This window comes from Oryzias latipes, chromosome 8 (assembly GCF_002234675.1).
Source record: "Oryzias latipes chromosome 8, ASM223467v1".
NCBI classification, from domain to species: domain Eukaryota; kingdom Metazoa; phylum Chordata; class Actinopteri; order Beloniformes; family Adrianichthyidae; genus Oryzias; species Oryzias latipes.
Genome location: NC_019866.2, coordinates 21,009,246 through 21,115,508, shown reverse-complemented (window position 1 = coordinate 21,115,508; position 106,263 = coordinate 21,009,246). Strand labels below are relative to the sequence as shown.

Genomic DNA, 106,263 nt, shown 5'->3' with positions numbered 1-106,263 from the left:
TCCTGCCGGCTTTATCCAGCTTTTTCTCCCGCGGTGCCCTCACCGCCAAGGCTTTCCTCCAGTCCCAGCCGACCATCAACTCTTTCTCCACGGCTCAGTGCGTGGCGTACACCCCTCCCTTGACCTCCAGCTCTGCCTACGTGTCTCCCGCACTCTTACACCCCGCAGTGTCCCCGCATTTCCTTGGTTTACAGCAGGAATACCAGAAACTACAGACTCATCGAGGCAACGCAGACCTGCCCAAACTCCTCAGCTCTCACAACGAGCAAGCGCATTAAAGCAAACTTTATGCTCCACTTTTCTCAGGTAACAGAGACTTTTAAATAAAAGCAGCATTTTTACAGCTTTCCCAGACAAATGGTAGTTTCACACATACGTAGAGGTTAAAAATTCCGTCCGGAATTTTGAACTTTTTAACCTATTTAAAAAACGACTTTCCTGTTGTTTTTCTGGAAAAGAAAATAAAGATAAATATTTAAAGCCTGCGTAAAATCTGTGTGAAAATATTCAACTTTTTACAGTTTTTCTGAACGAGACCACAATTTTAGGATTTCTATTATATGAAAAAATACTTTTGTAATGTTTTCCACAGTTTTGAAACAAAGAGGGTGAAAAAAGAATCCGTGCTCCTGGCATGCGCAAAGGAAACTTTAGAGGTTAAACACATTTTAAAGGGGAGAAATCAACAAATAAAAACTCTGAAACGACGTTAAAATGCCTGAAATGTTTGCAATTTGCAGTAATTGTGTCTAAAAAATGACAAGCCCCTGCGTGGAAATAAACCTTTAAAGGCCCAAACTTAGCACGGAAGCCCCGCGCGCGTCTGTTAAAGAACGGGGAACTGATAAAAAAAACAACCAAAAAAGCCTCCAAATAACAAAGTTTATATAATAGTATAAAAAAATAAGAACTGTTTTATCAATAAAAAATTATCACAAATAAACCTAAGTTTTGCTTTGTTTTTCTTTTTCCTCTTTTTTTTAAAAAACAATTTTTAGTTCAAATTTAAAATGCAATTTTTTTAGTGAATAAAAAAGGCTTTTTTGAGAAGGAAAAAAAGGCAATTATTATTTTACAATTAATCCTAAATGTCAAAGAAAAAAAATCTTATTTTATTTTAACGAGTTGCATGTTTCTAATCCAGATGTTTTCCAAACTAAACTATGGCTATCTTGATTCATACGTTTTGGCTTCATTTGAAGTATAAAACACTGATCTAGTGCAGGAAATAAAAGAAATACTCACATAATCATTTTTAAAACTGTTCCAATTTTAAACCTATAACTATCTTTTCTCTCAACAGCCTTTGTAATATAGGCTTCAGAGCATGACAGCGTTTAGTTCTTGTGTTGGGATGGATCAGTGTTATGAAGTTTCTGATAGACTTTGAACTGCAGCAAATGAAGAGGTTGCTTTCTGGTTTCAGGCTGGTAAACAAAAAAAGGTTTTCTGAAAAAAGAAAACTTCACAAACTCGCATTGTTGTTTTTCTTTCTTAATTTATTTAAATATTTTGTGACTGCTGTGGAGTTTTCTCTCTTCTCTCACAACCAAATGTCTAATGTTTGTCTTACTCTTCTCTGCAGTTTGGTAAAACTGGTCAACTAGCAGATCCACGTGTGTCATCACAGCTTTTCTTGTTTTTTCAAACCCATCAGAAGCTCTTAGTTTGACTTCTGCTTTCGTATAAAATAAAATAAAATCTAAATCCAAGCTGAAAAAAAACTCATTTAAAATGAAGTCTATGTAAACCAAAAGTCTTTTGTTATTTTTGCAGCCAAATTGTGGAACTCCAAAGAAAGAAAAGTGATTTAAATGTTTATGAGCTTTTCCTTCAGCAGAGGAGCAGAGAGGAGAAATGATGAAGCAGACAAACACTGTTGCAGAAGGTGATTGGCAGCTGGGGAGGGAAGTGTGCTTTTCTTGGGGGGAGAGGGAGCCTGTGCACCTGATAAAATAAGCAAGTTAGGGACCCCTGGCCTATTATTATTGTGTATGTGTGTGGCTGCACATCAGTTTCCATCCTAAGCATTTGCCAGTAAGCTGGCTGCTCCATCCTTATACTTTCCATCTTCCTCTGCGCCTCAAGAAATGTAACACGGCTTGGTCTTTCCAAAAATTCCCAACAAAAAGTTTTCCTGCAGATCGTTAGCTCTTCTGCTCAGCTTGTCAAATTAATCTGAATCTTTAAGACGTTGCAACAAAAAACTTCAGTTCCACATCCGAAATGTTTCTTTTTTTTGGCATATAAAGGCGATTCACAGATGAAACGAACATGAATTAATGTGCTTCCTCACTGTGCTGTGTTGCCCTACAGCTGGATTCTGCAGTCAGTGCTTTTATTTAAGGTCTTCTATGCCTCCACTCTCCAATTTTTTTTTTATTTGCTTGTTTTGTTGTATTTTGAGGACCCCCTTGAAAACGAGATGACACATCTCAAGGGGCTTATCCTCTAAACAAATAAATTGAAATTGAAATTGAAATTTGCAAACACCAAGCCAAACAGGCCTAACTGCTTTGACTCCTTTTTCCTCCAGAGTGCAGGGAGAGAGGTGCATGCTGGGAAGCAAATTCGGAAGTGCAGCAAAGCATGCTACGAGACTGTTTTGCTTAATGTAATATGAATTTTCCTTCCGTTTTTCTACAGTTTTCAGGAGGATTGTAGAGTATGGACTGCATGTAGAGGAGCTCATTGATGAAAACAATTCATCTCAATATTATTGTCCCTGAAAAGTGATGCCTGCAAAATTGTAACTCTTAGATTATCTGTTATTAGCCTAAAAAAAGAAAAGAAAATCACAACCTGAAAGCTGCTTTTGTTCCTATAGTAAATCCGAAAAGAATCTGCTGCTTTGCAGGAATGCAGTCAGGAGGAAATGCGTTGTTTTACTTATTAGTAAATCTCACACCTCTCATTGAGCATGATGGCAGCTGAGGTCTGCTATCCTCTCACTTTAATGGCCGACTTCCACTCGTTTTGGTCCTTCGCATTCGTCTTTCCTGGCAAATCAGCCCATACCCCGCTTCAAGGAGTTATTCAATTATAAATCTTCCACCCTTGTTTCTCTGAATCCGCCCGCCGTGCGCTCCTCCACTCGCCAGTCTGTGTGTCGCCCTGCCAAGTCCAGTAAAACACACCGCTGTGCTGGTAGACCCTTCTCCAGTCTCGTGCCCAATAATTTATTGTGCTCAGGGTGGTGAAGTAGAGTGTTTTTGGAAAAGGGACCCCTTCTCAAGCCTCAGTGCCAACAGATGACAGTGACATATAGCAGGAAAGCCACCCAGAGAGAAAATGATCTCACACCTCAGCCATGCACGTGCTGGCTGGGAGCAAAAGAGAGGAGATTTACATCTGCGGGTAAGAGGGGACAATAAAATCAAGATTAGGTGCAACGATTGGGAAAAGTAAAAGCTGAACAAACCGCTGCTGCATCAGTCCAGAAGAAACTGCTCAGGAATGGGCCCAAAAATGCAGGAAACAGGTTCATGGGCGAAATTTCAAATATGACAAAACTGGAGAAGCAATAAGGGTGACAGATGACCTCACCATGATTTGATTTGCTTTGAAATGGTTTATTTCAAGCAATTAAATAAGAATAATACACAAAAACATTACAATCATCAGTTATACATTCATACAATGATGTATCAAACTTAGGATACATAAAATTAAATATTCCTTGAAAGGGAATGGAAGGAAGCGAACTTAAATAATCCCACCCCTGTTGTACCGTAACCATGACAAACTGAAAACCATGAATTGCATGAGCTGAAGGTAATCAGCAGATATAGCTGAGTAATTACAACTTAAACCAGATGTGCAAGGGCTGGGGGGGGCTAAAACAACCAAACCTACACCCAACCAAAAATTACCAATTTGTGCAGAACTCCTCAGGAGCAGCGAGGGAGTCTGAAGGAGGGCCACAGATAAAAGTACAATACTGCCAGAGGATGAAAATGAGCAGCCCCAGTAATCTTTGGAGGCAAGAAAAATGAGGCGGAGCAGTTAGTTATCTTTTTGGGAACAGGTGACAAGAGTGTCAGCCCCAGCAACCCCTCACTGCCTCTCAAGGACAGGTGGTGTAACGATAAGGGGCCCTGAGTCTCAGAAAATGGAAACGTGAAGAGGGTTGGCCAAATCTCTCTGAGGAACAGGTAAGCAGGGGAATGGCTTGGCATGGTCCAGCGTGGTTTGACTTGGTAGGTGGAAAAACCTTTCTCTGGCATGATGTGGCACTTCACCTGGAAAACATCTCTTGCTGGGTCTAACGTGGTTGGGTCATTCTGTCAGGAATGATGGCACTGGAGCAAAAATGCAGAGGTTTGAGTTTGTGTCAGGAACCTAAAACATTGATGAATAATCTGGGAAAAGATGTTGCTAAACGTAAACATGGCAAAACTATGACCAACAAGGGAAACAAAAAGGGTGAAAACAGTTGACTCAACGATGACAAACCGACAACCACAAATTTAAATAAATTGAGGGGAATAAACACGAACAGAAACAGCTGAATAAGCAAAACAAAAGTGAAAACTTAGCAAAAGAACACCAATCCTCACAGAAGCAAACCAAACATAAATGTATACGTTTTTGTTTGGCTGCCTTGGGAAACATGACGATATTTCCAAATGCGTTTACTTCTGAAATGTTTCTTCTTTCCCTGACACCATCATTCACGTGCCAGGCAAAACTAATAGTCAAATCAAGATTTTTCCAATTCAGTTAAACTCCCTTTAAATGTAAAAATGGCATCTCTCAGTATTTTTGGAGTTTTCAGGTCATGTAAGTCATGTTTGATGTTCAAGTTATGTTTAGGATATTAGTTTTCTGTTTCCGCTCCTCCAGTGCTGTGAACACATCAGCTTTGAGTTGGTGATCGACCATTTTTTTTTCTGTTAGTGTTTTTGAAAGCTTGGTTTTCTGTTTCTCTGCTGGGGTTGAGCCTCTTCTCTTCCCCTTTCAGCAAATCAGGTGTTCAGTTTGTCACATTTCAGTTCCCGTTTTGCTATCCTATAAATACAATTCTAAGAAAGTGTTTACAATCTTTGATTTAAATAATTTTCTTGCTTCTGACTGAAGGCCAATTTTTCACTTTTGTTAAATTGCTGTTTAAAGTTGTAAATGATAATTAATGGTATATGTTATTTTTTTAAATTACTCAAAACTCCTTGAGTCCTTCAAATTTGTAGTTTGAAATTTTATTTAAAGGCAGATCAAATCAGTGGAAATGTGTTGCTTTTACTGAATCTCTAGAAGTGTTATGTGGAAACATTCTGTCAGGAGTGGAGTGGAAAACTGAAGACATTAAATTCTGGAGTTGGTGGATCCAGTCCATGCCACAGGTTTCACAGAGAATTAGAATAAAAGGAATCATCACAGAAGTTAGTTAAAAGAACCTTAATGAAGCAAACACATCCTTCCTGGAATCACACAAAACTAGAGAAAGTTGAAAAGAAAATGCTTGACAAACAGAGAAGCACGGTGGAGGTTCTATTATGGTATGGAGAAGATTTGCTCCATCTGATATTGGAAACATTTAGGTTAGTGATTGTTGCGACAAAGATGGGAGTCCTGACCTAAATCCTGATACACTACTCATCATAGTAAAACCGCAAATAAAAGTACTTTTTGTGTTTGTTTGTGGTTTGGTAAAAGTTAGAAAGTTTGTAGCTCCCAAGCTGTTCAGAGATATTTGTGTTAATGTGGTGAAAGTGTTCTCATTTGGGAGTGTGCAGCTGCCCCCCTCATGCCCTCGCCGTTCCTGTGAAGCCTGGCATTGCAACAACAACCGCCCCCTCTCGAGGATTTTTTAAGCACCTGGTGGCTGAGTGGCGGCGTGTGTGGTACGCGCTGCAGGTACAATCTCTGCCATCAAAAGCAGTGCTCTGCTTTTACGAGGGCTGCCATCAAAGGCGGCGAGTATGTGATGTCATCCGCGGCAGCCCCTAAACCATTTACTGCTCCAAATGAGAGCCATTAAGCATGCAAACAAAGACTTAAAGCTCCACGCCGCTTCATCCCAACGAGAGCAGGAAACACAATTAGCTTCAGGGCCAAAATATGTCAGAGAGAGGTCAAACTGAAACCACGCAGACTCTGGTTACAGTCGAGAAGACATGGCCGGCATGGCGGCGGTGCATAATGAGAGTCAGTAACCCCACCGCGCTGGCTTGCCCGCTCCGTCTCATCTCTGAGGAAGACAAACTAATCTGCCTCACCCAGAAAAGAAGAACACACATAAAATCCAACCAGGTCGTTTGTGAAAACTCCCAGCATGCACGTTCTCTCCTCACCATTGGCCTTTCTCCCCTCCATGATGTCTGCCGTGGCGTATTACAATTTGGAAATGAGTTTTAAGGGGGAGCAGAGAAGCGTGCCAGGATGGAAAAAACATGGAGAGGCTAAAGGGAAGCAGATTAAGTGGGCATGCCAAACCTCACGCTTTGTAAGAAACAAGACCCATTTATACATCAGTGCTCTGATTTACAGACCAACCGCATAGCAAGGGGGAGGGGGAGGGGGGGGTCTCAAATCCCACTCTCTTCCAAGCGGAGAATGTAAGTTCCAGGCGGTGAATTGTCACCTCATTGGAAGCTTTTTCCACCCCGTGTCACCAGACTGCGAGGCAGTGCAGGACTGTCAGTCCCACGGCTGCAGGTCTGTGTGCACCAGGAGCTGCAAAGCCAATCCACAGTCCTGCAAACATCCTGTAACAGCAACACAAAGCCACTAATTCCAGCCTTTGTGTCTGCTAATGGATGTTATGCCCCTCTATGTAGATGAGATATGATGGGATTGATTGCTCTGAAGATCACTCGGGCTGCTTTCTAGCACCGCCCTGCCACCCAAACTGTAGGCCGGCGAGCCGCTCAGCCCATGTTGCCTCTGTTGGTGGTCCCGGGTGTAAGCTATATTTTCCCTTCGCTTCCATCCCTCTCTCCCTCTCGCAGGCTCTTTTTTATGGCTAGCACAAAATTGTTCCTAATTCGCTGCTGCTAGAGGGGGGTAATTTGCGGCTTTTGGCTGAGTGTTGCAAGCCCCAAATTTGAAAAAGCTGCTGAGTTGAAGGCGTTCAGTGAAACGCAGAGACAGTAAGAGGGCCTAAACCCAATCAGATGAGAAGGAAAAACACAAAATCACAGCAAGCCTGCAACTCAGTAATAACTGTTATGTAAGATGAGGTTTTTTTTTAGATGAAATGATAGAGATCAAGTCTGCTTATCTGTCCCCTGAGTGTCTTTTCAGCATGTAAAGACACTCATAAACTAATCCAAGTATCCTGGATGAAACAGAGAAGCTCGAATGTCACCGCTTTTTTTTAGGATGTAAATATGATGCAAAGTGTGTCATATGTGAGGAGAAAACGTCTGTATCTTCTTACGTGTGATTTAATAAGAGGCAGGACTCTGGTTTAGCCATCATGTTGCTGAAAGGATGAAAGAAGTCAGTGAGAGCTATGCTGCAGCTTCCAGTGTGCCTTTCTGAAATAAACGTCACTTTTGTGTCTACTTCACATTAAAATGAGTTTTCTGCACCTCCAACCACACAAAGGGAGGCTCCTCCTTGCTTTCTGCTAAGAACACATCAAGAGTGGTAAGAAATCCCACTTATGTGGACATATTGCTGTGATTTTTGACACATTTATACTATAGAAAGAATGTTATCATTCCACCAAGATGCCAAAAATTAAAAAGCAATTGCCCTCCACATTATAAAATGTGCCCCGTTTTTTAACATTTGAGAGTCTATGATGAAAAAAATAATCTTTTGCATCATTTTGAGGTTTTATTTTATTTTTTCTCTGTAGAATCATTTTTAATTTAACCTCATGGACCAGCTTTCCGGCATAAAGAACAGTCGGATACCCATCATCTCAATCAGATTTAAGAGCATAAAACATTTGAGACAATCAGAGGCTAACTAACTTGTTGTTGAGTCCCACCCATTTTTGTTTTAGTTTTAACCCAAGGTCACACACACTCCAAATGAAATTCCAGGTTTTTCTTTTTGATCTGCAGAGTGTTTGTACTCTCTTTCTCTTTTCTGTCCAGTTTCTGATTGTTGAATCCCAAGCTCTAACCACAGCTAAGTATTCATGTGTTTTTATAGGGGTTGTAATTTTCCTAAAGAGGTCCTGGTTGTTGTTTGGAGTCATTTTGGTGCTTCTTCACATTTTCGAGTTTTCTTCTTTGTGGATGTTTCACTCCATGAATATCTGGAGCCTCTAATCTTTAGGAATGTCCATCGTTGATCTTTCCGGCTGAAACTTGTCACCGACTTTGTTTCTCGTCTGTTCTGGACTTTCTCTAGACAGCAAACAAAGTGTTTCTGAGATCTTTGAGCTTTGTCTTCAGCAGGTCTGGCAGTAATCAGGTCGAAGCAAATAAACTCTTTCCCTCCTTCTTTAACAGTGTGTCCAACCAAAGCTGATCCATAGCTTAGTAAACACAGACTGACGGTGAGAGAGGAAAAGAAAACTGTAAGCAAACGCTTTCACAGACTCAAAAGAAGACTCAATGCAGCAGCTTAGTAAATATTTAGACATAAACATTCACATCTTTAGCTGAAAAATCTTCTATATATAGTTGGAAATTATTTGACACACATATTGACCTCCTGAGTGTTATTGACTAATATGAAATGTGTGAACTACCTTCAGAATTTTAACACTTTTTTCTTTATAGATTCATCAGTCAAAGGCTCTTTGGAAGATTCAAATAAATTAGCCTTTTTGACCCTAGAATCTTTTCTAGAAGTTCAGCGGTTACAGATGTCGATTGAGGGAATCCATCATTTTGTTTTATTTTATTCTACGTTTTTGTGTCAATGAGCTTATATTCACAAGAAACGTCACTTTCCTGAAAAAGAAAGGAGGTCCATGTCTGGATTAAAATGTTGTTAAACAGCCAGTCCTATGAAAATGTTGTTTTTGTTGTTTTTAACATGTTCTTGTGGCATTTTTCTGATGATGGAGGACATAAATAAAGAAGATTAAGGTTAAAGTTGTAATTCTGAGTATTTCTTCATTCAAATTAATGTTTTTTAGGAGCAGACAAAAAAATTCTGTTTGAAAAAAAGAGTATTTATGACACCAATATTCCAATATTGCTCGCCATTTTAGTTGTACTGCTAATGTTAGGGCGTGTGAGGGTCTGTGAGCTAGCGGGAGAGAGTGTAAACAGAGAGCTCTCAGTTGTGGGTGATGGAAGGGGGGGGGGGCAACTCTCAGTCCTCCACAACTCTGGGTCAAATTTCTAATCCACTCTGCAGAAGCTATGTCCTAGAAAACAACACATTTCTTTGATTTTGGCTCAAAACGGCGTAATCATAATTAGGAGACCACTGAGAACGCCTTTACAACAAATTAAACGATGATCAGAGCGGGACTTTCAAAAAAATGAACAAACACAAGAAAAGCAGATAGAATTGGGTTTATGATAGTAATTATACCTCACAAAAAATATGGGGGGTGAAATAGGAGAAAAATGAACTAATCAAATAAGGAATAAAGAGAGAGAAGACAATGTTGAACTCAACACATGCAGCTCATTAACAAAAACAGGGATGCACATTTTAAACCTGAAAAATTTACTTTTCCATTTAAAAAATGACACATTATTACTTATAAAATGACTTTTTTATGGGGAATCTAGCCTGGAAAAAAGGTGCAGAATCCTGCGGAGTTTTTAAAGATCACATTTACAAAAGGAAGTGTTCAGAGAACTGCTCATTCATTTTGATTAACAAGGCTGTCTTCATCACATCCCCGCTGTTTCACTTTCTCCTCTGGGGGGAGAGGAAAAAAACTTTTTTTTCCTTTTTTCATCCCACATGGTTTTTCACTTCCATAACAGCACGTCATTACGCCAGTGTTTAAACTCTTAAGAACAGTTAAACAGGAGGGTGAGGAGGCGCGGAGGAGGAGCGAAACAACACTCACGGGCAATGAACAGCTTCACATTAACTCTGCATCACTCCGGGGAGCTGTAAAGCCTGCCCTGCATGTGAAATGAAGTCAATAAATAAACGCGGCTCATGTCAGACGTCTGGAATAGCTTGAGAGGGTTTCGGCTGAGGGGCCGGCCCCGCCAGGTTGAAATGAAGCGCTGGATTACACACCACAACGACTGCAACTCAAAAAGGACTTTTAGAAGCTGCAAAAACAGGGAAAAAGAATCCCAGTTTGTTTGCTCCAAGTCCCACATGATCTGTCTCTGATAGAAAGGCTGCTTCCCCCCAAAGAGGTCTGCCCCCCAGCACTCATTCAGAGCATAAGTGACAGCAAATACCTGAAACAGACAGCAGCTGTCAGCAGACTGAGCGCGCCTGCTTTACTTCATTTCTGCTCTTAAATCCTCGCAAGGAGAAAGTCTGCCGACACACAACTGCAGCTCTTTTTCTGCAAGTCGCTCTGGAGGAAAACAAGGAGAAAGCATCTGGATTGATCAGTGAGGGCCCAAAGATGGATTGGGAGGGGGTTTGGGGGTTCAGAGGAAGCTGCAGGTGTGGGGAAGAGAAAACACAATCACATCTTCTGTCAAACAAACGCATCTCTGCTGATGGAGATGGATGGAGGGTCAGCATTCCAATCCACGCTGGAGATCCCCACCGCCGAGCCCCCGGGTCCTGCTGCTGCCGGGCCAAACATCTGGATGGAGGAAGAAGCAACAAGGAGGAGCAGCAGAGGAGAGCGTTTACAACAAGAAGACATGACTGGGTGAGCTGAGGTCAGTGGAAGTGTGCTTCTTTTGGAACATTTGGCCAGCATCTCATGGAAAAATGGGCTTCAAACGCAGATTATAAAATTCAGTGCAATTCTACAACAACTACAAAAGTCTAGTCATCAAGAATTAGCCCCAAACTCTCTGTGTAAAAGCCTGCTTTCGTATGTTTTCTCATTCTTTTCCCCAGTTGCTCTATAAAACGGGCTCAGCCATGTTTTCTTTGCAAGTGAAGGATGAGCTGGAGCTCATAAAAAAACAGCAGAGGACGCTCTGAGGTCCCAGGCTCTGTAAAACGCTGCAGCACGCTCCACACTTTGTGAGTGTTTGATCCCTGTAAACACTGCACGATTTAGTGAGGCCACGCTCTGCAAGGCTCTCTCTCTCCTGAGTGCCGTGTTCTCTGAAACAGCAGCCTGAGCTTGTGAAGAAATAAAAAAGAAAACATGGCAGGTGCCAAAGTCAGAAACGTAAAAAATTCAAACTATAAAAACATTTACGACGGCTCACTAGTACGCTTTTTTTTACATTTTACAATTATTTAAGTTATAGCAAAACAAACTCTGAAATTTAGGCATTCATACTTGTTATTAACCGGGGGGAAAAACTAGTGGTGTTGGAGGAGTGAGTTTTTGTCACGTTCATTCTAAAATAATATTCAGGCTGTAGTGTATGCAGTTTATGTTTTTTTTGGATTGGTCACACAAACATAGCTTTTGCTCGTTTTAACTATTTCATAGCAACATCTTTGTATCATAAATTACTCTGAAGCAGAATTTTCCTCAAAAACACTTTTTAAAGCAGCAGAAGTGTTTTAAGTGATCAAAATTGTAATGACATAAACATGACATGAACATGTTTTATGTTTGGAGTGAAGAAATACTTCAGAATAAGTTGAAGAAATGTTGGAAAATACGTGTACTTATTTTTATCCCTTGTGCTATCCTAGGCACTTTAAAGTTGGGAGTTGGGTCATCTAGACCCACTAGACAGTGCTCTGAACCTTTTTTCTTCAATGATTTGTGATCTTCACTGGTGTCCATGGATTACATGAAATCTTTCCACCTTTATCCACCTTTGTCATGGTAGGGAGAACACGTCAATGTAAGGGTGGGGTCATCTAAGAAAGCACAAGGGTTAAAATAAATGGATGATGCCGAACACCAACCTACAACCACCAGGAGCAAGGGGTTCAGTGTCTTGCCCAAAAACATGGGCAAGCTGAGCCTGTGATCTTCCGATTAGACATCAACGGCTCTACACTGCAACCATGGCCGCCGCCACATTTTAGTGCAACCTCTAAAGCAGGGGTGTCAAACTCATTTTCACCAAGGGCCACATTAGCATATTGGCTGTCCTCAAAGGGCCTGATATAACGTATACATGTTACTAAACGTAATGAAAAATGAATTTAACTACTCCTTAATGTTAAATTACTCATTATTTATTTATTCTAACTTTTTAAAGTTACAATTACAATTGGATAGAAAACATGTTTGCTTGTTACTCTAACTTGAATCCTTTTACATATTTTTCTCTCATTAAAACCCAAATAACTCTATTAATGAAGGATCAAACTGTCCAAGTGAATAAAGAAAAATAACATAAAACTGAGCTAGAAAGAACACGTATAACATTTTGTCTGCATAAAGACATAAGGCCTGCGAACATTGAATAATTACAGCAACTACACATAGATAAAGTGTAATCAACTAAAGAAAATTTTTATTTTAAGAAATTAAAAACTTTTATGCTCTCACGGGCCACATAAAATGACATTTTATCCCCGGGCCTTGAGTTTGACACATGTGGTCTAAAGAGTTACAATATAGTCCAAGGCTGGATGTAGGCTTGGGCAAGAGGGAGCATTGTCTCCTTAACCCTTGTGCTAACTGAGGCACTTTAACGTTCGGAATTGGGTCATCTAGACCCACTAGACAGTGCTCTGAACATTTTTTCTTCAATGATTTGTGATCTTCACTGGTGTCCATGGATTACCTGAAATCTTTCCACCTTTATCCACCTTTGTCATGGTAGGGAGAACACGTCAATGTTAGGGTGGGGTCATCTAAGATAGCACAAGGGTTAAGATGCTGTGACTGTGCGTGCAGAAAACCCAACAAAAAATATAAACAATAAAAATGATATGAAAGATAAAAAAACCTTAAGAATGGACAGACAGGGGGGGGGGGGACTAAACAGGGCACAAACCAGTGGGCAGCCAGTGCCAGTGCCAAACCCGGTAAATGCTGAGGTTACTTAGAAAGATATGACACCCCAAACACTCTACACACTCGAACTTGCCCCACAGTACCAGATAGTCTACCTGCACCCCAGGGGCTGGCTAAGTCCTGGCCTGCAGAATGTATTGAATGAAATATGTTCAAATTAATGTTTGATAGCAGCTGAAGATAAATTATATAGCATCTAAAAGTACAAAAGAAATTAGCCAAAGTTCTTCCTGTATGTTAACAAATCTGCCTCCCCCCATGTGTGTTTTTATGATTTTTCTTTACTCTAAACAGTGATCCAATGAGAAGAAAGCAAACATTCTTATGCTGATATATCAGCCAATTAGAAAGGTGTGTGAGTCTGCAGGGGTGGAGTCTAATCCTCAAACACAGGTTCTGGCTGAGTTTTCTCACTACTAACTGGTTGATTGATGCATTGATGCATCAATCAATACAGTGCGTTTAAACAAGTTGTCATTTGAAAAAACTGTATTTAAATTTATGTTTTATAAATCATCCAAGTTTTAATCATGTGGATTCATCAATATTCTTTTGTAAAATGGTGATATTAATTAGCTTTGTATTTTATAAAAATGGGTGACATCATATTTGATGTCTCAGTGGTGTAAAAATTAGTAGTGAACATGCTTCAGAATTGCATTAAAATCCAGGGCACTGGATAGTCCCACACTGTTGTCTGTTAGGGAGTCAGGAGGGTATTCAAATGTAAATTGTTGCAGTGGAGTGGGAGGAGCAAAAAGCAAGAAAAAAAACTTTTTATGCTGCAAACTAATGCAGGACAAAATACTAGTACATTAGTTCATAGATATTATTAACATAAAACAGATTTACAGCTGCCGGAAATGACTTTTTTATTCTAAATTATAAAATTTGGAATCATTGTACTTTCACTGTGATCTTTTTACAATCAGTTTACTTCTTGAAATGGTCTTAAATAATTATTTTTTGTAACTGCCATGTTCATCTTGGCCACTGTATACCATGTTGATTTAAATGTGAGCATTGAGAAGTGAATGAATGTAAAACCCTATGGACTACTGGATGTTTAATTCATGATAAAAATAAGAAAAGAGCACAGAAGTTCAATATCTGCAAAGCATTTCCCTCTTAACAAGTCTATTGAGGATCTTTTAAAGTATTAGCTCAGTAAACATTAATTTCATCCCAACATGAAGGTAAAATGACAAAGTATGCGTTGCAGACAAAATTTGACATACAATCCCACATTTTTGGAGATGATTTAATTTTACCTCTGCAATGTTTCCTTTAGTGTGTTTTTCTTACTGCTGATGGCACAGCACATGATTTATTTGAACAGATGTGAACTCTTAGTGCCGGCGTGACCTCAGCTCCTGCTTGCAGCTGATCTCGCCGCCCTCAAAGACTAACACCGCTTTTAACAGACTGACCTGTGTCGGAAAAAACTTGCAAACTCTGCTTCATAAGTCATAAAATAAAGCTTCGTTTCCCCGGGTGAGTGTGTGTGTGTGTGTGTGTGTGGGGGGGGGGCTCTATCTCACTGTAACCTTATCAGAGCACGCCGTGCTGCAGCACACAGTGAATTATCGTAGTTAAAGTACCCCCACTGTACAGTAAAACCTGAATTATATTCCCTTCAAGGTTCGATATATGGGGCTGAATTTATGCTCTCCTTTACTGAAGATGTTTTTTTAAGTGAGTTTTTTGGGGGAGCAGAGGTTGCAGACACCCGACATAAAGGAGGGGAATTTATGTGGCAGGGAGATACGGGCGGGAGGTCAGAGGCAGAGGGAAGTGTGGAAGGTCGACGAGGATGAAGAGACAGCAATGTTTGGAGAGAGGACCAGGCAGACTGATGCTAATTTATGCCTCGCTAATTGGAAACAGCAGAGGCCTGCACCTGAACCGCACTCTGGTCTCCAGCAAGGTGGGAGGGGCCAGGGAGGACGGGGGTCAGCGTCAATGGCAGCCTTGTTGGCTCCCCATGTTGTTGTGACTGTCTTACAAAACACAGAACCGGAGACTGAGCTGGGGACCACCCTGCTTCTGCCTCCGTCCAAACAGGGTGGGGAACCGACCTCATGTGTCACGGTTTGGATCCAACACAATCCAACATGCAACATGGCTGCGCTGCAGCTGTCGCAGCTTCCTGGGTAAATAAATATGGCGGCCTCCTCACATAATTACTGTCCCGCGACCGCGCTGAGTCACAGCATCCGTTAATTATTAGATGGGCTTTGTGATGGGCTCATTTTTCAAACCCTTCTGTGTTTCTGCAGATTTTTACTGAGTGATGGTGTATTCAGATGTTGGCTGTGACTGGGGTTTGGCTTTCCGCTAAAAAGTGAAGTAATGGTGGAATTAAGATTAGAAAAGCACTGATGCTGATGCTGTTGACAGAAGGTTGCTTTGCATTTGAGAATACATGGAGAGTTTGCGTGTGTAGCAAAAGGAAAAGGTTAGCAACATGTAAGTCTTCTGATTTCAAGAAAAACACAGCTCCCTATTAAAACCTGTGAATCTCATAAAATATTTAAATTAAGAGAACAAAAATGTTTACTTTGCTAAAAAATGTTTTTAATGATGTTTTGGACATTTTAATGACACAAAGTCTTTACTGATGGTTGCATTTCCTTTTTAAAATTTGCTATGGAGCCTTTTAAACCACAATATAAAACTATTTTATACTATGCACACACACAAAAGAGAGCTCCTGTGCGTATGTGCGTGCGTGTATGTGTGTTTGTGCTGGTGAAATATCTAACCTGTATCATAATTTGTATTTTCCTTTTTTATTTTCTCTTTGTTTTGTTTGTTCTTAATTCTACTTTTTTAATTTTTTTTGGTATAACTCTAAAAGTGGCATCTTAAGAGGCTAATCCTCCCATTGTTTAATGAAATGTTTAAATCATATCATTAGATGGAATCAAATACATTTTTTTAATTATGTGGTTTAGTTATTATCTTTTGCCGTCAAGATCTGTTTTATTACGTTATTTTTTCAAAAAAAATGTTAATATACATGCATGTTTTCACATTTCTATGTCATTTTAATATCTATTTTTTAAATAATTATAACAGATTTACATTAAATTTAAATATTCTGAATAAAAAGGACCCAAGAGGGCCCTTCATTGATTTCATTAATGCTGTAATTTCTGAATTTTATCAAATAACATTTAACTGTCTGTCTCACACATTTTTTATCAAATAAGATTTTACCTTTTCTTGAATAAATTTATAGATTTTGTGATTTTATTTGCGGGTAAGGCTACAGGTTGTGCCTTAATACTTTTCAGAATGTTAAATAAAAAAATGAAATAATACTGTAATAAGTAAATAAGTAAATTATAATAAGTAGCTGTATAAAAGAAAGGGTTTGTAGGATTTCTGTATCAACCCACATTTATTTTTTTTAATTTCTCCTGCAGGATTTTTCAAACTCATTCTTAAACTTCAGTTAAATAAGTCAAACATAGAACCATCAATGAATTTTACAGAATACACAATGCATTTTGGACTTCATTGTGTTTGAAAACAAACAGCAAAACGTTTCTCTCTTTCAACTGAATCAAATTATGGGTATAAACCACACAAATACATCTTTTTAAGGAGCATGCTTAGACTGGATTATGGGTTGTCCAAGACTTTTGCTCATCCTATTCCCAAAAGTGCAGAATCGTGCCCTGAGATTAACATGCACTGTACAAAGAGCCAGCACTTCTGTATGTGGAGGTTGTATCATGATCTGGGGTTTGTTTCAGTTGGTTTATCAATCCTACTAAGTGGCTGGCAGAACTGATGCTCATTTGAATCATTTAAGGTAAAGAGCAAAACTTTGTGCATTTAGCGGAGCCTCCAGGTTTTTACAGGTATTTTAGGCCTGATGCCAGTATCATGTAGGGCTGGAATGATCAAGTTTTAAAAAACATTTTCCTTTACTTTTCCTGGCAGGCTTATTTAGACCCAAGCTACTAAAGTCCCACTCCGATTATCTTTTGATCTATTTTCAAAGCATTCCCAGTGGTCTTTTAATCATGATTATGGCTTTTTAGCCAAAAAGTTTTTCAAAAAGTGTTTTTTTCTAGGACATAGTTTCTGCAGAGCTGCAGGGGTTCATTAGATATTCACCTCTGAGTAAAAGGTAATCTGCCCCCCTTCCCATCACCAATGATTGAGACCTCTCTGTTTACGTGTTTTTCCACTGGCCCACAGCCCCTCCCATCCCTAAACTAACCTAATCCCAGTCTGTTGCAGGACAAACTTAATCAAAGTGTCAATAAAGGAAAGTTCTTTTTTGTTGTTGTTGTTGTTTCTTAACAAAATTCACTGAAATATAAAACTGTTCGGAAAAAAAAAGTTTTTACTTGTAAAACAAATATTGCATTTCTATTAAAAATTTGTTTTCCATTTCCATACATGGTGAATAATTTTAAAAATGTCCATGGTTTTATTGATTTAGCTAAAACAATTACAGTTTACATTTAACTGTGTTAAAATCATCATTTTGACATCAGCAAAGCTCACTATAACCCTGACATAAAGTCAATGAGAATTTTTCAGAACAATAAAACGTGTTGACATTGAAAGTGTGTAATTATGTTCCTTAATCATGTGAATTAAGAGGAGCCGGTTTAGCTCGTGCTGGTTTGCAGCACCCTCTGTCCGTGAAACCAGGGTTCAAATCTGGGCTGCTCCCTATTTCCCTTCTCTACCTCTGTGCCAGTCCCAAGCCCAGTTGCATCAGGATGGCATCCAGCGTGAAAGATTGCCAAGGTAACCATGCAACTCATCCACAAGTTAAAGGATGATTCACTGTGGCAACCCCTGATGGGAGAAGCCAAACAAGAAAGAAGAATTATGTGAATTAAGACTAAATTTAAATGTAAATAATGTTCTTCAAAAGTCTAGATTTCTGCATGTTTTCCTTGATGGTTTAAGATGGTCACAAAAAAATGAGTTCCTCTGACAGAATGGTCTGGATTTGGACTAATGGGGAGCATGTTGGTGGCAGAGTTGGGATCACACAGGTCTTTTCTCAGAGTAGAAGAAAAATACAACAACTTTTGCATGTGGTGGGGGCATTTGGTTTCTGGTTAAAGGCGTGTCGGTCGTCTGCTCGACTCGAGGATTTAAAAAAAAGTTATTTTTCTGTTTGACTCTCTCTCCACTGTGATCGCCTGCACACATGAATGAATGCGTGCAGGCTATTTGCTGATAATGACATCCAACAAACAGCCACATTCCCGCACACTCTGTCACTGTCGCGGTTTGCAGACAAAAAATTCTTGCACTTTTCTTCATCCATGCATGTGAAAATCAAAGCCTGCCTCCTGCTTCCCTTGGTGTGTGCGTTCACTCGCACACACTCCAAGCTCTAAGATTTTCTGTTGCTTGTTATGTGGTTTTTGGGGTTTTTTTTTTTTTATAGCTTTTCCAAATAAAAACATGGACCCAAAATGACCAAAGAGCTCTCTTTGGTAACACTGTCACCTCCACGTTGACTCTACAACCACCACAGATGCACATCTTTACCTCCATCCGTGAACCCCGCCTCTCATTTCAGATGGAGATTGAAGGGCAAGTTATCTCAGCGACACCAAGGGGCCCCAACCACGCTTCCCAGGCCTCAAAAAAGGGTTGAAACTCACTTCAGGCTCTAGGTTTGCTTGTTACTGCTTGAAGGGGTTTAAGGTACGGAGCAGTGGGCCCTGCAGCTTGAGTTTTTTGTGTTTCTAGAATAGAATGTCACGCTTACATCTGTTATTTTGACGTGTTCTTGGTTTGTAAAATGCTCCTGTTTGGAGGTTGTTCCCGATGCCCCTGAAGTGGTGTCAACAGTCAATCGTCAAGATCAGCTCCACGTTGATGGCACCTAAAAATCGCTGAATCTGCCAAAGATGTGGCTCCTGTAGTCTTGCATGTCTGTCTCCATGTCTGGGCTTCCATTCTTAGCTTTCACATGCCACGCCATACCCATCATGAGCTGCTTGACAGCATATGGACCTGAGTGACACTTGATGTATGTGGCAGGAGTGAGTGCAGCTCCTCTTTGTGTCTCCTCGTTCATGTGGTGAGGGTGGGATTAAGGTTTGATCCAGCAGAGCTGAAATGGAGGAGCATAATTTGGGTCAGATCTGCCTTGAATTAAGTCAGGAATAATACAGCACCCCCCCCCCCCCCCCCCCCCCCCCCCCCGAAAAAAACAACAAAAAAAACTGTAATACTTGCAAAGGCAGGAGTGGGTGCATGTGTGCTGAAGCTGAGACCAAACCACAACCTGGTGTCCTTTCCAGAGAAGCAGGGTCTCTGCTAATGGTTCAAACACGGCTCAAGGCCCCAGCTTCAAAGGGCCCCCGATCATCACACCCACTTACAGCCAGCGGCGCACGTCACTTGAAGTAAACCTCACCATTTATCAATTCCAGCATGCTCTGGTGCTGTCCGGCCACAGATGCTCCAAGAGTGAGTCGTCTCCTGCTCTGACTGATGCGGCCTCCTGGAGACCTCAAAGCCCATGTGCTGCAGGAGGCTTCTGCTAACTCCTCGGAGCTGTCACCCTGACACCGCTGAAAGGTCCTCCTTTAAGTATGGCCTCCTGCAGAGCTCTTTTGCTGCATGATAGCTCCCTTCACCTCCTCTTTAATGTAGATGTCATTTTTGAGTGTCCATTTTTTTCCAATTTTTCCCTGTTTGCACTTTGAAGCATCCCACAGAAGGGAAGCGCGTGCCTCTGACACACACAAGCGGCCGACCTCCTCCTCGCTTTCATCTGTCAGCCGTGTGCTAAACTGGAACTCGTTTAACACCGTCTGATTCTGACATCTTTCTGTGCCGCATTGGTTAAGGCTTTTTGCCATCCAAGAGGGAAGGTTGGCGGAAGAGCTGTGTTTTTTCTTTGCAGTCTCATGCAGACTCCGATCAGGTTTGGTTCTTTGTGAAATCAAACCTTTTAGCCTCCTGATCCACAGAGTGCCAATGCTACTGCAGCTTCTGCAGTTCTGTGTCAATTTGCATGTTGAGTTTTTTCATTTTCTGAGTTTGTTTTTCTTGTGTTCAGGGTTGGATCTCACTGAGCTGTGGTTGCTGCTGACAAATTGAGAGCAGGGCTCACAAATTGCCAAAAATTCTTAAAACATTGACAGTTTTCACTTTCCTCTGGAGTTGCAAGGTCCCCCTAAATGTAATCAGAATTCTGACTATATTAATGGGCAGAATGCACCAGAACAGAGGCATAGTTTTCCAAAGGGTCTCAAACATTTCTCCTAATAATGTCTGTTTAGTTCTAGTCAGGCCGTATCATTTAATGGACACATGTGAGTTTACCCCAATAGCCAAGTGTTTTATTTTGAAAATTCAGAGAATTCTTTATTTCATTGATTCCCTTTCATTGGACAAGTACTTCTTGTCGCAGAGACATGTCCCTAAAGGGAAGACATTGAAGGTCATATTTTCTACAGTGAGTCAAGCAAATGCATCTTCATTTGTACAAAAGCTTTCACACGCAGAAGCAGTTCATGAAGCTTTACAGAGAAGCTTTGGCAGGGATAAAACCTAGAAAAACATAATAAAAGACATGTACTGTGGCCCAGTGGTTAACACTGTTGCCTGTCAGGAAGAAGGCCATGGTTCGAATCCCTGCAGCTATATTAACACTGAGTGTGCTCATGTTAGAGGTTGATTTGTGACTTTATTGGGGACTGAAGGGGTTCAGATAGGGTTTGGAAGGTGAAAATTAAGTTTGAAGTGGGAGGGGCATGTTGACTAGAGTTTGTTCCGCCCAATATGCCAAAAATGGCTCTGTGGGCAGGGCTAAGTAAACTGAGTGTTGTTCACTGCACACATAGGTTTACGTAACTGACAAAAGTAAAAAAACAATGGATTTCAAGATGAAAAGATTGGCTTACATAACTAAATTAAATTGACAACCCCCCCCCCACCACCACCACCAAAAGATGTCATAAACAGCAATACATTTGAAAATAGTTCAGAGAAGATTTGACATGTGATTTAGTGATATGATGGTAAAAACAAATCTTTCTCTTTCGGCTTTTCCCATCAGGGGTCGCCACAGCGAATCATCCTTTTCCACCTCACTCTATCATGAACATCTTCTACCCTAACATTAGCCAACTTCATGTCCTCTGTTAAGACATCCATGTATCTCCTCTTTGGCCGTCCTCTTGCCCTCCTGCCAGGCAGCTCCATCTCCAACATCCTTCTACCAATATATCCACTATCCCTCCTCTGAACATGTCCAAACCATCTCAGTCTGGCTTCTCTGACTTTGTCGCTAACACAGGCAACATGAGCCGTCCCTCTGATGTACTCGTTCCTTATCCTGTCTAACCTGGTCACTCCCAAGGAGAACCTCAACATCTTCATCTCCGCTACCTCCATCTCAGCCTCTTGTCTCTGTCTCACTGCTACCGTCTCTAACCCATAGAGCAGAGCTGGTCTCACCACTGTCTTGTACACCTTTCCTTTGAGTCTTGCTGGCACTCTTCTGTCACACAACACTCCTGACACTTTCCTCCACCCGCTCCAACCTGCCTGTACTCGCCTCTTCACCTCTTTTCCACACTCCCCATCACACTGAACTGTTGACCCCAAGTACTTAAACTCCTGCACCTTCTTCACCTCAGCCCCCTGTAACCTAACGCTTCCACCTTGATCCCTCTCGTTCAGACACATGTAATCTGTCTTACTACGACTGACCTTCATGCCTCTTCTTTCCAGAGCAAACCTCCACCTCTCTAGCTGTTCCTCCACCTGCTCTCTACTCTCACTGCAAATTACAATGTCATCCGCAAACATCATTGTCCAGGGAGATTCCTGTCTTACCTCGTCTGTCAGCCTGTCCATCAGCATAGCAAACAAAAAAGGACTCAAAGCTGATCCTTGGTGTAGTCCCACCTCCACCTTGAACTCCTCTGTCTGACCTACAGCACATCTCACCACCGTCATACTTCTCTCATACATGTCCTGAACTACTCTGACATACTTCTCTGCCACTCCAGACGACCTCATACAGTACCACAGCTCCTCCCTAGGCACCCTGTCATACGCCTTCTCTAAATCTACGAACACACAATGCAGCTCCTTCTGACCATCTCTGTACTTTTCCATCAACATTCTCAAAGCAAAAATGGCATCAGTGGTGCTCTTACGGGGCATGAAACCATACTGCTGCTCACAAATCTCCACCTTCTTCCTAAGCCTGGCTTCCACTACTCTTTCCCACAGCTTCATTGTGTGGCTCATCAACTTTATTCCTCTATAGTTGCTGCAGTTCTGCGTGTCACCCTTGTTCTTAAAGATCGGGACCAGAATGCTTCTCCTCCATTCCTCAGGCATCTTCTCACTCTCTAAAATCCTATTGAACAACCTCGTTAGAAATTCCACTGCTGTCTCTCCTAAGCACTTCCATACCTCCACAGGTACATCATCAGGACCAACGGCCTTTCCACTCTTCATCCTTTTCAGAGCCTTCCTAACCTCATCCTTTCCAATCTCTGCTACTTCCTGCTCCACAACAACCACATCTTCCTCCCTTATTTCCCTGTCATTTTCCTCATTCATCAGCTCCTCAAAATACTCCTTCCATCTTTTCTGTACACTCTCCTGAGTTGTTAGCGCCTTTCCATCTCTGTCCTTAATCACCCTTATCTGTTGCACGTCCTTCCCATCTCTGTCTCTCTGTCTGGCTAGCCTGTACAAGTCCTTTTCTCCTTCCTTTGTGTCTAACCTGTCATATAGCTCATCGTAAGCTTTCTGTTTGGCCTTTGCCACCTCTCTCTTCACTCTACGCTGCGCTTCCTTGTACTCCTGTCTACCTTCCTCAGTCCTTTCTACATCCCACTTCCTTTTAGCCAACCTCTTCCTCTGGACGCAGTCCTGTACTTCCTCATTCCACCACCAAGTCTCTTTACCGTCTTTCCTCTTTCCAGATGACACACCTAGCATCTTCCTACCTGTTTCCCTTATAATTTCTGCTGTAGTTTCCCAGTCATCTGGAAGCTCATCCTGACCACCCAGGACCTGTCTCAACTTCTGCCTAAATTCCTCACAAGTTTCTTCATTCTGTAGCTTCCACCACTTGGTCTTCTTTTCTGTTTTCCCTCTCTTCTTCTTCCTGACCTCCAGAGTCATCTTACACACCACCATGCGGTGCTGTCTGGCTACACTCTCTCCTACCACCACTTTGCAGTCATTAACCTCTCTCAAATGACCTCGTCTACATAGGATGTAGTCCACCTGAGTACTCCTACCTCCACTTCTGTATGTCACTCTATGTTCCTCTCTCTTCTGGAAGTAAGTGTTGACTACAGCCATTTCCATCCTCTTTGCAAAGTCCACCACCATCTGTCCCTCCAGATTCCTTTCCTTCACACCAAACCTTCCCATCACCTCCTCATCACCTCTGTTGCCCTCACCAACATGCCCATTAAAGTCTGCTCCAATAACAACTCTCTCTCCTCTGGGGATACCCTCTATGACCTCATCCAATTCACTCCAGAATCTCTCCTTCACTTCTAACTCACAGCCAACCTGTGGCGCATACCCACTGACTACATTCACCATCACCCCTTCAATTTCTAACTTTAGGCTCATCATCCTGTCTGAGACTCTTTTCACCTCTAGAACACTGTTTACAAAGTCCCCCTTCAGAATCACACCTACCCCGTTTCTCTTCCTATCGACACCATGATAGAACAGTTTGTATCCTCCTCCAATACTACCTGCCTTGCTGCCCTTCCACCTTGTCTCCTGCACACACAGTACATCTACCTTCATTCTCTCCATCATGTCTGCCAGCTCTCTGCCTTTCCCTGTCATTGTGCCAACGTTAAGAGTCCCTATTCTCAAACCTATGTTCCTGCCTTTTCCCTTCTCTCTCTGGCCACGGACCCTTCTGCCTCCCCTCTTTCTTCGACCAACAGTAGTCAAATTTCCACCGACACCCTGTAGGTTAACAGCATCGGTGGCGGTCGTTGTTAACCCGGGCCTCGACCGATCCGGTTTGTCTAAAGTGTTGTGGATGATTCGCATGGTTATTTTGGCAATTTTTACGCCGGATGCCCTTCCTGACGCAACCCTCTCTATTTATCCGGGCTTGGGACCGGCACAGAGGCAACTGGCTTGCAACCCCTGTGGCTAGATTGATGTAGATTGATGTAGATGATGGTAAAAACAAATAAAGGTATGTATTGTAAAAACTGTATCCCTTCATTGTTATTATTCAAATCAACATCTCTGCGGTGGTCGTGATGTCACAGTTCCGTCAGGCTTTGGGTACTTCTTTGTGATGTCACAGATTATTTTTATAGCAACACACTTGGAGATCAACAGAATGCTAAGTGACTCCGATAAGTCAACACGCAGGCAGCTTCGTTCATTTTACGATCCTCTCCGAAAAATATTTTTTGTCGAAATCGCGAAACAACTGCAAAATGTTGGAAAACTCAACTGAGCTCCATTCTACTTGTGAAGGTAAGGTTAAAAAGCGGAAACAATATTTTTAGCATATGGTGAGTAAACTAAAGGCACCCGCCCAAAATACACTTTATGACACACGTTCAAGCCAGTTAGGGCAATCTGCCGAGAAACATTGATCTGTGCTGCAGAAACTCACAGCCTACGCTGTAATTAAACAGGAAGTGCGCAAAATGCAGAAAAATTATTTAAACGATCAGAATCAAGCATATAAATCGCTCTTTTACCACAGCATTTTGGATGGGTATCCAGTAAGTGTGACGTAGAGCAGCTCTTGATGGAGCAGATCAGGAGGGAAATGCTCACCAAAGCTCTGTTTGTGTCCTACAGGTAACAATCAAACTCGTTACAGCTGAGAACGTGTTTAGAGAGCTGGTAGGTTCAGCTGCAGTCACTGCTGCTCACCTGAAGTCTTCTGACCCTCATCTTACACTTTTCTGGCCTTTTGCAGGCTGATGGTGGAAAGCAGTGGAAAGCAGTGGGAACCTCAGGCTCCGTATCCCTGCTAGATTTCTACGACCTGTAAAACCATTTAATCCTGTGTTAGAGAGACCAAACCCTGTTTAGTGTCTCTGTGACTACATGCTCAACAAAGGCAGCTTAGAGGAAGAAGAAACCAAGGTAAGCTGGTTCTGACATGACGGCCTGTTCACAGCGTGTCTTTGTTTTCTCTTTCTCCCTCTCTCTCCTTCTTCTCAGAGTATTCTGTGTTTCGTGTTTTCCTCCGATCATTATGAAACAGCTAGTCCAAGCTTTAACCCTTGTGCTATCCTAGGCACTTTAACATTGGGAGTTGGGTCATCTAGACCCACTAGACAGTGCTCTGAACCTTTTTTCTTCAATGATTTGTGATCTTCACTGGTGTCCATGGATTACATGAAATCTTTCCACCTTTATCCACCTTTGTCATGGTAGGGAGAACACGTCAATGTAAGGGGGGGGGGTCATCTAAGATAACACAAGGGTTAAAAGAGCTGTAAGAAAAGAACATCCTCCATCGGGACATCAAGTTGGAGAACATCTTAATGGAGACCGGCTCTGACGTCCCACCTGCACGCCTATTTGAGAGGGGCACAGTTCACAAGATGATCCGGGGGTGGGCTCAGCTCTCTGCTTCTGTTTTTCACTATTTTGGGGGGAAGACAGTCCATAGTTACAGGAACTTTCCTGGTGGAGGGTGGGCCACGCCTCCTCCTCATTTCTGGTTGCCGGTTCCTCTTCAGAAAAAAATAAACATCTGAGGATATCATCAAGAAGGGTCAACAGTAGGGAAAGGGACTGAACAGAGTGAACAGCTTCCTCTCTCTCTTCAGCAGACACATGTTCCAAGTACATGTATGTCAAAAGCTGGTAAATACTTATGCATCTGTTTTGTGTAGTTTGTTTGCTCAGTTCAATCCATTTTGATCCTTGCATTTTGCACAGACATCCACACCGTTCAGGCCGGTGATTGGAACAAGCGGAAGCCAGAAAAGTTGGACCAGACATTACCAAAATGATACTCCCAGGGTAAAGAAATGAACAGCATTGTAGATAAAGTCTCAGATTGTTTTTTTATGCTACTCTCATGTTGTTGATGTGGAATATTACTTCATTATTTTAATGAATTAAGCTGTTTCCACAAGGATCAAACATAATGATCAGGAGAAAAACATTGAAGGACTTTATCTGAGCATCAGGAAAATTAGTACCAGCTGTGTCATCAACATATGGGAAAAAACAAAAAAACTTTCTTTTACCTTCTAATGTTGTTACATACATGTTCAAGCATAATGTGATGAATTGCAGATTATGGTGTCATGGTAAATAGGCTTTATGATGTCATGCTGCTGACCAGACTGTGGTTCGTGAAGTCCAGCAGCGCTGGGGGTCCTTGAAGTGTGGTTGGAGAGCTCTCCTCCCTGCTTTTGGAAGGTATTGCCCAGCAAAGCCAGGAAGTTTTCTTTTTGTCATTTGCATGGATGTCCAGAGCTTGTGGCACTTATGTGTTTTCCTCCTAATTTAATTCTTAGGCAGCAAAGAGGCACAGAGTGAAGACGTGAGGGACTAACTGTCTGCTGAGGAGATTTTCTGCAGTTCAAGATCAAGTGGCAGTTCAAGCCCCAGCCCCACCCCTCAAAAAAGGGCTAATATGAAGGAAACCCTCCTTTCAACTTTGTACCAATAAATTACTTGTAATTGAAATGAGAGATTTTTTTTTTCTGCACCACGCTAATGAAGGATTTTTCAACCTAAATTTCAACTAGCCATTGAAGTTTCTAAAAAACCTCTCCCTAAACATTTCAGTGCTCACACCTGTGCTAAAGACACTTTTTTTTTTACTAAAGTTGTTGGCTTTTTATGTCCAACATCCATCCATCCATCTTCCTCCGATTATCCCAGGGGTCGGCAACCCCTGTTGATGTTGAAAGAGCCAAATTGGACAACAAAAACAAAAAACAAATATGTCTGGAGCCGCAAAATATTAAAAGCCCTGTTTAAGCTTTATAATGAAGGCAACACATGCAATATCGATCTATTAACTTTATTAGCCTACTATCAAAATGACTAAGTTGCTACAAATACATAATGAGCATTAACGATTAAATGTATATTTGTCCTGCAGTGCATTCTGCGGAGAATGACGCGTCACGTGACTGCTCTGTCGTGCAAGTTTAACTTCATTACAATATCGATGAATTATGTTTCATTGCTTTGATAAAATTAAAGAAATGTAATAAAGAAATCCAATTTTTGATGTCATTTTTATTTTGAGGATTCGAACAAAAAACAACAAAATGGAACATGCATGATGAGCCCCTCTGGGAACCAAACAGAGTGCAATAAAACGCAGTCTGCGTTTATAAGAAAGAAAACAGCAGCCTTTTTAAAAGGTAAAGTATATAAAATCAAATTAATACAGTTAAGTTTGATTTCTGTGCAAATGCCAAGCAATTCAGTGCAAGGGTAAAACGCAGCAGCATCCTCTTCTTTCGCTGTACATCTCGGGCAAAGACAGTCAGCTTGCGCTCAAATGACAGAACAGCTTGAAGTATTTGCAACATCTGGAGATTGTCATTCAGCTCGTTTAGGTGGCCTGTCAGTCATATCCACCAAAAAGTGCAGCTTTTTGAGGCACTCAGTATCTTCCAGTTGCGGGTAGTTCAGGTTTTTTGCTTTTCAGAAATGTTTTCACGTGTTCTAAACAGATGAGAAAGTGACGCAAAACGTCACCCCTGGACAGCCATCGGACTTTGTTGTGTAACGGGAGATCAGAATATTCGCTTTCAACTTCATCAAGCAATGTACGGAACTGACGGTGGTTCGATTTACATTAGCCACCTGCCTAGCGGTCCGCTGCCCTGGTGGTAGAAACGTGTGTCGCAGGCTATGACGCAAATCTTCGTTGACAGAAATGTTGAAATTTAATATTGTAGTGGCGGTCATGTGCATTTTAGGTCTTGATTGTGGGACGCGGTCTCCTGATCTAATTAGGGCTCAGCATTAGCATTTCTGTTTGCCCACGTTTCTTTTCATATGGCAGTTTTGTTGTTCCACCTTAGTTTATTCTTCCTGTTATGTTGTTTCTTTATGTTGCACCATGAGTGTGGGAGGGGGAGAGGTTGATGACGGCTGTGCAATGTTCAATGCGATGTTTGTTCAAAGTAAATGGGCTTGTTATGCTGGAAAAGAGACTGTGCTCTCAGCTTCTCTTTCTGCCTCCTCCTCTCTGAGATTGTTGGAAGTCGTGCGGTGTCCCGTATTTCTGACTACAAGTGACGTACCTGCTGGGCGTTACAATATTTATTCTACACATTTTACTGCATTGGAAAACGTTAAGAATGTTTGTCTTGTTTTTCCTCCTACAGCAACCATATTGAAACAAAAAATATTTTTCTCTCCCCCATCTTTTTACTTTTTCAAACATTTTTGAAAATGTTCCAGGGAGCCACTAGGGCAGCGCTAAAGAGCTGGGTTGCCGACCCCCAGCTTATCCGGTAACGGGTTGCAGGGGTAGCAGTCTAAGCAGAGATGCCCAGACTTCCCTCGCCCCAGCTACTTCCTCCAGCTCCTCTGAGGCGTTCCTTGGCCAGCCGACAGACGTTTCCTGGGTCTTCCCTGGGGCCTCCGCCCAGTGGGACATGCCCAACATCTTCAAATGAAACACTGACTTATTTAACTAAATTTAATAAATGTCACAGACTACATCAAAATTGTTGCAGGACTGGATTAAAATGCAACAAAATGACAATGAGTTCTCTTAAATTAAGAGTAAAAGAGTAAGTGTGTTTATTATATGTTAGCTGCAGGATGGGTGCAGTCCTTGACACGTTACTTAATTCAGGCAGGATGACAGGTAGGGAAAGGGGTAGCTGATGATCTGCTATAGTATCTTCAGAACTCTGATGCTTCTGCTGCTCTTCTTCAGTTTGATCAGAGAACCACACAGTGATACAGTTGGACTGGTGGAGTGGTAGGTTGCCATCAGCTTCTGACACATATGCTGATGTGCGTTCTTGATAATGTTCTGGATGTTGGGTAACCAAGTTAGGTCAGCTGAGATGGGGATGCCCAGGAAAGGGAAGCTGTGAACCCTCCTCTTTGTCTTCTGAAGTCCAAGAGGAATTTCATGGTCTTTGATTTGTGCCGATCAGCCTTACACCATACAGTTTCAATGCTTCTCTACATAGTGCAGCTCAGTGACCTTTAATTAGTCTTGGTTATTGGCAAGTTAGTTACTTATATCTAAAACGTGAAGATGTGCATGATAAGTCCAGTATGAGCAGAATTTGTGATATGACAATTGACAAGAACTCACATGAAGTTTCAAGGCTTTTCCCCTCATGTGGAGGAAAAGTCTTTGGCCTTTATGATTATGCAGATTTGAACACCTAGAAAGAAATCAACTTTAAAGAATTTATATATGTGTATTTGCCCTTATTGTAACACTTCTATATCGTAAATATTTGCTGGCTGTTGCTTGGCAACTCTCGGCTTCAGCTCTCTCCATAGGATTTCTATAGGACTGAGATTGGCTGGGCCACTCCATGACCTTGAAATGCTTTTTCTTCAGCCATTCCTTGGTTGGCTTGGCTGTAGGTTTTAGGTCATTAACCTATTAGAAGACCCATCCATGACCCATTCAAAGGAAGGAAGTTCTCACTCAGGATTTTTCATAAATGGTTCCATCCATCAACACGGAATTAGCTCTGTGCAGAAAAACAGCCCCAAAGCATAATGCTTCCACCTCCATGGTCGACAGTAGGGAAGGTGTTCTTGGGGTCATAGGCAGCATTTCTCTTCCTCCAAACAATACAGTTGAGTTAATGCCAAAGAGCTCAGTGTTGACCCAAACATACCATTATGCAGAATAAACTGACAATGCAAACCCTTTTATTCAGTGTGTGATTTTGATAAATCATAGGATAGACGAATGAAGATATGATCAGAAATGCAATTTTGAGCCTATTTGTCCAAATACATGTCCTCCATCATGAGAAAATGCCACAAAGACATTTTAAAATCACCACCAAAAAAATCAAATGTTTATTAGAGTTTTAAGGTGGTCTGCATGGTGGTGCAGTGGTCAGTGCTCTCCCCTGACAGCAAGAAGGTCTTGGTTCAAATCTCAGTTTAATAACTCCTTTGGTAACTATAGAGGACAATTGATGCTTTCATTTGGGGCTCTGGGAATTGTAGTTTTGCCAGGTTTTAAAACAATTTTAACAAAAAAGTTTTTTTCCGGGTCCAGGAGGATAAATAAATAAAGAAGCTTGAGTCATTAAGTGAATCTCTTTTCTTAATCTTCTGGCAAAAGGTTAGCTTCACATATCATAACTTTTTCCTTTAATTAAAGACGATTTCATCTATAAGGTTTTTTTTTTATTATCCATGCATTTGGTGTAGTTAATAAATATAACCAATGGGTAAAGGTTGGTGTTTGTATGTCTGCAAAAGGTTTTTACAGAATTTCTGCAGAAAGTTTGCAGAATCTGTAGCAAAAATGAACAACTCAATATTTAACCCTTAATCATGTTTGAAGATAGTGTTTTTCAACCTTCTTTGAGCCAAGGCACACTTTAACCTTGACAAAAATCCCGCTGCACACCAGCATCCAAAAATGTAAAAGAGGAGAAACTCTTAGTTTGTATTGATCAACAGCCTCTCCGCAATCTCACATGCATTTTTGTCATAATTGTGGCAGAAAAAGCTGGAAGTTGCAGCTGGTTTTTCTAAAAGATGTAATAAAAGTTAAGTTAGAAGATTTAAAAACTGTTTGATGTGTGTTTGTTGTGGTTTCAAGACGTTTAACAAGGAAGACTCATTGTGTGCTGAGACGCTGTCACTTTAACCCAATGCATCATGGGAGATATAGTGCCATCAGCCGCCGAACGCAGACAGACTCTCTTTACTGAGCTTCATTGTTTTGTTCACTTGTTCCACGGACTGATACCAGATTCTGTGGAAAGCTACACCGCTAAAGACGAGCTTTAGCTGTTATTTTTGTTGGAACTGAGCGACTTCATGAGCAGAATCGGAACAAGGAAGTGAAGACTTTAACCACTTCTGATTGGTCAGACTGATGATAAAGGGAGGTCTAAGGGCAGGGATGCCAGTATAGCTTAGTCAGTTTGTTAGTTCATTTTAGTATTTTTCTATTGTTGTTGTGATTTTGGGCTATACAAATAAAATTGAATTGAATTGAATTGAATGATGTATGATTAAGCCTCAAACAATGATTGGTGGAGACAGTTAAAGGGGCGGGACTTTTCCGAAAAACAGCTGAAGCTGCGGCTAAATCGCAGTACCGTCATTCTTATCTTAAATGTCTTTAATAGAATCAAGTAAACACAAAGAAAATAGTCTTTTACGATCTATTATATTCTTAACTACTCAGTGTTTTATCAGGGCCTGCTTGGATGAAGAAAGAGCTGAAATCCTGGAGATGGTAAATGTTTTTAGGTCAGTTAATGGGGGCAATTTCCCCCGGCACACCGGTTGAAAAACACTGCTTTAGATCATAAGCTTTTTTAATGTCACTTTCTAACTACAGCTGCACGACTAGGACAGTAAAATGATGGTGCTCATCTGCTCACCCTGTTTCTGTCAATGCACAGCGGCTGCAGCGACTCGTCACATAGAGGTGGGCTTCCCCACAGACACAGCGCTGTTGTATCTGAGCATTTAATGTTGCAAAAGTGTAGCACATCATCCATATAACATGTTTGTGAAATCCACTCTGCAATCAAACCGATTCTGTGTCATTTCACATCATCTTCAATTATGTGCTGATTCTCATATTTTATCGTCATTTTTGTGTCAGTTAAAGTGAAATATGATCTTTACACCCGACTGAGAGGCAAAAAGCTGCTTAATACAGAACATTAAGCTTCATTTCACAACTGTAACAGCTTTCAACAGATGACAGTGACATGCTGCAAAGATATAAATTATTTGCTGACAGTTTTGAATTTGATTCAGTCCAAATTTGGACTCTTAGGGAAATGTTTGCATGAATTTGGGTTGGCATGGTTCACTGCGCTGCATTGTTCACATTCACAAAGACAATACATATATTCACATAGTACAAAAAAACGTTTCTTTGAGAGTAGTTTTTGTAAAAACTTTAAAAGGGGAAAATTTATATATTTATATACAGTATATATATATATATATATATATATATATATATATATATATATATATATATATATATATATATATATATATATATATATATATAAAATAATTTTTTTCTTTAAGTGGTACCCCCCAAACACTTTATTTGCTTTGCTGTTAGAAATGACACTGGTCAAACACTCATGGCTTATATTTTAAAACATTACTTTTATAGTTTTGGTATTCTTTTAGTATTTTCACATTTTATATAAAAACTCATAATATATATTTTAGTTCTTCTTTTGTTTTTGTGTTAAAAAAATCAAACATGCTTTTTATTTCTGTTTTTGCTGTTGTCATTCTTTTTAGTGTTTTTTTGTTTGTTTGTTTTACAAAAAAAATTAAAAATTTTGTTTGGCTTAAGAATTATCAATAGTGATTGTGGGGAAAGTTAAGAATTTAAAAATTCTGGGCGGAAACCAGAGCTCTACATAGAACCCTTAACCCCCTTCATTTGGAGGTTTGTTTTTGTTTGTTTGTTTTTGATTCTGGGACTTTTTCTCTTTGCTTTTGTTATTCTTTTTTAATAATAATAATCCATTTCAATCAGACAACTCATGCAGTAGAGAATGCTCTATTTTCCATATTTCGTTTAGTTTGGCATAAGGCTCCATTCAGATACAATAAAACAAGATCCCCAAAGAAAACTTCGGGTATAAAACTACCTCTAACAGAGCTCACAGGTGGAAGCCGGGGAGGAGGGTGGGTCAACAAACACAGCACTCGCGGAAATGGAGGGAGAGGGCATAGAGCGCACACCTGGTTCTAAAGTAAGACGCGGAACGGGTGAGTTTATTGAGCTGAACCGCCCGCAGGGAGGAGTAAACGCACTGCTGAGCTGCCTGCCTGAAATTCTCCCATTTTATTTATAAGCACCTTTCAAGGAATCCAAGGACATTGTACAAAACAAAGGTAAAAAATATCATTAAAAGCACAATAAATAGAAATTGACACAAAATCAAAAGTGAATCGAGATGAGAAGGCAGAATTAAACAGATGAGTTTTGATTTGAAAGTTTGTAAAAAGTCTATGTAATGCAGGTCAGGAGGGAGGGAATTCCAGAGTTTGGGAGCCGAGCAGCTGAAGGTTCGGCTTCCCATGGTAACGATTCGGGCCGGAGGAAGAGAGAGCTGAACAGAGGAGGAGGACCGAAGAGAACGAGAGGAGGTATTGATATGAAGTAGGTCGGAAAGATAAGGAGGAGCCGGGTTATGGAGGGCCTTAAGTGTAAACAGGAGGAGTTTTAATTTGATTCTGGAGGTTATGGGAAGCCAGTGCAGCTGGTGGAGAATCGGGGTGATATGAACAAAGGATGGGGTTCTGGAGATGATACGGGCAGCTGAGTTCTTGACCAGTTGAACCTTAATGAGGGTGTGGTATATCTGAGCCACTATCGCACTGGTGCTCACGGCTTCTTCCTGAGCTGCCAGGATGAAGGCTTCAGTGCTGTCCTGGCCAGCCCTTTCCAGCCATTGGTAGGACTTCTTTTCGTCAGCCACTTCAGTTAATTTCCGGTGGTACATCCCATGCAGGGGTTTGTCCTCCCATGAGAATCTGTCCTCCAGCACTCCATCCTCTGCTCTCCATTGCTTGAGACATTCACTGAGCACACTGTCAGTTGGGGCCTTGAGCTTGATGTATTCATGCATCTTAGATGTTTCATCCTATAGTAGCTTCCATGCTCACTAGTCCTCGGCCTCCTTCCTTGCGGCTAGCGTACAGTCTCAGAATACTGGATTTGGGATGGAACCCTCCGTGTATGTTGAGGAGCTATCGTGTCTTAACATCCGTGGTCTGTCTTTCTTCCTTTGGCCATCTTATTATTCCTGCAGGGTATCTGATAATTAGCAGTGCGTAGCTGTTTATTGCCCGGTTCTTGTTCTTGCCATTAATAATAATAATAATAATAAATTGTATTTGTTAGGCGCCTTTCAAGGAACCCAAGGTCGCCGTACATAAAAGTGAAAATAAAAATAAAATAAAAGCAATCAAATGCACAATAAAATATACATATAAATAGGCCAGAAATAGGAAATTATCTGAGGGAATAGGCGAGTTGGAAAAGATGAGTTTTCAGTTTTTTGGGGAATTGTGAGATAGACCCGATGTTTCAAAGGTCCGGAGGCAGAGAGTTCCAGAGCCGGGGGGCAGAGCAGCTGAATGCTCTGCCCCCCATAGTGACAAGGCGAGCAGTGGGGACATCCAGATGAAGGGAGGAGGAGGATCTGAGGGTACGGGTGGGAATGGCCACATGAACAAGATCTGATAAATATGATGGAGCAAGGTTGTGGATGGATTTAAAGGTCAGAATAAGTATTTTGTATGTAATCCGGTGTGTGATTGGTAGCCAGTGGAGCTGCTGCAGAACAGGTGTGATGTGTTGGGTGGAAGGTGTTTGAGAGATTATTCTGGCAGCTGAGTTCTGAACATACTGTAGTTTTCGTAGAGTTTTTTGTGGTAAACCAAAAAGAAGGGAGTTGCAATAATCCAGACGGGAAGTGACAAGACTGTGCACCAGAACGGCTGTGGAATGCGGACTGAGGGAAGGGCGAAGACGACGGATGCTGCGAAGGTGGAAATAGGCAGACCATTGAGCTGGCTTCTCAGGACTTGCCTTACTCGTTGGAGGTATTAGGCTGTTGCAGCTTTCCTTGTTGCCTGTTCCAGGTTGCCCTTTGCCTGCAGAATTCCAAGGTACTTGTAACTGTCCTCAATGTCTGCTATTGTTCCTTCTGGGAGTGAGACCCCTCCTGTGTGGACTACCTTGCCTCTCTTTGTCACCATCCGACTGCATTTCTCGAGCCCGAATGACATCCCAATGTCAGTACTGTAGATCTTGGTAGTGTGGATCAGGGAGTCAATGTCACGCTCGCTCTTAGCATATAGCTTGATGTCATCCATGTAGAGGAGGTGACTGATGTTGGCCCCATTTCTGAGTCGGTATCCATGGCCAGTCTTGTATATTATTTGGCTGAGGGGGTTCAGACCTATGCAAAGCAGCAGTGGGGACAGAGCGTCACCTTGGTATATCCCACAGCTTCCTATGAAGGCTCTTAGAGTCCTGTTGATGTTGTACAGCTCCAAGCATTCAATGAGGACTGGTTATTGGGCGGTAATTGGATAGGACTGCATCCCTTTGAGCAATCCTTTTGGATCAGGATCCATTGTTGGTGAGTCCCATCTCTTAGCAGCTGGTTCATTTGTGCTCCCAGGCACTCATGGAGTGCAGGGAGTTTCTTTAGTCAGCATGCAGTTGTGCTACCTAAATTTTTTTTTCTATATGTCTTTTAGCTTGTTTACTTTTCTGTAAACATTTATTTTTATTTAGTTAACTAAAGTAAAATTAGTAAACAATGTATTGATAGTTTTTAAGTTTGTCACTTCAAAGTTTGATATGTTCCTCCTTTTTTCTTTGTAAAAATGTTTAAATCTTTCCTGTTCTTTGGGCATTTTCTGTAAATTTTTACCTGTAATAGGTTAAATTATAATTAAAAACAAATGTATTGACAGGTTTTATGTTTGACACTCAACGTTGGGCATTTTCTCCACTTTCCTTTTTCTCCTATAAATGTTATAATTCTTGACGTTTCTTGGGCTGTTTTCTGTAAATAGTTAGTTTTATTTAGTGAAAGAAAGGTTAGTTTGGGGTTTTCTCTAAGAGCTCTGGTTTCCCACCATAGTAGGTACAGTCTAAACTTTTCTTTTATTCTTTTCATTTTTCCAACTCGTGCTACACAAAGTGCATTACATAAAAACATAAACACTTCTTTTTTTAAAAGACAAGAAATTTAACAAATATTTTGTCTAAACCTGTGCAATACCCCCCTAACCACATAAACACACACACAAACACACACACGTGTGAATCATAAAATGATTCACTAGACTGATGCAATGCAGAAATCTGGCTTTGTGCTGAAGTGGGGAAACAATATTTTGGGGACATGTCCACATCAGATCAGTGACCCCCCTTACTCAAGTTCACAAAATACACTACCACAGGACCCCCCCCGGATCTAAACAAAAGAGCTAGACCTGGGAGATCCCATTGCAGCGACCCCGTTCACTGAGAAGGATCTGTCACTGATGTGGAGGATTCCTCTGAGGAAAACACTGGAGTTACAAATCAAATGTAAAAGGAATCAAGTAAATAAAAGTTAAAACAGATAAATAACCAGATAAGTAAATAAATAAACTTTAAAAGACAGATACAAATCATTAAATGTGAATACAAATTGTATCAAATTAGAAAAAAAGAGACCGTAAAATAATTAAGATATCAAAGAAATTCAACTAAAAGCTAGATTGCCTGCTAGATCCTGCTGCACACTTGAGTCCATCGAGGAGGTGGCGGACAGGAGGATGTTAGCTAAGCTGACATCCATCATGGATAACCCCTCCCACCCCCTACACCAAACTGTAGAGGCACTGACCAGCTCCTTCAGCACAAGACTGTTACACCCTCAGTGTAAGAAGGAGCGCTACCGCAGGTCATTCCTCCCCACAGCCATCAGACTGTACAACACCGTGTCAAAGTGACACTCCACGGTCCCAGGGGTGTTTTTCTGTTTAGTCATTGATTCATTTACTTTTGTTGTAGTTGTTGTTTTTCAATTTTAAATTGTTTTTTGTTCCTGAACAGTTGTTTGTTTTTGTTCTTGGTGTGAACTTCATTAGTTATTTCTGTATTTTGAAAAAAATTGTAATGTTTTTTTACAGTATACATGTTTTGCAGACCGCATGTTTTTTACACTTTTGCAGCTGTATTTATTTAATATTTATTTCTTTATTTAATAAGATTCTCATTTTTGATAATAATTTTTCATAATAATTTTAGTAATATTTTTAATTATCTAATATAAATGTAATTTGTGATGTCCTTTATTGATGTTATATTATATAGATTATTTCTGAATGTCGTGTTGCTGCCACAGATAAATGAAATTTCCCCATTGTGGGATTAATAAAGTCATCTATCTATCTATCTATCTATCTATCTATCTATCTATCTATCTATCTATCTATCTATCTATCTATCTATCTATCTATCTATCTATCTATCTATCTATCTATCTATCTATCTATCTATTTAAAAAGTTGGTCTTGAGCCGTCCTATAAAAACAGGAACAGTCTCTGCGGCTCTGAGGCTGTCTGGGAGGCTGTTCCACCAGAAAAACTGAATGAGGCCTCGCCGTATGTTTTAGTTCTGACTTTTGGGATAACCAAAGGGCCTGTATCAGAGGAACTGAGGGTCCCAAAGCGCTCATACCTTAAAGCATATCAGATAAAAAAGACACAAAAACAATTAAAAACCATAAAAACGTTTATAAACCAATAAAACAACTTTTGATCAATTTTGAATTGCACAGGGAGCCAATGCAGTGATTTTAAAATCGGAGTAATTCTTTTCATTTGGAAGAAAAATGTATTGTGTTGATTTTTAACATAAACAAACTTTAATTAAATTTTAAACAAGCTAAAAAGAATTAAATGTAATGTGATATCTGAAAAATATATATATATATATATATATATATAAATTGTGAAGGTTTCAACAAATAATTTTGGATGGTTTAGCTTTTCTTTTCCTCTTACTTTAGTTTTGAAACCTCTGGTAAAATATCAGAAACTTAATTTGATTTTTTTTTTCAATTGCCAAAGGAACATTCACATAAATTGTAAAAGTGGATCAAAAATATGTATTTCTACTTTCATTCAGTTTCTACTTAATTCAGTTAATCATTTATGTCTTTATTGCATTTTTGATAAAAACTCTATTTGTATTTTGAGATTCTTACATTTTCTAAAAGGTGATTTGGAGGCAAACAGATGTATTTTATGAAACGGAGTTATTTCTGATTAGACCACATATTTAGGCAGTTACTAAACCAGGAAAGCTGTTTTCTTTCAAAGGTTTAGTGATCTGAAATGCATTTCTTCATCTCCTCTAGAGAAAGCTGAAATGTTATCTTCCATGTGGGACACCATCCATCAAACAGGACAGAAAAATGACTACATTATTGTTTAACTTTCACTGTTCCTTTGATTTAATCAACAAATATCCCTTTTTTATTTTATATTCTTGAAGTTCATGAAAGGCGTCCCTAAATAAAATGGTGGAAACAGCAGCAAAAGATGAGAGGAGGAAGATGAGGGTGATGATCAAATATAAAGGCTCAACAGCTTTAGTGTCTGATGGAAAAATACTGTTTCCTGAAGAAAAAATATTCTTAATGGTTACAATAAACTGTGTTCTATAGGAAAATGTGTTTAATAAATATAGTTCAAACCTTTTTTACCTCTTCTTTGAAGTGTCTGATGACTGCATCAGATGTTTCTGTAGCAAAGGAATTCACTTTATTTGTTTTCTTTGGTTTGCTTTTTTTTTTTTAAATCCTGAGGGCGCCATAATAGAAAAAACACTTCGGTGTCCACATCCTTCACACTGTGAACAGCGACGCTATGGGCCCTTCAGCCGCTTACCTGGAGGAGAAGGAGCACAGCAGACGCTTTAGGCTGAGAGGTATTGATGGCACACTGTGGATTCTTCTGCGTGTTTGTTCAGATTTCAGCTTTTATTGCACAAACAGCCACAAATCAAAGCTATCCGGCTGCCCTGCGTCCAAAACTCTCAACTTTGCCTCTGATTTGTGTGAGTTTTGGTCATTTGTGTCCTCCCTGAGAGAATAAAATCCCCTGCAGAGATGCTGGTCCCGCCCCATCAGCGCTTACGTCTTCTGTGTATCCAGTGAACCTGCATAATATTTGGACAGGTGTTCCCTCATATACACTCACTTAAAGGGAGTAGAGTGCAGTTTCTGAGAAGCTGCACTCCTGGATGTGTAATCCCCAACAATAAAAAAAAACTGTTCAGCACCAATTTTCCTTTACTTTTAAAACTCTTCTTATTCTTTCCAGCCGGGAGGAGGCCACATCTGGTGGACAGATGTATTCCCATCACTTTCTCCCAGCCCCTTACTTTTTCTTCTGGGGAAACATGAGCTGAGATAATTCCCGCCCCACCACCATCTCCCCGCTGGACCACCCGCATTCGGAAACGCCTCGCCTTTTCTAAAGCGGAGCCACAAGAGAGCAAAAGAGGAGCAACGCGAGGAGCAACCTGCCCTCATCAAAAGGAGGAGAAAGTCTCTGAAGAACTTCTTCTTTTTTATGCCAATCTCAGCTGCAGCTCTACTCGTTGGGTTTCCAGAAACGTCTCCAAGAAACACAAGAAATCAGCTGTAAAGTGATGATCTCCAAATATCACACAGCAGCTTTTATTTGCTCTGTAAGCAGCACTTCAAATACAGCCCACTCAAAAGATGTCAAATAAAGACCAGTGTCTCCACCTAGTGGACATTCCCCAGTATTGCACCCAAACCCACAGTGTTTTAGACTGTATAGGAAAACTGGACTATAGGAGTGTGACATCACCCAAAAAAAATGACTTGGTTTCAGCTTCAACCAAATGAAGTCAAATAAGTTGCCATTTTTGGGGATGTCACCATATTGGAGCCAGATGTTGTCAGTAAACAGTGAGCTTGTTGGAAGGCCACACCCCTCCCACGTTTGAACGTCGAACGTGGAGGCATTTTATTGAACCTGAATAACTTGCACTAAAAATATCATTAAAAAATAGGATTGACAAAAACATTTTTAAATAAGGTATCAGAGGAAGAGCGCAAATTCTTACAAATAGAATGGCCAAGTAATAGCTTTTTCTATAGTAGCCTATGGGATTTTGGCTGCTTGGAACCAGCAGGTACTTCCTATTTGGAACACCAGGGTGGAGGAGCCACTCAGTCCAGTTCTCCTATACAGTCAACGGATGAAAGTCCTCCAGAAAAAAACTAACAAATCATTTTAGTGCACAGTGTTTAAAGCTGGACCTTCACATGTATGTGATGTGAGGAAACATTAGAGTGGCTGGAACAGAGATGAAAAACAATGACTTTTTTTTTCAAAATAAAAGCTCATATTTGGAAATTAAAAAAAACTACAGATCAAAACAAAAGTTAGTTTTTCCAGCTGTATAATGACCTCTGGTAGAAACAGATTCCGTCATAAAAGCCTAAATATTTCACCAAACAAAAAAACACCAAGTGTTAGTGAAAGAAAGAAACAGTTCCACACCAAAAGAACCAAACCAGGATCAGTTAGAAAGCCAATACCAATAAAGTTTTGAAGATTTTAAAGTCTAAATTTCTGTCTTTTGCATTAATTTATCATTCATGTAAATTAAATATTTTCAAATCTGACTTGATTTTATAAAGCAAAAGTCATCATAAAGTCATGCTTTAAATCAATTTCAAGCCCTGATCATGATACCCCCACTGCATTTTTCAATCGTTCTTGCATAAGAAACGGTGACCTACTTTCTGTGGATCACACCGAAACACTTAAAGCTCGAAACATAACAGGCAGTTTTATCTAAAAGCTGTTATGTGAGCTTAAGGCACTAATATTGCATCAAAGGTGCGGCTTCTGGAGAAGAAAGTAAAAATTGTGTCTTATTCGTTTTTCTTTTCCTTTCTCCTCCCCACCTCAGTGACCACAGAGCCCGCTGTGGCCCCCACCGCTCCTCCCAGCGTTCCTCCCACAAACAGGCCGATCAGAGAGCCGAACAGAGCCTCCCTCCTCACCAGGCTGGGCAGCCACCGGATCCAGCCCACCAGCTTCTCCCACCAGCCCCAGAGAAGAGAGGGAGCAGGGGGGTCAGGGGGGGCGGTGGTGGAGGAGAAGATGTGGTCCAGATTCACATCCAAGCCCCCGATGCTCCGTTCTGCCTCCAGTCGCGCCGCTTCCAGTTCTTCATCGGTCATCTCTGCCGTCCTCTGCCTCAGGATCTCCTGCTGCCTCTCCCTCAATCGCTCCTCCACCTCCTCATAGAGGGGGCAGCTGACGGCCCCCGTCTTCAGCGCCGCCTGTTCCACCTTTGCCAGCAGCCCCTCCACAGCTTTCCTGTCCTCTTCTCCCCCATTCCGGGTTTCCAGGGTGTGGTAGGAGCCGCCGCACCTTTCCACGAGCTCCCGGAGGTCTTTGCGCCACGTGACAATGTAGTCCTCCAGCTGCTCGTCCTCCCACAGCTCCTCCATGTGGGTGAAGAGCACGATGGTGTTCTCTGCGACGGCGGAGGGGCCGAACAGCGTCTCCAGGGCGTCTAGGGCCTTGGCCTCTCCATCCGCCGGCTGGTTCACAGGGACACAAAGCAGGAAGGCGTGCGGCGCCGGGCTGGACAGAGCAATGAAGGAGGAGATGACCTTTCTCCTGTCCGCAGAGCTCCAGGCTGAGTTGAACCAGGCTGGGCTGGAGACTACAGTCACCTGCAGGGAGGCACACAAACGCATTCCTCTAAGCAGCAAAATGAACAAAAACGTACAGCAGAACTTCAGGAGGCCGTGCCAGACTGTTACTTTACATTTTTAATGTCATGTTTATATGACGATAAAAGGTTACATTATTTGGAACATTTTTTTAGTTTTGAAAGAAAAAATAACGAAGAGAGCTGTTTTGATTATGACTATGCCGTTTTGAAGTAAAATATATTTTTAGAATTGTTTTTCTGGCAGGATTTCATTAGAAATTCAATCCATATATTTGATGAATCGATATTTCTTTCTGCACTTGGACTGATTCATGTTTTTCTTGATTCCCCCTTTTTTCTTCACCTGTAAAGTTTTTGTTTGTTTATTTTTTTGTAAACTAAACATTTTTGAGGAGCAAACACATTCATGTCATGTTAATCATGTGGGACTAACACTAAACTGGATTCAAATAGAGGAACAGCTCGCGGACAGGTGTTGCGCGTGCTCTTACCTGCGTCCCGCAAACCTCTCCGCTGAATTTACTGCACTCCTGAACGTCGGTGCTGCCCTGCGGATTGTCTTGCAGGCCCAGCAGGGAGCAGACCGCCGCCTTCCTTCCGGCATCTGCTGGGCCCAGCAGCACCAGCCTCAGTTCTGTGGGAACATTCATGGCAAAAACTGTCACGAGAAACGCACTTTATCTCCACTACGAACCTGCGGGCGGCTCTTGCGGGTAACTTTTAACGCTTAGTGTGGCGCGAGCGTCGCAGTCAGTGTTTACTTCATGTGCTGCTCGTTTGTCGCATACGTCATCACCGCGCACGCCTGGAATCAGTTAGAATTTTCCAAGAAAAGGGCAGCGCCCTTCACGAGCGCCAACTACACCCAGACTAGACCTCCTGTATCAATGACTCATTGTCCTGAATGCCCAAATCTACAAATCAAGGAGGTTCTTCCCCACTCCACCCGTGTCCCTTTCCACCGCCCTCCCCCCCGGAGTGTCCAGCTTACCGGAGGCGGACATTTGTGCTACCGCTCGCGCTGAATCAGAGATGAACTAAACTTCCGAGTTGGCCTTGAACCTGTCAAACTAATACAGCGCCCCCTGCTGGACAGACGGGTTAGTTTACATCATGACCACAAGAATCTGATCTAACGGGTTTACGAGAACATTACCATAAGAAGTAATTAGTTATAGTTACTCTTAGTTAAAGTTACTAATTACTTTATTCCAAAAGTTAAAGGGTATGTAACTGAATTACTCGAATATAAAAGCAACAAGTTATTGGTAAAAGTTACTTGTTAAGTTACTGTAAAAGAAGTTTCTTTATGTAAAAATTGAGATTTTTCTTATCAGTTTTATGTCAATAAAATAGGTTGAATAGATATGTACTTGTATGATTAAATATTTTATAGTAAGTATTTTGTTCACAACAAAAGTAAACTTTCAGATAACACAAAGTGTGTTCAGCTCAAAACATTGCAAACATACAATCTAAGATTTAAATGGTCTGGCTTACTTATTTTCTTCAAAAGTAAACAGTTAAAGATCCACTACGATGTAAATGGTTTTTTTAACATGTTTTTGTAGCATGTTTCTCAAGATAGGACATTTTTTAAGGAAAATTAGGCTTAAAATTGTATTTCTTTTTTCTAAATGTTGTGAATCAGAGGCAGACGAAGAAATGTTTCTAGAAAGAGGTAGAATTTGTGACGTGGAAAATACGCAGGGCGGTCCACTCGCTCCCTGCTCCGCTCCATTTCGATGCATCCAAACTGCTTCATTTATTGATCGTGTAAACTGGGTAATCTGAATTCCTTTATAAGATGTTGTCGTTCACCTTTTGCCATTTCCCTTCAGGGATTGTCTCAGGTGGTTTGGCAGAGACTTTTACACCGGATCCCTTCCTGACACAACCCTTATTTTATCCAGGCTGGGGACCGGCACAGGGAGACCCAGACTCGGGCCCTCCTTGTGTCTACATAGGTAAGCAGTAGGGTCTTGCCCAAAGACCCACATCCTGAATCCTAGTTTCAAATGCCTCCTACATGCAGGGAACTAAGCTATAGCCACTGTTAACATGTTCTTACTAATCCTTTTTTTTGTCATTATATCTTTTCTCCATTGCAAGATATTAAAGTTATAAACTGACCAATCAGATGCCTGAATAAAAGTAGGTGATCTCACATCGTCTGTTTGAAACTTAATTAGCAGATTTTATGTAGCCTGCTTAGGGGTGTAGCCTTCCAATAAGCTCACACCTGATTGTTAAGAATGGTTGCCATAGAAACATTACTTAGACTAATCACTGCTTACTAAGGGTGCACCAATTAATTTTAACGATTCGATTCATATCCTAATTTGTGGTTGATTTTCTGATTCTGATTCTCAACCCAAATGGTATTTTCCAGTATTGATTGTCATCGATTAATTTCATTTTGAAATAATTTTTTAGTGGCATTTGTCAATTTAATTACATTCTTCCTCTCAGACAGATCGATCTAGTTGGATAAATCGATTCATGGTTACCCCTCTACTACTTACTAATGTTTTCTGGTTTCAAATGGCGCTTTCGAAACTAACTAAATTAACTTGACTAAATTAACTTCATTTGGTTGAAAGGATGTGGGTATCTATGGGTGACATCACTCACTCGGTCCAGTTCTCTTATACAGTCAATGGGTTTACTGTAAAGTTATGTGGACGTGGCTCAATCTTTCTGTTGTTTCCTCAATATCTCCTCTTCGTTGTTGGTTTGTGGCGTTCCTACAGACTCACATCTGTCCCGCTGAGATAACAAGTCTCCCCAAAAAAAAAAAAAGCATAATTCAGCTGCAGATCTTCCCTCGTGCTTATATTCCTTCAAGAAAACACCAAAACATTTCCGGTTTTCCCTCCTTTAAAACATTCTCAGATGTCAAAGATCCTGATCATATTTCTAAAAGTCAAATCTCTGCGATTAGCTCGTAAAAAACTCTTACACTCACTTAAAAACTCTTTAACCTCCACTTACGAGGGGGAAGGAAGACGGAAAAGGAAAGGGAAAGGGCCTGAATGACCTTTTTTTGTATATGCTGTTTTGCAGATATTTAAATTGTTTCTTACTGTTCTAATCTAATTTTTCTAGTCACTGTGCTGCTTTTTCCTATATGTATGTCAACCAGTGCTGTATGCGATGGAGATGTCAATTTCCATGCGGGAACCTCCCAAATGGATAACTAAAGTTGTCTGTCTGTCTGTCTATCTATCTATCTATCTATCTATCTATCTATCTATCTATCTATCTATCTATCTATCTATCTATCTATCTATCTATCTATCTATCTATCTATCTATCTATCTATCTATCTATCTATCTATCTATCTATCTATCTATCTATCTATCTATCTATCTATCTATCTATCTATCTATCTATCTATCTAAAGCAATTCAGATTATACAGTTTACACCATCTTTAAATGAAGCAGTTCTCTGGTGTGCATGTAAACTGGTCTATGATCAATAAAAACCCTTCAGAGGAATTTGCACCAATTTTTTAATGTTTCAATGTCGGAGGTTTGATGTAACAGTGCACTGTTGAGTTTTTTTTTTTCCTTTACACTGCCCAAATTGAAATCCTGCATCCATAGTATATTAACAACGATATATAAAATAAGTACTTTGAACATGTTAATAAAAGACAGCTTTCATCAATAGAAAGAACACTTAAAATGTGTTGGCATAATTTACTTTAAAAAAAACTCAGACATACTTCTCACAGTCGCTCTTCACACGCGTTCTTCCAACACGACATAAAAGCAAACATCTGTTCATAAAACGCACTGTTGAACAGTAAAATCGAGCAGAAGGGACGCGAACAACAGCAAACTCTGGACAAAGTCGGACTTCAGATGTTCAGTGATTAGAAAAAGGGAGACGTTCCTAAAAAAATACACTTTAAAAACATGTCAGTACGAGAAATGTACAGATTTGGTGCCAAGCTTAAAGTCCGAGGGTTTCCCTGGCAATGGACCGTCGACAGCACGTCAGTTCAAATTCACGATCCTCGCTTACAGTCCAGGCATGATGTAGGCGATGTTATCCAAGGTGTTTGACTGAAAGAAAAGAAAAGCTCAGGTTATAGAGTGACTATATGCTTCATCCCCTTGTTACAGAAAAATATACATAACTCTCATTATTTCTGAATGATTCATTTTTTGGTTTTGAAGGGAGTTTTAATTTGGAAAACAACTGGATTCTCTCCTCCACATCCGTCTATGATGCATGTTGATGCATGCGAGACGTTCGCCTCACTTCTATACATTTCTTGCACGAAAAGAGTCAGTCTATGTGAAAAAGAAAATTTAAGAATTTTCCTGCAGCAAAGATAAACAATTAGCCCGGACCCTGTTAATTTAAGAAACTTCTTCACGAAGGATTGCCCTCTGTGTTAAAAACAAAAACAAAATGGGGTGGGGGTTGGGGGGGGAGGCAAAGTATGATGAATCTTTTTGCCTTGAAAGATGATCTGAGTCTGAAATGAGTTGTCTCTGTGCTATAAAGGCATTTTATGAAGAGAAAAAAGTACCTTTGCCTTAAAGGGCCTAAATCATGCAAATTCAACTTTTTGAGCTTTGAAATGTATTAAAAAATGTTCATTTCTGATGAAAACAACCCCAAAGCGGTATTCTGATCCATTGAGCATTCCTCTAAACTCCTGCGCTAGGAGCACCAGCCCCTTCTAATCACTGACAGTAAAATAAGAACAGGACCGAACAACTTCTCCCCCCCTCATGCTTCAAACAGGAAGTACCCGCTGGTCTCAGACCTCTATTGAGAAATAAACAGCTGTTACTCAGTCATTTTGTTCGCCAGAATAACCATTCTTGCTCTAATACCTTTTGTTAACATATTCCTGCTAATCCTAACATAGACAGGCCAATCACGGCTTACTGAGGACGTCTGGTACCAACACGGCGAAGGACACATCGCCGACAAATGGTCGTTTGAATTGACTTCTGCTAGCACCGCCCCCAGGCTAACACACACACACACACACACAAAACACACACACACTTTCTCCATGGAGCTAGCATTGATAGGCTAAATGCTTTCACTTTATATGCACAATATGCACAACCAACTTTGCAAAGGTTGGGTCAGTTTGTTTTCATGGGAGAAACGTAGATATATATATATATATATATATACACACACACACACACACACGTGTCCTTTAAATTAATATTATATTCAAAAAATCAGAAACTTTATCTTATTAAGGATAAAGCCCGGCAACGAGTCCTCTGTCTCCCTCCACCCCCAGGAATTGGATACCAACTTTAACCTCGACCAGCCTAATGTGTAAAAATGTCTGACATTAAACTGGTCTGTGGGCTAAAGAAGGTTAACAACCGCTGCTCTGAAAAACCAAAGGCTGACTTTTTCCAGCTAATCTAAGGACATTGTGCAGCCTTTTTGCAGGCATGCCGCATCAAACAGCTGCAACTGCAGAGAAAAGTTCACAAAACCTTTTCCTTTGTTAAGCATTAATATGATAAAAGCTAAACAGGAAACTCAGCAGCTTTTAATTCACCAAAAAGCTCAATTAATGTTAAAAAATCCTGAACACAAGAGCAGGGATACATTTTAAATCAGTTAAAAAATAAATAAATCCAAAATTAACTGATAAATAAAATAAAATGCTAAAAAAAGAATTAAATTCATTGAGTATAGTATAAGAGAGCCCAAAGTGGCAGAATAATGCTAAATAATGCTGATAGCAAAGGTGACACCCTAACTCAATAAATTAAAGATGGAAAGTAAAGATGTCTAAATAATGCTAATGCTAACAAATTGCTAATAAATCAGCCCAACAAAACAATCAAATATAATAATATAAAATAATTGTAACTGAAAAACCAAAGATTAAGTCTAAATTAGCTAAACAACTAGCAGGGTAATACAAACTTGAAGATTGTATTTATGAAAGCTGAACAAATAACTTTGATGTTTCAGTGGATAAACTTAAGTAAAGTGCAGTAAAGTAAAGACTGACATAGAGAGGTACAAAAGGATTCAACACGTCGTATCAAAACGTTACCAGGACGTTTCGAGGACATCCGTTTAGCTGTGGTATCTGTGCGGTGAGGCAGGTCAGCGGGCCCAGCGCACACAGGATGGAGTCCAGCAGAACAGACAAACTCCCCGACACCGCCACCATGCCCTGAAAGCAGGGAGGGAGACATCAGCGCGTTCACGGAAAAGTCCCAAAAAAAATCTTAGCCCAATGCTCACCTCTGTTTCTTGAAGCCGATGGCCAATCAGAGACAGAGACTCTCCCAGCAGCTGCAGGTGAGCCGCCGCATCGATGGGGTCGACGTCTGGTACCCGGGCGGGGGACAGGGACATGGTGCTCGGCGTTCGGGTGGGTGACACCATCGCTGCTCCTGCGCCCGCAGCTTCCATGACAAAGAGGAGTTTATGTCAGTGAAGGTGAAACGTTTCAAGGAAGAACATTTCAAATCCAGTTGCGATGACTCAACTTCTAGACAAAGAGGGGTTTACAAATGGGTCCGGCTGACGCCGTACTCACCTTTGCTTTTAACATCGATGCTGCTTTTGTGTTTCACGGTAGTGGCCTCCGCTTTGTTCTGCTTGTGCTGCAGGTACTGAGCTTTCTGCCTCCAGACCTGCGAGGATGAACAACATGCCGTGAGCAAACGTACGCTCTGATCCAGCAGACGAAGATGATGCAAACGTACAAGCTTATCTTTCTCTGGCATCGACTTCCACACCTCAGCCAGCTTCTTGCTAAGTTCCCCAAAGTCTGCAGCAAAGCAAAAACAATTATGTTCATGGTTCAGATCTGAAGGAGACTAATGTGGCGAGGAGCTTCGCTTACCAAGTCCAGGCTGCTCGGCGTTTATGTTGACCCTGTACTCCTTACAAAACACCTGGTATGCTGTCGTGTTCTTCTTCTTGGGCTTCCAAAAAAAAAAGACTTTAAGCTAAAAGAAGCCCAAACATAAAACCAACCACCAAAGAAGAGCAACTCAAAATCTACCTTTTCTTTATCCTTCTCATGCTTCTCTCTGTCTTTGTCATCTTTTTTCTTCTTCTTCTTCTCTGCTGTTGTGTTGTTGCCTTGGTGGTGGGGGGTGGTCACTTTGCTCATGGCGTACATTGGACCGACAGCGCTGTGGCTCACAGTGGGATGGGAGTGACTGTGGCTTCTTGAGGAGTCTGAAAGAAATTGTTCAACAAGAGAACAGTTCAGCAAAGCTCTGCCGTTGTCATTTCAAGGAGACGTGGGAACTTTAGGGACCGACAAACGCGCAGTTCAATCTGACGGCGGTGTTTCTGGAAATCACAGAAGAAGCCTGGAGTCTTGATGTTAGCTTAACCACAAAAATACCACAATGGATGTATTTTAAGTTGCTAACTTTGGAGAGTTAAAGTAGCTGCATTTCCGTTACACACATGCATACACAGAACTTTAGAAGTGTCGGAAAAAAAAACAATATAGCAATTACAATAAACCGTAAATGTGAATAAACACAAATCAACTCACGCAATAAATCCTTCCAGAACATTGGAACAGATGTGAACAATACTTTGGTTTACAGCAGATACGTTCAAATTTCTGCCACTAAGGCTCATCATCATCTATCAAAGGCGACGTTGGAGTCTTCTTCAGGTCATGGAGCGCTGAGTTCCTTTATGGCAGCCAAGACTTTGAAGTAAAATCTAGTGGAGAATTTTCCATAAGAGCCATCCAACTGTGAAACGCCTCAGGCCGAGCACAGCTAACATGAAGACACGTGTAGCCATGGCACTCATGCACTGACAAAAGACCCCCCCTCTATGAATAGATGGCTGCCCTAAATACGAAAAGGCACCAACAAAAGAAGAAAAAACATGTTCCTGTTTCTGACTATGCGTTGAACTGCAGCTGTTGAACTGCAGCTGCTGACTTGGGAAGGTAATTGTGATTGGTGTAAAGATGAGGCCATAAATGCTCTCATTTTTGCTTCCGGGTTAGTGGTTTAAAGTCACAACTGTTTTTTTCAAAATAGACTTGAGGGATGCAATAAGTTTCTTCAAACGTTTAAAAACTTGACATTAGACAAACATTTTAAACATAACCTAAAACCTAAATATATGTAAATATATATTTTTTTAAAAATATAACCAGTGCCCTATGATAAGATTTACTATATTTTTCTCTATAAATCATACATACAGAAGATATTAAGATGATTTCACCAAAAAAACATTGCATAATACTTGATAGAACATAGGAGTTGCTGATCTGTGCATAAACTCACCTCCAAATCCTTTGCTGTGCTTCTTTTCTTTTCCGCTTTTCTCCTGTCTGTCCTTTTCTTTGTCCTTTTTCTTCTTGCTTTTTTTGCTCTTCTTCTTCTTTTTAGACATGTGCGAGTACGAATCATCTATAACCAGCTCGCCAGCCTCCAGCTCTCCCCCAGACGAAGAGCTGTCATCCCCCATGCCCCCTCCGTAGTGACCTGTGCGAGACAGAAACCCAAATTGATTTGCAATCACGCCAAAAGCCACCGGAGGAGCCGCCTTCATTCCACGTACCTTCCACCTCCACCTCTTTCCCCACAATAGGGAGAGGCTCTTTACTCTGCTGCAGCTTCTTCTTGGGGGACTTTGACGTCTGCCCTCTTTCCTTGTCCTTTTCTTTGCGCCCTCCACTTTTGGATGAGTGCGACACAAACGGGAAGCCCTCCGGTTCCTCCTTCTCTGGAGACATGATCAGCTTCATTTTCAGCCCGTCAGCCTCACGTAAAGTCAAAGGCTCTTCTTTGGGAACTCCGCCATGAAAGAGAGACGACTTTGAAGATGATGACGAGTGCTTCTTGGAGGAAGAGGACACGGACTTGGAGTGTGAGAAGGAGTGGCTTCCTTTGATGCTCCCGCTGCTCCCGCTCTCACGCTTCCGCTCTTTGGAGGAGTGCGAGGAGAAGGGCGGGTAGGAGGGTTTCTTGTGCAAATGAGGACTGGGGTCTGAGCCTGTGGCAAGGGGAGAGGTAATGGCCTGAAGGAGGCCCATCGCTGTATCTGTCGAATGTGACGATGACGGGGAATGAAGAGGTGGAGAGCGTTCTGCAGACTTGTGCTTTTTCTTATGAAGAGGTGGAGCTGAGCCCTCGTGGTCTGAGAAGAAAACAAATACCGTTTTTTTTTCCTTATTGCCCGCCATCGACTCATGACTTTCCAGCTGTACAACCCCTCACCCCTGTAATAGTAGTCATCACTATGCCTTTTCTTCTTTTTGTGCGAGTCCCCACCCAACATGAAAAGTTCTGAATCCTGTTATGCATCAAGAGAAAGTCCATTTAAGCCATCACGCTCTGCTTCAACATCATGTATTCAGGTAGAGACAACAAACTTACCTTCGGCCTTTTCTTGGATGTCTTTCGTACCTGGGCAGCGATTTCCTCTTCCTCTCGTAACAGATCCTTGTAGGACCTCCTCTTCTCCCTCTGGCTTCGCCCGGCAATGAGTCCTCTGTCTCCCTCCATCCCCATTTCTGAAAGATTGAGTGAAGATCATTCCTATTTGGGTCCATTTCTATTTTTAAAAATGGCTATCTAAATAAATTAGTTTAATTTCTCACTTGAAAAAATAATAGAATTTTTTTTGTTTTTGCTTTTTAAAATATGTGACAGTGCAGAAGTGTAATGAGGAATGACTTTACTTTGCTCCCTTACCTTTTATTTCCTCATATGACATGGTTTCTTCTTTATGATCACCTGTCCTGGGATGTCTTGGTCAACATTAACAGCAGGTTCTCACCTGTAAGACAATCACGTGACAGATTATGTGAAAAACACCTCAACGTTTAGCTAAACAATTGCCAAAAGACAGTTTGTCTTTGATATACAGGCTGCTGTAGTGTATCAGGGGGGAAAAAAATCGAATTTTACAGTTTTTTTTTCTCTCTCAAAATATAATCTCTTTAATATGTGCATGGCGGCTCCCTTGACGGATTTCCCCACAAGAAAGCTGGTTAAGTCGCCATGGTGTAACCAAAAAGAGTATACAAGCAGCAATCCAAGAAAAACGACAAAATAATAAGCTAAGTTGTAACTGCTAGTTAATCAATTTGTAACAAACGAGTATAAATATTCAAAAATGAACTTCCCGCCTTCTACCGCAAGCATACACAAACACACCCCCTTTCTTTACACTTTGGCAGCTCAATGTCTCCCATGTGCCCGGCTGGAAAAATACGTGCCACCGACTTTACGTGCAGCTGACAGGCAAAACAGCTAAGGAAAGTCCGAGGCTTTGACTACTATGTAGGCCGAGGTTGGCTCAAGTAGAAAAAAAGCAGCGACTGACTTGAAGTCTGAATTGTTTATATGTCCACCGGCTCTATATTGTTTGTATGTATCGTTTTAATTGACCAGACGCAGACAGTAATGTGTTTATTCAGTTTTACTACCTCAATGGGATCGTCAATTTACGCGGGTCCGTCCGCCATCTTTGTTATCAGTAAGCAACAATACGTATCTGAAGGGGCGGAGCTTCGACCATTCGTCCAATTTGTGTGGAGGAGCCATCGACTGTAAAAACATGGGCGGGGCACCAGCAAGACATGAATGATTACTCCTACTTTATTACTATGTTCATAAAAAAATTTATACATTTTTTAATTCTTTTAAACATTTGATTAAAAAACAACAAACAATTGATTGACTTTTTTAAAAATACATTTATTTGACATACACGGACCAACACAAGCAGCATCAACGATAATTTGGCACTAATAGAACTAAAGCTATTTATTCGTTCACAATAATTTCAAATAACAGCAAAATTCATATTACTTTACAACAGAATCCACATACAAACAAGCACATTAAAAAGAAAACAAAAAAGACATTTTATAATATATCAAAACTTAAAAATCCTTAGAAAACTTTTCAATAATTATTTCCCAAATTAATCCAGAACTTTACAATTAAAGGCAAGAAAAAACAGGATTTATGAGAAAACATTCAATACTATTCTCATGCAAACATGTAAGGGCGTATTAATGTTCTGTGAGCTCCACTTCCATTGTTGCTCTTTAACAGAACATCTGCATTCAAAACAAAAGTCAACAAACAAAGCACTTTTTCCTAATACCTTTAGATTTGAAGCCAAATATTTTAACAAAAAAAGCAAATGTGGTACCAAGCACAGCAGATTTCTATAAATGGTGGCTTAACTTCATTAGAGGTGTAGAACACAGCAGGGCTTGAGGTTTGTGTTTGAGACCGATCCTTTTAGCATTAAACTTCAATTCTTGCCTGAAGACAATTTTTTTAAGGACCTGAGAAGGCCATCCTCCTCTACCTGTCACCGAAATTCTGTTTTTGGAGACTGAGGGATGTAAAGCTAGCCAGCAAATCAGTTACTTCATCCACCTGAAAGAAATAAAAGGTATAGTATAATGGATGGAACCAAATATATTTACCATATATTCACTATATATTCACTCTGAACAAACCCACCGACTGTCCAAAACTAAGGTTTAATGGGTGTTTATCATAAAATTACCAACCATCAGCTCCAACACCGTATAACTGTCAAGCATTATAGCAGAAGGATGATGGCTTGGGCCTTATTTGCAGAATAATTCTTTACACTTGACCACAAACTTCTTTGTCAACAATATTCTAGAGCACATGTATCAAAGTCATCCAAACCATCAAGATATTATATCTAGCCTGCAAGATAATTTTAAACTATTGATCATAATGGCCCAGCAATATCCCACGCAGGGATATATATTAAGGAGACTAAGGGATCAGTTATTATGACCTCTGACATTATTTTTTTGGACTATACCACATTGTACATCACAAGGGGGTCAGTCATCACCCTCTCCCTCCCCCTCATTCATGGTGCAGAAATAAATAAACATAACAGGATAAAATAACTAAGGGCAAAACAGAGTAAAACGACAGTGGCTCAGGCGGATGAGCGGGTCGTCCAATGACGGGAGTGAATGAATAATGGACACAATGTAAGCGCTTTGAGTGTCTTGAAAAGCGCAGATAAATTCAATCCATTATTATTATTATTATTATAAAACAGCCAGATGACAAAACATATAGACAAAGACCCACACTTTGCAGACAGCCAAAGGGAATGGTATCCCACAATTCCCCAAATTCCTTGCGCTGCCAGATCTGACAACAGGCCCAATCACAGTGTATCTGTGACCTTCACTATAACATTAGCCACAATCCCATCATGCAGTGCGTCAGCTGCCTTTCCGAACATACAGTAAGTGTTGCCAGACTGGGGGGACTTAGATTCTAAATGTGCAGGTTAAACTAGCTAACTAACTAGATCTATTTGGATTTGGTTCGGTGGTTCCCGGTTGAAACAGCTCTCAGCAGGGACGGCAGGTGAGCTATCTCCTCACCTGTAAACTATCTTCTCCATCGTGAGGAACTAATATTAGAGTAAAAATGTGTCCACAATCTGTTCTCTTAAGGCCTGTTCACACCGGGACGAATTCCGCCGGCGATTTTCGCCGACGTTTAACGCCTCGTGAATAAACAAAGTTCACCAATGAGAGTGTGCACACCGACGCGAAAAAACGCGTCAAAGCGTCAAAAAAAAACGCCTCGGGTTCGTTTTTTTTTTTTGACGCCTCGCGTCGATATCTATTCGACCAATGAGAATGGCGCTTTTGCACACGTGTCTGGAGCTTCTGAAGTTACAGTAAAACACAACTTGGGGGCGCTCAAACACAAAACTGCCTTGCTGAGCACACATACCAGCGAAGAAGATAGACGCCAAGTAGTGTCTACACTGCCGCAAAGCAATAATGACGGACATTCTAAAATATCCCCGAACCAAGCACCAGTTGGAGCTACTGGTGCTTAAAATATTCATGTTTTCTTTGTTTGATTCTGACAAGCGCATAAATACTTGCTCTCTTCCTCTGAGTGAAAAGCGACTTTAAGAAGCGTAAAGTTGCGCGGCGCCACCTTGTGTACAGGAGTATTTCTGTTTTACATTAAGCGCCATCTAATGTCAGGGAATGAAATTGCATGTTCACTCGGCTCATCGTCAGCGAAAATCACCTGGGCGTGAACACAAAAAACGTGGCGAAAAACGCTGGCGAATAACGCCTGGCGAATATTCGTCCCGGTGTGTACGGGCCTTTAATGTAATTTATTTGAATGACTTTCAATAGTTGTTAGCCTCAGAAATCACTGTATTTTGCATGTTTTCTTTACAATTACAGCAGCGAGTGCGAGGTGAAAGAGCGTAGGAAGCGCAGCCTCCACTGCGCAATCCTTAATAAACTGGGTCATCGCGTGTCTTTAATTTACTCAGCGTATGGTAATAAGTGTCGTTCTTTATTAACTATTTAACACTGTAGACATTTTAATACAAGTGTTTTGTTCCATATAACATCTATTTTACATTCGTCTGGGGTTTCTTTAGAGTTTGCATCTGCCATATAGACAGACGGTGATGCAGGCAGGAAAACGGCTGCACTTTTTCATTAATTAATAAACAAAAGATCATTTGTATTTGGATATGTATTTATGGAGAGCAAAATCTTTTGGGATATTTATAAGCTTCTCTTTTTTTTTAAGTAAAGAAATTTGAGTGTTTTTTCCATTTCTTTTAAAGTTTACTTTATTTCTAACTTGTATAAATCTGACAGAATATATTTTTGTGGAGAGCAACATATTAAAAGTTATTTAAGGTTTGAGTTAATTTACTCTGGAATAATATTCCTATGTGAGTTTTTTTTATTGGTATTTCTGTTTAAAAAAAGAGACTTTTTAAAAGTTTTAAAATTTTGTTTTAGTGTGATTGAGTTTGACACCCCTGTTCTAGAGCCAATCAAGAGCCTGTGTAGAAACTAAAAAGTATCCAAAAATATTCATTTCATGCAGAAAAGTTAAAAAGGGATAGAGGCTTTGAAACTGAACTGAATTATTGTTGTAGAGAGAAAGCAACAAAACTCCTTTCCCCTAAGAGGAAAGTGATTCCCACCTGCTCTTTGGTGCGTGTGTGCTGCAGCTGTGTTGAAATATGCTCCAGCCTCTCTCGAGCTTCACTCTGCCCCATCAGGTTCAGGTACTCTCGAAGCATCTGGATGATCTGCTCAAGAACACGAGGGGATCAGCTTCAGGAGAGGAGGCAGAGACCGAAGACTTTGATGCGTACCTGGGTGACTTCCCCCCTCAGGGTTTCTAGGCTGCGTGAAGCTCCCTCCTGCAAAATGTTCAGCTTAGAACGAGCTAGATGCAGCGGGGTCCTGCCCGCTCGGTCGAGGGCGTCCACTCTAGCCCCTACAGCGAAACAATGGAAAGAAATCTTCATGCAACTGCATCGTATTTAACCGAAATATAAGGATATATGGATTTTCAACAATAACAATATTATTTCAGATCTCAAAATTCTGTATTTTGTTGTCACTTGAGGCGAACAACAAAGTTTTGTCTAATTGTGGGTGAAATTTGATCGACTGGTTTTAATTTGTATAAAAATCTTCTCAAATCTAAAAAAGGGTGAAGGTTGGTCTCTTTACATCCATGTTTTTCTCAGTTCAAAAGACAGCTGATTTAGTCAAATCAAACACTCTTCACTTCAAACTCAAATGTCAGATAAACCTAAAGAACTGAAAACAAACTGTTGCTTTCAACCAGAAGCAAAAGATGACCTCACCTCCCCTCAGCAATGTGGTAATTACAGGCACATGGTTGGTACAGGCCGCTGCAGGAACACAAACATGCAAAGCGATGAAGCTTTATGTCTGTTTTTTAAGCTCAGCGAACTGAGAACTCTGCACACGGCTCCAACCGGACAAGTAGACGGCAGTCTTACCCAGATGAAGAGGGGTGTTCCCCAGACTGTCTCGCTGGTTGGGGTCGGCACCAAAGCTCAGCAAAAGTTGCACTGTAACACAAACAAGACATTTTAGCCAAACGGCTGTCAACTCTGCTAAAAGAAAGAGTAAATTATATAAATTAAGGCTGCAGATTTAACTTATACTACAGGTAAGAAACTGATATTCTACCATTAAAACGATGACAAGTGAATATTTGGTCGTGAAGGTACGCGACTGGCCGACTGCCCCACATGACTAAATGCGTCACCGAAGCAGGAAACGGCAAAATGTTTTTTTTTTTGTTTTTTTTTTATTTATTAGAACTTCAAAAGATCACATTCATATCCACATGAATAGAACAGAAGTAAGAGCATGAAGGGATTGTGTTTAAAAATGCTTTAGTTTTTCACATTTTTATGCAATGTTTTTGTTCAACCCATGGAATAAAAGCTGAAAGTCTGCTCTTCAATGGCATCTGAGTTGTTTTGTTTAAAATTCACTGTGGTAATGTACAGAAACTAAATGAGAAAGAATGTGTCTCTGTCCAAATAATTATGGTCTTGACTGTATATGATAATGTATGACCTTCTACACTCTAAAGACATTTTTAAAATTAAAACAATTAGCTGATTTTCCTACACAGAAGTAGGACGACTCGATGTCGGAGGCTCCGGCTTTCGCTCCTTGTGGGTGCCGCCCATTTTATGATGTCATTCTAGAGCCGGCCTCGGCAGCATGTCTGATTTTAAAAAAAAAATGTCCGTGTTTCGCCGCCAAAAAACAAACAACATCTGAACTTTTGCAAAGACAGATGTGCATATTGTGTATATAAAGTAAAAGTGTTTAGCTGAACACCACTAGTTCCACTAGAAAAAGGCTGTGTCACTTTGTGACATCACAATGTGAGAATCCGCTCGGTTTCATGGGTTGGGAGGGGCTGGTGCTCAGAGCCCAGGTTTATAGAGGAATTTTTAAATGCATGAAAGGATCAAATACCACTGTGGGGTCGTTTATAGTAAGGAATTAATTTTATAATACAAATAAAAGCTAAAAAAAAAGATGATTTTGCATGATATAGGCTAAATGAAGCCCGTTTTTTTTTTAAATAAACATCTGCTCTGCCTGATGCTGGGAAAAGCAGCTGGTGTGATTTTGATTCTTTGGGAGTTTGTAAGTGCTGCAGAGTGCTGAATCTCTGATGGACAAGACTAAGTTAGTGACACAGTTGCATCTGCACAACACAGAAGATGGGGACATAGAACAAAAATATTTTGATGAACAAAAGGAAAAGAAGAAACATGTCATCCTGAAAAAAGTTTTACATCAAGGATGGATGACCCGTGTACAACGTTTTGCTAGGGGAAGGAATAAAGGAGCTTGTTGGGTTTACATGGGGTAATGCTTCCTTGAAGGCGTTGCCATGCAAAAATTTATTCTTTTAGACTGACAAACAAATGGATCCTTATTGAATCCGTTAAAATTAGTAATCCAATCCAATGACGTTTGGTCCACTCTTAACAGTGCAGTGTCAAAGCAAATTAGACAAAATAAAGGAAAAAGAAATTCTCTAAATCCTCCAAGTAAACAATGTTCTTGTAGTGGACTGTTGTTCATGCAACAGAAAAGGAAAAAGTCAAAACAAATCAAACTCAATCGAAAATGAAGAATGAACAAGCAGAGGTGAGTTCCTTCCACCTACCAATGCTGTTGTTGCCGTTGCAGGAGGAGAAATGAAGAGCGGTTCTTCCCTTGTCGTCTGCAGCACAGGGGTCTACATCCTCCTCCAGGAGCTTTCGCACTACAAAAACACAACTCTTCATCCCTTCTCTCCTCACACCTCTTCATTTGCATTCCAAAGCAGCCGGTACCTGTGTCCATGTCATTGCTGTTGGCTGCATCCCTCAGTCTTTTTGCAGCTGTGGAGATATTCAAAGCGACAGAGATGTAACTGACATGATGACCTGGTGAACAGCAACAGCTAGCAAGCAAAAACAAAGAGCCACAATGTTTAGCAACAATGGATGATGGGTAAACATAATACAGCATTTGCTTATAAACTTGAGGTCCAACAACAAACCACAACCTCATGAAAGATTCCTTTAAGTTTCACAGTAATGATTAGACCCACAAGCACACACAATGAATTATGGGCGTCACTAACTTGCTTCCGGAATAATGTGTTTTATTAATGTGGCACAAAATTTACATAATATAGCTCTTTCCAAATAAAAAATATCTAAATAAAGGTACAGAAACTACAGTTAAAAAACAATACACACATTTAAATTATAAAAATCACATTATTATTCACATCAATATAAAGAAATTCATATTTCTTCATAATTCAGTAAAAGCAGATAAATGTAATTCCATTTTTTAGGCTTAACCTTGCCTTTATGTCCAATTACTAAATATATAAAATAACATTCTTCCGTTTTTTTCTCTATTTAAGGGTTTTGCTAAATTAAGGCAGCTCCTGGATTTAACGATACATTGTGACAAATTTGTGACAAACAGTGTGAAGAGGTTAAAAAAATTATAGCTTATAGCCTAATTTCTGTAACACAATCAGAAATACTGTATTATACTCTTTTGTAACTAAAAACTGGGATTTTTTTCATTTAATCTTGTGCTTAAAATAAAAAATGTAATTTGCTGGTAAAAATGAATTTTCAGGGAATTAACAGTTGTACTAACCTGCTGTAGGAATTGAATTTTTATTTTTATTTGTAAGTATATGTCTAATCTTTCAAATAAAAAAACACTTATTTATACTCAGTTTTCCAAAATGGAAATAATTCTAAAATTTTTTGACTTGTATTTTTTAAGACTTGAATTGATTTTTTTATTTTTTTTATTTTTTCAGGAATCTAAACGTTGCATCCAACTTTAAGTTCTTTTCTGAATGTGAATTTGCTGGGAAATTAGGCTCTTAAGGAATTTCAACTGTAAGTACTCATATGCTTTACTTTTGCTTTACTTTGGAAAAATATGTTTTCTTTAAATCGCTTATTCAGACATTAACAGTCATAGATGTTTACAAAAATACTCATTTTGACAGAAAATGTGTTTTAATCCTCTCAGTTTAGAAAAAAAAAAGGTATTGTTAGTGCACGAACGTTTATTTACACATTTATAACAACAACATACAAACCGTATGTTATTGTTATAAATGTGTAAATAAACGTTGTGAATAAATGTGTAAATACCTAAATAAATGTGTAAATAAACATTTATAACAACAAGATGATTTTAAAGGTAGTTGAGCTTCTTGAGGTGCTGTAAAAAAAAAGTTACAATAAAGTTTTTATATTCAAAAATTGTTGAACCTCACCGTAAATATCCTTCCCAATGGGTCCCAGTGTCCGCGCGGCTCGGTGCTGTCTCCTGGCCCTGCTCGCGGTTACCTTCCCCAGCCTGCTCGTCACTCCCGCCGCGTCGGCCTCGCGCCGCCCCGGGTCCCATAACATGTGCAGGTACCTGAGCTCTTTGTCGTCTCTGGGTCCGACTCGACCCAGAACCACTTTCCCCTCCCCTATGTCACTGATCCCAAACCCCACAGCGGGGCTCCCCACGTCCTCCGTCCTCTCCGCCTCCCCCGGCTGCACTAGTCCCTGCTCCACACGTATCTCACCCACAGCTCCACGGGCAACCTCGGAGCCAGACCCGCTACTATCAGAAGCGACGATGGCGCTCCACCCGTCCATGGCTAACCAGCATGAGGAAGATATTTTTTACATAACACGCTTGCAGTCCTCCAAACCCGGGAGGAAAACTACCTTAACCCGAGACGGAGTCAGCTTTGAATTCAGCGCCCGTATTTCCAGCTACTCCTGACGACATGTTACAGAGCGTCGACGAACAAAATCTGCCCTGAAGCTATTTCCGTTCCCGACAATATCTAAACACTGTTCAAAACAGCGGACAGATTTCCATTTACAACACCAAAATGTCCCCGTATTTCCATCCTAATGTGTGAAACCAGTAAGACGAGCTACTATTGCACCGTCACCAGTCCGACCAATCAGAATCTACGTTGTTTACCTGTCATTTACCAATAGAAACAGCGCAGCCACGCAGCCAATCAAACGTGCTCCTTCGTGGACCAATCAGCAATGGCACACTTGTAAAAGGCACAGTAACACAAAAAACTCGATATAAAAAAAAAACTGTAGTCTTTCGTTCTATTTTTACAAACATTTAATATTTATTTTTATAAAAATTATAATTTTTGACACTTCACCTCCACCTGTATAGATTTCTATGATATGAAATGACAAAAAGCGTTGTAAAAAACATAAATATTTATGAGACACAATTAAAGTTGGGAGCTGATAAGAGACAAAGTGCCTTTCCAGTGATAAATAGTGGTTTCAACCAGCTTGTTACTAAATTAAAAGGAGTGTCAAGAACTACAAAAAAAACAAACATTTTTTTCCACATCCTTAAACCTGATAAACAAAATATAAAAACGGTCAAAAATACAGTCTTGGGTCAAATCACGAAAATGTATAAATGTTGACTTGATATGATGTACCCAAACACAAAATGATGTATTTTTGAGGATGGGAAAGTGAACAAGCTTGATAAACAATAGCACAAGACACAGTTTTCATGTAAAGTTTTTGGTCTTGCAAAAGGGATAATTATGAATGATGGAGGTAGCTATTTCCCACAACTAAGATGCATTAATGTAACTATCAGAAGTCAAGTTTTAGTCCTGAAGACAGACAAGCTCCGGCTGGTGCCAGGTAACTGGGGAATGCTGGGTTGGCGTCTGACGTGCCTGCATCATGGTGTTGGGGTCTGGGGGGTCCATTATCAAAAACATGCTGCAAAAGCTGAGTGTTCCGACTGAGACCCTGCCGATTCAAGTATCCCTGCTGGCAGAACAATGGTGGCTTGCGGTGGGTGAGCGCAGCGCGGAAGCATGACTCTACAGAAAACAGATATAAACAGAGTCTAAACCATATGCTGACTTCTTGTCTTGAGAATTTAAAAAACAGGGGGAACAATGATATTTATTACATGATAGCAGAATAATGATCAGTCTAGGAGCATTGTCAATGACACTAAAAGGCTCACTCCAATACAAATAGTGTTTTTGGTGTTTTTAACATGTTCTTGTGGCATTTTTCTGATGATGGAGGACATATAGAATGAATATTTGGCTCAAAACAGGAATTATTTCTGCGAATTGCATTGTTCAAAACATTGTGATACAGGAGGGGCGGCACGTTGGCACAGTGGATCTCGCTTTGGTTTGAATCCAGAGTGGGACCTTGCTTTGTGGAGCTTGCATGTTCTCCTCATGCATGGACTTCCTCCCGCAGTCCAAAAACACACTTAACAGGTTAATTGTATACTCTAAAATGTCCCTAGATGTGCACGTGTGTGTGGGAGTGATTGTTTGCTATGGGACAGACTGGCGACCTGTCTAGGGGGTACCCCGCCTTCACCTGCTGGACAGGCTCCGGCAACCCCGTAACCCCGAAAGGGATTGTGAGTTAGGCAAAGACAAAAAAATGTGGTTTCAAAAACATCCCATTTGTCACAGAAATTTGTCCCGGAAATTTGCTGAGCGGACCACAAACACCCCGTTCTGGTCCATTCTGATGCATCCACTTGCAGACAGCTACAACCATGAACATCATGGTTTTCTTTGCTTGACTTGGCATCTGACTCAAAACTGTACGACTGGATAGCTCAAATATTGCTCGCCATTTTTGTTGCGTCTGTTACATTATGTTACAGGGCGTGAGGGGCTATAAACCAGCAGGAGAGCATGTGAGCAGAGAGCTCTCAGCAACAGGAAGGGAGAATGGAGTTGTTCCGTGCCAATGGTCCTGCTCACTACGAGGAAAATTACAAATGAACTACTGCAGAACTACAGAAACTATATCCTAGAAAACAACAGGTTTTTTTTTTGTTTTTTATTTCGGCTAAAGACAACATAACCATGATTGAGCTTGATTTGAAAAAGATCAAAAGTTGATTGGAGTGGGTCTTAAAGTGCAAGAGGACCCCAAGGAGCTGAAAAGTCCCTTTCAGTCTTACCGGCATAAAAAGCTCTGAGGTCAGTCTGGACACAGTGCTCCAAGAAGTGTCTCAGTGGCTGGATGTGGGATAGAGGACCATCCCACTCAGTCAGAAAGTCCTCAACCATGTGATGAATTGCTCTGGGTCTTGGTAAAGGCCAACCATGAGGACGCATACTCATTTCTTCCTCTGGAACCAAAGCAAAACGCAGATGAAGGCAGTTCTGACATTAGCGCTAACACTGAAAGCAGGTTTACTCACCAGTGGGGAGTCTGTCATAATAATATAAGACGGGGTGCAGGAAGTTAGATTTCCAAGCTTTAGTCCAGTCTGTTTCTGCCCTGCCACGTCCCAGATAATCTATCTTCTTCTTCCCGTACTGCATGACCAGGACTATAAATCCATGCCTGGAAACTTGATGTCCAGAAAGAGAGGAGAACTGTGGCAAGGCCTGCAGCAGAAACTCTTCCACGTATTCACACCGGGGGCTGGGAATCAAACAGGGATAGATGCAAACATTCAAGACTTTTCTTTTTCAAATTTCAATAAAGTTGTTCTATTTTACTTTTTAAACGTCTGGTCTTCCATAAATGTAATGGGAGTGTTTGTTTTTTGGAAATCCATGGAAGACATACTGGAGAAATCCTGTCGCAGATGGCTGAATTTGGGGTGTGCATAGACATACAGATTTTTTGTACTTTGTTTTTCTTTTTCTTGATTATGAATATTGGAAAATATCTTTCATATATCCATTCATTCAAACTCTTTCATTATGGTTACTTTGGGTAAAACAATACAGAATTAGTTTGGCTTCTACCAAATGGTTTTTAACCACAAGAGCTTTTCGAACAGGGTTTCCTGGGTTAGAGGAAAACACCTGCACCCCTCACAGCTGATCCTATTCTCAACAAGAACACATTTAAGGCAGAATTTCTGCAGCTTTGTTAGCCACTTTTAGATATCATAAATATGGAAATTCAGTGAGTCAGCGTGTGTAACGAGGATCCTTGGCACAGTAAGTCTTAAGTGTTGCTGTTATTTTGAAAGTCAAATGGGAATAGTTAAAAATAAATTCAATTTTTAAACTGATGAAACTTTAAGGTCTAAAGTAAACCATTACAATTGAAAATGATTTTTTTTATTTTGAAAAAAAATAGGGATTCCCCGAAACATCAATGACTGCCTATGGAGGAAGAAAACACAGAATACATCTCATGAACATGGAGATGATTGCTCCTGAAGGTCCAAACTTATGGGATTGAAATGTCTAAAGTTTTTACATGTTAAAAAAACAATCCACCAAATAAAAAAATACTGCCTATTTCTTTATACTTCTATACGTAATTAGTGGCTGACTGGGCTGAGCGCCAGCCCATAAAAGCAGGTCTAATCATTACTTTTATTTGTTAAAATATCTGAAAACAAGCAAACATTTAAAGGACCTATATCATGCAAAATCAATTTTTGAGCTTTTATGTGTTTTATAATGTTCATTTCTCATGAAAAGAAACCCCAAAGTGGAATTTTGAACTGTTCACACATTTATGAGTATTACTCTAAAAACTCTGAGCACCAGCCCCTCCCAACCCATGAAAATGAGTGGGTTGGGAGGGGCTCACTTAGACAGGAAAGAACAGCCCCTTCCAGGAAGAGTCTGTGCTGCCAGCACCGCCCCCAGGCTAACAGACACACCCAGTTTCTCTGTGGAAATAGCAGTGATTGCCTTAACGCTGTTCCTTTTATATGCACAATATGCACATCCTTCTTTGCAAAAGTTTGGATATTGCTTGTTTTTGTTGGCGAAACACAGACATGCTGCCCAGGTCAGCTCTAGGTTGACGTCATGAAATGCGCTGCACTGACAAGGAGCGAGAGGCGGTGCCTCCGAGATCAAGTCGTCTTACTTCTGTGTTGGAAAATGAGTTTAGGAAAATACCTCATATGTATTCAAAAAAATATGTTCTTCTGTGTGCAAAAACAAACGCTTTCTTGGTACAGGCATATGGAAAGACCAGACCCAAGAAACTCATCAGGTAATCAAACGAATCAACAGAGGCAGGGAACAAATGATCAGTGGAGCAGCCCCTGCTTACCCTTGAAGAAGTATAACATCTCCAACCACCTCGAACATTTGGTAAGGCCCAGAAGCTTCGCTGATCCGCTTCAGGATCCAAGAGAGCAGCTGAGTTGTTGACAGATTTATCGAAGGCCATGCGTTTCCGTGGTAACGATGCTCAAGTACACGGTGCACAGCTCGGGCTGAAGCACAAGAAGCAGTGAAGTTGGTTTAGGCAGATTGATTCAACACAGATAAAAATATGCAGCTCAATTAACAGCAACATTCAAGTAATTTGTCTTGATGCTCACCTGTGTAACGGAAACCGTGGATGAAGCCGCCAGCAGAAGCACGGTAGTCTCTGGAGTGAGAGGCAGTTCCCAGCACAAACAAGCCAGGGCTGTCCTTCCCTTCATACCAGGCCGTAATGCCCGGTAACCTCCCTTTTGCATTTTCACTGTTTGGTGGGCTTGCAGAGCTGAGGAAATGTTCAGTACTTACTTAAAATAAAAAATAATCCAGCATCCCAACTAACTCCAATGCTAACCTGTCAAATATGCTGAAGTTGAATCGAAATCCAAGGCATCGGATGACGCGGTCGTAGGGTTTTCTCATAGGGAAGTTGTCGATGATGTACCCTGACAGCTCTTCTTGTGTCACACCTGAACTGTTCTTGTCATGACTGTTTTGGGGGTACTTCTTCAACATGAGGTAAAACTGTCGCCTTTTGGCCTTCTTCTTTCCTCCTGGTGCCCTCTTGCTTTGATCCTTTCGCTCAGCAATGACAATTTTCTCCAAGCGTGCCTCCACCAGTCCATCCAGAGACTTCAACTGGTACGTGTCAATCAGCTCATTGTTAACAGCTCTGGAAAAGAAGATTTCATGTCAGCATTGGCTTCAATTTGCTAAATCAAAGACTAAGACAGATTTTTCAAAGAATGTTCCTTTTCCTGTACCTCAGATCTCCCACATAATGAGTCTGCCATGCCAAGCGAACAGGACTGGAGCTGAGCATGTGCACGCGACTCGCCGTTCCTATGATGCTTTGCGCAGTTTCAAAAGCAGAGTTCCCCTTCCCAAGAATGAGCACAGCCTGGTCCTTGTAGTCCTCTGGGTTAGTAGAGATGGACTCATACCCCTCAACAAGATCAGAGCCAACAAATTCCACCACTTGGGGCACCCACAACCCAGTGGCTACCAAAAGGACCCTGCCGAAAACAAGACAACATGATCCACATTCCATAAACATTCTTTTAATCTGAAGCTCTTCAAATTACCTGCAGGTGTAGTCTCCACCTTGTTGATCAGTGAGGATGTAGCTCCTTTCTGCTGCTGACTCCACGGCCCTAATCCTCCCAACATCCACCCTGTACTGTACCTTCAACCCGAGCTCCTTCTCAAACATAGACAGGTAGAGGGGGAGTTTGTCCGCTGGCGGGTAAAACTCACTGCTCACTCTCTTGAAAAGGAGGTCTGGTCTATCGCTCAGCAGTGAGTTCCAGTCGTGCCGCAGGTTGAACTCTCGGTTGCGTCTTCCTGTATGGATCTTGTTAATGCTTATGAGTTTTCTGTGCCTGGGGTACCTTAAGATACAGAGACAGAAACAGTTTTAAACACCAAACTTTTAGTCCAAACATAGTTAAAATGTAAAAGTAGTCCTGAAAGGTTTCTTACTTTTTAAAGAAGCTGCCAGGTCCCGAGTTCCTCTCCAATATAATGTAGTCTCTTTTAGCCTTGGACAGGAAATAGCCCATCTGCAGGCCTGCAGGTCCAGCTCCAAGAACGCAGTAATCATGGTGTTGGGTGTTGTTACGATGGAAGTCATTAAAAGAGGTGAAGACAAAGCCAACCAGGGTGAAGAAGATGAAACATGGAAGGCCGGGCTCCATCCCTGTAGACATGAATCAATACAGAGAGAAACTGATAATGAAGGGCTGCTGCATTTCAAGGAAAAGTTGACTTAAAGTCCCACTCTTGATCTATTTTAAAAGTTTTCCCACTGGCATTTTAATTGTAATTATGCAGTTTTTAGCCAAAATTTAAAAGATCAATGCCATTTTCATGGCCGTAGTTTTTGCACAGCGTCAGGAGTTCATCAGTGAACAAGACTGTTGGCGCAGAGTATCTCACCCCCACATCCCATCATCTATCTGTTTACACTATCCCCTACTGGTTACAGTCCCACAAACCCCAACCTTACATTACCATCCATCCATCTACTTCCGCTCATCCGGCACCGGGTCCCAGGGACAGCAGTCTAAGCAAATAAGCCCAGGCTTCTCTCTTCCCGTCCACTACTTCCAGCACCTCTGGGGGGGACCCCGAGACGTTCTCAGGCCAGCTGGGAGACATAGTCTCTCAGCTGTGTCTTAGGTCTTTCCCGGGGCCTCCGTCCAGTGGGACATTCCCAGAACACCTCCCCAGTGAAGTTGGGGAGGCGTCCAGGAGGCATCTGAAGCAGATGCCCGAGCAACCTTAACTGGCTCTTCTCAATGTGGAGGAGCGGCGGTTCTACTCCGAGCTTTCTGGGGGGGACCGAGCTTCTCACCCCAACTCTAAGGGAGCGCCCAGCCGCTCTACGGAGGAAGCTCATTTCAGCCGCTTGTATTCGGGACCTCGTTCTTTCGGTTATGACCCATAGCTCATGACCATAGGTGAGTATTGGAACGCCGATTGACCGGTAAATTAAGAGCTTTGCTTTTTGGCTCTCTTCACCACAACGGACTGATACAGCAACCGAATAATGGCGGACGCTGCTCCAATCCACCTGTTGACCTCACGCTCCACTCTTCCCTCACTTGGGAACAAGATATTTGAACTCCTCCATCTTTGGCTTTCCACACACCCAGAGAGGGCAAACTAACTTTCTCCAGTCAGGAAGCATGGCCTCAGATTCAGCAAACCGCCCCAATGCGTGCTGGAGCTCCTGGCTCCATGAAGTAAACGCGAAAACAACACCTGCAAAGAGCAGAGATGAAATCCTGTGGTCCCCAAACCAGACACCCTCCGGCCCCTGGCAGCGCCTAGAAACGTGGATAACGGGGACGCCTGTTGGAGTCCCACATGCACCAGGAACAGGTATGACTTACTGCGGGCTATGCAAACCTAGCTCCAGCTCTGGTCATACAGAGCCCGGAGCCCAGAGCCGTCAGTAATGCTCCCCATAATCCCAGAGTACCCTCCACAGGACACTACAGGGATGCAGTGGAATGCATACTCTAAATTTTGAGCCAGATCCCAGCTTGGACGAGGAAAAACCAAAATGTACGTGGATCTATTTGTTTACAAGTGGATGCATCAGAATGGAGTAGAGCAGGAGGGTTGTGACCCGCCTAGCGTATTTTCTACCTCACAAATACAATATATATATATATATATATATATATATATATATATATATATATATATATATATATATATATATATATAGATATAGATATAGATATATATCTATATATAGATAGATAGATAGATAGATAGATAGATAGATAGATAGATAGATAGATAGATAGATAGATAGATAGATAGATAGATAGATAGATAAAATTGTTTTTATTTTAAATCTTTTGTCTGCTCCAAATTCACAACGATTTGAATATAAAAATACTCGGAAATTCAATTGTAATCTTTATTTTTCTTATTATCATCCATTCTCAGAACATGTTAAAAACACAATTTTACTGAAATCTCACAACGGCTTTAAATCATCAATAATTCCTAAAGATTTTTCATGGGATTATAAATCTGGGGATTATGCCTTTTCCCACTTAAAGCTAAAAATCCCAGCATCCACAGAGGTTGGTTTCCAGCTGAAAGATGTAAATCACTGCAGTACTTTTCCAACAGAATCATTTACTACATTAAAACAATGTCCAAAACAGCTTCATTACATTACAGCCCTGCTTGTATAACTGATAGAATTCCACACTGCGATGGTATTTTAGCCACCATGGAGGAGCACCTCCCAAACAAAAAACATGTTTGGACTCCACGGTTTGACATAAACAAACGTTAAACTAAAGGAGAAACCCCGCAGTTTGACACCAGGGCTGAGGAGGAACAACTGTGGGGAGCCCGCGCACGGAGACGGAGACGGGGGCATCAGGTACAAGCGTCCCCGGCTGCCAGTGAACTCCCTCTCCGGTGATGGGATCCCTCCGTGGGGGACGCGGCGGCCAGATGTGAGGACGGTTAACGCTCTCCCGCACGGACACGAACCTTACCTTTCAGCTGCGTGATTCACTGGCGTGCAACATCTGGGGCATAGGCGGCGTCCGGACTGCTACATGTTTATGTGCGCCAGTAAACGCGCTCGGGAGTCGTCCTCGGAGATTCTGTACTTTAGGACAACCCACTTCCCCGCAGGACACAGAAAGCAGTGTGGGGCTGCTTGCATTAGGAGGCGTGATTATTAAAAAAAACACACACTACAGAATAGATCAGGGTAAAGGCTGCTTTTATTTGCTTTAGAATTATACAGAATACATCAGGGTGAATTAGTAATACATCATGTTTCTGTTGATTAATAATATAGTTTGTAAAGTGTGTACTTTCGTGGACTAGCAGTGCCACTTCCTGTTTTATTTTGGTGAGAAAAGCTGTGTGAGCACAGCTTCCTGTCATTGCGTCACTCTTGATTTATGACAATTACCACAAGTCATCATTGTGTAGTAGTCATTCTTTGCTCCATCCATCGTAATGAATATGAGTTTATGATTTTCGACTTTCGTCAGGGGTCACGACCTGCGGTTTGGACTCGTGATTTGGCTCATCGCTTAGCTTTACTGCGCATGCCCTTCCTGGCCCTACCTTAGCTTTTAACCGGACAAGCACCTGTAAACAGCACCTGTGCCCCTTGCTGTTGCACTTCTGTTCCTAAATTTTTATTTTTCCATTCAAAACGTTTTAGTTTACCTTAAATTATTTCAGAAATTATTTTCAGTCTTGCCATTGCAGATTGACGGGGGGTTCTTGATGGCATCCTAAAGTACTTTACTGCAAATTTGGGGATCACTTTAAAAAAAAATCATTTTAGAAATAAAATCCCATTAAACTTTCAGTTTTGTAAAGTTAAAAAAAGTTGTCTTTAATTGATTTTTTTGTATTAAGCAGAATACTCACTTTTCATGTCCTAATAGTCAGGGAGAAATTTAAACATTTCACAGAATTTGATAGTTTTCTATTCCTTTCATGAGAGCACCATAAACACTACCACATAATATAAATGCATGAAAATAAACAAGTGTATGATATGAGACACGAGTGGTGCAATGAAACAATTAAGATTCTATGTATTCTATATTGCATAACCAATCATTTCTAAAATTTTCACTTTATTTGAATGTTTTTATGCTTTTTTTTGTATTTCTGTGAAGCACTTAAAAGGTTTCTAAACATAAAAGCACGTGATGGACGGACCCAGAAATCTGTCAGAGTTAAAAAAGGTCTGAATTTGAATTCTATCGCTCACTGCCTCACTTTCTCTCCCAGTTTATTCGTTTAATTTCCCTGTAAGCACAGGTATTTCTTGTCTTTTTACCCGCTGTATTTCTCTGTTCCTTTTTGCCCTGTCATGTTTTCTGACTCTTTCAAACCTGCCCTGTCATGTTAAGCCCCAGCAGCTTTGTTTTTTTTTTCTATGATGCATCACTCACACTTCCTATCTGACTCATCAGTTTAGGATCTTTTCTGTATAAAAGAAGCATGGGAGAACTGAGAGGCCACAGACCAAAAGGGACACTCCAGCTGACAGGGAACCGAGAAGCAAACTGGCTGAGAGTAAGTGAACTCTTTTTGATTTCTGCAAGAAAGTACTTTTAATAAACCAAATAATCTCTTTAGAACATTTGAGCAGATGGAGAGCATGAAGAGTGTGCGTAAAGCTGAAACAGGAAATCCTGGCAGGTATGACAGTTTTTCCTTTTCTTTAAATGAATTGAGTTCAAACTTTTTATTTTTTGTTCTTTAAAGGACACGATGTGTTACTCTGTGTGAAATCTACCCACAGTGATTTATCAGAGCAGATTAAAGCAGCAACTAAAGAGAACCATGTCCGAGCGGAAAATACGCAGCTGATGCTGAGTTACCAAAAGGGACAGATCACGCTGAGGCAGTACAAGGTAAGCTGATGGCATCTCCCAATGTGTTGCCCTCTAAAAATGCATTCAAACTGCTTACAATAATTTTGAAACATCTTCCAAATGTGAACATGTGAGTTCTGTTGTTCTGTCAGGTGCTACTTTGCTCCCTCTATGAGATCTATAAGGCTCTGGAGGAAGAGCTGGACAGGAATTCTTCCCATCTGGCTGTTGCACCCATATACTTCCCTCAGGAACTCGCTCGTCTGGAAGCTCTGGAAAGAGATCTGGAGCACTTTTTTGGCCCCGACTGGAAGAAGAAAGTGATCGTCCCTGCAGCCACGCACAAATATGAGCAGAGACTACGAAAAGTGGGTAAAATTCCCCACAAATCAATTAAAAAGTCCAACAACATAAACCTCCATGCTGATTTTGTTGGTGTCTGTCACAGATTGGAAAACAGAACCCAGAGCTGCTGGTGGCCCATGCATACACTCGCTATCTTGGTGATTTATCAGGCGGGCAGGTGTTGGGGAAAATTACCCAGAAATCTTTGGGGCTGAGCAGCAAAGAGGGGCTGTCGTTTTTCTCTTTCCCTGACGTGAGCAGTCCCAACCGCTTTAAGCAGCTGTACAGGAGCCGCATGAACGGCATCAAGCTGACGGAGCAGGAGAAGGCGGCCGTGCTGGAGGAGGCCGTGTCGGCCTTCGAGTTAAACATCCAGGTAGGTCAACAGGAAATAAACCTAACCCCTAAGCAGCCTTGGTACAACATAACAATGTGACTTATTATTTGGATGAATATTAGGATGTTAATGTTGAGAGCAAACACGTATTTGTGCTTTAATGTGCAGTGGTAACACATTTAAATGAAACTATATTTTTACAATTCCTGTTATTTGTAAAACATTAAACCACCTTCTTTGGGGCTAAATGTATGTCAATTGTCTAGCATGGTGGTGGACGAGTCATGGTTTGGTGTTTGGACCTTAAAGTCACACACTCTACATACTTATTTTTGGTGGAGAAACAGAGAATTTTTTTAATTTACTCTTAACAAATAAGGGTTGCACAGTGGTGTAGTGGTTAGCACTCCTGCGTTACAGTGAGAAGGTCCTGGTTCAAATCCCAGCTGGGTCCATTCCACTTGGGCTTTGCATGTTCTTCTCAGGGATATATCAGGGTGTTCTCCAGGTCCTGGTCTCTGAGCTGTCTTCCTCCAACAGTCCAAAAACACGCTCCGTAGGATATTTGGGGCCAAAATATAGTTTCTAGGTGTTTTCCCAACAGTAGCGAGGATAGGCTCCAGCAACACCGTCTCCATGAAAGGGATTCAGTGAGTTCTCAAAATGGATGAAAACAAATAATTTCACACCTCAGCTACTTGTTTTGTTTCAAGACGTGAAATCAGTGAAGGATCTGATATGCAGAGTGTTCCCGCCTCATGTGAATCTGACAGAACGAGGAACAGAAACTCCTGCAGTTTGAGCCTCCTCCCATCTTGCTGATGCTTTAAAACTGTTTTTTTCCCCCTTTTAGGTTTTTGATGACTTGCAGAAAATGTTGAGTGTCACAGCAGAAACAGAGTCGCAGATTCCAGCAACTCGGCTCCCATCATCCCCCATCATGCAGTTCACCGCGGGGGTGTGCGTCGCACTGGCCACCATCGGAGTGGGAATGTTCGTCTTCTAGACACGAGTTCATCTCATATCAGAGCACTTTAACTTTTGACTTGTTTGATATTTACTCAGAGGAAAAAGCATTATCATGTGTTCAAACATTAGACCCCAATTCACTGTTTTTTTTTAAATAAAAATGACCAGATCAAAGTCTGAATGAGCTCATTTTATTGATCGTTTTCTCTTTACAAAGTGAACATGCTGCAGCATCAGTGGATTACAGCTGATCCATTTCTCATTAGACAAAAATCAAGACATTTGGACAACAGATCAGAACTATGTACACCATCGTCAACACTGAACAGCTTCTGCTTCATTTGACTCTGTAGAGGACCTTCCTCTGCATGCGGTGCTGCAGCTCTCCTCTCCTCAGCATCAGGTGGAGAACTTTGTAGATGGCGTGCTCGGGATATTTCTGCACGGAGAACACAGACGTGCGTTAGCGCTAGGAAAATTAACAACGAATATTTCTGATCTACAACAGCTGACCTGTTTGGTGAAGTCCTGCACAATGCTGTGCTCGGACACCTGGGAGCCGATGGCAAAGCGCCTCTTCAGCTGCTTTTCGATGCGCGAGACCATCTCCTGGTCTTCCTGGGAGGTGAAGCCCTCCACTCCTGCACACAGACGGTTTATGGGGGAACTCATTACAGGAAATGTTTGCACTGCACATCCTCAGGAGTAATGTGGTGGAAATGAACGCAGCAGATACACACCGGAAAGGCTCCCGGACAGCGCGGCATCCAGTGTGGAAACCTGGAAGAGCCTGAGGGCTTCGTCCACCTCCTCTTCTCCAGCCACAGCCTGCAGCTTCATTTTGGCCAGAGACTCTGCGATGCGAATGACGGCCTCGAGCTGCCTGAACGGACAACAGGAGAAGGTCACCGACTGGAATCGAAGGCACACGTTTCTGCTTTTGATTCAAAGACGGGTGGAGACAGTTACCTGACTGTGATGGGGATGGAGGGTCTTTTGTCCGACTCCCTTTCATGCTCTCGGGCGCCACTCCTCATCACCACGTATCTGTTTTTCAGCTTCTCAGCAGCTGCCGCGGAGAGTCGGGGGCCACATTTACTGTGAGGGAACACGCAGAACACACTCTTTACTCCACAAAATCCACAGGAAACTAAACTTTAAAGCGGTCTGGCTGCAGAATGAGTGACTCACGCTCTGGCGTAGGCGATGTATTTCTTAAAGGTGGCGAGAGGAATCTCGCCCTCGACTCCTTCCGTCTGCGTCTGCGCACTCAGGTGGACGTTCATCACGTGGCGAGCCAGCGTCTGCGAGCAGAGTCAGGCGGCAAAGTCAGCGGAAGCACTAAAGAGAATTGAAGCATCAAACCTCCCGTCGCGTCCTCTCACCATGTCTCGCTGCTGGTCGTGGTGGTCCTTGATGATGAAGATCATGTCGAAGCGGGACAGGATGGTGGGCATGAAGTCGATGTTGTCCTCGCCTTTGGTGTCGTCCCAGCGGCCATACACAGAGTTGGCCGCCGCCAGCACGGAGCAGCGGGAGTTCAGGGTGGTGGTGATTCCAGCCTAAAGGCCGCAGACTATTAGCATTTTTCCAATGAAGCCCAATAAGGAGGTCAAACTTAAGGCGGTTACCTTAGCGATGGAGATGGTCTGCTGCTCCATGGCCTCGTGGATCGCCACTCTGTCGTCTTCTCTCATCTGAGGAGAAAAACAGCCTGAAGGACGAGCAACCCCGATGCTGCCCCCCAGCTCACCCTGGACCTACCTTATCAAACTCATCAATGCAAACGACACCACCATCCGCCAGCACCATAGCCCCTCCCTCCATGATGAATCCACGAGTGCTGGGGTCTCTCAGCACGGAGGCGGTCAGCCCAGCTGCACTGCTGCCCTTACCTGATGTATAAACCTGCAAGTGAGAGTCAGCATCAGAACTTTTTTCCCTCCGGATAATTAAAAAAAAAAAAAAACACAAACAAATACCCCGATCGGTGAGCATCTCTCCACAAACTTAAGCAGCTGGGATTTGGCTGTTCCAGGGTCTCCAAGCATCAGCAGGTTGATGTCTCCTCTGCGCGTGAGACCGTCAGGTAACCTAACAGACACAAGAACAGACTCTTAGCTTCAAAACAACATCGTTGCAGCAGCAACAAAAATGAAGAAATAAACCGTTCTATCGCCGTACCTCTTTCTCGAGCCTCCAAACAGCAGACAGGTGATGGCCTTCTTCAGATCGTCGCTGCCATAGATGGAGGGAGCGAGGGACTGCGCCAGGGAGCTGTAGATGTTGGGAGAGGTAGACAACGCTCTCAGCTCTTCTTCCTCCTGTGCAGAGACGGGTCCGGTGGCGCCGCGGCCTGCAGCCAAGAAACAAGAAGATAAAATGACCCCCCAAACCTAACAATGTGCTTCTCACAACCAACCCTGTCATCGGGATCTTTACCTGCTCCTTCCGTGTCCACCTGGATGCCAACGACTCGCAGGTAAGATGAACGAATTCCCACGCCGATACCCTTTTCTTTGCCTTTGGCCTTTACAGCAGCCATTTTTTTGATAGAGTAGATGCCCATGATGGTCACTCGGTTGCCCGGGACCACGCGGTCACACAGGTACCTGGGGACGGAGGAAAACCTCAGTGGCGTGCCGCAAAAGCAACGGAGCAGCAGACTCCGGTGATCTCCATGGCTACCTGTCGCAGTAGAGCTGCAGGTGGCGCGGCATCTCTCCGTGCGGCACAGCATCGGGAGACTCCTGCAGGCGGAGCGTCTGGAAGTCCACGCACACGCAGCGGTCCGGGATGATGAAGTATGGATCCATGGGACACTTCACTCTGCCAGCATTCTCGCTGAAAACACAGAAGGTCGTTTTGAGGCTGAGTCGTCTAGCAGGGTCAACCTGAGACCGGAATGCGATTCCTCACCTGTTGCATTTTCTGGGCAGAGCGTAACCCTGCAGGCCCGGAGGCAGGGGGATGTTGGGGATGACGCTGCGGCAACCGCGGCACTGCAGGCACACCTTGGTGGCCTTCGCCTTGACTGCTGTGGCAGAAATGATGATGCCGTGGACCTTCACCAGACGGGACACTTGCTCCGACTGGAAAGACACACAGAAAGGTGATCCATGTGTGGAATGACTGCAACGTCGGGCACAGCAGGGTCCTAAGGTACCTTCAGGTTCCGGATGGATGTGTGGTGGGCATCGCTCTTCAACATGACCTGGATGTCCTGCACCGCCTCCTCCCCCACAGGTCGGGGTCGGGTCACCTCATCGGCCACCTCCTTAGCTGCTTCCTCCAGCTTAAGAGATACGTTTTATCTATACATTAGTCGTGAGTCAGACTTTCATGACCGCATAAAAATGTGAACTAGGATACTCACCAACGGCAGGTTCTCAGTAGGAAGTTTGTAAAGGCAGTCAGACAGATCTTCATCAAAGCTGGCAAGATCCTCCACCTCCACCTCCAACCAGAACTCCCCCAAAGTGTAATGTCGCTTCAGCTCATCTCTGCGGAACAACAGGAGACAATCAGGACTTTTGAGCTTCTAAAGCAGATGTTTTAATCATATAACTACATTTCCCATAATGCAACTGCCTCGTGATATAGCACCACTTCACTTATCGTTTACTTTGAAAGTAGATGCAGATTTGAGAACCGCTTTGAGTTCATAAGGAGCCTGACCTGTATTTGTAAGTGAACCCGGTTTGGTCAGTTCCCTCTCTGAACTGACGCAGGAACTCTCGGAACCGCTTCTTGATCTGGACCCGCTTCTGTCCACCTTCGTCCCCGCCGGGTCCCTCTCCCCCGCCGAAGCTGTCGCTGTAGTAAACGCCGGGGTCGTCAAAGCCAGACATGCTGAAGCGGCTGAAGCTGACACCAAAAGTTGTGCTTTTCTGGAGCCAAACAGACAGGAAGGACCCGACTTTGTGACGACGTTTCGCGGGAAAAACTGAAGCGTCTTCCTTTCTGTTTCCCGCGGGTTCTCTGCTAGTTCCGCCCCTTTCCTAGACTCTGATTGGTCAGGTTCAAACATAGCTTTTCTTTATTTGTCGAACATGTAGATATGGGCGAACTCTTCAGCTGAAGGCGGGGCGCTGAGTCGCGATGGCGCGAAAAACAGAAGAGGAGGAGCTTCTGAAGCATGGCGACAGCAGAAAAGCAAAATAACAAAGAAGGGCCACGAGCTTAGAGAAACCTAATGACACATTTTCTCCTAGATGTAGAATTTGAAGTGAGACAGTGAAACCCATGCAAGCACAGTTTATTTTGAGTTAATTAAAGCAACTTTTTCCACATAAAGTTACATTTTTATCAATGATAAGGCAACTTAAATGTGAAATGTGTTAACCTAATAGGAAAACATTACAGCTGCTGATGGATGACGCTTCAGCCTTCTAGCACCTCTTTTGTCTTTGTTCTGCTTCAAAATAAGATCTGAATATGTTCAGTGGGGCAAAAAAGTATTTAGTCAGCCTTGTGCAAGTTCTCCCACTGGAGATGAGAGAGGCCTGTAATTTTCATCATAGGTATACATCAACTATGAGAGACAAAATGACATCTATGACTCCCCAGAAGATCTCCCCCGTGGGCTCCCCCGTGAGCAAAAATCCCAGAACCACATGAGGGACCTGGTGAATGACCTGCAGAGAGCTGGGGCCAAAGTAACAAAGGCTACCATCAAAAACACACTACAACGCCAGGGACTCAAACCCTGCAGTGCCAGACGTGTCCCTCTGATAAAGCCAGTACATGTGCAGGCCCATCCAAAGTTTGCTAGAGAGCATTTGGATGATCCAGAAGAGGATTGGGAGAATGTCCTATGTTCAGATGAAACCAAAATAGAACTTTTTGATAGAACTCTACTCGTCGGTTCGGAGGAGAAAGAATGCAGAGTTGCATCCAAAGAACACCATACCTACTCTAAAGCATGGGGGTGGAAACATGATGTTTGGGGCTGCTTTTCAGCAAAGGGACCAGGACGACAGATTTGTGTAAAGGAAAGAATGAATGGGGCCATGTATGGTCAGTCAAAGTGACCTTGGGCAAGACACTGAATCCCACCTTGCCTTTGGTGGGAGGTTGGTGCCAGTTTTCAGCAGCAGAGCCGCCACCAGTGTGTGAATGCGTGTGTGACTGGGTGAATGGGTCTGTGACTGTAAAGCGCTTTGGGCCTTGAAGAAGGTAGAAAAGGGCTATATAAGTATACGCCATTTACCATTTACCAATCCCAAACACACTGCCCGGGTAATGAAGGAACGGCTTTGTAAGAAACATTTCAAGGTCCTGGAGTGGTCTAGCCAGTCTCCAGGTCCCAACCCCATAAAAGTTCTTTGGAGAGAGTTGAAAGTCTGTGATGCCCAGCGACAGCTCCAAAACATCACTGCTCTAGAGGAGATCTGCATGGAGGAATGGGCCAAAACAACTGTAAAAGATTATGTAAACCCTGTGAAAGCTTACAGAAAATGTTTGACTGCTGTCATTGCCAACAAAGGGTAAATAAAGTACTGAGCTGAACTTTTGTTATTGACCAAATACTTATTTTTAACCATAATTTGCTAATTCATTCTACAAAAATGAGACAATGTGATTTTCTGGATTTTTTTTTCTCATTTTGTCTCTCATAGTTGATGTATACTTATGATGAAAATTACAGGCCTCTTTCATTTGTTTAAGTGGGAGAATTTGTACAATTGGAGGCTGAAAAAAATACATCTTTGCCACACTGTACTTCATTATTTGTCATTTTATTTTGAAGAAGGTCCCTTTGAAAATGACCTAGTCCTACTATTGCAAAGTCTATTTAAGATCCGATTCTTTTATTTTAATAACTTAGAACAAAAACAGCTTTATGTTTATTTATTCGGTCTTATTTCTGAGATAAAAGATTATTTTGAGGAAGACGTGAACAACTATATAGATGACTTGCCAAAAAGGCAAAAAACTATTAATGAGAGTACCGGTATGTACAATTATTTCAAAGCTTGTATCACAAAACAGAAGAAGAATTGAAGTTTCAGTCGAAAACAGCAGCAGCATTTAAATTCACTCAAAGCCATTTGATGGACCTGGTGGTAATGAAACAAGTGAAACTACTTCAGCATCAGTCAGGGAATTGCAGCCAACCCTTTGGTAACTAGCGTCTAAGCTCCGCCTCTCCATTCAGCTGTTTCAGTGTCCTACGCTGCATGGCAGCACTTGGGTTCAACCCAATCAAGCATGCCTTGAAATGTATCCAGCCAAATAGTTCTCTAAAAGGAATAGCGGTTTTTCTAGTTCATGGAACTAAAACAGTCCCTAATTAAAATATTCAGTACAAAGTGAGGCTGCATAGCTTTTCCCTTACAGACAGATCATAATTGGATCTCAGCGATTTCTTTTGTCCATTTACATTTCTGTTTTAAACATTATTTGAGTTTCTGTTGTTAGAATGTAAAGAAATTTGTTAAAAAATATCGAAAGAAACAACCCCTCCCCTCTGTAGGTGGTGCATATTAATCAATATAGGAAAGAGCTGCTATTAAGTACCGTACTGTGTAGGTTTTTCGGGCTTCAAAAAGAGACAACATGATGTGTCCACTTTGTAGAGGAGACATGAAGTCCCTTTTCTTCACATAATCTCTATGCCAACAAAAGAACATGAGCAAGAGTAGCACACAGCTCAGGCAATGACGAACTGAAGATGTATCGAGGTCGATTCTGGTGTTAACAGCGTAAAGATGGAAACGCCCATTTTGCAGATTTCTTACCAATTTATTCATAAAATTTGATCAATTATATATTTGACTCCACAATTACCCTGAAAGAAAATTACAGTGTGTATATATTTTTCTGAAATGTAAGTTCAGTTGACAGAATCAAAGGTGAAGTGTCTTCAAGGTCCTTTATTTAACTAGATTTTTTTTCTAGCTTGATAAAGCAGGCGAGGATATTAAATCTTCTTTGTCCTGATGCCTTTTATCAGAAAGGCACACACAAGAGAAAAACTTTCAGCTTCATTGACCTACAAACGTGACTAATATTCCAATCACCATCAATCACAGATTAGCAGTATCAGGCAGCGTGGTCCGTAAGGCCAAGGCGGATGGTTGCGTTTCTCCAGTTTCTGGTCAATTTTTGCCGCTCAGGAGATGACGCCGTGCTTTCTCCCGGTTTGGATAAAAGCGTCCACACACCGGTCAATGTCTTCTTCTGTGTGTGCTGCTGAAATCTGGACTCGGATCCTGGCTTTGCCCTTGGGTACGACTGGGTAGGAGAATCCGATCACATAGATGCCTGTGGAGAGAGGAGCCGTGAAGTGAGGCTAACGTTTCAAAGTTTCTTCCCCGCTTGTTCTCCGCTAAAGGGATCGGAGGGAGCGCCTCACACAGCTTCAGCATGTCATCGGCCATCACTGAAGCCAGCCGCGCGTCGCCGAGCATCACCGGGCAGATGGGGTGAGAAGTGCCTGCAATGGTGAAGCCGACCTGCGTCATCTTGTTCCGGAACCTGATTGGACAGCATTCAGAGTGGATTTCAAAATCACACTTTTTCTTTAATCAGCCATCATCTAAGCTCCACTGTCTTTCTTTCTTTTTCTGGTATTCCTCGACGTAATGAATGGAAACACAAACCTCATGGTTTTGGCTGTCATGCTCTGTGCAATCTCATTGGAGGTGAGCAGCATCTCCACGGCGCTGATGGCGCTGCCCACCACAGGCGGGGGGAGGGCGTTGGAGAACAGGTAGGGGCGTGAGCGCTGTCTGAGCAGGTCAATGAGAGGCTTGGGGCCAACTGTGTAGCCACCTAAAGGATCACATACCAGATGGAAGGTATATCTTTATCACAAATCACCAGTCTACTGTGGTAAATATGAGGGCAAAAGTTTGTAGGTCAACATGGAAAATTATTCCTTTTTATGCTTTTTAAATAATGTAGATTAACCCACCAACAAAATAAAAAATAGATGAAAATAAGTCAGAAAATGACCTAAACCAGAAAAAAAAAGGAACAGAATGAACAATGCTTATGTGAGACAGTAGCAGGAAGAAGTAGAAACCTATATGGATCTATGGAACCTATATTCAACATATTACATTGTTATAAATATGCATGGATCTTTCAAAATTACATCTACTTATTGATTAGTTAGAGTTAAAACCCCAAAACGACAAAAAATCTTTAAGGGCCTGGGCTTTAATATCTGATACATTTTTATTTATTTTGCCATAATAGCAGTTTTATAAGATTGCAAAAAAACATTTTTAATGAAGCATTAAGGTAAAAAAAAAAAAAAAAGAAGTGGTCTTTAATTATGAATATGCTGTTTTTAACCAAATGCAAAAAAGCCTGTGTCGTTCTCTAGGACATGGTTTCTGCAGAGTGGTAGGAGTTCATTGGAACTTCACCTCTGGGTTGTGAACAGGACTATTGGTGCAGAGTAAGCCTGCCCTAATTTCCCATCATCCAATTATTTTTAACTGTCTCCCACTATCTTACAGCCCCTCATAACACCAAGCTAAATGGTGAGTTTTGACCCAGCTCAGACAAGGAAAAGATTTGTCTGCAAGCAGATGCATTAGAATGGAGCTTGTCGCCCAGCCAGGATATTTTCTACGTTACAACTATGATTTTTTTCCAACTACATTTTTCCATCTGATTCACAGTGATTTTAATTAGGTAATACTCAGAAATGCAATTTTAATCTTAATTTTCTTTATTTTATGTCCTCCATCATCAGATAAATGCTACACGAACATGTTAAAAAAACACAATTTTAAATGGAGTGGCTCTTTAAGTCAGACATACCTGCAGCTCCTCCCAGTGCCTTTCCAAGAGTGGAGTTTACAATGTGGACTCTGTCCATCACTCCTAGGAGCTCATCTGTTCCCCTGGAAACCAGGAGGTGAAACAGATTTATTTATGGCGTTACCATGTAAAGATTTTTAAAAACCTTTTTTTTTCATTGGCTGTTTTTGGCGACACCTTGTGGTGGTATTATGCATTACAAATGATGTACTAGATTTGACAGTTTATTCTAACTTCCATGCGTCAATAATGAATTAAAAGTTAATTCAGTTTGTAAATATTTGCTTATTTGAGCTTAAAATAATTTTAGTTATTTTAATATCATAATGTGACATTCTCAACAAAAATGCCATTTAAAACAATCCATTTGCCTTAAAGAAAATGTGTGATGCTGTAAATACTATTCACTGATAACAACCAGCACGAACAAAAATGACTGAAACATTAAAGTAAATCTGTTCATTGCGCGTTTTCTCTGAATAAATGTTCAACTCACCTGCCGCGGGGTCCGAGAAAACCAGTGGCATGGCACTCATCTATGAAGACCATGGCTCCATACTGTTCAGCCAGGTCACAGATGCCTCTGAGAGGAGCCACATCTCCATCCATGGAGAAGACTCCATCCGTCACGATCAGGCGCATGCGAGAAGACTGAGGAAGACATACCAACCACAGATTGAAAATGCCACTCTTTCACAATTCTTGAGGTTTTTTTCCTTGATTTCTCAAATAGAAAGTGTTAGGAGGAACCGACATGCGTAAAGTTGGCTCTGAACCCTTTTAGTGAGAGGAGAAGTCCACAAACCTGAGACTCTTGCAGTTTGCTTTCCAGGTCTTTCAGATCCATGTGTTTGTAGCGCAGCCTCTTGGCTCGACACAGGCGGATCCCATCAATGATGGAGGCGTGGTTGAGCTCATCTGACAGCACTGCGTCCTCTGGGCTCAACAGCACCTATTCCAAATGCCACTTAAAAACACTGCTCCAAATAACATTCTTCTAATCCTGGTAGGAGACCAGGTTTCACTTTGACTGACCTCAAATAACCCAGCATTAGCATCGAAACAGCTGGCATAGAGGATGCAGTCCTCCCTCTCATGAAACTCTGCAAGCTTCTGCTCCAAGTGTTTATGCAGATCCTTCAAATCACAAATAGTTAAAGCTATGAATTTTCTAAATCACACGTCAGAGAGATGAGGTGCTGATCAGCTGTCATACCTGCGTCCCACAGATAAACCTGACAGAACTCAATCCAGCGCCGTGAGACTTCAGAGCTTCAATTCCTGCCTGCACAACCTCCGGATGGCTGGACAGTCCAAGGTAGTTGTTGGCACAGAAATTCAGTATACCTGATAGAAATACAGTGAAATGGAAATAAAAACAAACATTAAAACGAGGATTCAGCAAGTGGCACCGCAGCACAGATGAGTTTCCCTCATGAGAGGTCATGACCTCAAATGACTGGGCCTTTCATAAGGTAGCAGCGGCTGGCAAAGGTCCACAGTGGAACGTCAACATCTGAGAAGCCACTTTGCTGAAGGGACAGCGACAGCATGTGTGTTTTATCACCATGGACTTCAGCTCACTGCCAAAAGCAGATCACACCCTCATCTGCAACTTCTGCTGGGACCGTTATGTAAAAATCACATTTACACGCACAAAAATCTGACTTCTTACATCAGATTATTGGTAAACATATAATCTTTTAACAGATAATGACAGTTATTCCATGAGTTCTGATGCATTTCTCCACAAACATCTGATTTATTTATGTTTCTGTAACATTAATCTGACTGTTTTGAATCTCAACATATGAAATAAACAAAAAGCAGCTGTAAAGTCACAGTGCAAGTGGAAAAGGACAGATTAAAGCTAATGAGAATAAATGAAGAGCAGAAGTGTAGTCTGAGTCTTAGAAGGAGAGTCCTCAGACTATAAACATGGCTAATTTGGATTAGATTTTTTTGAAAATCTTAAAGACTTTGACTATCAGGCATCTATTTTTACAAAAACTGAAAGAAATCTGATGTAAACTTTGTGGTTACTCTCAGATTAAGTGCATCATGTGAGCAGGATTGAGAAGAAACCTGGCGTCCGCTTCCTGACCTGTGTAAACTAATCTGCCCCCCCCCCCCCCCCCCCCCCCACCCTTTAAGGGGGGTTATTCTTGTGGAACGAACCTCCGCGGCCGCCGTCCACGTTGATCTGAGGCCCCTGCTGGGAGGTTATAATCCTCTCTGCTTTCCACGTCCCCGCGACTCGAATCGAATCCAGTTCCTGCTCCAGCACCGCTCTGGCTTCGGCGAGCGCCGCGTAGCTCCGGCTCAGAACCGAATCCGGACATCGCAGAACCGCCAAGGCTGGTTTAAGTAAACTGTGGCTAGCTTTCCGTAAAGACATTACTGATAAATAATTTAGTTTGAGGTGTCCAGAAGAAGTGACACACCGCCGACGCTGGGTGAGAGCAACCGTCACGTGATGTAACGGAGCTGGGGGCGTCGTTGGAAGTGGACCAATCAGGTGGCTGAGAAATTCAGCAGGTGGCTCATTTTGTCCAATCACAATACAGGGATCCCTGACGCTACTTCCGCTGCGATTTCACAGTAAAACAGTTTGGGTTCAGACAACTCAGCCTTATCTGGCCTCAACATGAAACGTAATTCACCAATATTATTCATTCAATGTTTTTCTTCTTCCTGGAATGAGAATATTTTTCGCTTTTTAATTAAATGTCAAATAAAACTTTGGCTGTTTTTTTTAAAGCTTCCAAAATGCAGTAGATTTTTGTTTAAAAAAATGTTTCCCTTAAACAAACAAACAAAAAAAATATATATATATATTAACTAGAACATAAAAGTTGATAAATTAATATTTTTGGTTTCTTGCTGTTTTCAAACACTAGCCTTTACCTACAGAAGATGATTAGGGCCATGGACAAAAAATTGCCAAAGATTCTCGCCTTAATGGCAGAATTCTGACTTTTTATCTCAGTTTTCTGACTTTACTCACATCCTCCACCTCAGAAGCCATGAGAGCGAACAGAAGGGTGTGTACATTTCTGTCCTCCTGTCTTCTTTAATAATTTGCTTTAACTTACATTTTTATTGTTTTTTTATAGAGAAGGGAAGAGAAAAATAAAAACTACAGGAGAAAAAAAGGTAAACTGTTGGCATACTTTATGTCAAAAAATGTCATATTTACAACAAAACAAAGTGAAAAAAGCCTTAAACTACTGAAGAAATACTGGAATAATAGGGAACAAGGAAAAACACACACATCTTAACAAGCATTGTTCTTAACTGAAACTTTTTTTTCGAAAGTATTTAGCAGAAACTAAGGGAACCTGGGGCTAAAGTCTCTGGGGGATTCAAGTTCTTTCATTTGGTTCCCTTTTTTGTCTTCTTTTTTGAAGATTTTCTCAGACCCAGAAAGTGTCTAAGTCTTTTCCAGAAGGATGGATTCCTTCGGGGTTTTTCTGAGAGATTTTCAGGGGCCTCCTCCATCTCCTGAAGAGCCTCCTCGGGTTCACAGGGGTCTCTGGTCTCTGTGATGGTCTCTGAAGCTCGAGTCTCCATCAGGGTGGGGTTGACAGAGATTACAGGCAAAAGCATCTGCTGCTGGTCAGGATCATCTTCTAGCACCAGATCAACCAGAGAAATGTTCTCCTGCAGTTGAGTTTCTAAACTCTCCATCTGAAAATCCAGGTCCTTCTGAGATGTCGCTATTGTCATAGAGTCCATCTGCCTGCCTGACGTCTGGAAGAGAACGTCCTGCTCAACTTTGAGGCTGGTAGCAAGTTCCACGGTTTTCAAATCTTCTCCTGAGGGAACTTTTGTTTCCTGATCCAGCTCTTTTCTGGGCGTCTCTTCTTCTCTGGCAGCAGAAATGCCGGCTTCAAGCTCTTCATAAGACACCTTTAGATCCTCCAGCTGTCTCTGAAGCAGTGTCTTGTTTTCTGTGAGGTGCTGAACTGAAGCTTTCAAACTTTCTGCTTCTTCTCTGGCAGCAGAAATGCCGGCTTCATGTTTGCAGCTGAGCTCTTCATAAGACACCTTTAGATCCTCCAGCTCTCTCTGAAGCAGTGTCTTGTTTTCTGTGAGGTGCTGAACTGAAGCTTTCAAACTTTCTGCTTCTTCTCTGGCAGCAGAAACGTCGGCTTCATGTTTGCAGCTGAGCTCTTCATAAGACACCTTTAGATCCTCCAGCTCTCTCTGAAGCAGTGTCTTGTTTTCTGTGAGGTGCTGAACTGAAGCTTTCAAACTTTCTGCTTCTTCTCTGGCTGCAGAAACGTCGGCTTCATATTTGCAGCTGAGCTCTTCATAAGACACTTTTAGGTCCTCCAGCTCTTTCTGAAGAAGTGCCTCATTATTGCTGCTGTGCTGCAGAGTGGCCATCTGCAGGCGGAGAACATCCAGTTCTTCTGCTAAAAGATGGCTCTTTTCTCTCTCTGCCTGGAGATCTTTGGAAAGCTTTTCCTCGCTGACAGCAAAAGCCACCTTCAGCTCTTCGTAATCCCTGTGCAGATCTTTTTTCTTCTTCTGCTTCAGAGTACTCTGCATCATGGAAGCTATTTTAGCTTTGTCCAGAGTCTCAGGTTCAGCATATCTTTGGATTCTCTCCAGTTCTCGTTTTGTTTCTTTGGCTTCATTGATAAATCTCTCCTTCAGCTTCTTCTGATACTCCAGAGTCTCTCTGGTTTGCTGTAATTCCACATGAAGGTGAGCTGCTCTGGCGTTTTCATGCATGAATCTGGATCTCTCCATTATCAGCAGATTCTGCAAACGGTCAATTTCCTGCAGAAGGTGGGCGGGGTGGGGAAGCATGTTCCCTCTGTGGTTCTGCCCCCTGTGGTCCTGCCTTCTGGAAAAAGAACCTGGACCTTGATACGCCATGGCAGAGAGGAGGATTTATTTCTGGTAAAAGGTTGATCTCCAAAATGTGTTAGGAGCACAGTCTGAGCGTCTCAACACATGCAGGTCAAGCAGAGATTTGAACCGGCAGTTAGGAATTGTTTTGAACCGTTCTCATGGTTACGCACATGGGTAAGTTCTTTGAGCTTTGTGACGTCACTTTAGGAAGACTTTGACTTGATGCTCCCTAAACTCCGCTTCCTCGTGTTTAGTCACTGCGTCCTTAACGTTCAACCTGACTAAAACTTTACTAAATAAATTAATATGATAAAAAAATCACTATCAAAATGTCTCATTATCATTCATAATGAAAAATAAATCTCGAAAATCTCGAGATTTATGTTAGCGAGCCGCCCCTAAAAAACAAACAAAACAAAAAAAAAATAATAAAAACAATCAAAAACATTCTATTAGATTAGCCCGGTCCATGGATCAATTTGCACTGGGCCGCAGAAATTAATTCGGACCGTGTTTTTTCTTTTGAGTCTCGATAATCTTTTATTTTGAAAATTCTTTTATTTTGAAAAATAACTGGGTTCTTTCAGCTACAACTTCGATCAATTGAGCTGAAAAATATTGTCAGAGGAGCAAAATGACAACGTTTGAACGTGCTTTTATTCTGAAAAATGTTGGATTTGAAGAACAACAGGAGTCTTGGAGTATTAAAGAGCATCGGACCTGAAATCCACCCTTTATTTCGTGGATTATTGAAGAGCAAGTATCCATACTTACATAAACATGTCGATCTGAGAGATAAACCAGTTAGGAGCAGTTCCTGAGAGGACTAAGTCTGTCTAATAAAATCTGGGGATCTACTGTATCAAAGGTTGTCCTAAGATCCAGCAGCACCAGGACAGAACGTTTCTGCGTGTCCTAATTCCTGAGGACTGTCCTCCACAACCCATCTACAGTACACGCACCCTGGCTGTACTTCAGACTGGTTTTTGCTAGCCCTTATCCATCAATCCATCACATGATGTCTAGTGCAATTTGGCCCCATCTGTTAAAAAGATCAGCTCAAGCCCTGCCTGTGTTCTGATTATGTGAGGAGAGGGGCTTTACATTTCTTCCTGATAAACTGCCATAACACCTACACTGAGTCAGAGTCAAGATTGTTTCAGCAAAACGTAAGAATATGACTCTAGTTTCATGAAACAACGCTCTCAAAGTTGTGGGGCAAACACTTTTCCTCCGTGAGCCCAAAATCTGAGATGAGCTTTAGTCAACTCTCCCATATGCAAATTCTAAATCTAGTGACTGTTTCTAATCTCAAGTCTCGTCCCTATCTTGAGATTGTGAAAACAAACTTCAACTTCCTAAAATAAATTGTTTCAGCATCTTCCCTGACCATATTCAGCTCAGAGAATTCACATTTAGTTCAATTTGGGGTAAATTACAAAGTTGGAACATTTCAAGCAAAAATAAACAAACTCAATCTGTTTTTCAACAAATAATTTTAGTTAAATATAATGACAGCTATCCAAACTTTAGACATACCGGATCGGTCGAGGCCCGGGTTAACAACGACCGCCACCGATGCTGTTAACCTACAGGGTGTCGGTGGAAATTTGACTACTGTTGGTGGAAGAAAGAGGGGAGGCAGAAGGGTCCGTTGCCAGAGAGAGAAGGGAAAAGGCAGGAACATAGGTTTGAGAATAGGGACTCTTAACGTTGGCACAATGACAGGGAAAGGCAGAGAGCTGGCAGACATGATGGAGAGAAGGAAGGTAGATGTACTGTGTGTGCAGGAGACAAGGTGGAAGGGCAGCAAGGCACGTAGTATTGGAGGAGGATACAAACTTTTCTATCATGGTGTTGATAGGAAGAGAAACGGGGTAGGAGTGATTCTGAAGGGGGAGTTTGTAAACAGTGTTCTAGAGGTGAAAAGAGTCTCAGACAGGATGATGAGCCTAAAGTTAGAAATTGAAGGGGTGATGGTGAATGTAGTCAGTGGGTATGCGCCACAGGTTGGCTGTGAGTTAGAAGTGAAGGAGAGATTCTGGAGTGAGTTGGATGAGGTCATAGAGAGTATCCCCAGAGGAGAGAGAGTTGTTATTGGAGCAGACTTTAATGGGCATGTTGGTGAGGGCAACAGAGGTGATGAGGAGGTGATGGGCAGGTTTGGTGTGAAGGATAGGAATCTGGAGGGACAGATGGTGGTGGACTTTGCGAAGAGGATGGAAATGGCTGTAGTCAACACTTACTTCCAGAAGAGAGAGGAACATAGAGTGACATACAGAAGTGGAGGTAGGAGTACTCAGGTGGACTACATCCTATGTAGACGAGGTCATTTGAGAGAGGTTAATGACTGCAAAGTGGTGGTAGGAGAGAGTGTAGCCAGACAGCACCGCATGGTGGTGTGTAAGATGACTCTGGAGGTCAGGAAGAAGAAGATAGGGAAAACAGAAAAGAAAACCAAGTGGTGGAAGCTACAGAATGAAGAAACTTGTGAGGAATTTAGGCAGAAGTTGAGGCAGGTCCTGGGTGGTCAGGATGAGCTTCCAGAGGACTGGGAAACTACAGCAGAGATTATCAGGGAAACAGGTAGGAAGGTGCTAGGTGTGTCATCTGGAAAGAGGAAAGACGGTAAAGAGACTTGGTGGTGGAATGAGGAAGTACAGGAATGCGTCCAGAGGAAGAGGTTGGCTAAAAGGAAGTGGGATGTAGAAAGGACTGAGGAAGGTAGACAGGAGTACAAGGAAGCACAGCGTAGAGTGAAAAGAGAGGTGGCAAAGGCCAAACAGAAAGCTTACGATGAGCTATATGACAGGTTAGACACAAAGGAAGGAGAAAAGGACTTGTACAGGCTAGCCAGACAGAGAGACAGAGATGGGAAGGACGTGCAACAGATAAGGGTGATTAAGGACAGAGATGGAAAGGTGCTAACAACCCAGGAGAGTGTACAGAAAAGATGGAAGGAGTATTTTGAGGAGCTGATGAACGAGGAAAATGACAGGGAAAGAAGGGAGGAAGATGTGGTTGTTGTGGAGCAGGAAGTAGCAGAGATTGGAAAGGATGAGGTTAGGAAGGCTCTGAAAAGGATGAAGAGCGGAAAGGCCGTTGGTCCTGATGACGTACCTGTGGAGGTATGGAAGTGCCTAGGAGAGACAGCAGTGGAATTTCTAACAAGGTTGTTCAATAGGATTTTAGAGAGTGAGAAGATGCCTGAGGAATGGAGGAGAAGCGTTCTGGTCCCGATCTTTAAGAACAAGGGTGACACGCAGAACTGCAGCAACTATAGAGGAATAAAGTTGATGAGCCACACAATGAAGCTGTGGGAAAGAGTAGTGGAAGCCAGGCTTAGGAAGAAGGTGGAGATTTGTGAGCAGCAGTATGGTTTCATGCCCCGTAAGAGCACCACTGATGCCATTTTTGCTTTGAGAATGTTGATGGAAAAGTACAGAGAAGGTCAGAAGGAGCTGCATTGTGTGTTCGTAGATTTAGAGAAGGCGTATGACAGGGTGCCGAGGGAGGAGCTGTGGTACTGTATGAGGTCGTCTGGAGTGGCAGAGAAGTATGTCAGAGTAGTTCAGGACATGTATGAGAGAAGTATGACGGTGGTGAGATGTGCTGTAGGTCAGACAGAGGAGTTCAAGGTGGAGGTGGGACTACACCAAGGATCAGCTTTGAGTCCTTTTTTGTTTGCTATGCTGATGGACAGGCTGACAGACGAGGTAAGACAGGAATCTCCCTGGACAATGATGTTTGCGGATGACATTGTAATTTGCAGTGAGAGTAGAGAGCAGGTGGAGGAACAGCTAGAGAGGTGGAGGTTTGCTCTGGAAAGAAGAGGTATGAAGGTCAGTCGTAGTAAGACAGAATACATGTGTCTGAACGAGAGGGATCAAGGTAGAAGCGTTAGGTTACAGGGGACTGAGGTGAAGAAGGTGCAGGAGTTTAAGTACTTGGGGTCAACAGTTCAGTGTGATGGGGAGTGTGGAAAAGAGGTGAAGAGGCGAGTGCAGGCAGGTTGGAGCGGGTGGAGGAAAGTGTCAGGAGTGTTGTGTGACAGAAGAGTGCCAGCAAGACTCAAAGGAAAGGTGTACAAGACAGTGGTGAGACCAGCTCTGCTCTATGGGTTAGAGACGGTAGCAGTGAGACAGAGACAAGAGGCTGAGATGGAGGTAGCGGAGATGAAGATGTTGAGGTTCTCCTTAGGAGTGACCAGGTTAGACAGGATAAGGAACGAGTACATCAGAGGGACGGCTCATTTTGCCTGTGTTAGCGACAAAGTCAGAGAAGCCAGACTGAGATGGTTTGGACATGTTCAGAGGAGGGATAGTGGATATATTGGTAGAAGGATGTTGGAGATGGAGCTGCCTGGCCGGAGGGCAAGAGGACGGCCAAAGAGGAGATATATGGATGTCTTAACAGAGGACATGAAGTTGGCTAACGTTAGGGTAGAAGATGTTCATGATAGAGTGAGGTGGAAAAGGATGATTCGCTGTGGCGACCCCTGATGGGAAAAGCCGAAAGAGAAAGAAGAAGAAGAAGAAGATAATGACAGCTATCCGTCAGGATTTTATTTTGTTTATTTTCAAGTAAAAGGTCTTCATAGGGAAAAATCAGAAGTAGAAAAGCTTTTCTTCCACCTCTGACGACACTGATGTGAAGCATCAAACTATCAGGAGGCTTTTTTCCATGATCTCCTATCACCTATATATACATACATATTTAACAGTATTATTATACATCATCTACATGTTGTAAATGCTGTTTTTTTCAAACAATTTCCATTTTCACTTCAACTGCATGAACAGATCTATACAAAATGTGCAAAGATTTGCTTAAATACCAACCATTTTCAGGCGTCCAGTTAAAAACATGTTTCATTTAGTCGACACGTCTTCTGTCTACTATGGAATGTCGTTTCCACATAACTTGTGCCTCTTAACCATTCATCGGTAAGAAATGTGCATTTTCTATCCAGTAGCTTTCTTTGCTGCTCATGTTAATTTTTCCAGCGTCTTGTTAGTTTTCTCAGCTTAAGATTCAGAGTAAGGGGATTCTTGTGAGGACGCTCGCAGAGACGGCAGGCGCTCAGCTGCTTTTGCTCGTTCTGCCAAAAACTTGTCAAACTCTGCAGAGACAGGAAGACAGGATTCAGCATGGAAAAAGGACTGTGGTCACTATTTTAGGTCAAAGTTTCTCAAACAAATGGATTTATCCAAAACTGGATTTATCCAAGTAGTTATTTAAGGGAATCTAGCCAACAATCCAAAATAAAGAGATAGAAATAATAAAGAATAAAGAAAAAAATAAAATAAAAGGACAGAAATGCAAACTTTATGGTTGGTCCAGTTTGTTGAAGAAGAAAAAAACGTAAAACATTTTGTGGAAGTGAAATCAATTGTGTCATAACATTTGGTTGTGAGAGTTTTGTTTCATCTATGGAGGGTAAAAAATATGCAATTCAGCATTTTTATTGAGGTTTGAAGTTGAAAGTTTAAAGGAAACTTCTTGGAACTTGAGGTTTTAAAAGACCCACTCCAAATTGAAAATGGTGTTTTGAGGTATTTTAACATGTTTTTATATATATTAAGAAAATTAAGCTCAAAATTGCACTTTTTTCATTTCAATGGCTGTAAATCAGGAGCGGATGAATAAAATGCTGTCTCTAGGGACATAGAAAATATGCTGGTTGGACCAAAAGCTTCCTGCTCCACTCCATTCAAGTCAATTCAGCCTTATTTATATAGTCTAATGTTACAACACAGTTGTCTCAACAGCCTTCACTCATTGTGCAAAACATAAAATCAGTTATAAAATACAACAACTGACTTCAAACTAAACCAAACAAACTAAACTAAACTGGGCATCCCTGCCTTTAGACAGACTTGTAGATCTATGTACGTCTTCGTTTTCCTCGTCTGAGCCGGACTGCTTTAAAACTGTACGGCTCCAAAGTTTCTCGCCCCTTTTTGCTGCACCGCTAATGTTAGGTTGGGGGTTTGAGGGGCTGTAAGCTAGCAGGAGAGTGCATAAACTGATGCGTGATGGGAAGTGGGGGCGGGCTGGCTCTGCCCTAACAGTCCCACTCACAACTCAAAGATGATTTTCTAGTAAACTCCTGCTGCTCTGCAGAAACTGTGTCAGACAGGTTTTTAGACTTTGGCTAAAAACGGCATAATCATACTTAAAGACCACTGGAAAAGACTTTACAATAGATCAAATGATGATCAGAGTGGGTCTTTAAACAGTTCAAAACAGTCAAAAACAGTTCAAACATTAATTATTTCATGCAGCAGCCTCCTTTTAAAATGTAAAGGGTAATAATGTTTCACCAAAATATTGATAGCGTTTGGAAAAATGTAAAAACAAGGTTTGGAGGTCCTCACCTTCACTCGTCACACCATCAGATTCCTCAAAGTCATCGTACTGCCACACAAAACAAACACACATGAAGAAATATTATAAAAAATATAAATAAATGCAAACATGTTAAAAGATTCTTTCTGCTTCATGCAGAAAGTTGACAATAATTAGATTTATTTTCCATAATAATGTTTTTCAGTAAAATGTTATTCAGGAAAGTATGTGTTTTTATCAAGTACAATAAGTTCTTTTATGTAGAAGTTAGAGAGATTTATGGTTTTATATATCAAACTGACACAAAGCAACAACGCTTCATTTAACTGGTAAATACATTTCAGGGGTTTACATTTTTATCAATACAGTTTCTGTTAAATGCACTAATTCATCTGTTATAAATTCAAAAAGAAAACACATTTTATTTCATTATTTTAGAAGAGAATATGCCACAAAGTGAGAACATCATTTATTTTAAAATGCAGCAATTGATGCACGATGCAATTCAGAAGAATAAATAGAAATATATGTAGTTTAATTATAGTCCAATGGGCTTCTTTTTAAGCTCACTGCCCATAAAATCAGATGAAATGTCTCTTCTCTCAAACACAAAGTCATTGGTGTTGCATCCCAGAGGGATCTAGCTGATTTCTTTCCATCATTGAATGAATAACCTGGAGGTCAGAGATGAGGGAAGCAGTAAATGACCTCAACCAGAATTTAAATTTAGATTCTTTGATTGTCAAATCTGCTTCCAATTCCTCAAAAATGAATTGATCAGACAAACTATAAGAAAGTAAATATTCATCTTCTGAATTTAGTGAATGTGATATACTGACCTCATCCTCCAATGCAAGCCATTTTTCAATGTCATCCATCACAGAAGACTGGTTGAGAGGAATCTGAGAGACAGACAGGAGCAGCTTAGTGACTCAAATTAGAGGGGCACCACCATTAACACCTCACGCCACCAGACCCCCAAAAGAAGACAAAATCGTTTCTGAACAACGTGAACCAAACATTCCCATGCTCATATGTTCCACAAACGGCATGCAAACCACCCTCAAACAGAAAACCCAAAAAAAGCAAACAAGACCACAGCACTTGAACTGCCAGTGTCACAACTAAAACCAACAGGCAGGGGGCGCTGGAGGGTGCCAAGCAGGGACAGTCATTTTCTGAGAAGAACCCACCATTCCCCTTTTTATCATCCATTCTAACTTGGGTGAAGAGCTGCGGGTCGAGGCTGGACTGTCATCCTTAGAGCACACAGAGTTCATATAACAGGAGTGAGCGGCTGAGTCATACCAACAACATTCACTAAAGTTTAGTTGGCACATTTTCGTCTTTAGGGAGAGGGAGATCCTTCAGTTTTCTTCTAAAGATCACATGACACACAGGAGCCGATTTATCAGCAGCCCGATTAAGGCCATGAGTGAACTTCTGAACCGTAGAAAAACACAGATGACACGCCGTCCCGACTCACCATTCCACTGATTTGTAGACTGCTGTTCTGAGCTTGAGCCAAACCATCTGCTGTGTCCTCACTGCTGTTCCTGCAGGACACCATTCGCATGTTAGGGGCCAATAAATGAGATTATAGAGCAAAACAACAAGGAGAGACCTGTTTTAAGTAGTCATTGGTCCACAGAACACAACTATTAAACTAGCTTCACATTTCCTCAAAGCTTCAGTTTTGTGTGGATCTCATCAAATCAAATCAAATCAACCTTTATTTATATAGCACTTTTTCAACAACATATGTCACTCAAAGTGCTGTGCATAAAAAACAATAAAATTTAAAAACAAGATGACAAGACAAATTGTGCGACAACCCCCCCCCCCCCCCCCCCGCGCGCAAAAACACAAACACACACACACACTCCCACACACACACACATCAATAAATAAATGAATAAATAAATAAAAAAGTGATAAAATGATAGAATGTAGAGACCAGGCTTTGTCCTGACGTGGGGAAACGATATTTTGGGGACATGTCCACACCAGCGACCCCCCAACCCAAGTTCACGGAGAACACTACCACAGAACCCCCCAGATCCGATCAAAAGAGTCAGACCCAGGAGATCCCACTGCAGCGTCCCCGCTCACTGAGAAGGGTCAGTCACTGATGTGGAGGATCCCTCAGAGGAAAACACTGGAGTGTAATAAAATGTAAAAGGAATAAAATTAAAATATGTATAAAACATGGACAAAAACAAATAATTACATAAACCTTAATAGGCATATGAAATAGTAAGAGCGACTTAAAAATTAATAGAATAAATAAATAAATAAATGTATTTACATACACATATAAAACTAGTTAAAAGAAAAATAAATAAATAAATAATTAAAATATTTTAAAAATAATAAATAAATGAATAAATAAATAAATAAATAAATAATAAAAAAAGAAAATTTAAAATCCTAAAATTCAACTAAAAGCTAAATTAAAAAGGTAGGTCTTAAGCCTTCCTGTAAAAACATGAACAGTCTCTGCGGCCCTTAGGCTCTCTGGGAGGCTGTTCCACAGGCGAGGTCCGTAAAAACGGAATGAGGCCTCGCCGTATGTCTTTGTTCTTACTTTTGGAATAACCAAAAGGCCTGTATCAGAGGACCTCAGGGTCCGCGAGGGGCTCATACTTTAAAATCATGTCAGATAAATATGAAGGCCCGAGACCATAAAAACATTTGTAAACCAATAAAAGAACTTTAAAATCAATCCTGAATTGCACAGGGAGCCAATGCAGCGATCTTAAAACTGGTGTAATGTGTTCCCGCCCCCTGGTCCTCGTCAGAACGCGTGCTGCTGAATTTTGCAGCAGTTGAAGATTTGCTATTCTTGTTCTGGGAAGACCAGAGAGCAGGGCATTACAATAATCTAATCTGCTGGTAATAAAAGCATGCATTAGCACCTCTGTACTGGCAAGAGAGAGAAACGGGCGGACTCTGGCAACGTTTTTTAGATGATAAAATCCTGTTTTTGTGATATTTTTGTGATTTGTCATCCGTTTCCTAAAATGAGAATTTCTTATAAAACACCAAACCACAAACATTTGATTGCATGTTTCCATACCCGGCTTTCGGTTGACTTAGGACTTCTGTTTTGGGTGATAAAGTGTCATCTGACTCACTCGTACCTGCAAGAGCAACATGTGAAACACTGTTAGAGCACGGACCGCTTTCGGCACAGAACTTTGGCTTACTGCAGCAAAACTGTCATGACTGCAAACGCACAGACTGGGGTGTTTTTGAAAGCATTAATGTCAAAGGCGTTTGGTTTTAAACACATCAAAAAGCCAAAACATTTCAGGTCATATTCAAGGGGCAACTTCCACAATGAAGCACACTTACATTTGAAAGCCACATATGTTTGCCTGCTTGTCCGTTCATTCCAATAAATAATGGTACAACCCTCACAACAGAAATGTACATAATTTTACTGTAATCCATTTTTTTAACTGTGTGATTAGTTTTGAAGCTACGTTCACATTGGCTTTGGCAACATAGCAACCACTTCTAATGAAAATTCTACGTAAATGTTTTCCCATTTCGGGCTTCCACGTTTAAAACTCCTGCATACATGGGTGGCTGTGCCCAATTTTAAGATTGTATTCCAGCTCTACATCCCAAAGGTGCGTCCTTTGAAACCTTGTCAAACTTTGACAGAAGTGCCAACCGTCTAAACATTGATCACAAAGGGGGAAATAATAATCGTGGTTTGTACCCGGCTGGAATTCTATGACACCAAGTCTTTCATATATCCGAATAGAGCTGTGAAAGAAACAGCCTGGAGCAAGAGTGGTGAGTTTTGCACCACTTTGACATTTCACACCAATACTCTTCCAACTGTAAGTGGCGGACATGCACTAGAAAACAGAAGAAGAAGAAGAAGCCCCTCCCTGCTTGTCCAGTGTAAACACCGTGGGCTAAATGTGTCTTTAAGAACCCGTGTTTTGCCTTTACGTGACTGTCTGTAACCTAACATCAAGGTCAGCTGTTTGAAGAGTGATCTTTTTCCATGTTTTTTTACTTTGATTGACAGGTGACTGATGATATGTGAGCTCAGCCATGTTGGGTGTGTTCCAGCAACTGACAAGTTGATCTTTCTCGCCTATTTTCTTCCTTTTTTGGAAAGTTTAGAAACGTCACGTCTAGCCAATATGAAAACAACCAATGAACAAAAACGGCTTTGAAATGGACTTAACACAAACCAACGGACACACTTTGTCAAACAGTTTTACAGATTTTTGGTTGCTTTTCCTTTACCTGGAGGTTCTAGACCTCTGAACGTTGTCTAATGCTGCAAACCAGTCAGGACATAGATAGATAGATAGACTTTAATAATCCCGAAGGAAATTTTCCTTCGGGATTATTCGGGACATCATTTCCCACCCGTATTTAAAGGATTTTAGAAATATTTAAGGAGCTGCTGTTGTCATGATGTGTTTTTGATTGGGAAAAATCATGCAGAAGGCGACATGGAGAAGCAGGAACAACACAAACAGAGAGTGGCCTGAATGTTTCCCATTTATGTCGTTGTTCACTGCAACAACAAAAAGAGGAAGCCAAACAAAGAACTTACTAAGTTTGGCCATTTGACTGGATAAACTGTCAGGTTTGGACAGGCTGAGGGAGCTGTCGCTCTTCACAGAGGCAATGCCAGACCGGCTGACCGTCTCGCTCTTCCCGTCCTGATCCGCAAGGTTGATGTAGGTGTGGCTCTGAAAGAAACAAATGAAAAACACACATTTGAACCTTTCCATTGTTGTGTTCAGATGCCATAGGAAGGAGGGACCACCCCTGCAAACTGTGTTGATGTTCTGAGGGAAAGAAGCGCTCCTCTCTGAAGACAAAAGCTGCAAACAAAGAGGAGATACAGTCTCCAGTAGGTCTTTAGACACAGCTGGTTTGGACTCCCAATGCCGAAATATTTTATCTAATTAGTTGTAGATTAATTTTAATATTATTTAGTAAGAGAAAAATGGTAGTTTTAGTTTGCGTTTGCACAAAATATTACCCAAATTCTGGATTTTTATTTAATACTGTTGTAACAGATTAATAACATTATACATTACTTATTAATGATATTTTAAAGTGAACCCATACCTTACTATCTTGCTGTCAGAACTGTAATGCGTTTAATGACTCTTGTTTTGCTTTTAAATGTTTTTCCTTTGTAAAACCCACAAAAGTAGAATATAAAATTACAAGTGTACAGCTATTTTTTTTCACATTTTTAGGCAAAATGGTTTAATGATAATCTCTAAAATAAAGTTTATTTTTGGTAAATGAAAGCACATGAAGCCCAAATGGAAGACCACACCTCAGCTTCAGTCAGTTTACTTCATAATAAAGAAATTTAAGAATTTCTACTATGAAAAATGTCAAAATGCAGAACAGATAAAGAGCATGATGCAACCTGATGAAAGCAGGTTAAAATGCAACACGTTGAGGTTAAAAACACTCAACCATACATCCATCCATTCCTTTTCCAAAAATTCTTAATCCCTTTTGGCGTCATAAGGCTGCTGGAGCCTATCCCAGCTACTGTTGGGCAAAGTTGGGGTACACCCAGGACAGGTACCTCCAGTATGCTGCAGGGCATGAAACTCATATTAGGGACCAATGAAAGGGTTTTTCCTATAAAGTCTAACAAGGAAATTTGGCTCAGTGACTCAGTAAGTGTATTGCATTGTAAAATCGTTCCCAGTGTTCTTTTAATTACAATTATGCTGTTTTTGGCCAAAATCAAAAGACGTGTGTCATTTTCTAGGACATAGTTTCTGCAGAGTGGCAAGTGTTCATTAGAAATTCACCTCTGAATGTTGGCGTGGAGCAACAAGACTGTCCCTACTTCTTGTCATCCATCTGTTTACGTGCCTTCCCGCTATCTTACAGCCCATCACACTCCCAAATCTAACAATAGTAATACAACAAAAAATGCAAGCAAAACCAGAGCTATCCAGTCGTACAGTTTTGAGCCAGATACCAGCTCAGATGAGGAAAACAAAGACATATATGAATCTATCTGTCTACAAGTGTATGCATCAGAATGTAGCAGAGCAGGGAACTTGTTGCCCGCCCAGTGTATTTCCTATGTCAAAAAAATATTCTTCTTTTCAAACAGCCTTTTTTCATCTGCTGGTGATTTACAACGATTTAAATAAATAAATCCTCAGAAAGGAAATTTAAGGCTTCATTTTCTTCATATGTGACATCCATCATCAGAAAAATGCCACAAAGAAGAAAAAAAGCACCAAAAACACAATTTTTGGGTCTTAGATTTATGGATGGTTGGTACTGAATCTTAAAAAATAATAGTTACGGAACTTGTAAACAGAAAAACATTACGAAAATATTTGAGAAGTATCTTGCACTGCTTTGATACAGGAAAAGAAGTTACTCGAATATATTACTTTTGCATTAAATTATTCCCAACACAAAGAAATGCTTGAAAGCATTTGTTTAAATTGAAAATGTGAATTTGAGTACCTTTTCTTTTCTTTTTTAAGGTTACTGACCTACCGGTAATCAACTGTAAACGAGGAAAATAAAATTGACACATGATAACGTTTTCTTCAAAGAACTTGATCAAACAGAGGTGCTTACCTGAAGATCGGAGCCTTGCCCGTTTGTTATTCGCTTTTCAAACCTGGAAGCAGCACAAAAACCCATCAGGAGGAATAAAACAAATTCGGCAGAAGCGGAGCGAGCGAACGTCAACCATTGCAGGTACCTCTGGTAGCGAGTAAAGGCAGTGTTCATTTCATCGTTGGCGGCCAGTAACTCTTCAATCAGCTTCTCCTCGTTGAGTTTGGGGATGATCTTCACTATCCTGTCCTGCATTTCCTTACAAACTGTGTATAGCTGCTAAAGACACAACGACACAAAGAATGTGTGGGTGGGGAGGGGATTGAGGGGGCCGATGCATCACACAACGCATAAGGAGCTAGATCAGTTAAGGGGACAGAAGCATTATCCACATAACAAAAAAAAAAAGAATCCAGCAACCTGAGAGAAAAAATAGCCTCAATATTTCCGGACTAAGGAGCAAAGATTGATGTTTTTACCTCCAGCAGCTCCATGTCTGCCTGCTTCACCGTGACGGGGTCCAGCTGACGCATCATGTCTGACATTATGCTCAGGTTGCTTCGCACCATTCCCAGATCAGTCTTTAGCCTTTGCACCTACATGAGTGATATTTTCCTGTTAGAAGGCACTTTGCATGACAGCAAACATGATGAGTTGAGAACCACACAGAGCAAAAGCAGTTGTGTATGCTGACAGTGTCTCTTTTGAGTTTGCAGACGTTGTTCATTCACTAAGACAAGCGGGACGTTAAGATAACCATTTTCTTGCTGTGTCACCTGGCTGGGAGTGAAGGGATTGGTCCCGTCGAGAGCCAGAGTTAGCACAGAGGTCTGAGGAGTTTGGGAAGATAGACGCACAGCAGGCAAAGCGGTGACAGCAGGTCCGTTTCCAGACAAAGTCTGACAGGCAAGAGGAGCAGAAGCAGCAAGAAAGAGAAAACGACCGCAGATGTCAAACAGTGGTTAGGAGGGAAGAAAACCGGCATCCGGCCCTGCCTGCACCTTTTTTGTGGTTTGGACCGGCATGTAGCCCTCCTGTGGAGTCACAGGGAACTCCAGTCCTTTCCTGCGCAGGTCTTCGTACACGGACACCACTCCGGTAAGGTCAGGCGAACTCCGGAATGCGTCAGCCCACGCCTTGAAAGACAAGAATTATTGACATGCAAGAGTGCTGCAAGAGAATATAGGGCCCAGGGCAAAAATTCACATGAGGCCTCTCCACCCACATGTTATCACTCTTACTGTATATAATAAACTCACATTTGGTCAATAAGGCATAATTTTTATTTAAAGTGATGAGCGAATTAAAGACAACAAGACAAAATAAAGAGAGTGGAACACGCTAAAAGAATGAAAGCTGTGGAAAGACTTATTTTTTATAAATAACCAAACAAAATGTGAAATGTAAACTACATTTACATCATTAGTATCTATTAAAAGATTTTAAACATAAAAAAAGCAAAACAAATTAACTAACCCTTTAACACTGGAGCTTTCAACAACCATTTTATGCAATTAACATAAATCCAGCGGATTCTGTAGTGGAGAAAGGCAGGTTTGTGCTGATATGCAACACTGTACAGTAGTAAAGTGTTTATTTTATTCAATTGATTCTGTTGCAGAGAACAGAGGCTTTGCACCGTCATGAAAGACTTAAATTAGTAAAGTTTACATTAGTTTACATTAGTAAAGGTCCATCAAATGCTTGACTCTAAGCGATAAGTGGTTGGATGGGGGGAGGTTTAAGCATCAAATGTTTTCTGAAAGAAGATCTGACTGCAGCGCAGGGGAGGACTAAAAAACCTGGGAACAAATTTCACACACCCAAGTGTGCAGCAGCTGGTAAAAAATGAACTTTAAATCTTTATTTAAGTCTTTTTGGTACTCACTGGCACCTCCCTTTGGCCTGGAGCCCAAAGGACTTGTGTTACCTCACCCATCTGCTAATGCATGGGTAAAAAATGTTGCAGTGCCAGTAAAACCGACTTTTCTTCCTCCCTGAACGCCTCACCTGTATGATGCCGAGCACTCTGTCGTGCACAATCAGCGGAGGGTTGTTACTCGGGATGATGGCGCGTACCAGAACCCCCTCTATGAAATCCCGTGTTGTCACCAGGATGTGAAATCTGTTGCCACAGTTCTTCACGCAGGTCTCCAGGACCTAAAGTACAACCAGCACAGGTAAGAGGAAAAACGATCCAGCTTCTACAATGACAAACCGAAGCAGAACTCACAGTCAGTGTCAGCATGACCTCCTTGAAGTTCTTGTTCCCGATGATCCTCTTCTTTATTGCTCGGATTGCATCTTTGGGCCTGTGAAGAGTATTTAGAGGATTTTGAGGTGTGCAGCTCCACACGGACGACTTTTCCCAGATGTTGACAGAAAACACACACCCCTCCTCTGAGCTGTTGATCGTGTCGCAGATCTCCAAGTTGAGTTCCCAGTCTTCAGACTGTAAGCTGGAGCTGGTGGCCCGCTCTGGCAAAAGCAAGTCAGAGGGAACATGAATGTACAGAAAACACCATACAGTAAGGGTTATGTGTTTTTTCACAAATGATTTTACGTTTCACAAAAAACTTTCATTTCTGAATGTAAAACTAACAAAATCCATTTCCCTTTTGGTTCATTTTATGATTTAAAAAGTTTTAAAAACCCCATATTTTTCAATGCTCATTTGACTTTGAAAGGTATTATTTTTTCTTTAAAAACAAAATGGATGAGAACAAATGACTGTAGTTTTAGACACAAATTTGAAATTCGTACACAGGAATTAAAAAAAATTAATCATGGAACTTTTTCTGAAAGAAACTACAAAAAGTCATTGGTTTGTATTTTCTTTCTCTGTGAAAACTTGCAACTAGGTCAAGAAAGAAAAGTGAGAAAGACGAATACTGTACAAAATGTATTTAAAATAATATTAAATCTACATGGATGTGGAACATTCATGGATTTTTGGGCAAAAACGTCATCTCACCCTGGTTTTTCTGCAGATTTAGATTTTTACGTCTAACAATTTTTTTTTTCCAGATTCCTTTCACTTTCTGAAGATAAAAATGAACTGTGACTAATTTCATTTGTTAATTTAATTTTAAAAACCTATTCTAAAACCTAGAGGCAATGCCCTGCAATGCTGAGAAGCACGTGAACTGACCGTCCACTGCTGATGGTATTTTGATGGCAACAGTTAACCCTTTAACTACAAGTACAAGTACAAGAAACAACTTTGTGAGGGTTTGGTGATATTCAAAACAATGTTGTGACAAGGATAAGACAAAAAAGAAAAGGAGCAAAACTCCCAAATTTGAGAAATTTGTCTAAATACAATTTTTTTTGTGCACATTAATGTCATACATCAATGTACATATAATAAACTATGCTTTCAAACTTCAAGTTTAGAGCAAGAAAGCTTAAGAAAATAATGACGCAGGAACGAACAAAAAGTAAGCAACTTGTGTTTTTGGTGTTTTTAATCTGTTCTTGTGGCCTTTTTCTGATAATGGAGGATATACTGTATATAAAGAAAATTCTGCTTAAAATAGCCTTTCTGAGTATTTCCTTATTCTCTGTGAATCAAAGCAGACGAAAAAAGGCAGTTGGCAAAAAAATCAGACTCTGATACACATCGACTTGCAGACAACTAAATCCACGTGTGTTTTCCTCGTCCGAAAACTAAACGGCGTCATAGCTCCAATACTGATCACCATTTTTGTTGCATTGCTAATGTTAGGTTGGGGCTGTGGGGGCTGTAAACTAAAGAAGAGCTTATAAACAAATGGGTGACGGGAAGTGAGTGTTAGCGTACTCCATGCCAGTGGTCCCGCCCAGAACTCACAGGGATGTTTCTAACTGCTGCTCTGCAGAATTTACGTTCTTGAAAAGGATATGTTTTTCGATTTTGGCTACAAACCATACAAATCATAGTTAAAAAAACTCACTGGGAATACTTTTGAAATAGATTAAAAGATGATCAGAGTGAGACTTTAAAAGATCATGGTCATAAAAAAGTGTTACTCAGACCACATCCTATTCTTCAAAACAAAACAAAGGTGGATGAACAGAGAATGTGGATTTAACAGTCTAAACATCAAAACATGACATCTTACTTAACGGCTGAACAGCCTGGCTTTGTGAAAGCCAAGCAAACAGCTGTCCACAGGAAACAATGGAAAGGATTATAAGACTCTCTAAGAGGGCAATTCAATGCACAGATAAACAAAAAGATGCTGGACACAGCTCAGATGTCTGCAAACATTAGGGCGAGAACCAAGAAAATGAGAAGCTGCCGGTTACAGTTTGGGCGTAAACTGTCTGAAAACACCGGAAAGGGGTGGTAATTACACAAACCCATACAAACAAAAAAAAGAGAGGGGAAAAATGGGCTGAGGAGAAGCAATCATGGATGATAGATAATCAGTCATGAAGGTGATGAAGATAAAATCAGGTAACTTCAGGAAACTCCGTTTGCATGTTTCAAGCTCATCAAAATGCTTAAAGAGATAGATTTCTGATTCCGTTCTTTTTGTCAAGTTTGCCAGTTCAAGTAACCGCAGCACGAAACTGTACATTGTTTCTGTTTTCTTATGTTTAAATGCTAACAAAGGTTTTTAAATAAAGTTTCCAACAGTCTATTTGTCATATTCTTCCATTTTATAATGTGTTCATCCTGTGCAACATCCCTTAATGTAAAGTAGTAATTACATGAAAATTAAATGTTTTTCCCACACAAATGCTGTTAATGTCACAAACAAATAACAGAAAACAGTTTAGATTTTGAAACGTGTAAATGATTCTGTTCAAAGTTATACAAAAAGACAAAGGTAGCTTTGGAACGGTAAAGTCAAAGATAAATAATATAGATTTTCATGTCAAATAGATGGTAATGAGGAAAACAGATGGTCATAAAAATCAGGATGCACTGAGGCAAAGGCAAGGTTGTTGTTTCTTTTAGTTTTGGTTGTACATTTTTTATCATGCTCACATAAAATATCATAAAATAAACAACAACATAAACGAATAACTTTGTCTATATGTGTTTAAAGCAAATTTGGAAGCAAGAAGAAAAATATTGTTCATCAGTTTTTACGTCTTATTAAAATGTTGGCAAGAAAACCTTATTTTATAGCAACATTAATATTATACTATAATAAACTTGTGTATGTTTAGATTATTACTCTTTAAAACAGGGGTTATGTTTTTAGGAAGACAATACTTTGGCCAGAGTTGAGAATAAAGTCACAGTTACACTTTAGGGAAAAAATTAACATGATATTAATGAAGAAGTGTTAATCATGCAGTTCCTGTGCGCGTCCACCTCTCCATCCTCACGCGTTAAAAATAACACAATGTTCCACATCCATGGCTTCAGCTGACCATATGCTGCATCACATTTGGGTCAGGGGGATGTCCCGCCCAGCCATTTACGGGTTAAACCGAGAAGGCATCAACCAATCGATTTAAGCACCTCATCCTCGCTCCTCTGCCAAGTCATTGTCTCAGTGACGCCACGTCCTAAGCGCCTGTTTGCGTTACATTTAACCTGCGCTTTCCTTAGGAGGATTTTTTGCGCATCAGACCGGAGTGAATCGAGGCAAACAGGCGCAGCTCGGCAGAGATGAGGCTGCAGCAAGCGGCTGAGGGAGCCACCGCAAAGAAGCGCTGCGCTTTTACGCAATAAACCCTTCTTGGCTCAACAGGCGCTCACCGATCCGCTGTCCCACCGCCGTGCTGAACGGATTTCCCAGGAAAAACTCCATCGTGAGGGAAGAGGGGCCCGGCGGGGAGACTCTTATGCGACGAGAAGCGGCTTTCCTGCAGCCTGCTGCCGTTGCTCCCTCCACAAAGTGGGCCACTAGTTGAAGTACGTCAGGCTTAAAGGGAAAGCAGCCTTCTGCTGTCTGATGGGGCTCATTTAACGCAACTGCGCCCCCTAGAGGCCGGTTTGGTTTTCTGCTCCGTGAACGCACCATGGGAGCGCAGTTTGATGCTTTCTTTGATGACTCATTTGCTTCGGCAACTTTGATGAAAACGATAACTAGGCTAACTTTAAAAAGCAATAAAAAATTCACTTGTAGAATTAAAAAATAATGGGAAAAAATAAATACATAAATAAATAAAAAGCAAACACAAAACCTTAAGAAGAAAATCATAAAAAAACAGTGTTGAAGTCATAACCTAATCTAAAAATGAACTAATACATTGTTACAGTGTTACTATATAACAAAAATAGTTAAAGTTTATTTTTTAATGATTTTTTCTTGATGGGGGTCATTACAGAAATGGAGGACATTCCATGTTCCTCTCATCATATTTCAAACAATCCACATACAAAAAAATATGTTGGCTCTGCTTACATTAACTTGGCACATTTAAAAAAAAATTACATATAAAATTAATTGTTTTTGTATTATTTGTTTCAGGGCTATCTCTCATAATTACTTATTTTTACTCATAACTGTTCTGGACAAACAGCGGAGCTCCTTCTCTAGGAGGCTCAGACAGCTCCGCTCCAAAACTGCCCGGTACCGGAAATCCTTCATACCCAATAAAATAACTCACAATGCAACAGATGACCTTTGCACAGTATTTTCTTTTTTTTGCACATTTCTTTTGCACATCTTTTTACCTGCACTGTTCTGTAAATTGCATTTTAAATTAAACCACAACTGCTACATGTTTGTGTTCTGGTCTTTATATTCTTCTTCTTCTTATTTTTTTCTCTGCTGTCAGTTGCTATGGTAACGAACAAATTTCCCATGAGTGGGATCAATAAAGTAATTCTGACTCTGTTAATTATGGGAACATTTTTCTTTACTAAACAAAATGTTTCTAATAAGGATAATAATTATCCGTGGAAAATGTGATCCATAACATGCAAGCAATCCTAAGATTTTTACCCCGGATGCCTTTCCTGACACAACCCTGTACCAGACAGTAGTGTGAAGGCTCTTGGCCATAGAACGTATATTGAGATGGACGCAGCCAGGTGTGACGTCACCCATAGAAAATGCCCCACCACCAACTCCAGCGAAATTAAGCCAATTCAGTCGCCATTATTCCGCAATGCGGGCGCCGCCATTTGGAGCCAGTCGACAGTGATTGGTCCGGATCGGTCTGAGTCAAAATTTCTATGGCAAATCAGGAGTAGGATTGTTCAAGGTCCACACCCCTCCCACTGAAAGCGGCCCGGGAAAATCTGCCAAACAAATGTTTGAGGTGGGGGCCACCGCGGACAACATTCTTTTACCGAGGCATCCGGTTGGTCAGTTTTTACGTTGAGTAACATGCAATTAAGAACCACATATCATTAAAATTTAAGATTGGGAAGAACATGGTGAGAAAAAGTTATCAGAGCAAGAACAGTTATTCTGGCAAATAGAATGACTGAGTCATAACTGTTTATTTCTCAATAGAAGTCAATGGGATTCTGGCTTCTTGGAGCCAGCAGGTACTTCCGTTTTATAATCCATCTTTTTTCAAACACAGAATAATTTCTGCATGAATACATTAAAAAAATCCAGTAAATTACAAATTCTTGCAGTTTTTTGCGAAGAAATACAAACAC

General features: G+C 41.3%; 9 protein-coding genes across 17 annotated transcripts in view; 2 read left to right on the top strand and 7 right to left on the bottom strand.

Moving 5' to 3' along the window:
* LOC100301608 (forkhead box D4) overlaps window positions 1-278 on the top strand; it is a 954-nt gene extending 676 nt beyond the window's left edge. The window contains exon 1 of the mRNA NM_001160454.1: window positions 1-278. This exon is cut by the window's left edge and continues 676 nt beyond it. Within this exon, the coding sequence (NP_001153926.1) occupies window positions 1-278 (278 nt within the window).
* A 39,072-nt stretch (window positions 279-39,350) lies between these two features.
* On the bottom strand, window positions 39,351-42,904 carry LOC105354632 (GTPase IMAP family member 4). Of its 2 annotated transcripts, XM_011478559.3 has the most exons (3): window positions 42,425-42,904; window positions 41,925-42,067; window positions 39,351-41,431 (listed from the first exon to the last, which is right to left on the bottom strand). In XM_011478559.3, exons 1-3 carry the CDS (start codon window positions 42,435-42,437, stop codon window positions 40,619-40,621), a joined length of 969 nt encoding a protein of 322 aa, XP_011476861.1. In that variant the 5' UTR covers window positions 42,438-42,904; the 3' UTR covers window positions 39,351-40,618. The 2 variants fall into 2 exon arrangements, with proteins under 2 accessions (XP_011476861.1, XP_011476860.1); XM_011478558.3 differs by lacking the exon at window positions 42,425-42,904 and having other exon boundaries at window positions 41,925-42,387.
* A 2,028-nt stretch (window positions 42,905-44,932) lies between these two features.
* hmgxb4 (HMG-box containing 4) lies at window positions 44,933-51,957 on the bottom strand. 2 transcript variants are annotated; one of them, XM_004071966.4, is made up of 13 exons: window positions 51,875-51,957; window positions 51,138-51,222; window positions 50,820-50,956; window positions 50,661-50,736; window positions 50,002-50,580; window positions 49,725-49,925; window positions 48,461-48,639; window positions 48,299-48,380; window positions 48,159-48,223; window positions 47,990-48,086; window positions 47,692-47,855; window positions 47,498-47,620; window positions 44,933-45,509 (listed from the first exon to the last, which is right to left on the bottom strand). In XM_004071966.4, the coding sequence occupies exons 2-13, from the start codon at window positions 51,157-51,159 to the stop codon at window positions 45,465-45,467; spliced, it is 1,770 nt and encodes a 589-aa protein (XP_004072014.1). In that variant the 5' UTR covers window positions 51,160-51,222; window positions 51,875-51,957; the 3' UTR covers window positions 44,933-45,464. The 2 variants fall into 2 exon arrangements, with proteins under 2 accessions (XP_004072014.1, XP_011476859.1); XM_011478557.3 differs by having other exon boundaries at window positions 50,850-50,956.
* Window positions 51,958-52,124: 167 nt separating this feature from the next.
* On the bottom strand, window positions 52,125-60,267 carry ankrd54 (ankyrin repeat domain 54). 2 transcript variants are annotated; one of them, XM_004071824.4, is made up of 8 exons: window positions 59,616-60,265; window positions 58,150-58,197; window positions 57,981-58,079; window positions 56,278-56,349; window positions 56,119-56,166; window positions 55,618-55,742; window positions 55,444-55,551; window positions 52,125-52,841 (listed from the first exon to the last, which is right to left on the bottom strand). In XM_004071824.4, the coding sequence occupies exons 1-8, from the start codon at window positions 59,986-59,988 to the stop codon at window positions 52,767-52,769; spliced, it is 948 nt and encodes a 315-aa protein (XP_004071872.1). In that variant the 5' UTR covers window positions 59,989-60,265; the 3' UTR covers window positions 52,125-52,766. The 2 variants fall into 2 exon arrangements, with proteins under 2 accessions (XP_004071872.1, XP_011476858.1); XM_011478556.3 differs by lacking the exon at window positions 56,119-56,166 and having other exon boundaries at window positions 59,616-60,267.
* Window positions 60,268-60,463: 196 nt separating this feature from the next.
* On the bottom strand, window positions 60,464-68,834 carry foxred2 (FAD dependent oxidoreductase domain containing 2). Its single transcript, XM_023957757.1, has 10 exons — window positions 68,600-68,834; window positions 66,051-66,267; window positions 65,654-65,959; window positions 65,333-65,584; window positions 64,924-65,241; window positions 64,688-64,854; window positions 64,414-64,579; window positions 62,582-62,808; window positions 62,339-62,509; window positions 60,464-61,217 (listed from the first exon to the last, which is right to left on the bottom strand). Exons 2-10 carry the CDS (start codon window positions 66,263-66,265, stop codon window positions 60,982-60,984), a joined length of 2,058 nt encoding a protein of 685 aa, XP_023813525.1. The 5' UTR covers window positions 66,266-66,267; window positions 68,600-68,834; the 3' UTR covers window positions 60,464-60,981.
* Window positions 68,449-72,254, top strand: LOC101167630 (heme oxygenase). Of its 2 annotated transcripts, XM_011480539.3 has the most exons (7): window positions 68,449-68,557; window positions 70,052-70,154; window positions 70,231-70,280; window positions 70,384-70,495; window positions 70,609-70,824; window positions 70,905-71,177; window positions 71,992-72,254. In XM_011480539.3, the coding sequence occupies exons 1-7, from the start codon at window positions 68,523-68,525 to the stop codon at window positions 72,142-72,144; spliced, it is 942 nt and encodes a 313-aa protein (XP_011478841.2). In that variant the 5' UTR covers window positions 68,449-68,522; the 3' UTR covers window positions 72,145-72,254. The 2 variants fall into 2 exon arrangements, with proteins under 2 accessions (XP_011478841.2, XP_004073637.1); XM_004073589.3 differs by lacking the exon at window positions 68,449-68,557 and having other exon boundaries at window positions 70,039-70,154; window positions 70,218-70,280.
* A 28-nt stretch (window positions 72,255-72,282) lies between these two features.
* mcm5 (minichromosome maintenance complex component 5) lies at window positions 72,283-76,112 on the bottom strand. The gene is made up of 16 exons (XM_004073590.4): window positions 75,786-76,112; window positions 75,484-75,610; window positions 75,274-75,402; window positions 75,027-75,199; window positions 74,796-74,951; window positions 74,550-74,719; window positions 74,292-74,463; window positions 74,090-74,201; window positions 73,872-74,015; window positions 73,739-73,804; window positions 73,493-73,669; window positions 73,299-73,411; window positions 73,077-73,205; window positions 72,848-72,990; window positions 72,621-72,748; window positions 72,283-72,546 (listed from the first exon to the last, which is right to left on the bottom strand). Exons 1-16 carry the CDS (start codon window positions 75,956-75,958, stop codon window positions 72,445-72,447), a joined length of 2,214 nt encoding a protein of 737 aa, XP_004073638.1. The 5' UTR covers window positions 75,959-76,112; the 3' UTR covers window positions 72,283-72,444.
* A 2,721-nt stretch (window positions 76,113-78,833) lies between these two features.
* On the bottom strand, window positions 78,834-83,375 carry gcat (glycine C-acetyltransferase). Its single transcript, XM_023957756.1, has 9 exons — window positions 83,067-83,375; window positions 82,105-82,235; window positions 81,924-82,025; window positions 81,694-81,840; window positions 81,385-81,539; window positions 80,889-80,971; window positions 79,715-79,886; window positions 79,468-79,589; window positions 78,834-79,376 (listed from the first exon to the last, which is right to left on the bottom strand). Exons 1-9 carry the CDS (start codon window positions 83,284-83,286, stop codon window positions 79,225-79,227), a joined length of 1,284 nt encoding a protein of 427 aa, XP_023813524.1. The 5' UTR covers window positions 83,287-83,375; the 3' UTR covers window positions 78,834-79,224.
* Window positions 83,376-90,310: 6,935 nt separating this feature from the next.
* Window positions 90,311-104,574, bottom strand: LOC101156253 (target of Myb protein 1). Of its 5 annotated transcripts, none has more exons than XM_023957751.1 (16): window positions 104,404-104,572; window positions 101,096-101,180; window positions 100,936-101,014; window positions 100,713-100,862; window positions 99,704-99,838; window positions 99,479-99,601; window positions 99,182-99,298; window positions 98,848-98,981; window positions 98,721-98,763; window positions 96,694-96,832; window positions 95,185-95,248; window positions 93,592-93,661; window positions 93,299-93,364; window positions 92,945-93,007; window positions 92,135-92,174; window positions 90,311-90,876 (listed from the first exon to the last, which is right to left on the bottom strand). In XM_023957751.1, the coding sequence occupies exons 1-16, from the start codon at window positions 104,453-104,455 to the stop codon at window positions 90,782-90,784; spliced, it is 1,455 nt and encodes a 484-aa protein (XP_023813519.1). In that variant the 5' UTR covers window positions 104,456-104,572; the 3' UTR covers window positions 90,311-90,781. The 5 variants fall into 5 exon arrangements, with proteins under 5 accessions (XP_023813519.1, XP_023813520.1, XP_023813523.1 ...); XM_023957752.1 differs by having other exon boundaries at window positions 98,848-98,978; XM_023957755.1 differs by lacking the exon at window positions 99,479-99,601 and having other exon boundaries at window positions 98,848-98,978; window positions 104,404-104,574.
* Window positions 104,575-106,263: the final 1,689 nt, after the last annotated feature.

Excerpts from the sequence above, each read along its gene's own strand:
- LOC105354632 (XM_011478558.3), bottom strand. The coding sequence starts at position 42,083 with ATGAATGTTCCCACAGAACTGAGGCTGGTGCTGCTGGGCCCAGCAGAT. Across the intron at positions 41,432-41,924 it reads GAGAGGTTTGCGGGACGCAG|GTGACTGTAGTCTCCAGCCC; the intron begins GTAAGAGCACGC and ends GCCTCCCTGCAG.
- ankrd54 (XM_004071824.4), bottom strand. The coding sequence starts at position 59,988 with ATGGACGGGTGGAGCGCCATCGTCGCTTCTGATAGTAGCGGGTCTGGC. Across the intron at positions 56,350-57,980 it reads CAACGGCAACAACAGCATTG|TGCAACTTTTGCTGAGCTTT; the intron begins GTAGGTGGAAGG and ends TTTGTGTTACAG. Across the intron at positions 55,552-55,617 it reads TGAGGGGGGAAGTCACCCAG|ATCATCCAGATGCTTCGAGA; the intron begins GTACGCATCAAA and ends GTTCTTGAGCAG.
- LOC101167630 (XM_011480539.3), top strand. The coding sequence starts at position 68,523 with ATGGGATCCCTCCGTGGGGGACGCGGCGGCCAGAT. Across the intron at positions 70,281-70,383 it reads GAAACAGGAAATCCTGGCAG|TGATTTATCAGAGCAGATTA; the intron begins GTATGACAGTTT and ends ATCTACCCACAG. Across the intron at positions 70,496-70,608 it reads TCACGCTGAGGCAGTACAAG|GTGCTACTTTGCTCCCTCTA; the intron begins GTAAGCTGATGG and ends TTGTTCTGTCAG.
- hmgxb4 (XM_004071966.4), bottom strand. The coding sequence starts at position 51,159 with ATGTCATATGAGGAAATAAAAG. Across the intron at positions 47,856-47,989 it reads CATCGATGTTAAAAGCAAAG|CTGCGGGCGCAGGAGCAGCG; the intron begins GTGAGTACGGCG and ends TTGTCATGGAAG. Across the intron at positions 45,510-47,497 it reads GATGTCCTCGAAACGTCCTG|TCAAACACCTTGGATAACAT; the intron begins GTAACGTTTTGA and ends CTTTTCTTTCAG.
- gcat (XM_023957756.1), bottom strand. The coding sequence starts at position 83,286 with ATGTCTTTACGGAAAGCTAGCCACAGTTTACTTAAACCAGCCTTGGCG. Across the intron at positions 81,841-81,923 it reads CTAATGCTGGGTTATTTGAG|GTGCTGTTGAGCCCAGAGGA; the intron begins GTCAGTCAAAGT and ends CATTTGGAATAG. Across the intron at positions 81,540-81,693 it reads GCAAACTGCAAGAGTCTCAG|TCTTCTCGCATGCGCCTGAT; the intron begins GTTTGTGGACTT and ends TGTCTTCCTCAG.
- mcm5 (XM_004073590.4), bottom strand. The coding sequence starts at position 75,958 with ATGTCTGGCTTTGACGACCCCGGCGTTTACTACAGCGACAGCTTCGGC. Across the intron at positions 75,611-75,785 it reads GGGTTCACTTACAAATACAG|AGATGAGCTGAAGCGACATT; the intron begins GTCAGGCTCCTT and ends GTTGTTCCGCAG. Across the intron at positions 75,200-75,273 it reads CATCCATCCGGAACCTGAAG|TCGGAGCAAGTGTCCCGTCT; the intron begins GTACCTTAGGAC and ends GTGTCTTTCCAG.
- LOC101156253 (XM_023957751.1), bottom strand. The coding sequence starts at position 104,455 with ATGGAGTTTTTCCTGGGAAATCCGTTCAGCACGGCGGTGGGACAGCGG. Across the intron at positions 101,015-101,095 it reads ATCAACAGCTCAGAGGAGGG|GCCCAAAGATGCAATCCGAG; the intron begins GTGTGTGTTTTC and ends TACTCTTCACAG. Across the intron at positions 95,249-96,693 it reads CAGTCAAATGGCCAAACTTA|GTACGAGTGAGTCAGATGAC; the intron begins GTAAGTTCTTTG and ends TTGCTCTTGCAG.
- foxred2 (XM_023957757.1), bottom strand. The coding sequence starts at position 66,265 with ATGGAGCCCGGCCTTCCATGTTTCATCTTCTTCACCCTGGTTGGCTTT. Across the intron at positions 64,580-64,687 it reads CCACGGTTTCCGTTACACAG|CCCGAGCTGTGCACCGTGTA; the intron begins GTGAGCATCAAG and ends CTTGTGCTTCAG. Across the intron at positions 62,510-62,581 it reads TTATGACAGACTCCCCACTG|AGGAAGAAATGAGTATGCGT; the intron begins GTGAGTAAACCT and ends CTTTGGTTCCAG.